The sequence below is a fragment of the Pipistrellus hanaki genome (genome assembly GCF_964339955.1).
Source record: "Pipistrellus hanaki genome assembly, chromosome: 17".
NCBI lineage: Eukaryota > Metazoa > Chordata > Mammalia > Chiroptera > Vespertilionidae > Pipistrellus > Pipistrellus hanaki.
In genome coordinates this window covers 22,424,408-22,568,586 of record NC_140519.1, presented here as the reverse complement: position 1 = coordinate 22,568,586, position 144,179 = coordinate 22,424,408, and the positions used below count along the sequence as shown (strand labels likewise).

At 41.0% G+C, this 144,179-nt stretch overlaps 1 protein-coding gene and 1 pseudogene across 3 annotated transcripts; both read right to left on the bottom strand.

Annotated features, from left to right (window-relative positions):
* Positions 1 to 37,360: 37,360 nt before the first annotated feature.
* On the bottom strand, positions 37,361 to 117,853 carry CA8 (carbonic anhydrase 8). 2 transcript variants are annotated; one of them, XR_014793258.1, is made up of 10 exons: positions 117,509 to 117,850; positions 116,105 to 116,296; positions 104,446 to 104,570; positions 75,125 to 75,220; positions 67,868 to 67,930; positions 65,153 to 65,201; positions 63,626 to 63,738; positions 56,927 to 57,095; positions 46,406 to 46,490; positions 37,361 to 38,351 (listed from the first exon to the last, which is right to left on the bottom strand). XR_014793258.1 is itself a non-coding variant. In XM_084865095.1 (9 exons), exons 1-8 carry the CDS (start codon positions 117,606 to 117,608, stop codon positions 56,961 to 56,963), a joined length of 873 nt encoding a protein of 290 aa, XP_084721221.1. In that variant the 5' UTR covers positions 117,609 to 117,853; the 3' UTR covers positions 37,361 to 38,351; positions 56,927 to 56,960. The 2 variants fall into 2 exon arrangements, 1 of the variants encoding a protein (XP_084721221.1); XM_084865095.1 differs by lacking the exon at positions 46,406 to 46,490 and having other exon boundaries at positions 117,509 to 117,853.
* LOC311611818 (TIP41-like protein) lies at positions 53,962 to 54,775 on the bottom strand (annotated as a pseudogene). Its single transcript has one exon. The product of its transcript is annotated as a TIP41-like protein (transcript).
* Positions 117,854 to 144,179: the final 26,326 nt, after the last annotated feature.

Sequence of the window (144,179 nt, the reverse complement as noted above, 5' to 3'; positions counted from 1 at the left end):
TTTAATGTTAGTTTCCTAGAGTGGCCTGTAATTACATGAAGAGTAGGGATAATGTCTATATCTGTCATTGCTGCTATAATATTACTAGTGGCCTGGTGCATGAAATTCATGCACAAGTGGGGGGAGGGTCCTCAGCCTGGCCTGCACCCTCTCTAATCTGTAAACCCTCAGCAGATATCCAACTGCTGGTTTAGGTGACATTTCTCTTGGAATCCTGGACCGCTGTCTCCTAACCATTCACCTGGCTGCCTGCTTGATCACCCCTAACCACTCTGCATGTTGGCCTGCCCACCCCCAACTGGCCCCCCTTGCTAGCCTGCTCACCCCCAACTGCCCCCCTGCTGGCCTGATTGACCCCATTTGTCCCCTTCCCCCTCTCCCTCCCCTCCCCCACTGGCCTGATTGCCCCCAACTGCCCCCCACTGCTGACCTGCTCACCCCCAACTGTCCTCCCCTCCTGGCCTGATCACCCTTAACCACCTCTGCCTCAGCCCTACCATGGCTTTGTCCAGAAGGACATCCAGAAGATCTCCCGGAAGGTCTCCAGTCTAATTAGCATATTATCCTTTTATTAATATAGAAAATAATACTCAAAAGAAGTAATAATAAAGATAGAGTTATAGCCATCTTGGGAGATATTGGGGAAAGCTTTCATTTTGAAGGTCTACTTGGTTATTTAGGTTAAAGCCTTTAGCATAAAAGGATTCAACATGGACAGGAAAAGGAAGTATGTTATAGGGAGTACAAATGGCAGCTAATGGTAATAGATATAATGTTTTAATATAGTAAATGATTCCCATTAGCATAAGAAACTCACAATTCAATTTGTTTTTTTATTTGGAAACAAAATAATTTATTTGTTAAGGGTCCCTGATAGCACAGCCTTTTTTCTAATCTTTGTTTTGAAATTTGGGCTTTCTAGAGAATGTTTAAGTAAGACACTGCCTTTTACATGACCTCTTTTTCTTTTTCATTTCTGAAGTCGATAGACTCCAAGATTTTAGACAAAATTTTCTTCTCATGAAGTTGAGAAATAGATGGGTGCTAAACTGACTTTGTGCTGGAACTGCTCGGAGAGGCTGACAAATATATTAAAGGTGTAGGCTCTCAGGTCCAGCTTCCTTCCCATGGCATATGGTAGGCAACATTTTCTAAAAAAATTAAGGCTTTGTTTAATTATGAAATTTTTCTTCTCTAAGTGTCTCAGAGATACAATACAAAGAACAACTATATCACTAAATTTGACAGATCCACTTACTTAAAGTCAAGAGGACCATCTGTAGAAAATACACAATAATGTCTGTCAAATGGCCCTCTTGTTTAAGATTGTCATAGCAATTTTCCCAACAGTTCATTACTAAATGTGCATACCCATACCGGTGGTTGAAAAGAAAAATGTGATGATGCGAACATAAGATTTCTTACCCATCTTCCAACCTCTCAGTTCAACCTTTAAGTTGCACAACATTAATGATGCTGGAGATATTATTTCTGGAGGGAAAATTAAGCCATATAATAAAAGTTACCAATATCTGTTTAGGCTATTCAAAGACTTAGCCCCATGTCATATTTCTGGCTCTCACTGGCTTTCTCCATCACATCTTCCTCTGTCTCTCTGGGGCCAGCTGTCTGGAGACTCACAAATGCTGGCACGCATCTCATCCCAGTGAACCAAGCCATCGGAACACTTCTTGTTTCAGGTTGTTAGTTCAGTGGCCCCTTCTACCAACACCTTTGGGCAGACCACAGCTAAGGACCCAGCCAGGTGCCTGCCCTTCATGTGAGACTGGAATCCCCTGGCCCAAACAGGTGGCAGCAAGGAGGACAGGACATCACTAGAACCTTTGCTAATTGGAAGTCAAAGTAGTGTCATCCCCACGATAAATGGAAAGATAAATGGAGCTGATCCTAATGAAATGCTCAGAATCCAGCGGTTGTATTTGTCTGAATAGAAATTGATATGTGTATGTTGTGTAAGTGCAGGTGCACACGCTTCTCCTAAATAAGTCACCTTCCCAGATAACTCAAGTTTACCTATTTTAGCAGAAAATGTGTTTAACTCTTAGCCACTTACAGTTGAACCTTTTTATAAATTTGTCACCTTTTGAAGCAAAGCACATTGAAATGCAACCCCATCCCTTTTGAGTATGGAGGGCAAGGGTGGGGAACCATTTTTCTGCCAAGGGCCACTTGGATATTTGTAACATCATTCGCTTGATATAACTCACGTAAGATAAAATTATGTTGCTATGAAAAAAGCTCCTAAATTTACTGATTTTTGAGTCTCGCCTGTGGTTGGCTTGGCGGAGTCAGACCAAATGATTTCGCAGGCCTTATGTGGCCCGCAGGCCACACATTCCCCACCCCTGACATAGGGTAGTCGTTATTAATAAAATTGCTATCTAACATATACTCTCTCTACAATATTAATAGATCACATAGCCATTGAAATTTGTAATCTAACATGCCCCATACACAAGGAGCCCCGCTGGGCATGCCTCCTCCATCTTCCTGGTCTCCCGTCTACTAGGCTCTGCTCTTATTTTAGCCTGACAATTGCCACTCAAATCTCCAGTTGCATACCTGAGTCTATATCCTTGGCTCTGAGAGTGATTCCTCACTTGACATAAAAGAAAGAACAAGGTGATTGTGACAGATTTTTCTCACTACTGCTCAGCTGTGTCTCTTACCTCTGGGAACACTGTTGTGCTCAAGAGACCTAGAACTAATGAAATCCCCAGTGCTCCGGAAGTCTGTCTGGAAGCGGTGGTAGTTCTACTTTACAAAGCCACCAGTAATTTGGTTTTAATTTAGGATAATAGAAGTAGTCTTTTGTCTAAAAATATTTTTCTAGAAGCCTGAAAATCCCATCCTTAGGGACACTCATTTGGGTTAACACATTTTCTTGCTTCAGGTTGTTAGTGCAGAGGCCTACCGACCACCAGGGAACAAAGTTCTGACAGGAAGAAAACGGGACAGAAGATGTTGGTGGAAAGGTTAACAAAATATTCTGGAGTAGAGAGAACAGACTTAGAGGGAGAATCGGAATGGGAGCCATTAGGGGGCGAAAGGCGAGGGAATGGGGCAGCACCGAGCATCTCGGAGAAAGCTCATCAAGGTGACAGGCAACAAAGAATCAGACTGGGGTCACCTCTCCCAGTCTCCATGCACACATGTGGGGCTAGTCCTAGTCAAGGGTGGGCACAGGGAGGGGATGTTCAAGAGGAAGCCAGACCATACCTCACACAGAGGCTCCGACAAATGCATAGAGATATTCTGTTGTGAAAAACAGGCAAACATGCCAAAAATGAGTTGAAAATTATGAAGTTGTGTAAGCCTGTGCTACCCCTGATGGACCAGCGGCACCAGGGGTTTCCAGCTATTACATTAATAAGAATGTAATAGCTGGAAACAACACTAACAGTTCTCTTTAGAGGAATTATTGTTTAATTTCAACAATAGTTTATCACCAAAAGAATCCGATTCATTCACAACACAAAAAAAGTCATATTTTTGGTCTTGTAAACAGCTAGACTGGTAACTGTTGGGGGATTGCTGGCAGCAAGAACCTACCTTCAGTATTTTGATCAGTTCCACTTTGGCTGTGCAAAATCGCCCACGTTAAATAGCAATGCCTCCACAGTGATCTGCAATTATCCTGCCACAATATTGTGCCCCCAAACCTGCAGATTTTACCAAATAAATGTTTTAGTCTACGGCCATACCACCCTGAACGCACCCGATCTAGTCTGATCTCGGAAGCTAAGCAGGGTCGGGCCTGGTTAGTACTTGGATGGGAGACCAAATAAATGTTAAGAGATCACTGTCAGATCTTAGCAATGTTATTCCCAATAAGTGCTGTGAATGAACTGCTGTGAATATACCTCTGAAAACATCACATGACTAGCATCCATAAGCAACATAATAGTTCTTAGGCTCTGAGCAGAAATTTTCCCCTGAAGATCACAAAAGGAAATTCAAGCAGGCATGAAACAAAATCATTCTACACTGAAAATGGAGGATTTATATGTTTTGAAATAAGCACAGATGTGGGGCCCCCATTAAAAAGCAGAATAATATTAAACCTAATAGAGAAACAAGTAGAATAAAGATAACATTCAAGAATATGAGAGAATAGAATAAAATTCCTCATAAAATTCTACACAGTTTCATACCTTTTCGTAGTCTCTCAATGAAGAATGTGAAAAGTACCAGTGTTTTTCGTTATCCATTGCTGTGTTATCTATTGTTTTTCATTATCTGTTATCTAAACTATCTGAAAAATGTAGAAGCTTAAAGCAATGAGTAATGATTGAGCTTGATGCTGTGGGTGGCCTGTGTTCCTTCAGCTCCATGTGGTGTAGGCTAGCATCAATCTTGGACTGGAAGGTCAAAAAAAAAAACTGGGGTCACCTCTACATGGTGTCTCTCCCTTCATAGCCTCTTCAAGGGGTCTCTCCCTCCAGCAGAATAGTCTGAGCTTCCCTACAGTATGGCAGCTGGGTTCCTGAAAAAGAGAAGCAGAAGTTTTTCTGCACAGAATAATTTCTGCCACAATATGGAACTGTCAGATTAAAATGCAGACTAATGTGTGTGTGTGTGTGTGTGTGTGTGTGTGTGTGTGTGTGTGTGTATGTATACATACTAGGGACCTGGTGCATGAAATTTATGTGGGGGTATGGTCCCTAGGCCCTGGCTACAATCAGGGTCATCTTTCCCAGTTGCCCACAGCTGGCCCTGCCCCCGCCACCACGCACCCCTGGTTCCCAGTTTGCCTGAGAGTCGGGGGAAGGGACTGAGAGGTCTGCTGTTCCTTCCTGCTTGCTGACTCCGCCCCCACTGTTGTGGCCATCAGGCAATCAGAGCCAGCTGGCCAGGGAAAGGAACCAAAAGGTGGCCAGTACACCTCATAATATACCTCAAAGGTGGCCAGTACACCTCATATGGTCCAGTGGTCATTCTGGTTGTTCTGCCATTAGGGTCAATTTCCATATTATCCTTTTATTATATAGGATAGAGGCCTGGTACACAGGTGGGGGCTGGCTGGCCTGCCCTGAAAGGGGCCCCAGATTGGGGTGGTGGTCCCCACTGGGAGGCTGGGCCAGCTGGGGCAAGAAGCCACTGATAGTTTGCAGACTGGCCATGCCCTCAAGGGTCCCAGGTTTGATTCTGGTCAAGGGCATGTACCTTGGTTGTGGGCACATCCCCAGTAGGGAGTAGGCAGGAGGCAGCTGACCGATGTTTCTTTCTCATCAATGTTTCTCTCTCTCTATTCCTCCCCCTTCCTCTCTGTAAAAAATCAATAAAATATATTTTTTTTTAAAATAAGATGAACCCAAAGAGACCCACACCAAGACACATTATAATTAAAATGTCAAAAGTTAAAAACAAGGAGAGAATAATAAGCATATCAAGAGAAAAATAACTTATTGTATACAAGGGTCCCCATAAGGCTATCAGCAGATTTTTCCAACAAAACTTTATAGGCCTGCAGAAAAGAATGGCACAATACATTCAAAAATATTAAAAGAAAAAAGCCTTCCAACCAAGAATGCTTTATCCAGCAAAGATATCATTCAGACAAGCAAAAACTAAAGGAATTCACCCCACGAAATTAGCTTTACAAGAATAGAAAGGGTATTAACTAGTAACAGGAACACATATGAAAAAAAAATCTCCTGACAAAGTAAATATATAGAAAAGTTAGTGGATTAATTACTTATAAAGCTAGTATAAAGGTTAAAAAGTAAAAGTCATAAAAATAATAATAATTACAATATTTAGTTAAGAGATACACATGATAAAAATACGCAAAATGTGACATCAAAAACATGAAACATTGAAGGAGGAGTAAATATGTTGAGCTTCAGAACAGTATCAAATTTAAGTTGTTATCAACTTAAAATAGACTGTTATAAGTTATATGTAAGCTCACTGTAAGCACAAAGCAAAACCTATAGCAAATACACAAAAAATAAAGAAAAAAATATATAACACTAAAGAAAAGTTCAAACCACACAGAAAGAGAAGAAAGGAACCAAGAGAAACTATAAAAACAGCTAAGCAAACAACTAACAAATATCAATAAGCCCTTACCTATCAATAATTACTTTAAATGTAAGTGGACTAAATTTTCCAATCAAAGGATATAGAACGATTGAATGAATTAAATAAGTAAATTCTACAAAAGACACACTTTAGATGTAATGACACAGACTGAAAGTAAAATGATGGAAAATGATATTCCATGCAAATGGAAACACAAAATAGCTGGAGTGGTTATATACTTATATCAAACAAAATACACTTTAAAACAAAAGCTGTAATAAGAAACAAAGAAGCACATTATATAATGATAAGGGGTCAATCTAAGAAGATGATTTAATATTTGCAAATATTTATGCACCCAACATAGAAGCACCTATATATATAAAGCAAATATTAACAAGTCTAAAGTGAGAAATAGACAGTAATACAATAATAGTAGGAGACTTTGATAACCCACTTACTAGTACATCAATGGATACATTATGGAAACAGAAAATCAGTAAGGAAACATCAGCTTTAAAAAACATCTTAGACTAGATGGCCTTAAAAGATATTTACAGATCATCTTATCTAAAAGCAACAGAACACACATTTTTATGAAATGCAATTGGAACATTTTCCAAGACAGATCATGTATTAGGCCACAAAACTAGTCTTAATAAATTTAAGAGGACTGAAATCATATCAAGCATCTTTTCTGACTTCAATGGTATTAACACTAAAAATTAATTACACAATGAAAACTGGAAAATTCACAACTGTCTGGAGAATGAACAACATGCTATTTACTGATTAACCTTACTCCAAGGAAGAAATAAAAAAAATAAAAAAAAAACATTTTGAGACAAACAAAAATAGAAATATACTATTCCCAAATGTATGGGATACAGCAAAAGTAATTCTAACAGGGAAATTCCTCAAGGGACAAGACAACTTTCAAATAAACAAACATCTCAGAGAACTAGAAAAAGGAAAACAAATTCTATGCATGAGGGCTCCCGCTTCATGACTTAAGCACCATCCAAAACCCCCATACTAGTTACCATCACCTTGGGCATTAGGATTTCAACATATGAATTCTGGGGGAACACAAACATTTAGACCAGAGGTTCCCAAACTTGTTTGTGCCGTAGACCCCTTGCCATGTTTTTCGGTTTTGGGTAGACCCCCTACTTACCTGATATTGATTTTTTTGTAAATTTCTAACTGTAGTGAAGTTTAGTGTTAAAATTTAATAAAAAATAATGTACCTACTTTTCTCCGGCATTCTCAAACAAAATAACACTGATTCACTATAATTTGTATGATAAACTACCAGTTTATATTTTTTTAAATATTTTCTCAGCACTTTCCTATTCAAGATTCAGGAAACGAATGAACGTATTTTTCTCACATTCATTTTTATAGAGTGATGAATTGAACAAGTCGGTGCAAGTTCGCGAAGCTTTGAGACAAAAATTGGCAAGAATGTTTACTGCGCGTATGCTTGTAACAAGATGATACTGGTATATCATTATGTGCAGGTTTTTATCCTACAACTTACACAATTTTATAAACATATATAATAAATTTTTTACTTCATAGGTACTTTTATAAATAATGTATATGTTTTTATATTATAAGATAATATGATGTAAGTAAATAGGTACTATCAGTATATGTTGAGATCCACTATCGTGGACCCCCATTTTCATTTCATGGACCCCCAAATTTTTTTTTCGCTGACGTAGACCCCTTGCAAGTTGTCATAGACCCCTGGGGGTCGATATAGACCACTTTGGGAATCACTGATTTAGACCAAAGCGTCCATGGAATGTTAATTTTAAAATATAAAAATTGTTGAACCGCATCTCTTTGAGGTGAGATGCAATGTGCCTAAATTTAAATGATGTTTAAAAAGGAGAAAATTCTTGGTCTTTTATTATTATTATTATTATTATTATTATTATTATTGATGCTCTATAAGACAAATTAATAATAGAACTTTATATTTTTAATTAATTGAATAGATACCAATGTCAATGTGTGGAAAATATTTGTTAAAACTTGTTCGTGTACTATTTTTATCCATGTCTTTGTGGCATTTAGTACAATTAACCTTTTGAATTTATCCTGAACATTTTTTTAAAAAGCAGAAAGTAAAGTTCTTGGCATGTCAAAATATAATTAAAATAAAAAGGGCAACAAGTTATTGGAGCAAAATATTTTCAACAAGTATTACAGACTCAGAGAAAAAAAAATATTATTATATAAAAAACTCATATAAAGACCTGAAGTCCATGCATGGCTAGAACAGAATAAATAAAACCTGTACCTAACAATCACACCAGGAAACAATATCAAATATAGGGAGAAAGTGTCTATATAAAAATTATTTAAAATGTTATTTATAATACCAAAAGATTTTTTAAAGACTATTCAACAGAGTAATCATTAAGAAAACTGTAATGTCCATTAAATTATGCTTATCTTAACTATGATGCTGACATAACAAGGGATAAATTAAAATTAGATAAGCATTGGAAAGTTGTTATTTATTGAGTCAAAAAAGAATAGTATAAAAATCTAGAGAATGTTTATAATCTGCATAATGTATGTGTGGGAAATACTGGGGAGAAATGTATGCCCAAATACCAATAACAGTTTTGGAGTTTATTAAAGAGAATATGGATGATATTTTGGACTGAATTTCTCTATTCTTCAAAGTTATTAAACTTTCACTGTTTAAAGTAAGTCTTTGATAAGCATACATACATATTTATATATTTGTAACCTGTTCTCAATGACTTCAATCAATTTCTAGTAAATTTAAGATGGGTCACAATATGTCAAGAGCCTCCTTTCCAATCTTAATATCAACTACTTGCCAACAAGAATTCTCTGTTACGCGGGGTGGAAGCCCGCATGACAGAGAAACAAGATAAAGTGTCTGGACTCCTTTGAGGAATGTTTTTGGACTTCTTTACAAGAGAAAGACCTACTCTCCTAAGACACTGTTTTCAGTTTTTTGGTGGGAAAGGGCTTCTGTCACATGTGGCTGACCTTATTAACTGATCACAGTAGAATTAGATTAGTAACTGACTCAATGGGTATGTGTTGACCCTTTTCTAAAGCATGTTCTTCCTCACAACACAAAGACCTAAGAAAGGAGATGTTAAAATCCCCATTTTACATATAGGAAAAGCAATAAGGGACCGAGGGGTGGGGGAGGGGGATTCTCTGCCACAGAGCCCCAAATTTTCATGCGTTTTCCTAAATCCAATTCTGCTTTTTCCTCTTTTCTCTTTCTCACATTGTTTTTCATCTCAAGAATTTGTTTGGCCTCATCTTTCATCTTGTCTTTGCTTACAAAAGCCTATATGTTGTTGAAGGTTTAATCCAAAAGTCACCACAATTATAAATCCTGATTCCTTCTACTGATTGTGATCACCTTAGTTTTGCTTACTTTTACCTTAGCAGAATTATATGTGCTGTAGTGATGGGGATAGCCTAGATCAGTGGTTGGCAAACTCATTAGTCAACAGAGCCAAATATCAACAGTACAACGACTGAAATTTCTTTTGAGAGCCAAAAACTGACTTCTGCGCATGGGCCATGAAGGTTCAATCGCACTGTATGCCCACACATGGTATTTTGTGGAAGAGCCACACTCAAGGGGCCAAAGAGCCGCATGTGGCTCGCGAGCCGCAGTTTGCCAACCATTGTCCTAGATAAAGCTGGCCTTGAAGCAAATGGCATTCTTCAGTGTCAGAAGCAACCAAATGATGTTTCTCTCTTTTCCTCTTTCTCCCTTCCTCCCTCTCTAAAATCAACAAACATATCATTAGGTGAGGATTAAAAAAATAATAATTTTTAATGACAATGTCCATTTCAATACATTGTTTGAATAATACAATTCCCCCCAAAAAACAATTTCTGATCCTAAAATTTGTGTTGATATATATTGTATGGTTTTTGTAAACTGCATCTGTTTCAATTAAACACAAAGCAAGGACGTGTTTATGGAGAAGAGCTAAGTGTTCTGCATTCCCCAGTTACTCCAGGAGAGCACTGGTTCACCTGGGAGGACACCGGTCTTTGCAGCACTATACAGACAAGGAAAGCCCTGAGTGGTGGCAAACTACCTGTCCGGGTGGGCAAAGCTGCCATTCTGTCTTGTCTAACCTAACTCCTTCACCTACTGCCCCCCCCCCTCCTCCATACTCCCTTTTAATTGCTTTCTCGTCTCTTATTATTCAGCACAGGGCTCTGAATGAGTTTCTCACATATGGTACCACACATAGAAGATGTATGTCAAATGCTTATTTAATAAACTAAACTTGGTATAGATCACCAGCAAATTCCAGCTCTTAGCAAAGCATAACTTTTAAAAGTAGGATCTACTAACTCAGCAGCTAACATGCCTCTGCTGGAATCTTTAAAAGATTAACTTCAAATGTGTAATATGTTTGCCTTGAGACATCACAGATATTTTTTGAAGGTGTACAATTCTAAATAAATTCTTTGGTCAAAGATCTTTGATCCACTTCCTTGTTTTTATTTATTTATATTTTTTATTTTGGGCATGTTCAGTGAAGCAAAAAGGATTCTACAAATAATCAGGAGACCCAGGAAAACTACCCTCGCCAAATTGTTCTCTAACAGAACCATACTGGGGGGGTGGGGGGGGCGGGGAGATGGTAAAAGGCCGTGATGAAGTGTCATAGTGAATCCAACTATCCCAACAAATCAATCCATCAGCCTACCGTAATCCACAAGCAGGAGTTTTAAAAACAGCAGTTTTCCGTTTCTCAGTGATCAAAGTGTCTGTCATGTATTTTGGGCATTGAAGTAAAACATATTCTTAATATTTGGCCAAGACTTAAATCCTCAAGAGCCAAGATTCAGAGCAAATATTTCCACATTAATTGAAAAAGTTATTGTCAAATATATTTCATGGTTTATTCATGCGGAGTAGTGCTTCTTGTCTTCTACCAATTCATTCCAAAGATTTTACGAAGAAGCCAAAGGCAATTTTCAAAATTGGGGTGATATTTAAAATCAGGGTGACACTGTTTTTCTCACATGCAAAAATAATGATTTCTTCTTTTATGCTAAATATCTTCTCCACTGGGTGATTTTGCTGATAATAATCTTTCTTGCCTAGCTCACGGGTTAGTTATGAGGATCCAAAAAGAGTTAGCATATAAACCACCACATAAACTGTGAGGGGTTTTATAAATATGGTAGATTATGATGATTGTTATTATTAGTTATCCAAAATAAGATTCAGGCATCAAGGCCTCAGGAGTTATGGGACCCAATTGAGAGGGTTAATTTTGTCTTTTCTTACGTTTGTGTGTATTTTATCTTATTTTTTAATTAAATATATATATATATATATATATATAGAAAGTATATATATATATATATACTTTAATATATTTTTATTGATTTCAGAGAGGAAGGGAGAGGGAGAGAGAGATCGAAACATCAATGATAAGAGAGAATCATTGATCAGCTGACTCCTGCACGCCCCACACTGGGGATCAAGCCCACAACCTGGGCATGTGCCCTTGACCAGAATCGAACTTGGGACCCTTCAGTCTGCAGGCTGACATTCTAGCCACTGAGACAAACCAGCTAGGGTGTATTTTTTATTGTTGATAGTATTACAGAAATTTCCCATGCTCCCCCTAAGCCCGCCTCTCCCAATCCCTATCCACCCACCCCCAGATATTTACTACCTTATTGTCCATGTCCATGGGTTATGCATATATACACTAATAAAAGAGAAACTTGCAAATTGACCATACCTCTGCTGTGTCCACAAGCCACACCCACCAGCCAATCAGGAGCGAGTATGCAAATTAACCCAACCAAGGTGGTGGCGCCCATGAAGCTGGAGTGATTAGAAGGCTTGGGTTGCCCCAGTGATGGAGGAAGCCAAGCTTCCTGCCCGTCCTGGCCGGCCCTGGCCTTCGCTCAAGACTACAAAGTTTCAATTATAGAAGATAAATAAGTCCCAGATACTTGCTTCCAGCTGTCCCTGGCCTCTTCTGCTCAAGGAGGTGCTAAAAAATAAAAAGAAGAAAAAGAAAAAAAGGTGGGGCTGGGAGCTTGGGTCTCTGGGGGGTGATCAGGCCAGGATGGGATGGCAGTTGTGCGTGATCAAGCTGGTGGGGAGCAGGGCTGTTGGGGTTTAAGCAGACCAGCAGGGGTCCAGTTGGGGGTGAGCAGACCATAAGTGGGGGTCAGTTGGAGGTGGTCAGGACAGCAGGAGGGGGGGGCAGTTTGGAGTGAGCAGGCCAGCATGGGGGTAGTTAGGGGTCAGCATGGGGTAGTTGGGGGCAAGCAGGCCAGTGAGAAGAGAAGGTGAGAGTTAGCTGGCCAGCAAGGGGGCAGTTTGGAGTGAGCAGGCTAGCAGGAGGGGTGGTTGGGAGTGATCAGGCTGGTGTGGAAGGGGGGGGGCAGTTGAAGGTGAGCAGGCCAGCAGGCAAAGTGGTTAGGGGCAATCAGGTAGGCAGGCAGGTGAGCGGCTGGAGCAAGCAGTCCCGGATTGTGAGAGGGATGTCCAACTGCTGATATAGGTCCAATCCCTGTAAACCAGCAGCAGTACATCCTTCGAAAGGTCCCAGATTGGAGAGGGTGCAGGTCGGGCTGAGGAACATGCCCCCTTCCCATGCACGAATTTCATGCACTGGGCCACTAGTAAGTATATAAGTTCTTTGGTTTATTTCTTCTCATCCCTCCAACCCCACATTGAGATATGTCAGTCTGTTCCATACCTCCCTGCTTCAGGTCTTATTTTGTTGGTCAATTCATTTTGCTCATTAGATTTAATTGATAAGTAGATTATGTGATATTTGTCCTTTTCAGTTTGGCTTATTTCACTTAGAATAATATTTTTCCAGGTCCATCCATGCTCTCCCAAAGGGTAAGAGATCCCTCTTCTTTACAGCTGTACAGTATTCCATAGTGAAAATGTCCCACAGCTTTTTTTATCCATTCATCTACTAATGGGCACACAGATAGGAGAAAGGAGAGAGAGAGAGAGAGAGAGAGAGAGAGAGAGAGAGAGAGAGAGAGAGAGACAGAGAGAGCCGTCTGATAAGGTGTTTATTCTGGAGTAAGATCTCCTGCGTGCAGTTCTGCCTATGCCCACTACTAGCTGCACAAATCACTTAATTGATAAAAGACTCATTTTTAATTTGTAAACATGGGATATATGGCATTTTATTCGATTTCTATATTAGTAATTTTATTCATGTGAAGTACCTATTACATATTAAATGCTCATTTGCTAACTATTATTTCACTAGAGCTTCATTTCAAGTTACAGACATGTGACTGGTAGGTAAATAAGTCCTGGAGAGCTAATGCACAATACAGTGACCACAACAATAATACTGTGTTATGTGCTGGAAAGTTGCTAAGATACTAGGTCTTAATTGTCCCCACCATGAAAAAAAAATTATAATTATGCAACTGACACCATAGAAGAGCTAGTGAACACTAGAGTGGCAATCATATTGTAACACATCTAATATCAAATCAACCTTAAACTTACACAAAGCTTTACGTCAGTTATATTTCAATTTTTAAAATGCCTATAAATTTGAAAAACATGTTTGTGCTCTTCAGTGTGTGTATACACACACACACACACACATGATTTACCTTTAACAATATATTAAATTTACTCATCTTACCAAGTGTCACATTCACCATGCAGGAAGGATATAATTTATATAATGAGGTAAACTGGTTGGAACTGGTGGCTTTGCAGCTTAACTATACATCCTTTGAGCTGACACAAGATTCAACCTAGTTTTTGACATTTAATAGCAGACCTTGACATATGATAGCAGTTTTAAAAGTCTTATCTACGCAGGCACTTTTACCACTCTTTTGATAGTATTTCATAGTTTTTATTAAGTGAATGTAAGACATAACCACTATACTAAAATTCCTTTAAAAACATTTCTCTTTTTTCTCTTCCCTGTGTCTCTTTCTACTCTAGTCTCTCCACAAGAATTACAGTACATTATTTTTTTTTAATCTAATAACCAAAATGGCTGCTTTCCCAAAACTCAAAAAAGAATTATAAGGTGAGTAGCCTAGCTATTTTTTCTATTTACGAAGCAGTCAAGAACTAAATCTGACAAGAGTTTGCTTGTCAGCATCAGGGTAATGATTCCAGAACAGTTAAGTTAAATGCCTCAGACTTTTCTAAACACATAGCCAATACCATGTTCTTTTCCATTTTATGAACTGCTGTTGGCATGGAGATTTTCCACATCCTCGGAGCAGCTATGCTATTACCTCTGTAGGAAGGACTGGCGATGTAAGTCAATGGAAGTTGCTCTGACAGAAAAGCGTGCCTAGAACATCCTCTGGTGGCGACAAGGAGAATCATCACTTTTGCTACAGCTGAAGGTTCATTGCCCAACCTGCACTTCCTCACCACCTGCACTTCCCAGGAAACGTACATAGCACCAGAGAAATCAGCTACTTTCAAGACATCTCAACTCCCTAGCCACAGGCTAGTCATTCTGCTGTCAAAGTTCTTAACACGTGGTGGCAGCCTCTCCCCACAGGTAAATCTGGAAGTGAAAAGTAGAGACCTTACAAGTATGTCTTTAGAAAGACAAAGTCTCATAGGATGCCCCTTCACTAATTTCTACACAGATGAATTATTATCCCACAAAAACTAAAATCTTTTAAGTGATCTCACACACACAACGCAGAACCCATAGTTACAGAGTGTAGAATGGTGGTTGTCGGAGAATGGGGAGATAGAGAGATGTTAGAGCACAGACTTTTCAGTGATAAGACGAATAAGTTTGGGGGGGCCTAATACACAGTGTGGCAACTATAGTTAACAGTTAATAATACTGCAGGGTCTACTTGAAATGTGGCATCCTCACCACACACAAGGAAAGGAAACCATGATGGACGTGTTAATGAACTTCGTTGTGGAAGTTATTTCACAGTGTATACCTATAGATCAAATGATCTGTGCACGTTAAATACATACCATTTTATTTGTCAACAATGCCTCCATAAAGCTGAAAAAATATAAATGCTTAAAATTAAATATTATTCCACAAGTAAAAATGAGAAAAATGCATCGTTTGGATGTCTTTGTTATAAAGTTAAAGTTCTATTGAAACTATTCAGTCTGAGATGCTGCAGTGACACTTCCCCACCTGATGACCATGGTCTTCGGTGCTTCCAACTGCAAACCCCACAGGGACGGCCACTTTTCCCAGCAGTACATTACAGAAGTCAGTAAACAGCAGCAGTCTTTCTGGGGCCTGAAGGGCTAAGTTATCAATTATGGATTAATTAAGCTTACGTGGCAATCACACCCTGTGAGCTGGGTGGGAAGCTGCATTCGCTGAAAGCGGTGATGAGAGCTGTTGAGAGCTATTCAGGCTGATGCAGGCCACATGTTCTTTGTATTTCTTTACACATCACAGGATGAATTTAAAACCAATGAGGCCGGCTTGTGTTGCTAATTTCATTAATGGTTTTGATTGATGTAAAGTTTTAAAGATGTGGTACAAGACTATACGTTGAATGTCATGGAACTGACGACATTTTATAGGTCGCCTGGCTCCCGGAGACCTCCTCATCCAGAGGAATTACTGCTTTGTAAATGTTTCCTTTGTAAATCCTTTAGGATGTAGAGAAGGTAAACAAGAACATGTTTTACTGATTCGTGGGCTAGCATGTTAAACTTAAGGCAATCATAGGTTGCCAAAAACAATACTATGATTTTAAAGATGGGTTTGGAATAAAACATAACCAACAGCACTTCCCACACTGTGCAACCCTCCCCGCCACTTACCCTTTGTACTGATTGGGCATTCTTCAATTTGAAGCAACAAAAGCTGAACTCTGGCTATATGAAGCACAGGGATATTTAGTAGAAAAATCTAGAACAGTCCCCAAGTCTGGAGAGCAGACTGAAACACTCAGCTTGGAAAAGTCAAGAAAAGGCAGCTCCACAGAGTTCATGGGGATTCGCATTTGCCATGTGCAAGATGGTGATGCCAAGGACTGGAGGAAGGAGACACAGAGATCTCTGTGGCTTCCCTCACCGAAGGGCAGGCACCTGGGGTTACCATCTCCCCCAGACTAGGCACAGTGAGGGAGAAGCTTTCTCCAAAGAAAAAGTGGACAGAGAAGGGGCAATGCATGCTGGGTAACCATACTTTAAGAAATATTACAATGGGCCGAAACCGGTTTGGCTCAGTGGTAGAGCGTTGGCCTGCGGACTGAAAGGTCCCAGGTTCGATTCCGGTCAGGGGCATGTACCTTGGTTGTGGGCACATCCCCGGTGGGGGGTGTGCAAGAGGCAGCTGGTCCATGTTTCTCTCTCATCGACGTTTCTAGGTCTCTATCTCTCTCCCTTCCTCTCTGTAAAAAAATCAATAAAATATATATTTTTTTAAAAAATATTACAATGGTTTTACTCCTTTCCTTTAACATTACTGAGGTGAAGGGATAAGGGTTTGGTGAAATTTTATAAGGTACTTTATAAAAACACTGCCCATTCTTCCAGACGACACCCATGCATGTGGCACAACCACGCTAACAGCATACTCTTTGCTTTAGGGAAGAATGTGGCTGCATTTTACCTGGACTAATGAAGAATTCTAGGGTGAGTAAAATTTATACACCATAAGGTCTAGATATCATTTGCCCACAAATAAACTGTTTGAAAAACAGAAATATTTGACATAACAATATTTAGGAAAGACAAACATAGACATTTTTCACTTCTTTGCATTGCAAATTTTATGCACTACCTTATCATCTCAAAAAGTTAACAGGTTTATATAACATTCGATTTGTTCTTAATAAAACCGTGTGCCTATGTCTCAATCCATTTGATTGTAGAATTCTGAATAGACTATAAAAACAAATTTCTAGAGTTAATGATCTAAAAAATTGCCATTAATTGAAGTACAAGCATTTATTTCAATTAAAGAATGTCACAATATTTAGTTTACATCTCAAAGCTACCGCAGTAAATCTAATCAATGGCATAATTTATACTGTAGAGCAATTTGAATAATTTAATACACTGTATTTAATGTTGGTCATTAGATGTAATTGCAAATTTATACCATTATAAATGCAATATGTACTGTACTGTTCTTTATTCTGTTTATTTCCTGTCATATTACCTACTATTAATAAACAAAACATACAAAACCATCTCTTTTTTACCAAATAGCCTCAGAGGAAGTTTAATCAGTGTAATCTCATGGGCAAAATCCATCTTTCATAAATAAATTCATAAAAACAACAGGCTTTATACATATTCAAAATGTAATTACTCAGGCTTACTCAATAAACTCAATTATCTATATTCTGATTTCTCATTTTGTGCCAAGTAGCTTTTATTAAGGCAATATTCAATTTTTATAAAAGAAAAGCAAAAAAAAAAAAAAGACATATTATTGCAAGTCTGCATTCACTTAATGCTCCCTTCTCCAAGAGGTGAACATGATTAGGAACAAGTCATGAAGAGATGATATGGGGAGATGATACTTTACCACTGTGATCTCCCTCCCCAAACCACAGCCCCATCAAGCCGTGAAAAAACATCAGACCGACCCAAATTGAGAGACATCCTACCCAATACATGACCAGAACTCCTCATGACTGTTGAGGTCATTTAAAAAAGAGAGAGAGAGAGAGCCCTAGCCAGTTTGGCTTAGTGGGTAGAGGGTTGGGCTGAGGACCAAAGGGTCCCAGGTTTGATTCCAGTCAAGGGTACGTACCTTGGTTACAGGCTTCTCCCTGGCCTGGGCCCTGGTCAGGGCTTGTGCAAGAGGCAACCAATCAATGTGTTTCTCTCACAATGATGTTTCTCTGTATCCTTCCCTCTCTTTTCTACTCTTTCTAAAAAATCAATAGAAAAATATTCTCAGGAGAGAACTAAAAAGAAAAATGGTGAGCATATGAGAACATGTCAGAAAGGAGGCTAAGGAGACTTGACAGCTAACATAACCTGTTGGTTTCACCAATGGAATCCTAGGTCAAAAAAGAAGCAGTGGAGAAAATAAACAACATGTGAATTAAGTGTGGATATTTTATCTAATAAAGAAAGAATATGCTAAATGACCCTCGTGCTGTCGCAAAGATGGTGGCACCCGTAGCCAAAAAGGAGGGAATATGCTAATTGACTGCCCCACCCTCAAAGATAGCAGCCCCCATAGCCACAAGATGGCAACGCCCAGTCTCAGCCCCCCAGCCGCCTAGGGTTGACCCAAGGCACAGGCAAGCCTCGGATGGTGGCTTCCCAGCTGCCTAGGGCTGACCAAGGCTCAGGTAACCAGGGCCTGCCAAGGCTTGCACTGCTGGCAGTGGCAGTAGCAGAGGTGTGATGGGGTATCACCTTCCTCTGATCACCAGGTTGCCTCCCCGCCCGAGGCTCCTAGTTTGTGAGAGTGGGTAGGCTGGGCTGAGGGATACCCCTCCAGTGCATGAATTTTCATGCACCAGGCCTCTAGTTAGTTAATAATATTTTATCAATATTTGTACATTAGTTATGACAAATGTACAGTGGTAATATAAAATGTTAGCAATAGGGAAGCTGAATGAGAAGTATAAGAAAATTGTATACTGCCTTTTCTACTTTTCTGTAAATCAAACATTATATTGAAATAAAAAAGATTATTTAAAGTTAGAAAAAACAACAACAACACCTTTAAAAGACAATTTGGGAGAAAATATTTGTAACATAATAATAGACAAATTATTAATATCCAGAATATAGCCTCCAAATTGATTATAAAAAGACAAAAAGTAAAAAAGTAAAAAAAGCATCAGAACTGGTATTCCCTAAAGACATATACAAATAGCCAATAAAATGAAATTACATTAAATGAAAGTACTGACCAAGGAAATACAAATTAAAATGACTGCTTTTTATTCATTATGTTGGCAAATGTAAATGGACTACATCTGGGTCAAAATGAGAGAAAATGCATTGCTATGCAATCAGTGCTGGTGGAGCTGTGGGCTATACAGCCGCTTTGGAAAGCAATTTGACAGTACATGTTAAAATTTTAAGTGTTCATACTCTTAAACCCAGAAATTCCAAATGTTATTTTTTATCCTAGACACCCATTATCACAAAGAGGGTATGAGGATAACCATTGCTGAATGCTTGTACTGGTAAAAATTTTAAGTAGGACAATTGTTACACAAATTAAATGGTATGACAATTAAATGGCATGACATGTATACACAACACATATGATAGTTATATTTTAGTTTGAATCATGAAGAAGATCTATATGAGCACACATGGACAGATCTCCAAGATTTTGAGGAAGACAAAAGCATGCTACAGAACAGTGAGTTTACTGTGACACTTTAAAAAATAAAGAGAAAAGAATATATGCCCCCTATGTTCATTGCAGCATTATTTACAACTAGAGGCCTGGAACACAAAATTTGTGCACTTTCAGGGACCAGGCCTAAGCTGGCAGTTGGACATCCTTAGAGCTGCCACACAAGCAGGAGAGGCTCCCACCACTACCACAGCACTCACCAGCAGTGAGCCCAGCTCCTGCATTGAGCATCTGCCCCTGTTGGTCAGTGCTCATCATAATGACCAATCATTCTGCTGTTTGGTCAATTTGCATATTAGCCTTTTATTATATAGAATGACCAAGATTTGGAAGCAGCCCAAGTGCCCATTAGTATTATAGATGAGTGGATAAAAAAGCTGTAGTACATTTACACAATGAATACTACTCGGTTGTACAAAAGAAGGAACTCTTACCCTTTTGTGACAGCATGGAGGGATCTGGGGAGTTCTGTGCTAAGTGAAACAAGCCAGTTAGAGAAAGACAAATATCATATGATCTCACTCATATGTGGAATCTAATGAACAAAATGAACTAACAAGCAAAAAAAAAGACAGATTCATAGTTAGAGAGCAGGCAGACAGCTGTCAGGGAGGAGTTGGAGCTGGATTGGATTAGTGGCACCTGTGTTCCCACCTAGATCATACAATTCAAGCAGTAGTGTTCCCTTGCTATAGTTCCAAGCTCAAGTTTGCAAAGAGGAAAGGGTGGTAAATATGCTAAAGCAGTAAATGGATCGTGTGAAGACATCTGACCTGTGCTCTGGTGACTTAGACCAGGATCGGTCAATGGAATTCTTAAACCAATGTTGGGGTCTGTGTATCCCCTGTCTGTTAACCTTTAATACAATAGAAAGAAGAAGAATTTTGTTCAGATTTAAGTATCAAAGGCATTATAATGATATTAACAATGAACTCTACAAAGGCAAGAATTAAACAACAAAATCTTTAACTGCACTAAATGGGAAATCAATGCTATGTTTATGAAAGAACTAAGGGGAACATAATTGAAGCTTTCACGATGCATTCAGTACCACCAACATGAAGAATACACATTGACTTGTGCAGACAATAGGTAGGATACAAGGAGCTTAATCAGGTAAGAAGGAAAAAAAAAAGACTCCTATTATTCTCTCCACACAGGGGAGGAATTGGGTTCTTTAAAATACTATGTTATCTACTCAGCTAATTAATACAGACACCGTGATATAATCCAGGTCTCTTGATGAGTGTGTTTTACATCTAATTTAATACTATACTCATTTGGTTAAAGTACTCAAATTGTTGTAAGTTTGTTAGTTGTGAGATCCATCATGGGGATCAGGTCAGGAACCCAGGAGCTGGGTCTCACATGGCGTTGAGGCTCAGGTGCCTGCTGTGGCAGCTTGCCTCTTGACCTAGGGCTGCAGGACTGTTCCTTCCTGACCTTCCCATGAACTTATGTCATTGAAGAACCTAGGAGAACTAGTGAAATACAATCTTAGCCGAAACCGGTTTGGCTCAGTGGTAGAGTGTCAGTCTGCAGACTGAAAGGTCCCAGGTTCGATTCCAGTCAAGGGCATGTACATTGGTTGCGGGCATATCCCCGGTGTGTGTGTGTGTGTGGGGGGGGGGGGGGGGGGTTGCGAGAGGCAGCTGGTCGATGTTTCTCTCTCATCAACATTTCTGACTCTCTATCTCCTTTCCTCTCTGTAAAAACTCAATAAAATATATTTTAAAAAAAGAAAAGAAAAGAAAAGAAAAGAAAAGAAATACAATCTTAGTCTAAGATGGTTTAGACAACTACTCTGTTCTTTCAGTCGTCCTTTTTGTACCCCTCTGATGATCTTAAGAGCAAACTACACAAAAAACAAAATGATATGTGAATTTTTGAAAAAAAATTATTATTGTTGCTGCTTCAAAATATGCCTAAAAATCATTGAAATTATCAATTAGTTTTTAATTCTACAAATAAGAAAATACAAACCAAAGAAAAGCTAAATTACTCTCTCCCTAATGTACACCAAAGTGCAGTGGTTTCTTGTATGTGAGTGAAGGAAAAATCCATTTCTGTACCTATTATCTCATTTTTGTGTTGTTTTGTTTTAATATAGATTCTCTATGAGGAGAAAGTAATGAGATGAAGTAAAAAGAGGTTTAGGGCAGGGGGGAAAAAGATAACAGATTCAAAATAATTTTAATTCCCTCATGTATACATATTCTTATATCTAAAGCCTGAGTATGATTTTCATCTCCAGGATAAAAAGAGAAATATATCTTGTGATCCAGTTATAAACAGACCAATGTCTATTCTTGTGTTTCAAAGGAAATAAATTGTAAGTAAACTAATATATATACACTACTTATTTGAGTAGTGTTGTATTTCTAATCCTAGAGGCATGTGGGAAAATAGTGTAATGCAAAGCTTCATTTCTAGAAAGAATGATGTTCTATTCTAACCAGAGGAATAACTGTAAGATACTTATGATTAGATGTAATAAAGTAAAAGAAAGAGTTAAAATGGAAAAAGATGATAGTCAGGCAAGAAATTAGAGTTAAAAGGGAAGAGGAATTCTTATGACTTGCTGCAATTTGATTTTATCATTTTGTTGGAATGAATATCAAATTTGAGGAGGCACAATTATAGCAGCTCTTAGAAAAGACTAAATTCCCTGCTCAATGATTAATAAACTTAAATTTTTTCAAAGTAACTTTCAAAACTTATTACTTTTATCTACAGCATCCTATAAGATCAGTCACATGGTTCTTGAATAGAGTCCCCAGGGCATTATATCTTCGTGATAAAAATCTCTCAGAATCTGTAAAATACCATCAGTATAATCAGAACAAATTACAGTGTAATATCTGTATAACTTCTCTTGTACAAAAGTGTTGTTACTTTCTATTAGTTCCATTCCCATATTCTAAAAGTAGTGTGAACAAAGAACATTATGTATAGAAATTATTTTTAATATAAACATGACTTTTTAACTCGGGCAATATAAATACATATATTAATCAGTTAAAGCTCTAAAAGTTAAATCTAAACCATTTTTAATATATTTTTATTGATTTCATAGTGGAAGGGAGAGGGACAGAGAGACAGAAATATCAATGATGATGTTTCCTGCAAGTCCCACACTGGAGATTGAGCCCAAAACCCGGGCATGTGCCCTGACTGGGTATTGAACCCTGACCACCTGGTTCATAGGTCAACATTCTACCACTATACCACACTGGCCAAACTAGAATAATTTTTTTTTAATGTTTGCAGTATACAATGAACTTAAATTAAAAAAAAAAACTAGAACATTAATCATATCAGTTTTAATCAAAAATATAACAAAGAATATAAACGCTTGGTCCAAAACACTGGGTCATTCACCAGGTGAAGAATCTAGAGCAGCTGAGATTCTTAACAGAGCAGGAGAGAGATACAAGATAGGCAGTTGAAGAAGGAACACAGATAACAACTGCAATCTTGTGACCAATTACAAAAATTCGAACTGTAGTAACTTTGCATATTTCCTTTTTTATATGTTTTGTTTTGGACCCAAGCCAACTTCTTTCTTCCCATTTTAATTTCATACGTAAATTATTAGAAGTCGACTTGAAATTTCAGTTTTTAAGTAACATAATACTCAAAAGATCTCTGGCTAAATATACTCAGCAAGTGATACAATGAGTATTGTGACTGTGTCTGTTATTTCTTTTCAAGAACTTTGACTTGTCAGATGGATGGCCGTATCTTGTTAGGTGCAAATATATGGTTGTTTTGTTGGTGTATAGAAGCTCAAACCTGTGTAGAAGAGTGTACTAGTATTTGGAAGCTGAGCATCAACCTGTAGACTGTGCAGGTTACCAACTCATTTTCTCTTAGCTCCAAATTCATACTTCAATATCTGCTCTTCAAAAAATAGATGTATAGCCGAAACCGGTTTGGTTCAGTGGATAGAGCATCGGCCTGCAGACTGAAAGGTCCCAGATTTGATTCTGGTCAAGGGCACGTACCTTGGTTGCAGGCACATCCCCAGTAGGGGGAGTGCAAGAGGCAGCTGATCAATGATTTTCTCTCATTGATGTTTCTAACTCTCTAGCCATTTCCCTTCCTCTTTGTAAAAAATTGATGAAATATTTTTAATGTAATTGACCTCTTTAATTATATTTTCCTTTTGCCAAGTGGTTGTATGTTAGTAAAGGGTGTGGGAGAGACAATGAATTCCCATCCGGATTGTGGTGTACTCATTTGGCAAGAGACAGCAGCAGGCAGCACTCCATGGCCAGCAACTCACTCCCCTACCCTGCGCCCTATCAAGGTCTTTTGTAGCAGAACTCCTCCCATGAAACTCCTCTCCTTACAGGGCTTTCTCAGCACCCTACTGTATGGAAGTTTTAGCAAGTGCTAAGGACATATTTCCAGTAAGTTCCACAGCATGGCATCTTGGTGACTTCTCTGCCATTCATGAGCCACAGCTGTGCCTTCTCCAATGCAATCTGGACCTCAGCCCCTAGGTGCTGGACCTCAGCCTTGGTGGCAGTGACTGTGCCTTGGAGCTGCTACTCCTGTACTCTTCAGGGTGCTCTTTACGTCTTACTAACCAACCTCCCATTACACCACCTCACCATGACCATTCATAACTTCTTAAACGTTCCCTTAAAGTTCCTTTCCATTCAGATTACTGGGTGATTTCCCTCTTCTCATTGGACCCTGGCTGACACACTGTGGCTTTCTTTATTCCATTGCTGAGGTTTGTTGATTTTTTTTTTCATCCTAAAACATTTTTCTAATCTACCAACTTTCTGCTCTTATTTGGGAACTCTAATTAAACATATATTAGATTGCTGGATATTATATCATGTATCACAGAGATTTTTGTGGGGATCCTTTCAGTTTTGTTTTTGTTGTTTTTTCTCCCTCACATTATTTTGGTGATTTTTATTGCTTTTTCTTAACTTCATTGATCTTCTGCAGTACCTAATCTGATAGTGCTCTCATTCACTCTATTTTTTTCTAGAAATTGTATTTTCCAACTCTCAAAGTCTCATTTAGTTCTTCATTTGTTTACACATTTCTTTTATCATCTTTTTCATGCTTTCTTTTACATCCTCGAATATATTTAAGACTTATGAATGTTGTCTTAACATCCTTGGCTCCTAATTCCTTTAACTCTGGTTTGTGTGGGGTTTTGTTGTTGTTCTTCTTTTATACTGATTGAACCTTCTCCTGCCTATTGGACATATTTTCCTACTTATGTACAGAGTAATTCTTTTAATCATGTACTGGCCTCTATGAATTTTATGTCACTGAGTGTTAGGCTGTGTTTCTTTCCTTTAATCAGTATTGGCTTTGTGAGCATGCCTTCACTTGCATGTCATGTTGGCCTTCTCAAGGATTGCTGTGAAGCTGTATGACAGATGGCCCAAGCAGATTATCTTAGACCCAATTTAGCCCTGACACAATGGTGTGGCCTCTGAGAATTCGGCCCAACACCCCCCTCAGATTTCTTCACTCAGGCTGCTAAGAATGCAAACTATCCCCAGTCCCCTGTGAGCTCTGAAAATGGTTTAGCTCACTGCTTTGTAGTGGCTCTTTTCTTGATTTATGAAGATTTACTCCATTGAAGATTTATGCAGATTGGTGTGTCTCTACAGATCTCCAGAGCTCTCTGCACAGCCCTGTCTCTCTAGTATTCTGACTAGAGTTGGAGTGTCATCCTGTACACCAAGCATGTCAAACTCACAGCCCCCAGGCTACATTGGCCCACAACGAATCTTTTTTGCAGCCCAGCCAATATAATTGTAAGTAAGAAAACATTAATTTTATCATTGCTCTTGTTCTTTTTTATACTATACTTTTCTAAATAAACCTACATTTCTATGAAAATTGAAGTTTGTTTTTGTTGCTGTTTTGTTTTTGCAGCCCACATAAACTTAAACCTTGTTTGTTTGGCTCATGTTAGCCTTTGAGTTTGACATGCTTGCTGTACACCAAGAGGTGGCAGGGTTGGACCCCTTATCAGGGCATTTTCAGGAGGCAAACCATCGATATTTCTCTCTCACATCAATGTTTCTCTCCCCGCCTTCCTGTCTCTAAAATCAATTTTAAAAAAAAAGAAAAAGAAAAAGAAAAACTAGTGAAACCCATTTGGAGAAAAAAAGAAGGGTGGGAGGAGAAAGTAAGGAACTAGAAGTGGATCAAAATAACCTGAACAAATGAATAGAAAAAATCTTTTTAAAATATTCAAACTATTTAGAAATCTCCTTTGAAGTTTTAAAAAATCTAATGTCACATGTATTATTTATGCAGTTATCACCCACCAATTTAAAAAATAAATAATTGCAAAAAGCTATTTTAAATTAGGAAATATTTTTAAATAAGGTTTATTTAATTACTAATTCAAGAATATGTTTACATACTTGCAAAATAGCATACAGGAGATTACATAGAGAGAGAGAAATAGACCTAGACATAGGTAGATATAGATATAGATATAGATATAGATATAGATATAGATATAGATATAGGTATAGATATAGATGATATAAACATAGATATAAGACATTATTCATTTGGTTTACAGGCAATATATGAAGCATCTTTGATTCTGCAGATCCCTTATAATTTTAGAGACTCCATCACCCCTTTCCATCAGTTGTGCCAACAGTAATCTAAAGAGAAGTTTTGTGTGTGTTTTTAATTTTTCAATTGCCGTTGACATTCAACATTATTTTATATTAGTTCCAGGTGTACAGCAGAGTGGTTAGACAATAATACAATTTGCAAAGTGATTCCCTTGATAATTCTAGTACCCACCTGGCACCATACAGAGTTATTACAATATTATTGGCTGTATGCCTTATGCTGTAGTTTACATCCCAGTGACTATCAATGTTTACTTCTTAGTCCCTTTAGCTTTAGAGAGTAGTTTTGGCTTTAGATGGAAGATGATTAGAATAAATGGGAAAACAATATCTACAGAAACTCATAGCAGGAGTTAAGTCTTCTGTGGACTTAGAAATGGATTGAGAAAACCTAAGTGGCAGAGCAAGGACTCCAAGTAATCGGTTTGATTCCAAAGTTTACTTTCCTTCCACTAAACACAGCACATTGCTTGTTGAATGCTGCATTGTGTACCCAGTGCTAGACTGGGTAAAAAACAGTGAAAGCCAAACTCAACACAAACCCTAACGTAAATCTGAGATAAATCATTTGATGTATTACACTTACACTAGTAGAGGGTTATTTTTCATTACTCCAAGCAAGATACTTCCAGGGAGTGCAAGGGTGAACAAATAGACCTGGTACAATGAATGTGGCAGTCTGCCAGTGTGGGTAGGTCCCTGCTGAGTGGGCAGTAGCTACAGCTGTCTCACTGCCTCTGCCTCAGTGTGTGTCTCATTCATGGATTCTGAGGCCACCTGCAAATATAGCCTGTCACTTTGTCAATTTCAATGGAAATAAAATGAGGGCAGATCTGGATCAAACATCACAGGAGGGGACTAAAGAAAGGAATCGAACAACCTGATGCTTAAACTCCTAATAATCCTGACCAGGGACATAAACAGCTAAGCAATGAAATCAGAATTGTTATTCATATTTTCAAGGGCTGACCCAAATCCCATTTGGAATAAGTTTCTGTACAGTCCTGCATCTGTTGAAATGTAAGCACCACATGGGCAGAAGCTGGTTCACCACCTCCTTGCCACTCTCTCTTACCTATGCTTAAGCCCTCATGTATTTATTTTTTTAATATATTTTATTGATTTTTTTTACAGAGAAGAAGGGAGAGAGTTAGAAACATTGATGAAAGAGAAACATCAAACAGCTGCCTCCTGCACACCCCCAACTGGGGATGTGCCTGCAACCAAAGTACATGCCCTTGACTGGAATCAATCCCAGGACCCTTCAGTCTGCAGGCTGATGCTCTATTCACTGAGCCAAACCATTTAGGGCAAGCTCTAATGTATTGTAGGGAAGTGATTCATTCTTAAGATGAATCTTGGTCTTCTGCTCAAAAGTCCCCTGATTCCAAGTGAATTATGTTTATAGTTTACACTAACAGGAAAGGAATAAAATCCCTGCAGCCATTAATTCAACAGTATTTATGGCTCTCTTACCTTCCTCATCCCAAGGTTAGTGGGGCTGTTTCAAGCCCTTCATCCATGGTCACTGTTACATGCCATAGGTAGTGCATGCCACAGAAATATATCTCACTTTCCCCTATCTTATGTCATTTATGCATCACCACACATCTTTAAACAGTAAACAGTATGATTGTTCCAATTTTACCAATAAAGAAACAACATAGTCTTGTCCAGACTCAAACCAGTCTAAATAAAATGAAACAACAAAAACAAAGGTAAAGGGGGGGGGGGGGAGTTTGACCCCATATAATTGAAATGTCTAGAACTGGACCCGGGTAAGTTTAGGTGCAGTGACTAAAACACATTAATTATATAGCTCGCTCACTCTTCTTTCCGGGAAGCTCCAGCAAAATTTCCAGATTGGCTCAGTTTGGGCCACATGTTCCTTCAGAATAATCACTGTGGCCATTAGGATTGAGAGTTTAGAGTACCCAACCTGAGTCATATTAGGGAGGAGATACAGTTTGGGCAGCCTTGTTAGGTAGGAGAGTGGTAAATCCTAAAAGAAAATTGCTGAACAGGCTAAATGTGATATATCTCCAAAACATTAAAGCTCATAAAAACTATATTCCATGAATAAAACTCCATAGCCACTGAGAGGCGAACACCTGAGTGCATAACACAGAAGTATTTACCAACTAAATAAAGCTGAGCCTGTGTTCTCACCCCCACATCCACACCCTTTTCACTGCACTGGAAGCCCCCTATTTTTGAGCTACCCCAGAATTCTCAACGTAAATAGAGTACATCATGTGGATTGGCATAGAAAATTGAAACATAAAATGGTAATTCTTAGAAGAATGCATGTATATAAGCCTAGCCAATGGACACAGACACCAGGGTGGGTGCGGGCAAGGGGGGAGGGGAGGGAGAGAGGGATTTATGGGGGAATAAGGACATATATGTAATACCTTTATCAATAAAATTTTAAATCAATTTTTAAAAAGAAATAAACCAGAGAGAGAGAGAGAGAGAGAGAGAGAGAGAGAGAGAGAGAGAGAAGAGTACATGATACTTCCCTATAGTCAAATGGCTTCTCTTACTCCTGGATATAAGGACTTGCTAATTGATCTTGCTAATACTTTGAAAATGAAGTATTTTCCGTGCACTGAGCCCACCAATAAGAGGAGAGGCAGTTAGCCCAATAAGAGGAGAAAACATGCTCCCGTAGGAGATGGGGAACAGGACCATTATGCTGCCACCATTTCTGCCTCTGTCTTTCATCTATTGTGTTTCATGTCCTCTATTTCAGCGTTTTTCAACCGCTGTTCCGCGGCACACTAGTGTGCCGCGAGATGTTGCCTGGTGTGCCGTAGGTGCAGACAAGACAAGAATTTTATAATTTTTCACTATTTTGTTTACTTAATATTTCATAATAAAGTAATTATAAAATACTTTCTTTGTGTTTATTTGATTCCTATTCAAGAGAATTACTTTATATATAGTCAATATAGGCACAGAGTTAAATTTTTTAACATTTTCTAATGGTGGTGTGCCTCGTGATTTTTTTCATGAAACAAGTGTGCCTTTGCCCAAAAAAGGTTGAAAAACACTGCTCTATTTTTCTGATTCCATCAATAAGAACGCTTTATTTGAATGAGTGAGAAAATGAGTGGCTAGTGTGTGCAGCATGTTTTAAAAAGCTGTTTTATCTTTTAAAAAAAATCAGAACAATTTTTATTTTCCCTTCAAAGCGAAAAAGAGGGGCAAACCTGCCAGGTGTCGAGCACGGAGGGAGACATTTGCATGTGTGCTCCGCCACTAATTTGTTGGTGTCAACAAATGGAAAGCTTTTTTTAAAAGTTGCCAGATTCTGCCCGAGCTTCCCCATTCCATTCTGCTCCACTACAAAGGGAAAAGAAGAACCGATCCTCCTTTCTTTATAATCTGGGACTCCTGGGGAAAGACTGAGGCATCTCGAATGTGTGACTTTAACATTAACAGGTGGGCTGTGCCCCCAAAGAACAGACCCATGTTTTTAAATGCTTGAGCAGTGATTCACACACGCTGCAAAAAGCCTTTTTGTTTTACGTCCACTGATGCAGTATTCGGGTTACGGATCGCAGTAGGCTGTCCTTTTAAGACAGTTCATCCGTCCACAGTCCATTGAGAATGCATGTGCAGAAAAAGATGTCATGGCAAAGCATGCACTGTGCCAGGCCTGGTTCATCATGCCAACAGTAAGGGAGAAGGCTTTCGGGCAATGCTCTCGTTAGATCACTTTAAAAAGAAAGACTAAGCTCATTGAAAAACTGCTTGGCGTGCTATCTTTCCTCCAGTAGGTTAAAAGAGGAAGGAACTTCACAGTGTTGCCTCTGGATTTGCAGAGGCTGAAGAAAACCCAATGAAATATGTGCACATAACAACTAGTCCTGATGTTTCTTTTATCCTATATTTACTGCATAAACAGAGTGACACTGTTTTTATGTTCACTTATCAGTAAGAAAAATGTGTAACTTTACAACCTTTTAAATAAAATAATTATGGAATAGAAAGAGATATTAATGGCTTTTAAAAGAACCAATACATCATAGTCTTTCCAAGTAATGTTTGTGAGTTGCTAAAGATATGAAGAAAAGAAATGACTGAAATTAATTCTGAAGATGAGTCCCCATCAATATGAGAAATAGAGCAGCAACTCACATCAAATGAAAAATCACGCATGTAGCATAAAGTGGGTAGAATAAATCAATCTTTCACAGGAATACAAATATCCAAAGGAGTTCTGTTTGAAAGCAAAAAGAGCGTCAGAAGACTGGATGCTGATAAGGTGAGGAATGGGCGGGGCCGCAGCACCTGCGGGGATTTGCCCACTCTCCTGGGCTTGCTCTGAGTCTCGCGAGATGGTACACCCCTCGGCCTGAAGACCTCCCTATTCAAGCAGCTGCTTGCTACCCTCAACTCTCCATCAGCAGGCAGAAGAGAAGCACCAAGCACCCCGCTCCACAAATTTGGCTTGTAGGTGCCCATCTCCATTATCCTTTCAGGTTGTCCTGTCCTGCATGGGCCTGGAGAAAACAGGGACCTACAAGGTTACCGGACACTGAGGAAGGGCTGAGGACACCGGGTGTATCACAACCGACCCCAGGCATCCTCTTAAAGAACACTTTCAGAAAATAGCACTAGCCAAAACCGGTTTGGCTCAATGGATAGAGCGTCGGCTTGGGGACTGAAAGGTCCCGGGTTCGATTCCGGTCAAGGGCATGTACCTTGGTTGCGGGCATATCCCCAGTAGGGGGTGTGCAAGAGGCAGCTGATCGATGACTCTCTCTCATCAATGTTTCTAACTCTCTATCTCTCTCCCTTCCTCTCTGTACAAAATCAATAAAATATATTTTTAAAAAAAAAGAAGAAAAAAAAAAGAAAATAGCACTAGATTGAAAGCTGATAGGACAACCACATGTCCATTACTTTCTATCGAGAAAGCACGCCCATCCCGAGTGCATCACCCCTAAGGCGTGTGTTGTCAGCAAGTTGAGAAGAAAAAAAGGTTGATGTGGTTTTAGGACCAATATTAGGCCAAGAAACTGCCGGGTGTTTTCCAGATTGCAAATATGTTTACCATGAATTCAGCACTGAGAGCTGAGAAAAGATGGGATAGAAAGACGCACACACACAGAGGTTTTAGTTTACGTTTCTGAAAAGATACGTACATTTGAAGTTAGTTGTTACTGAGGTTTGTTTGTGCCTGCTATTAAGCTCAGGATCTTTTATCCCTTTGAGGAATCATTATAGGTGTATGGGGAAACACTGTGCTGTGGGACCCTCTCACAGCAATTGAAGACACAGTCCTTACCTCTAAGGGGAGGATTAGCCATGAGCACAGTAAGGATAATGAGAGAGAGAGAGAGAGAGAGAGAGAGAGAGAGCGCAAGAGAGAGAGATGGGGTGTCATTCTTTTGTACTTCATAGAGATTAAGCAGAAAAATTGGAAATGACTCCCCCCCACCCCCCCAAAAAAAAAAGTAAACGGGGCAGCAACTTACCTTGCATCTGGAATCATGTGTTTGTTAGATGAATGACTCACAGAGGGTAGAAGAGCTTGGGATGAGGGGAAGGAGGAGCCACAGACACCTGCTCTCAAGCCAGGAGGTACCGGTCCTACCTCCTGCTGCTTGGCTTTCTCCGATCTCTCTCCACCTGCCCATACTTCTGGGTGGAAGGCCTGCCTGCCTCCAGTCTACCCCGTTCTAATCTAGCAGGAATAACGTGGGGGTTGATCTGCAGAACACTTTAGTCCGTGTTCAAAACGCTTCTGGGCCTTGTTGCTGCCTCTGTTTGAGGGAAGCGGCTGTGGGAGTTCCCCCCAAGGTGGTGGAGCAGGAAAATGCTGTGCTCCCCTCCTCCTACAACCACATCAAAATTACAACTAAACTACTGAGCAATCAACCTGGAGCACTATCTGAGGACTAGCTGAACCGAACGCCTATAACTGAGGATTTAAGAAGCCCCGTGGAGACTGGGGGAGGGAAGCGTCTCCCTAGCCCAGAGCACCAGCTCCAGAAAAGGAATCCCCTCAACACCTGGCTCTGACAATCCATGGAGATTCCCTCCAGGTGAACCAGGTGGTGGCTGGAAACCCAGGCATCCTCTTAAAGGGCCTGCACACAGACTCGGCCCACCCTTGACGCTCTATAATTTCCCACCACCTGGCCCCATGACGTGATGGGAGCACAAGAACGTATTACCTGGAGTTAGTCACAAAATTTTGCTCCAAGACTCATACTACAAAGACCATATTGACCTGTATCTACCACAGTCATTGCTGCACTGGAAGTCTGGCCTCATTGAAATTCTCTGCTGCTTTGGTGGAGTCTTCATGGCTTCTTCCATTTCGGCACTTACAGATTCACCCTCCTATCATAGATCACTTCGTTGTTGCCCTCCGCATGGCTGGACTGTGGCTCTCTTTCCACATTTCAGCTGGAGGGCAGGTACCACAGCTTCCTGCTACTTGTGTTCCTGCCTCACAGGGAGAGGGTGGGAATGAACGCTGTGGGGAAAAGTTTGTTTTGTTAAGAGTGTTGTGCAACCCATTAGAAATATCCTAAGGGAATTCAAAATAAAAGTTAATTCTTCATCAGGTGCCTAGGTTTGACCACACCTCATATTTGACACAATTTTCTTTCTGGTCAGAAAAGGAAAGGTTACCCGGGGCTAAATCGGAGGACAGAATTAAGGAACGCCGGAAATTAATTATGTCAGTCTAGCTGGCCTCTTTTTAAAAGGCAAGTTAGAAAAAGAGAAGGAAAAAGTTTCGTCTGGCTTGAACCCTTAAACTAACTCCCATCAGACAGTGATTTTGATCATTAAAAATATTTCATACAAATGCATGAGATGGTAAAATTACAGGCCACCGAAGATGAAGTGTGAGTTAGCAATGGAGGGTCTGACAATCTTCCCGGGGAGGCCCTGAGGACAGAAAAACGCAAGGCCGGAGCCCAAGGCTCAGAACTGCACTGAGAAATAATGCCTGACCAATGTCCAAGGGATGCTTTCAATGTGTACTTTGTGCAAGGACTGACAGCAATAATCATCCTAGCCTACATGGGAGGCACTGTCCCCTGGAGGGCACTGCTCGCCTGCTCCTTGTCTCTCACTACAGAGGGCCGCTTAGGCCATCTCCTCACACTTACACAAAGGAGGAAATCACCCCTTGGTGCTCCAGAAGCACTAACTCCTCTTCCTGGGAAGGTCAATTTCCCTGTGAGAAATGGATTCACATTTCCTTTCTGTGCACTTAGCAAATAAAAATGGGTGAAATTAAAGGCTTTTTTTTTTTTTTAACCTGGCTCCTGTTTTTCCCAAACTGAAGGCTGGGGTTGGCCACCCTGACTACCGTTCCCTCTCTGCAAAACCATCATAAGTCTTCACTAAACGTGCATATGAGTTTTTAATAGGACATCAAGTGTGCTTATTGGATATTTGGAACTATTCCACATAAATATAACTTCTAAATGTAAGTAGAAAGAAGGGAAAAGAAATCATGTATGTTATAGGGTTTTTTTGTAGTAAGATTATTTCACTCAAATAAGATTTGTTCCAAAAAATATTTGCAAGGAAATGTATTTAATATGACTGAAATTGCAAGGAGTCCATTTTCATTCCAGTCTTGTGCTATGATAATACTGTGAATTTTCTTTATGTCAAGATGAAGCATCTTTATGTTATAAAAGATAAAGTGTTTTTCATGCAATGTATAGACTTTGATATGCATTTTATTAAAATATATATTTTATACATATATATATATATATATATATATATATATATATACACACACACACACACACACACACACACACATACACCTTTGAGCCAGATTCTAATATAATTTTCATAGGAAAATTCCTATTGAGGCTGACTAAATTGCAATATAATTTGAAAGCAATTAAAGTTTAACACAGGAATTGTGCAGCAGAGTTATTCTGGAAATGAATCAGGCCCCCAAGGTATGAAGCAAGCATATTCAGGTCTTTGGAACAGCTCTAAGAAATTTCTTAAGTTCTACTGACTCACTGAAACTGCAGTGTTCCAGAGGGGGAGTAAGAGCATTGCAAGGCAGTAATTTATGCAGATCCACTTAAGTTTCAAAAATCGAAAAGTTTCTTAAAACTCAATAACATCATTTCCAAATGAGTATTCCTGTACGATTCAAAGTATAAAACTTCTAGTGTGCCTTATTAAAATGTAATCTAAGCCGAAACCGGTCGTCTGCGGACTGAAAGGTCCTGGGTTCGATTCCGGTCAAGGGCATGTACATTGGTTGATGTTTCTCTCTCATCGACGTTTCTAGCTCTATCTCTCTGCCTTCCTTTCTGTAAAGAAATCAATAAAATATATGTATATTTTTAAAATGTAATCTAAGTCTGATATGACACCAAAATTTCTAATTTAAAACCCTCATTATCTCAATGCGAGCCCGTTAGGAGTTTTATGCCAGACACACAACTCTAAATAAAGGAAAGGAACAGGAAAAAAGAGGATGCTTCTGTGTGCATGTCCTCCGGGGCTGCATTACATCATCAGTGTATAATGCCTCTTCCTGTGCATCATACCCTCTACTGTGACCCAAGATAATATTCTGCATTAAATTAATAGAGGCTGCTTTTAAATCATGTCAATATTTGCTATATTGATATTTCCCACTAAATGTGGATAGTTCAGGAAAATGAACTGTCCTCAAGATGGTTAAGTTTCAAGAGTCAAGAGTTAAAACACGAAAAGCATTAATCAGCACATGCAAATTAACTGCTTTTAATTAATTAGAGAAATAAATGACGAAATAAAATTGCAGTTATTATCTCAATAAATTAATGCCTGATATGTCAACTTCATTTTCATTTTAAGAAACTTTGAATTATAAAAGTGCATGAGTCTATCCTTTATTACAATGTTGGTATTTGACACAAATTTTTTAAAAATGTGCTTATCCAAGTGAAAATTTCAAAAGGGAACTGGCAGCCTAACAGTTTGAGTACTGCACTACCCTAAAGGATGGAGAGTTACACCCAGAATGGAAACATGAGGAGCCCCCAGATTTGCTGTCCCCTGAAAACAACTATCACCGATGAATAAGAATAATTTTAAAGTGTCTGGACATTCCCCTAAGGACATACAACAAGCAGGGAAACATTTACTGAAGAAGACCTCCTAAATCTCAGTAAGAACAGTGTATTTGGAATTTGAGCCACAAACCCACTCTTTCCCTTCCCCTCCCCAAAGTTGACATGATTAAATCTCCACTCTAGGTGGGTACAGCCAAGAAGATGGGGCTCCCTTTCCCATCAGCCCCCAATCAAGGAATATTAAAAAGGCTGCAGAGGCTAAATCTCTGGAGACAACCACCAAGAGGTCATGAGCCTCTTCTTCCACACAGCCCCACTCAGAGAGCAGAGGTCCTACTATGTGCACATGGAATACAATCCAAGATAAACCATATGCTAGGCCATAAAACAAGACTCAGTAGATTTAAGAGGATTGAAATCATGCAAAGTATGTCCTCTGATCTTTCAAGGAAATTATAAATCAATAACAGAAACCTGGGAATTCATAAGTAGGTAGAACTTAAGCAATGTGTGCCTACATAACCATTGGGTAAAAAAAAAAAATCACAAGGCAAGTTAGAAAATACATTGAGATGAATGAAAACAAAAATATAACATACCACAAGTTATAGGATGCAGCTAAAGCAATGCTTAGAGGAAAATTCATAACCAGAAATGCCTGTATTACAAAAAGATCTCAAGTCAATAGCCTACCCTTTCACATTATGATACCTGAAAAAGGAAAAATGAACCCCAAAGCAAGCAGCAGGAAGGAAATAGTAAAGACAGGGCAGAACTGAATGAAATGGAGAACAGGAACATAGTTAGAGAAAACCAACAAAATCAGATGTCAGTTCTCTGAAAGGAGCTACACCACTGGCAAGCCTTCAGCTAAATTTACTGACAGAAAAAGAGAAGGCTCAATTATCTTAACTGACAAAACTTCTGAGAACAATATGACTTTACACAGGACTGAATCCCTTAATTACCATGAATCAGAGGTGATTTCTGACGTGTAAGCCATATGGAAAAGCACCTCCATTTGTCGCCTTTCTTCCTTTGTTAGGTCAACAAAAATCTATCGTAAACGTCACAATCTTTGAAATTTATCATTTATTCCTCTTAACTACCTCCTCCCACCCCCCATCCCCAAACATATGCACACTTCTGCTTTAGGAAGCTTCTTCCCCTATTTCAGGGTCTGTTGCATACCTTTCCTTTCCCAGCCACCATCAAAACAGGATAGATCTGATAATAGTTATTTGCACTTTTATTCATTGACAGATGGCCCTTTCACATTCATCCCTAAAAGAGCACCACTGACTCTGAGGTACTAGCTGCAGGAACAAGTGATTTTCCACCTTAAAGAATATTAAGCTGCCACACAATCTAATCCATGGATACCATACGTTGAACCAAGTAGTTGATTTTCGTCTTTTGACTCAGAAAATATGCAGCAAATTAATGTAATTCCTTAATTTTATTTATATTAGAAAGGAAAAGGGAAAATGTGGGAAACTGGATATCACCTTGAAATTCATTTGAATTCATTTTTGTTACATTTACTTCGTGTTTTTTAGGGACAGAAGGTTGGATACAAGAAGCATCAGAAGTTGGGTCCAGGAACAACCCCTGGCTGCTCAACCCAACTGTGCCAGGAGCAGAGAGGTGGCACCCGTGAACCTCCATGCCAGGGCCTCTCCTCCTAGATGGGGCTGGGAGTTTGCCTTCCTTTTGATGTTGACTACAAAGGAGGCCACACCTGCAGTCGGTGTTTGGCAAGTATGTGGTTTATCAGTTTTTTCTGTAAGATATGAATGTTTAAATATGCCAGTGTGTGTAGCCAGGCTTTGCCATTTCTTCATTTCTGTGTACACGCGAGAAACCATGGGAAGGAAGGATCCAGGGCTCTCGCTTCTGCCCCTCAGCGGCTCTGCCTCATGCTGCCCTGATGTGGTCCAGGCAGCCACACAGCCTGACCCTTCACAACACAACACAACACAACACAACACAACACAACACAACACAACACAACACAACATGCCGCCTTCCTCACTCAGCTGCCGCTCTAGTGCTTTCTCCCCCTGCCCATGGCTCCACCCTACACCTCCCACACCTCCCTGTTCCCCAACACTCTACACACCTAAAGTCTCAGCACATGCTTATTCCACCTGCATTATTTCTATTTCTAACATATATATTTTGCATAACACAATCCCTCCAAATCGGGACTACGTTTTTGAAGTTACTAGTTTTGCAACGGTGATTATAACAATAAACATTTATTAAGTACTTGCTTTGCACCACGCACTCTACTGTTTTACATAAGTTATCTCATTCTGTCACACATACTTATATATATATATAAACATATGCTAAAATTTTCCAGTAGCACTTAAAATTAATTAAAATGTACTGTTGGCCACTTTTGACAGAAATGTTTCAATATACCGAAGACATGAAATTCACAGAATAAAATATCTTGAAGTCTTACAAAATGTACAACACTAAATTATGGTGGGGTACTATTAAATTTATGTTTCTATCGTGGAAAAGGAGCTATTCAAGGTACCTACTTTCTTTTTGTCTTAGAAACCACAGCTTCTAATATGTCAAATAAATATGATTAGATTCTTATCTTCAAATAAATCCTTCTACTAAGACAGAAATATATAAAGTGAGTATTATGTTTTTGCATTCATTCCCAAACTGTTTTCCATAATAACAACCCAGCCTGACATCAGCTGTGGTGTGAGGGCTAGAAAATAACATGAGATATGATTTTTACTAATCCTCTACATTCCACTTTGAAGCTGTATTCTGTTTTTAATCAAAACTCTTATTTTATTATCAAGACTTACATTATTCTCCGAAGGAGTGGATTTTCTGTTGGAGACAGGAAATGAAGGACTGCTAATGCTAGAAATGTATTTTTCCTGTCTCGACATTAATACATGATATATATTCATATTAATAACAACTCTGAAAACTAGCTTCATTTCTTCTACATATAAGCAATAAACAGTGTGTGTAAAAAATATGAATACTACCAGCAGTGATATATAATATGGGGCCTCTTTTCAATGTACAGCCATTCCTAATATTTCATTAGCGCATGTGTACAGGCAACTGCCAGAGATGTCCATCAAAGCTGGATTAGATGAAGACAAACAATGCAGGCTTTCAGGAAAAACCAAAGCTGCAGCTCAGACGTTTCCATTCTCATCCTAGGGCACTATACCACCATTGTCTTCCTCCTTTATGCAAAAAAGAAAAAAAGAAAAGTCAATTATGTTACGGACATTCCTCTACAGCAGACTGAAAAGTCTGTTACAGTCGAACGAGAGACAGTAAAATCTAAAACCTTTGTAAGAAAATGTAGAAATCTCAAAATACCTTCATGCTCAAGTCTAACACCTCTGCAAATTTTCTGCAAAGTCTACCATAATTTCACTGGTGTTGCAGAACCTATCAGTGCAAAATTTCATAGAACCAAGCACTTTACTCCCAAATAAATAAGTGTTTGAATTGTTTTCTAAACAAAAATGTTTAATAATAATTAAACAATAATCCATAAATAAGCATAATATAAAAATTGACCAGACGGTGGAACAACTGGTTGGCTATGAAATGAACTGACCACCAGGGGGAAGACGCTCAACGCAGGAGCTGGCCCCAGCGGACTGCCTGATCGCCTGATCGGCTGGCCAACCTTTCGGTTATTCCTCTCCCCACCCCTCCCACCTCCATCCCCAAGAGCAGGCCCCAAACGCCTGATGGAAAATGGGAACTGGGGGTGGGTGGCGGTGGACACAGGTAGTGTCGGGCCCCAATCGCCCCACCAGTCGCCCCCTATGTTCGCCCCAACACAGAGGGTGAGCAGCCATGGTGGCAGCAGGGGGCTGGGCCGGCTGGCAGCCGGAATGATCGGCCCTCATCACAAGCCAGGCCTAGGGACCCTATGTGCACACAAATTTCATGTGACAGGCCTCTAATGTTTAATAACAAAATAAAACTTCCCGCTATTGTCATTAATTTTATGTGTAATAATCACTTCTTCCTAGTTCCCAAATATCTTTACACTTCTATTAAGTATATGGATAAATAATAAATGGATAAATAAACCACTCTAATCATGCAAGGTCATGTCTTAATCCAGAGCATTTTAACATTGAACATACATCCATATGGCAGCACATTGCACTTGCCTGTTGGTGTCATTTTGAAGCTCCAAGGGTTTGATGTAGAGGGTTCTCCATAAATGTTGAATGAATTCTAATTTACCTGAATGTAGACTCTGCTGGTGAATTTAGGTACTCACTCTCCTAAGACCTCTCTCACAGCAGAAACTAAAGATAATACCCTATGCTTAATGAGCTTTTCTTTATAGTTTTCAAAGAAAATGTCACCTCTCAAAACAAGGAACTCTCATAGTGATCTTGATATTAGATCCCCCCCAAAAGACAGACGTTCAATCTTGTTCACTGCAGATACCATACTACCTTGGGATATGTTTCAATTGATCACAATCTGGGGTATGAAGCTGGAATCAGGAAGACCCAAATTCAAATCCCAACTCTACCCCCATCTTGTTGTAAAGTTTTAGGCGATCTACCTGACCCTTCTCGTACAATACCTACCTCATAAGTAACAATATCTACTCGTAGAGATTGTGTGAGAATGTAATATGACAACAGATATAATGTAACATCACCTCCAAAGCATACAACTGAACTACCAGTGACCATTTCAGTTGATTTTATAGACACCTTGCTAGATGAAAACTGAACTGCCACACTGGATGGTCTATTATTTTCCATAGCAGGTGTTTGAAATTAACTTTTCAGCATTTTAGAGAAAGTGTTCGTGGGATGGAATCACACTTGGTCTCACTACACTGTGCTGGGTTCCTAAGGTCCAGCACTATATCTGGCTCAAAGCAAGCACTCCAAGAAAATTCATATGTGTGCACATGTGTATGCCTGTGTACAAACATTTTTAAAAGTATAACAAAACGAGAATAGCAATTGCTCCTATTTGTATTTACTTTCCTCAAGATTATATATGCACACAGTTTAGAAGGTTAAATAATTCGGAAAGTTTTCTTAAGAAAACTGTCAGTCCCATCCCATATGCCACCCATTTCCTCCTCATCATCTCTAAGCAGCATGATTGTATTGCTCCAATTCAGTATTGTCTGTTGACCTTTCTTTCCTATGGAGAATGAAGATTAACCCCCTTTCCTCCCATCAGACACCCCCACACGCACCCACATACACACATACATACATACATATCACCATACCCTTTATCCCATTTTCCCAGTAATTTTGGCTGGTTCAAGAGTCAGCTTCTAGTATTGTGATGATATAAATAGTATTCAGAGCTGAGCTCTGTGTATTAATATATCACGAGTTCGCTTTTCCTGAACACCTCTTTGTTTTCTGTGGAGTTCATTATCTTGGATTATTTTTTCTACCTTAGCTTCCTGTGTACTCAGTTCAAAACTACCTACCAATTGCCTGACTCTCGGGAAGTTCAGACACCTTGCAGTCGATCAGTTTCACTGTCCTAAGGAAACTTTTCTAGAACCTTCTCTGCTTACATCTGACTGACACCGTCTCTGCCTACAACCTCGGGTCACCATCTTTCTGGCAATCTCCTTTGCCTTTCTTCTTTGTCTGATCTCCTGTTTCCTGAATCCCACATCTGTTTTCTTTGTTTACTCCCTTTTGGTGAAGCAGATTTTCCAGTAGTTTCCTGGGAAGTAAGTTTTTAATGACTTTGATACATGAAAAGGACATTGAGAAGTCATTTCAAATTAATCAAAAGTTTGGGTAAGGAATTCTAAGTGGGATGAAAATTCCCTCAGAATTCTGAATATGATCCCTTGACTTTTAGCTTCCAGTATGCTGTTGAGATATTTGATATTCAAATTCCAGGTTCTTTGACCTTTGACTTTTTTTTTTTTTCACTGTGATTGTCCCTCAGCGTCCAGAAATGTCACGGTGATAGTGTCTTGGTGTGGATGTATTTTTATCTACCATACTGGAAATTTAGTGGGTCCTTCATAATTTGGAAATGTATGTCCATGAGTTCTGAGAAAATATTTTGAATAATTTTGTTGCTAGTTCATCTCCTCCACTTTCTCTGGTCTCTCTCTACTTCTTTTATTTTTTAGATAATGGAGCTCCTAAATTGGTTCTCCAATTTTCTTATTTCATCCTCTCCTGTTCTGCTCTACTTGCTAAGAAATGTCTTCAATTCTGCCTTCTGTTTCCGCTATAAGATTTTTCATTTCTGCTCTCATGTTTTCAGTTTCTTAATTGCATCCCATTCCTATTCCTTGGTTGCAATTTCTTTCCTTCTCTCTCTGAAGATCTGAATGATTGCCTTCTTGAAGTTTTCTTTTCCTAGGTCTTTCTTTCTGATAACTTGCCTTCTTCTGTGTGTTGTGGACTCTTACATGTTATAGGATTCCTTCAAATATCTGTAACTGCTCATATCTGAGAAAGGGAACAACCACTACTAGAAGCCAGAATGGAGACTCCAAGCACACAGGGGGGTCTTATCTGTTGTGCTATCACCACAGGATGAGCCAGCTGGGCTACAGTAGAGAAGTCCCTGGGTGTCAGATTCTCCAGAAAGAACCTTCTGGCCACCTGTCTGGGTAGAGGCCTTTCTGCCAATGCATTGGAAGGCAAGTGGGGCAGGAGAGGGGAAGGAGGTGTGAGGATGTCCTTCAATCACTCTCTTTTCACTGTAGTATCCTGATCCTGATCAATTATGCCTATGTCCCCTCTCTCTTCATCGTCTCCAGAGAGTATCTCCAGATACCCACTGAAGACTGGGAGAGGATTTGGAGATGTAAGTCCTTCTTAAACAGAACCAATACAGATGATTTGAGTCTCCTTTCGTTCCAACATATAGTGAAATTGGTAACTGTTGTCACCAATTCTTGGGACTTTAAGAGATTCTGTCATGGACACAGGCTTGCTTCTCACATCTGCTAAATCCATTATCAATAAGCATCTGCTTCTAGCTTCCAAAATATTGTCGCTGTTATCTCCTCTTTTGTTTTGGCTATCCTTGTAGGTTTGTGCACTTAAAAAAAAAATCTATTTCCTGTTATTTTACAGCAATTTGTGATGGAAACAAAATTAACTGTCTAGGTTTAACGGGTTATCAGTGTTTAAAATAAAAGTTCCTTTTTACACATTTGTACATTTTCTAAAGTTTCCACAACAACTGTATTCCTTGGTAATCAATATGTAAGGAAAGAAATGACACTTTGAATATACAGAGGTGATCAGGCTACTTTCTGCCCTTCGGGACTTCCTCCAAATACCCATTTATCTAGTGAGATAAAGGGCTAATATACTAAGTGTCCCTCCACCTGTTCAACCAGTCACTATGACATGCACTGACCACCAGGGGCCAGACGCTCACGCAGGAGCTGCCAAGCTGCAGTGACTTGGCAGCAGCGGTTCTTGGGTGACAAACCCTGAAACCAGAGAGGGGGGAGCCCAATTCCTCGTGGGATTCCACATTAACCATGGGTTATATTGTTGCTGGGGCACTACTGGCCCCAAATCTGGTTTACTGCACACTTGCATTTGCGTTCCACACCCTGTAGACAGCAACTTTGCACAGTGCCCTCTCACACTCTGGGACCCCTCGAGGCATGTCAGAGAGCAGGTTTCAGCCCGATCCCCGCAGGCCAGGCCAAGGGACCCCACCTGCTGGAGGGACCCCACTCACTCCGCAGAAGCTGGGGAGTGACCGCGGGAGGTTGGCTCCAGGGCACGTCCGGCCCATCTCGCCCAGTTCCACCCCACCGGCCACCACTTAATTAATTTCTTTTCAATGTGCATGAATCCATGCACTGGGTCACTAGTATATAAATAATAAAAAACAAGGAAATGTTCTATTATGCAATGGTCATTGTCCGTAATGAGACCTTGAAGTATGACTATATCTTAAGAAGTCTTCTAAATTATCAGCTATTTCAATATAATTATAACAGATGCTGTCTTTCCTGTGACTGTTTCAGAACCTTAAATTATCTTCTACAAGGAGACCCTTGGGAATGAGTGCAAATCAAATCACTATTGGCGCGTTTCCTGAAAAGCTATCAAAAATCAGAAAGCACATGAACACACATGTCCTTGTTCTCAAAGGCCACTGCAGGTCCCAGGCTTGATCTGCATCCCAGCAAGTCTGGCTCAGCTACTTGATAACACACTAACACATCCCTCTTTAAGCAAGATAATTCAATGTTACATCTCCAAAATAGGATTCTTTTAAGAAATAGCTATATGCTAGACATACGGACTTTCTCTTTTCAAATGGTCTCTTTCTCCTGTACACTAGTAGAACCCTATGTCAGGGCAGTTTCTATATGCTGCTTTGATTTGGAGTTAGCTGTGCACCTGATTAACTTCCAATACTAGGCTGTAAACTCCTTCAGAGAAAATCTATGTCTGATTATGTTAGTTTCCACATAGCCCTTTCAATACTGACATACACAAAACAGAAGGTTAAAGATAAATGTCCTTCCATTATAAGCAAAGGCATATAGCTACCTTCTTCAACATACCCACTAGTAACAAACAGTATGTGGTCATGAGGAAGAAAAATAAAGAGAGGAAGGAAGAGTTCAAGAAATCAGATATTTTTTAAGATTTAAAGAGAGTTGGGGGAAAATGCTTCTGGACTTGGGAAGTAGAAATACAAGGGTATCAGAAATAAGAAAGGGGTACCAGACATTTATTTAACATTATTCTGAAAGTATTAGATGGTACAATAAAATAGTATTAAAATTAGAAAGGAAGAAATAAAATTATCATTTCAGATAGATGTGATCACAGTCTATATAGAAAACTCCAAACAATCAGCTAAAGTACTAGTATTATAGGAAACTATAGGAAAGATTAGTGAGAAAGCCAAGGACAGACTTAAGCAATTTATTTTTTCAATTAAATAATATTAACCAATATTAGAATAGGAAATATCACTAATCAAAATTGATAGTAATAGCTCACATTTGTTGAATGCGAGCCCTTGGCTAAGTACTGCCCTGAACATTTCACCATGTTTCATTTAATCCTCACAACATCTTTAAGAGGTGTGACTCCCAGTGCCTCCACTTCATAAATGAGGAAACTGAGGCTGAAAGAATATCAGTGATTTGCCCAAGTTGTAGACCAGCAACTGGACACACTGTGTTCCTCATCAAGCAATACCCCAGGCCAACTCCAGGGCCCAAATGCACACATCCTGGGGTAAACTTAGTAAGAAGAGAAAACTATACAATGTATGAAGAACATAAAAAAAACATTAATAAGCATACACCTGTGCATTGTTCCTTAACTAAAAGATTTAATACTGAAAGGATATCAATTCTCAAATTACTCTATATATTCAATGCAATCCAAATGAAAAATCCTAGCAAGATTCTTTTTTCCTTTCTTTTTCTCTTTTACTCACCCTCTTTTTCTTATATTCTTTATGTCAGTCTTTCTGATAAAAATGATCCTGTATCTTTTCTGGAAGAATTAAACGTGAAAATTCTGTCAAAAAAATTAGTAAGGGACTTTGTCCTACAAAACACTGAAATATGCTTTCTTGCCACAAACATCCTGGTCATTGCTCACGAATAGATAGAGTATGGTACAGAATAGGAAATTCAGGAATAAAATCAAGTGTTCACAGAAATATGTAATATAATGTAGCAGTCATTTTTAATCAGATAGGCAAGAATAAAAGAAATTGAAAATACTCAATGTTCATAAAGGTAAAGAGAAATAAATGTGTAATTGGGCACATGGTTAGTGGGAACATAAGCTGATACAACTCTTGGGGAAGAGCAATTTGCATATATATATATATATATATATATATATATATACACACACACACACACACACACACACACACATATATATATATGTATATATATATTATAATTAACTCTCTGAGCCAGCAATCTTATTACTAAGAATTTTTAAGGAAATAAATGCAGAAATTAACCATGGTGTTATTGATTATAGCTAAATCCTGGAAATGACATTAAATGCACAATAATAGAGAAATAGCTCAATAAATTTTGTTATATACTTAAAGGCAACTTAGTACAATCATTTAAAAGTACGCCATCTCTTCAATGGCATGAAAAGATGTATCGCCCTAACCAGTTTGGCTCAGTGGATAGAGCGTGGGCCAGTGGACTGAAGGGACGCTGGTTCAATTCTGGTCAAGGGCATGTATCTTGGTTGCGGGCACATCCCCACTAGGGGGTGTGCAAGAGGCAGCTGAGAGATGATTCTCTCTCATTGATGTTTCTAATTCTCTATCCTTCTCCCTTCCTCTCTGTAAAAAAAAATCAATAAAATATACTTTTAAAAATAAAAGATGTATCATTAAGCAGATAGAAACAGCCTGCATAATATAATCCCATAAGGAACACTATATGTATGCATATCCATATGAAATATATGCATAGGAGAGATCAAATGGACACAAATAATGTTAAAGGTACATTTATTGAATACTTACACTATGAACCAAAACCATGTTAAGCAACTTTGATCACATTATCTCATCATATCTTCACAACCACCCTATGAGGTAGACACTATTGTGGTCTTCTTTTTAAGTGATGAAAAAAAGAGACTTAGAGATATTAGTAACTTTTTCAAGGTCACACAACCAATTAGTGGTGGAGTCAGAATGGAACCTGAGCCATTCCCCGCTGTGCTACAGGTCTCCCATGTTCAACCGAACACCCAGCACTGGTGACAGCTCTCCAGAGAGGAGGGTTTGAGAAACGTCTGCTCCCTCTTCCTTTTATTCTGCATTGTTTAAATTTTCTTCCATGACCATGTATTATATTTGGAGATATGGGAACAAGGGAAAAAAAGGAGAAAGAAATTCAAAGGTGACTTTTGCCACAGCCATTTCAATAGGCAGATGGAGATGAACATATTTCAAGAAAGTGACGAGTAAAAAGATGGGAGAGAGGTGCGAGGCATACAAAGGGATTGATAGAAGTAAATAGCAAAAACACCCTCTAAAAAGTGTTCAATCAATGGTGTAAGCAAAAATTAATATAACCCTTTATAGAGGGGATTTTAGCAATATGTTACCCAAATCAAAACCAGGCATGTCCCTTTCCCCCAGAAATCTCACTCCCAGGAACTGTTCTTGTAGAGAGAAGGGGGCACAGATAGAAAGGCCTTCATAATTTTCTGCCTTTGCTATTTGAAATGGGGTGCAGCGGTAAGAGCTGAGGGTTTGTAGTTGAACCTACCTGGGTTTGCATCCTTGCTTTGCACTTTAATGGCTGTGACCTTGAGCAAGTTACTCAACCCCTCTGAGTCTCAGTTTCTTTATCTCTAAAATGAGAATAAACACACAAGCCTCACAGAATTATTGTGAGGATTAAATTAGATGTACAATACAACAGAATGTTTAAAATATAAAGTAGCATTTGTTTTTACCTTCCATCACTCACTAATATGTATACCTTAGAATGGATCTATAAACTTTAATCAAAACTCTAGGGTAAATCATATAGCTTGGTCATTTCCACACTTCTCTGCATCAAAGTATCCTAAAATATTAAACACTATTAGCTTTTAAAGCAATCAGAAGTAAACTTATGTTATGATACTTTGACACTTTCTCAATCTCAATTAGCACTAAACTAATTAACAAAACTATTTTCTACACTACAGTGCATCATATTTTTCTTCCTTCTTCCCTAATCCCTGGTGTGTTGTAAGGGTGATTGAGTATCTAATTACTTCTTAATTGAAGCACATATTATACATTTTTCACTAGTTCAAGCTTAATGCTTTTAGTCCAGAAATCAGATTCAAGGAAATTAAGTTGAATTGGGATTTGGGCAACTATTATAATGAGAGAAGGTTTGTATTATGTCTAATTATAAGTAAATGTGGATTTTAGCATTATTTCCTGTGGAAATATTTCAAGTACAGGAATGTGCCATAAATGACTAATTTAGATGATTAATAGCATTGTTATTCTTATTTACAATCTTTTATTCCTAATTACAGTGATTTTGTTGCTGGGAACCACTAAATATAATCATTCTGTAAAGAAAAGATATTAGAGAACCTTTGGTTGTCCCCATACTAAAATCAGAATGAACATTCATATCTGCGAAAAATTATGTGTTTCTCTGCAGCATAAAGGTTACAGGACTTCACGCATGCTACAAAAAGAAAAAAAAAACATAAATCTTGGGATACTTGGAATCTAACCAATGACATTAATAAAAAATATTTATTTATGGAAAACCATAAAAATATTACTACAAGAATGGCATTCCAATTTAGTTAATACATTACAGACAGTATTTCTTGATGGGTTTTTTTCTCATTGAATTAGGCAGGAATAAAACACTCTGAAGTAGGTATTTGCAGACAACACGGGTGAGTTGGACTGTTTGTTTGTAGATAAGGGGAGCAGCCATCTGGAATAATTTGGTTGAAGACCACTCCGGGCAGAAGACTGGATTAACTAACTTTCTGAGATCCAATTCAACTCCATGCTTCTAAGATGTCCTGGAAAATATTTTATGCAGACAAGGCCTAAAGGCCTTTATGAGTTTGTGACCACTGAAATGAGAAGAATTCAGAAATTCTAAAAGAGTTTAAAGCTCTGTAATGGAAAATGGAAATGTAGCAATTCATTTAGTTGAGAATGTGTTGTCTAGTGGCAACTTGATTGATTAGGAAACCTCCATATTATCTAATAAATATTTTGGATTTTGTCCAGGACATTGGGAATTACCTAGATTACTGTTTTGTTAAAAGTCTTAACTGGGATACTTGTTTAATTAAAACTGAAGTAGCCAAAAGAACAAGGCAAACCTGTTTGTATTAACAGAAATATCTCCAAGATAAATGAGCAAAATTTTTTGTGTTGCTTTTTTTTTAATATATATTTTAAAAGACATTGTCTCACACCTTTGTCAATATCTACCTTTCCTCTAACGTGGCTCCTTCTCTAACTTACAGGAGAGGGCTCCCATCCCTAAGAAAGAGGAAGTGCTGTACACTATCAGGCCATGTTCATTTCCATGCAGAGATTTCAGATTTCCCAGGTGGTGCTCTATGTAAGCAGCTTGCCAGCACAATCAGCAGGACCTTAACTACCACATAATGAAATTAAAGTATTAAAAAGAAAATAGAGAACTTCATGATTTCATCATGTTTCTGTATTTCCTTGTAATTACTAGCACCAAGCTACATATTGATAGATCTAATGCAGATCAATTTTCCAAAGCTCATTTAAAAGACTTTTAGCAGCTGAGACATTTAAATCAGATGCCCATAATACTATAGTTCAAGTGGATGGCAATAAGAAGCCACAAGACCATCACCAGCCTCATATGGCAAACGGTGACAATTAGTTATGTCACCATGTCCCACTGTGCTCAGGTGTGGATTCAGAATCCTACTCAATGCCTTTGTACCAATCCCTCAAGAGCTGGCACACACATTTGAGTGTTCTGTATCACTGACGTCTGTTATTTTTATAAATCTTTCTCAAACAATCCTATGTAGAAGAGAGGAAGAATGCCTTTGCAACAGTCTAGGTGAGAGATGATGCTAACTTTATGGGTTGTGATAGATAGATTTGGAGCTATCAGAAGGAAAATCTAGAACTGGATGATATATGGAAATGTGAGATGAGGTGAGGTGAGATGATGAGGTGAGGTAAGGTGAGGTGAGGTGAGGTGAGAAGAAGTGAGATGAAGAAGAGGAGTGTCAAGTCTGACTCAGGTTTCTAGGAAAACTTGGAGAGCCAAGTCTACGAAGGACCATCATGAATTCAATCTCGTATATGTTGAGTTAGAGATGCTTTTGACAACCCAAAAGAAAAGTCAGACTGACAGGCAGGCACTCAGTTCTAGAACTTCATAGAGAGACCTGGTGCAGGAATGTAAATGAGGGGGATATCTGTATTTAGTGGCCACTGAAGCTGTGGGTGTAGGTGAGTCACGTACGGAGAGAGCAGGCCCGTCAGGCTGAGCGGTGAGAACTCTGGCAGGAAGTGAGTGCTGGGATTTTACAGTTCCCCAGTGCTAGGATGCCTCTGCTTTCCTAAATCTCTGTGAACTTTATCACAGGAAAGAGAACTAGAGAGAATAGACAACAAAGGACAATGAAACTGACACGAATACCTCTCCATAAGGTTTCCGTATATCTCAGAGTGGAAGAACAAAGCTAAAATTTTGATTTGAGGAAATTACAAAAAATGAGCATCCATGAGATGAGAGGCATCACAGAACATGTTTAGAGGAGATAACCTGGTCTCAGAGATTTTCTTATGGAAAAATATATCCTTCAGGTTTAAAATCATAAAATCGATTTAAGGTATGAGAATATATTAATGTTCACCATATATGGTGGCCCATGGTTGCAAAATGGACTCTTCTGCCCAAACACAATTTTGTTTGAATTCATGGGGGAAGAGGAACACTAAGTTATTCTGGAATTTTTATGCACAATAAATAATTAACATTTCTAAGACATAAGGAAAGGCCCTGGCCAGTGTGACTCGGCGGTGCTGGTCCAATGCACCGAAAAGTTTCTGGTTCGATTCCCAGGCAGGGCATAAGCCGGGGTTGCCGGCTTGATCTGAGGTGTAAGGCAGCAGGTCAATGTTACGCTCTCACATCTGTGTTTCTCTCTTCTCCATTCCTTTTATCTAGAAATCAATAAACTATTCTTTTAAAGGGGGCATGGGGGAGAAATATGGAAGCAGGGAGTATTCTCTTTGTTTAGTCATTTTGAAGAAATGCTCATACAGTTTTGATATTTTCAGTCCTGGGTTAATAACAATTTCATATCCCATAACCAAAACGCAATAGATAGATTGAACACCCTGGGTATTGGGGCCTCTTCCTGAAATCATTTTGAAACCCTTTAGGACAGTGGTTGGCAAATTGTAGCTGGCGAGCTACATGCGGCTCTTTGGCCCCTTGAGTGTGTGGCTCTTCCACAAAATACCAAGACCTGGGTGAGTCTATTCTGAAGAAGTGGCTTTAGAAGAAGTTTAAGTTTAAAAAATGTAGCTCTCAAAAGAAATTTCAATCGTTGTACTGTTGATATTTGGCTCTACTGACTAATGAGTTTGCTGACCACAGCTTTAGGAAATTCATTCCATTTTCAAAAAAGTTCTATATGATACAGTAAATAGAAAACAGCAATACCCATCAAGCTTTCATCCCTCATCCTAATGCTTGCTGTGCATCATATTAAACTACTAGATTGCAGAGAGTCCAGGTTCTATTGACTAAAAGTACAGCTTTAAGCTTTCCATTTATCCAGGAAGTATAATAGCAGCGTTTACCTACATTAGGGGTGTCGAACTCAATCAGAGAAGGGGCCAAAATCTAAAATCCAGTCTAAATCACGGGCCGAATGGTTTACTGAACAGTCATAAACTGACAATGTCATAAACTGACAGCGGAGTGCAGTGATGACAGCGCGGTGCTGGCCACATTGCAAGGCCTGGCGGGCTGGATTTGGCCCGCGGGCCTTGTGTTTGACATATGTGACCTACATGGTCATTCCAAGTTGACATTCTCTCTTTCCCCACACAGCCCCTCCTTTCCTATAATGCCTTATCCTTTTCTACCCTATAGCTCTTTTAGGTTATAAAAGAAAACCGATATGGAATTGTTGCTAGCTATAGCTTCATTATCACTCAGAAGACAACATTATTAATTGCAAAAGTATATGTGGAGAAGAATTCAACACAGCTGAGTGTGACTTCCAAGACCCAGAAAGAATTATGAGGGCAAGTGTGACAAAGCAATTGTTCAGAGAAGGTTGCTTAATCACCCCTCTTTTTTCTTCTACGTTTTTTGGGTATTTAAAGAATCTATTTGGCCGGGATCAGTTTGGCTCATTGTATAGAGCGTCAGCTTGGGGACTGAAGGGTCCCAGGTTCGATTCCGGTCAAGGGCATGTATCTTGGTTGCGGGCATATCCCCAATAGGGAGTGTGCAAGAGGCAGCTGATCGATGACTCTCTCTCATTGATGTTTCTAACTCTCTATCTTTCTCCCTTCCTCTCTGTACAAAATCAATAAAATATATTTTAAAAAAGAATCTATTTGGGACATACTCATATGCCTCCTTTTAAGACAGGGGAAAAAAGGAAATATTGAAAAAGCTTTGTGGTATTGCTTTTTATAGAAAATAAATTAAATAAGTATAATTAATTATAGTTATTGTAAATATGTGCAGTTTAACAATATCTGAGTCATAAGGGAAATAGATAAGACTAAACAGTAAGAATAGCCTTTTAAAAATTGGATAATACTCAATGAAAGAAATAGGCAAATAATCATTTCATTGATAGATTATTACCAAAGTTATGACACCAAGAGCAACAAAGAAACTGGGCCTAATGCTTGACCATATTTTTTGTTTGTTGTTAAGTTTTGACATTTTCAGTCTTTCTATAGAAAACTCAATAGGTAAAGAATCATTTAATGTCAACTGGCTCCCGGAAATCTGAACTAGCAATGCACCTGGGTGAGTTATATGCTAACTCTCTATGCAAGTACAAAATCAGAGTTCTTACTTCTGAAATGGTAATATGAAAAGTTACAGATTATTCATGGGAATAATAAGTCTTGGTTATCAAAGCCTTCCAGATGTCTAGACATGTCGTGCAAAAAAAATGCCATTTTAAGTCCCAAAACTAAAGTTATTTTAGTAAAACATTGCTAAAATAAATCTAAATTATTTTAAACATTTTTAGAGAACTACCAGGAAAAAAGTGTGGGCTTTTTTTTTCTTTTCAGTTCCAAGAGCTTAAATGAAACATTCATGCATTAAATTCAAAGTCTGACTGTCAAATCATTTCACTTTAATAAAAATTTGAATTACTGCCTTAGGGCATTATTAAATATCAAATAAAAGCACACATCCATAAGTCTGATTTCCCAATATAATTTTTATGTAGAACTATAACTAGATTTGTATAACATATTTCAAGATAAAAGGGATGAAAAATGCATTCATAAAAGGATGAAGTCAGAATTGGGGTCACCTTTGAAAGAATTCCTGCACCATTCTTGGGAATTTCTGGGAAAATGACCTCCTTTAAGTAATCTCAGCCTCCAAAAACAGGACATTGATCTGTCTTCCGTTTCAAAATACTTAAATTGTCATTGATTTAAGACTTTCAAAATTATACATTATCTTCCTATCATACGGTGAATATGAAGTATCTGAAATATATCAATACATAATCTCATGGTGCTGTGTGTGTAAAAGTGACAAAATAGCGATGGCTATTTAGATATTTAGAGAGGCACCTCTGGTCTAGGACTATATAGATCAAAAATTCAAGATAATCTTATTTCATTAAAAAGGGTCACTTATAGTCACTGATCATCCCAGACAGTATATTAAACCTAAGCTGGAGAGAGTAATAAATTCATGTTGAACAAACCTCATCACACCTCACTACCTTCCCCTCTTACTTGTCGCTCCTGTAAGCCCATCCTTCCACCCTTCTCCTGCTCCAATCTCCCATCCTCCCTGCGGCTCTGGCCACTACTGGCTACCTCCGCATTCTTCCTTAAATAACAAAAGCAAGTCACAGACTCACTATGTCTATAAACCACCACCTCCTCTTCCTTCCTATTACTGCACATGAAGGATCTATTCTCTTACAAAAGTCAATCTGCAAATCAGCTTAGGATTTCATCCCTTTCAACTCTTAGACACTTCACAGCTAGGACTAGCCCCTCTGAGAAACAGCATCTTCAGCCCCTCCATCTACATAAAGAAAAGTTCCAGTATTTCTTTTGTTTAAAAAAAAAAAAAAAAAGTCTTGCCCTGGCCGGTGTTGCTCAGTGGATAGAGCCTCGGTCTGTGGGCTCAAGGGTCCCAGATTCAATTCTGGTGGAAGACAAGTACCTTGGTTGTGGGCACATTTCCCAGTAGAGGGCATGCAGGAGGCAGCTGATGGATGTTTCTCTCTCATCAATGTTTCTAACTCTCTGTCCCTCTCCCTTTTTCTCTGTAAAAAATCAATAAAATATATTTTTAAAATAAAATAAATTTTTAAAAAGTCTCATTCTCACCACAATGAAAGAAATGATGTATGTGTGACATGATAGGCATTAGGCAACACTACAATGGTAATCACATTGCAATATGTAAGTGAATCAAGGAGCATCACATAGCATCTCTGCCTCCTCCCTTGACACTCAACTTTGTTCTGTGGCAACATGCATCACTCGGCATCACTCCACCCTTACCACCAGCATGGGGACACTCTGACCTCTGTCCTTCTGTCTGGGTCCCCCTTCCAGTGCTGCAGCACAACTGCATTACTTTGGGCAACTGACCTAACTCCTCTGCACTTTGGTTAATGTACCTGTAAAGACTCAAAGACTGTATGAACACTTCATGAGTTAATGCCTATGCAGCATTAGAACACTATACATATATATATATATATATATATATATATATATATATATATATATATTAATCTCTATGCCAACAACCCCCATATTCAGTTTAGTCCTCTTCTATGATCTCCACTCTCAAAATTCCAGCTACCTTCATGGTGGATCCACCATTGGAGAGTGACAGGCATCTCTCATTCAACATGCACCAACTCAGCTCTTTTTTGGGGGGTTAGGAGGAGTGGAACCTGCCTGCAACTATCTTTTTTATATTCCCCCTTTAAGGCTACAGAAAAATCTGCACCTATATAAGGCAATTATCATAATAAAAATTCCCCCATCCACATAGCCGAGGTCTCCATCAGATTCCACGGTGAGTACACGGTACATCACATTCTACTCCACAGATGCATTTTCTTGAGAGTCTGTGGGGTTATGATCAATTATCTGGAAATATTAGTTTGTCACAAACTGCCTCCTTGACCAGTAAATACTGTGACATTTCATTAGGTTCCATGAAGAGGGAAGGTGAAACGTTGGTTAAATTAGCAATTTTGCTCTCTCGTGATGTATATTCTTATAACATGTAGGTCTTGTCAGCCTCGTGGTAAAGTCTCCTATCATTCATCCTGATCAGCACTCCGTCAATTCACAAGCAAAACTGCAATAGCAGGAAAAGGCTGGAAGGCATTACTCTAATTTTCATACTTAGACTTGAAACTACATGATCATGAAGTTCATCCTCAAATAAGGGAACTTCTGCAAAAAAATTTAATCTGCTCTCTGGCTTTCAAATGCACTGTATCTTTAGGATGTACCTTTAACTTGAGTGATTCTCCAAGTAATGTTCCCTTATAATCTATTACTTAGGTCAAATCAGAGGGTTTAATAACCTCCCTGGAATGTTCACACTCTATCCAGGCTACTTGAAGCTTCCTTGGTAGTTGTTTACACATCTGTATCACTGACTCAATCCCAAGGCCAAAACCATGCTGCATTCTTAAAACATTGTCTCCAAACATCATTCCAGGGGTAAATGGCACATGCAATTCATCAGCTAACTTCTCCACCTCTGCCAACTTCCTGATGTAGGTCTTGGCTGCTGTAAGCTTCCAGGGCCCAAAGAAGTCCCAGTAGTTGGCCTGGAAGCTAGGGATCATCACAGTAAAGACGGTGCCCACATGGGCCACATGGAATAGGCTGGAGCGGTGGTGGCAGCAGACACAGATTCCCTGCCTCACTGTGACCCAGCCCCCGGGGCTTCCGAGCTATCACCATCCCAACTCAACTCTTTATCTTCCTTTCTATCCCAAACAGAGCCTCCTCCAGCTTTCCTGCTGTCACTCAATTACAATCTATCCACATAAAACTTATCTTTGATATTTCCAACCTCTCTAACTCGCCTATCCACTCTCCTCTACCTCATCCAATCGGTCACTAGCTATCGCCTTCAAGGTCTGTCTCACACACATGAAGGTCTCTCTCCTTCCACTGCTCCTCGTCAGAATCCGAGCCTCCATGTCTTACACCTTGGCTACTCAGCTGGCTTCTGCAATGCCCTTCCACTATAATCCAGTGCATTCGATCTCCAGTCCCTGTGATCTACTAAAACCACACATGAGAATAGGCCACTCCCCTGAATAAAAGTCTGTATAAGTTATCAATGCATCAACAATAAAGATGCTTTCACATGGCTGGTAGGACCTGCAAGAATGGGCCCTGCCTAACTCCCTGCTTTGATTTCTATCCTCAGGCCCACGGGGTTTTCCTTCGGGTACCTCAGGGCATTAAATGTTTACCTCCTTCACAAGGAGTAGCTCCTTGGGGTCTTTGAAAAGGTAGTCACTATCAGAAATCTCCATTGCTACATTTCTTTGTTCTCCTCATTCATGGAGTTACTACAAGTTTCTTCTCATTCCTGCCAAAGGCAACTTGCCTGGTCATCATCTTCAAACCTAGGAGGGTGAAAGGCACTGGAGTGTCTAACATAGAAACTGAGAGGGAATGAATGACTGGAATATAGGACATTAGAGTGTAAGGAACTTGTCATTTGCCTGGACATTCAAGATACAAAGTTATGTGTCATGATGGATTCAAAGTAAAATAAAGATGTTTCAATCCTGAAGAAATCTGAAATCTAACAAAACAAAACAAAATAAGAAATACACAAAGTTAAATGGAAGAAATGATGCGAAATGAGAGGTACAATTGAGAGGAGAAGCAGAGAATTCCTGCTGAGAGTGGTATTGGAGTTGGGCCTGCAGGGTAGCAAGGATTTCAGTAGGCAAAAGGTGCGGCAGGAAGGACTGTGTGAGCGAAGCACAATCACAGATGTAGACAGACGGTCTGGCTGGAGTCCTGGTTACATACAGTGTAGTAATAACAGAGAGGCAAGGAGACTGGATTGAGAAACACATGGACGAAACGATCACCTTTTACAATTCCCGTGTTGACTGTCCAGCTCACGAGACTGTGAGCTCCTGGACGCCAGAGATTTCTGTTCATTGTACCTCTTGCGTAATATGTGACTATCTATCCCAATGGTCCACTAAACAGTCAGAGCTCTGTCCTGCTTACCTAGAAAAGTATTTCAACAGATATGACTCTCTTATGGGAAGCAGTGGCTTGCCGGCCACGTGCTGACCTCTGTACACACTCTTAGGCAATTCACAAGGTAAAGAAATAATTCAGTGTACCGGCATTTTTGTAGACTTTACCTTTTCCATGTTTGTGATGTTTTATTTTGTTAGCTCCTTAGGTGTAAGGAATCCATATATTGAATTCAACATGTTAAAAATGTATATATTATGTTTTAATCAATCCCAAAAGATACCATATTCTTATTATTAACTAGTGCTTCTTGATTATCAAATAATAGCACTTCTATAGGACAAGTATTTACCTTCACAATAGATCTGGCTACCCCAAAAACAATACAATAAATCTGTGTCAGACAATGAGGGTCAGCTCTGAGGCTCACACACCCCTCCAGTCCCTTCCTTCACGTTCCTCCGTCATGAGGAGGTGACTGCTGAAGCTTCAGGGGTTCGACACAGTAAAGTACTAAAGGGGTGCTTGCATATCCCCGTTTCTGTCCTTAGGAGAATCAGTATTAAAGCAACATTTGGAATGAAAGGCTGCTCTAGTGGGAAAATCTGAGGATTGCAGATTCTTTTCAACAATGCATGAATTTTTTTTTAAAACCCACCTTACTTCCAAATTAATGGGGCTTGAGAGTGTGTCATACATTTTACCAAAATAAAACTCATATGGCTGAATTATCAGGATCCCCACGAGCGGACCTTTGGTCTGATAGGTTTACACAACCGTGTGCCCACTTCCTTACACAGCCTGCACATACCGGAGGAAGCCTGGCTTGTTCCCGTTCCCTTCGGCTACTGAAATGCAGCTCTGATGACTCTGTCACTAAGTGGCTGCGTGGGTCTAAAATTGTCTCCCAAAATCCCATCACAGCCTTCCACGAGCTCCGCCCCCTTCACATGTGTCCTCAGCCTTCGGAATTCTTCAATCTGAAAATAAGAGCAGAAAAATATAGATTAACAATTTACCAGACATTAACAAGAGTGGTTTAAGATATGCATACATTGCCAAATTAAAAAGGAGAAAAACTAAAACTAAACTTCAAAAACAGGAAAACGGACTTAATTCTTCCAGATCTAAGACATTAGTCATGATCCTTGCAGGAGAAATGAAGACCAGAGAAGTAAGTACAGGTGTCATGAAAACCTGCTGGACTTATTAATGCAAATATGATATGCATCTCTCTCAAAAATCTTTCATGCCTGCCAGTAGGATAATAAGAAAGAGTGAATGAATGAACATCTCAAAGGCTTCCCAAGTATATCTTTAATAAGTTCTGATGTTACTGTACATTAACACTGATTAAATGTTAGATTTATTAGATGGAGATTTCCTTCATCCAAAGACTCTCTTTGCTGCTCTTCTAGCCCTTTGGAGAATGCTAGTCCAAAGAATACCTCTAATTTTCTCAAAAGTTTAAGCCCAACTTCCTCTCTTAACAATATCAATTTTCAAGTTCATTTCCCTTTCTCAGGTGGCCTCTCCATGTCCAGAGGTTTCCCTTTACCTGTGGAGAGGTTGTTCCCATGGTCCCCAGGGACCTTTCCCATCAGCCACACTGCAGTTCCTCTGACCTGCCAGGTCTGTACCCCCTAAGAACCCATAGCCTGCCAGACTCGGCCCTCTGAGAAGTATGTTCGCAACAAGCAGACATGTGAGGAACACCGCCAGGCTCATTCCCATCTATAGGGAATGACTTACCTACAGGGCTCATTGTCTGCTACTTCACTTAAATGCCTCACAGGCACATGACTCAGGCAGTCTTCATTCCTTACGCAAAAGGAGAAACTGATACTAAAGAGGTTAAGAAAGTTTCCAAATTAACCAAGTCTGAGCCCACTGCTAAGCCCACCTGCTCTTTTCCCAGCTCCATGGCCACCTCTTCAGAAATCCTAGTCCAATCAAGAGAACCTACATCCTGCATGGATGCTGAGCAAATGTGTTTGATCAGCATCAATCCACCAAAAGCCCATTGTGTATCAGAGGGTTATATCCACAAAGCTTTCTTCATACAGCACAGCCATAGAGTCTCCACATTCATAAAGTAAAAGAAAATGCAAGGAATCAACTAATGAAGGAATAATGATAAAAACGTAAAAAACTCCTATGGACTTAAGGGGGCCCATGAAACCCTTCAATGACATGCAAAAAAAAAATTGTACATGTGCATTTTTTCTGAAGTAGAAGTTCACTGACCCCAAAGGAGCTGAATCTCATAAGATTCTAATCCAACCCCCACATGTACATGTAGGAAGATAGAGTTGGGGGCAAATCAAATGGCTTGTTAGATTAGAATCCAGGTTAGAAATCTGACTTCTAATATTTTATTTTCCCATGACTCCAATACTGTTTTATTTCCTAATAATAGGTGTCAACTGTCCTGTTTTTTTAAAGTAATATATGTATTTATATAAAGATGCCAGTGAGATGAGCAACTGGCTGTTTAATCTACATAATGGCTTGTCACTAGACCTTCTCCGGGTCTCTGAGTGGGGATATGAGTGGCGATTATATCGCATGCAATGTCTGGGAGGTTTCTAGAGTCAAGGCTGCATGAGATCCCCCTGAGATACATTGTGGGATGTATCTCACTCAGTTTTCCCTATGTGTGGCTCACTCAGTTTTCCCTATGTGTGGCGTGGGAAGGACCCTGGTCAGTGAGAGGATCCTATGCTTTTCCAAAAAGAAGACTATGAAGGTGAAGGCAGTGGGCCGGTTCTCATCCTGGTTCTGCCACCTAAGACCCCAAACAACCAATTAGCTCACCTCATTATGCCTCAGTTTCCACATGAGTACGAGGGAGAGGAAATAACAGTACTGGCAAAGATGGTGTTAGAAGTAAATAGAATATTTCATGAAAAGTATTCAGCATAATGTCCAAGCACATTATGATATCTACTAGCCAACTTCTTTTGAGGTCAAACCTTTAGCATTTTGGATAAATATTTAACTCCAATTTTATATGCAAAAAATAGACTGAAAAAAAATAAATAAACCAGTTGGCTGGGGAAATGGAAAATCCTCCTCCTTACAGTCAGCTTCCAAGGAACCGTATGTCATAGCGGCCACCAGAACCTATAACCTTGGGCAGGGTCCCCGATGAGCAACGTGGACTAGAAACTTGACTGCTTCAACACCTTTTAAAGAATTCTCCACCTTCATGGGCTTTGAAGCTTATTTTAAAGCGAGGTTAACTTTGTATTTACGAATAGTGAACTGAAGATAAGCCTTTCAAGCTGCAGGCCTCCCCTGCACACCTTCAGTGAGAACAGCTCCTAGACGAGAGGATCTGAATCAACAGCGGGCCCGTCTCAGACCGCTGTGTTCCTGGAGAGAACTCTTTCACAAGAAATGCTTTTCTCTGATCAGAGCAACACTTTGAAGACTTCAAACATCAACAGAGAAAAACACGTCTTTCTGAAATGCCAATGTTTCTGAAGTAACCGCCCCTCAAACCCTTTAGTCACTTCAAATGGTTTCAAGTGCATACTGCGATATCCCACGCTGAAATGAGAGTAGTGAGAAATTAAAAAAATAATACCCCAGGATAAAAGCCTTCAACAAAATTCAAATGCCAGGCAGTACAGAGACTATCATTATCATATATATCCGTATGCGTGATTTCGTCGATTTTTAATGCCACTCTACTTAAGCATGGCGTTTGTTTTTAACCAATGTAAAAGAGGGGTCCCACTCTTCATAGACAAATCCTCATCTTCTGAAGGCAGCAGGGCTGAATACTCACTGTTCTCTGAACCTGGGTGGTACTCCAATTGACCTAAGTTAAGACATTTATTCCAAACTTCACTGACTCGTGAACCAACTAGGCTATTCACTCACAGTTCGGCATACATTAGTACTATGTTCATGGCATCTCATTTCCAAATGTAACAATAGAACTGAAAAAAAATTTTTTTTTTTACTTTGGCTTCCTAACGCTTAGAACACTGTTTAGCTTAAAGTCATTTAATGGAGATTGATCATTAAGAAAGAAAGAAAGAAAGAAAGAAAGAAAGAAAGAAAGAAAGAAAGAAAGAAAGAAAGAAAGAAAGAAAGAAAGAAAGAAAGAAAGAAAGAAAGAGAAAATTACACTCATTCAAATCCATCCAATTGTGTGTGTTTTCCTTTGCCTATGGTATGCTAACCGAACGTAATATGAAAACTTCAACTAAGCAGGCACTTCCAGTTCCACAGTCTAGAATTCCTGGTTCTCAGGAAGATGGGAACATTCCACGAGGGGTGGAATTGTCAGCCGTACACTGCAGCAGAAAACTCCTCCTCGCGTCCAGCTGCTGTGCACTTCACAGGAAAGCGTTATGACTTGGAGCTTGTCTCTGTAATGTGGCTGGTGCAGGCCTTATTATCCTGTGGCAGATTATGTATTCGAGAGAGCAATTGTTTCCATACTAATACCCAGCAGTTAATCACATGTTAACCCTATGATGTGAGTTGAAACATTTTTTCCTCAATAAAAGTTTCATATTTCTCAATATCACCAGCTATGTAGACACTCCACCTGCCATTTGCCATTCCTTTTATCTTATGGATCAATTCTCATTCTCTCGATCTTTATCTCTTTTTCTGCTCTTAAGTGCAATAATATGAGACCTCAATTTTTCTTGGTTCGGATGCTCATTTTCACTGTTTTCTCTAGACTGTTTCTATGTTGGCTCTGCTTTCTCTGAAATTGTATGAGCAGCAACAGTAAGACATTTAAGTCAAGAACAGACTGATGTATATTCTCTTAAGATTATAACTTTTTTCTAAAGCACTACAAATTGCATTTTAACATACATGCCTCTGTGTGTGTGTGTGTGTGTGTGTGTGTTCACATTTTAACATTGCACCCTCTGAACAGATGCTATAGGGAGCTTTGAGCTAATTGCACCTACATTTTTTTTCTCTTGAAAAGCTACAGGTAATTGAAACATCATCAATTTTCCTTCTTTTTATTATTTTTTTTTAATCTTTATTCAAGGAGTGAGGATATTTTTTCCATTGATTCTAGAGATAGAAGGAAGAGGAGAGGGCGAGGGGGAGTGAGAGAAACATCAATGTGACAGAGACATGTTAATTAGTTGCCCCCCACAAGCACACCTACTAACTGGGAATCGAACCGGAGATCCTCCAGTGCACAGGCCAATGCTCTAACCACCAGGGCAAAAGTCATCTATTTTCCAGAGCAGGTGAGATTATCGGCTTAGGCTCCCCTTTATCGAGGAGCATGACCAAGAGAGCTAGAGTTAGACTGTCACTGGCCTTACTTAGAGGTACGTTACTGAGCAAGGTTTTCTTTGAAGCCAGTGAGACCCAAAGGCACAATGATTTGTCTCTGGCGTTTAGCATAGCACACTGGTCAACGTGATAGTAAAACATTGTATCTCACGTGTACAGAACATCAGGTAACATTCAGAATACAGCTCAACATTAACATCCCCTAAACCAGACTAGCAAGGAAATCCTTAATGGAATTCTAAGTGAAACTGAGAATTTTCTTTCTTGTGGCTCAGCAAGGTTAAGCCTTAGTTGTAAAAAAAAAAAAAAAAAAAAAAAAAAAAAAATAGAAATGTTATTGTGTTATAGAGGAAAACTTTATTTTTCACTAAAATTTTTACCAGTTTTAAAGAAAATTACCCCTAACCGAAAACTGTAATGCCTAAATATACATGACTGTAGACCCTAAGCTTCTTCGATCTCATCTCCAAGTCTGAGATCTCCCCCTGTGGCTAAATCCAAGTAAAGTTTTCCGTCTTTAACTAATGTGTGCTCAGAATCTGATACTCTTCATCTCTCTACTCCCTCCTTCTTGAACTTCACACCTCCCCGCCCCCTCTCTTCCCCCCCCCCCCCCCCCCCGCCCCCGGCCTCCTGGCATCGCATCCACCTCCTGACTCAAAATTCTCAAACCTTCTTTGGGGGCAACTCTTCCAAGGGGTGCCCCTTGGGACTGCCAGTCTCAGTTCTCTGCACCACTTCTTTTCTCTCCTCTCCTACACTATGGCTTCAACCACCACTTATATAGTATACTCCCTTCTTGGATGTCTCACACATATCTCAAACTCTAAATATTTACAACCATAAACTCAATTACAACTATAAACTCGATTAATGTGAACTTATAAAATGGCAAGGGATATAAAAAATATTATTTTAAAAACTTGGTTTATGTACAGCAAGCATGTCAAACTCAAAAGGCTAACAGGGGCCAAATAAACAAGGCATGTGGTCTGTGGGCCGCGAGTTTGACATGCTTGCTATAGAGAACTGCTCAAGCCTTTTGAGGTTCATTGCAAAGGGAAGATATAGCCTTACAGAACAGGGATCCCATCGATCTCTGGAGGATAGGAGACACATAAGTACCTCTTTTATAATAATACTAGAGGCCCGGTGCATGAAATTCACACATGGGGGGAGAGGGGGGGGGGGTTCTTCAGAAGCCTGCATCCTCTATAATCCAGGACTTCTGGCTTCCAACTGTTTGCCTGCCTGCCTTCCTTCTTGATTGCCCCTAACTGCTTCTGCCTGCCAGCCTGATCACCTCCTAACCACTCCCCTGCCAGCCTGATTGATACCTAACTGCTCCCCTACTAGCCTGATTCCCCCTCAACTGCCCTCCTCTACAGGCCTGGGTCTACCCCCAACAACCCTCCTCTGCAGGCCTGGTCCCCTGCAACTGCTCTACCCTGCTAGCCTGGGTTCCACCTACCCCCAACTGCCCTTCCCTACAGGCTCAGTTGCCCACAACTGCCCTCCCCTGCTGGCCATCTTGTGGCGGCCACATGTGTCCACATGGGGGCAGCCATCTTTGACCACATGGGGGAAGCCATCTTGTGTGTTGGAGTGATGGTCAAATTGCATATTTCTCATTTATTGGATAGGATCAAAGTCCCTGTTTAAAAACAGTATAGTTATGTTGCCTCATGTTTCAGCAGGTTACTTCCCTGTGCATTAGCATCTATAGCACCTACAGTGGGGGATGGAGGTGACCAAAAGTGGGGCTACAGAACTTCCCAAGGGTATTCTTTCTCAATACCTCATCCTTCTTCATACATATTTGTCCTGTGCTAGCATAAGAAGAGCTATTTCAAAGCCCACATGTGACTTACAGAAATAACCAGCATTCTCACTATACTCTCAAGACCTTTCTCCTCTCCATGATTGAGAAAACCTCCATAAGAGAATAACTAGGCTAATAAAAAAGTTTGACTATTTCAGCAACTTCTATTTACTCCATAAAAACGGACTTTTAAAATACAGATCATAAAGGATGGCTGGGTTTTGTTCATCCTTGACCTTTCAATTGCTTTCACAAGTACGAGCCATTTAACTTTCATCTGCAAAGAAGTGACTGATCTAAGGAGAGTTAAAACATAAAACCGACATTTCCCTTCTACAGGAACAAAAGGTAACCTTTTAACTCAGAACTTCACTCTAAAAAGACGTAAGGCGCCGCACTCACCTGTAGCTGGGATATGGTTAAAGGGTATCGGAATAATATCCAGGTGACACCCTCACTGCAAGGTGGGATCGTGAGCGAGCCTTCGTACACCCAATAGTCACGGAGCAGAGGATCTGTGCAACCACGTGGACATGGCACACAAAGGAAAGTTAATGCATCCTAATTTTGAGGCTCCAACAATAATTTTCAAAACTACAAACTGTCCAAATAACACTTCTCAGACTGATGTCATTTTTAAACTAGACCCTCATATGTGTTCTTAACTAATCATCATAAAGAAAATAATTGATGGAAAACACGACGAGTCCTCTATTATTTATAGTAGTTTATTCTATCAGTGGTTTATTTTGTATATCCAAATGTACTATATAAACTTAATACATATACACCTGAAGTGTGTGTGTGTGTGTGAATATATATATATATATATATATATATATATATATATATATATATGTAAAATTTAGTCACTTTAGCAAAAGTGTACCCATAGTTGTTTTTTGTTTTGTGTGTGTGTGTGTTTTTTTTTTTACTTTAGTGGAGGACTTAGCTAATTACACCTAATATTTATTGAAAGCTTGCTACATGGGAGGAACTATTCAACATTAACTCATTTAACCCTTACAAAACACCAATGAGATAGTTCCTATGACTAGCTCCATTTGTCAGATGGGGAAATTGAATCACAAAGGGTTACATAATTTGCCCAAAGTCATAGGGCTAATACCTGGCAGAGCCAGGATTCCAACCAAAGCATTCTGGCTTCAAAGCCGGTATTTTTAACCATTCTGCTCTGGCTACTTCTATCAGTACTGCTTCTTTAACAACAAATTTTTAAAAGCATATTATGATAGGATAAAAGAAACTATTCTTATGGAAATCTTTAGCACTATATTAGAGAAATTCATTACTGAATATGATGGGTAAATGTTTGGTTTGTTGTAGAGCAATTAAATGTAAAAAGCAGAAGATATGATGCATTGACCTATTTGGTTACATTTGAAACACCAAGAAATGTCACATAATTTGGGTAGAGATTTGTAAAGACCAAAATTTTGTACAAAATTGCCTTTAACTAAAAATTATATTCTGAGTATTTTATACACAATCCCTACCTATTTAGGGCAGACCTAAATAATCAGAATTAACAGATACGTATCATTGCAAAAAGATACCTTATAAAATTAGGTGTCAAGTTTATTTCACTATAGATTAATAAAAACTTCACTGATCAATTCTAGAAGTATAACAAGGTTACTTGTTATGCTGGTGCTTACATAGAGATAGCAATTTTTACAAAAAGGAAACACTGCATGATTAATGAAACTAGTGGTAAAGTATTTGTTATTTCAAAAGGTTTACTCTCGTGTTTAGGTAAGGGGTACTTACCACAGAGAATACTAGTATATATATTGTAAAGAGCCTTTATTAACTAGAGTAATACATAGTTATATATTCTGAGGAAAACAATGAATGCATATCCATAGTTAAAATTCACCTTTATACAATCTATCCATGTATACTTACCTGGTAATAAAGTGTTAGGATTAAAGCAGGGTATTATTTTGGACTTCCCCTAAAAAATAAAAATAAAAATTATCTCCGGTTAACATAAAATTTCTTAATGTTACAATAAAAGAGTTATTAGCACTGAAGAATCCCAGTTGACATCTTTTCTAAATGACATCATTGGACCGCATAGATTTGTCTCATTCTATCTTCTCAATGGAACAATAGTGGCTGGGTCCAACAAGACACTCTGCTCTGAGTCTATGCCATTTTCTTTTCTACCACAGTCCAGTTTTCCCTGTAATTCCTGGTGTGAAATGTACAATTGTCTATTTAGTGTCTGTCCTTTGTCACCTACTTTTCCTGCTCCTAGAACATGCATACTTGGGCCTCGGAGTAAAATGCCTGAACTCTGGCTCAGGTAATTATTTTGACTTGACTTTCCTCCTGGTACTTGATCTTGGCATCACAACCTGCCTCCCAAATGCTTATTTTGTCCCATTTGGATTTGGTATTTCAGCTCTCAAATATCTCCTCCCGAGAGGGAATCTGACACTCACATGAAAACATTCTCTTTCAAACCAATTTTATCAAAGCTAAATTTCATTTTCAAATAAAATATTTGTGTCCGGAGTGGCTCAGTGGTTGAATGTCAACCTAAGAACCAAGAGTTCAAGGTTCGATTCCTGGTCAAGGCATATGCCCAGGTTGCAGGCTCAATCTCCAGGGAGGGACGTGCAGGAGGTAACCAATCAATGATTCTCTCTCATCAGTGATATTTCTCTCTCTCTCTCTCTCTCTCTCTCTCTCTCTCTCTCTCTCTCTCTCCCCCCCCACCCTCTCTCTCTCTCTTCTCTTTCCCCCTCTTCCTCTCCTTCTCCCTCTCCTTCTCCCTCTCCTTCTCCCTCTCCTTTTCCCTCTCCCTTACTCTCTGAAATCAATAAAAATATATTTAGGGGGAAAAAGAAAATATTTGTGCCCTTATTCAATAATCATATTAATAACCATTATTATAAATAGTGCTATTTAAATTGCTCAGTCTTTTGAGACAGAGACATGTCATGGCAATTGGATATCTCTTATAAGGTTACTCTGTGAATGAGACATAACAGAGAAAGTTAATGCCTAACCTCTACATCTCTTCCTTACTTTTAGAGACTCTTTGACTCATTAAAGAATCCAGCTTGCCCAACCGGTATGGCTCAGTGATTGAGCATCAGCTGGTGAACCAAGAGGTTACTGGTTCGATTCCCAGTCAGGGCACATGCCCAGGTTGTGGGCTCAATCCCCATTGTGGGATGTGCAAGAGGCAGCCGATTGATGTTTCTCTCTCACTGATGTTTCTATCTCTCTATCCCTCTTCCTTCCTCTCTCTAAAAATCAATAAAAATATATTTACTTTAAAAAAAAGAATCCAGCTTACTTGCCTCCCACCATCCTCCTGACATTTGTCATATTAGCTGAAGAATTAAAGGAAAATTTCTCCACCTAATTTCTATCAGGCAAATGTCAGTCAAAAATGTGTCCTCACACTGTTTTTCACCAGCTTCTTTGACTGCGCAGTGCTTTCCCTTGGTACCTGAATTCCTTCTGAGGTGCTCAGATCTCTCTCTGTTAGAGGCTCTTGTCTGGCTCAAGATGCAATGGGCTTGTGCTAGCGTAGAGCTAATCAGACTTCATTCCCAGATGGGTTTCAGAATTGGCTTTGGGTCGCCTCCAAGGTCACTGAGATTCTATTGACTTAATGGAAGCATAAAGGTATGTTTATAATAGAACTTGCTTCCCAGCAATGCTAGGCTGAGTCACTGCAGGGTCAAACCAATCTTCATCACCTTCTGTGAAATGCATTATCCTATTGCTTATGTGTACTTGTCTTTATTTTTCTTTTTTTTTTTCTTTGTGTGTGTGTGGGGGGGGGTGGGGGTACAGAAGTACTGTGTGGTAATGTTGCCATAGTTTTTATTCGTTTTGTTTACACAACTTTCCTATAACCAATGGGCGGAAAGTGCTCACCCAGCAGGCCTGGGTTGCTCAAATCTTCACATTTCAAAAAAATGGCCTGTCTTCAAGCCTGGCCCTTGTTAATATAATATTAAATGTCAACTGTAATGGGAAAGTAAAACAACAACACTTTTTTTTTTCAAAAAATATTTTTTAAAGAAATATCTGTAAAAAAGAAAAAAAAACAAAAAAAAAACGACCCTTGGCTGGCTCTTGGCTGACCATCTCTGAGCCCCTGGACTATTCTGCCTTAGAGAGTGTTGGGTGTGCCAGAGGCCTTGGCCCATGTTGTACCAGTTTGACCAGATAAGTTGGTCCTAATCATGTGATTTGTGAGAAATGTCTAGTTCAGCAGAGGGACAGGATGGAAGGGCTCGGGTCAGAGTGTCTGAGGTCAGTCACGCAGGCATGCAGACCCTAGACACCAAGGTCAAGTAAGGTTCTCTGGCTGGCAAATACCTCACACGTGTTAGGCCACATCACTGCTGGGAGAATGGAGTGTCCCCATGCCACTCCACCCGAAAACTGTGCCTGCTTTCTCCTGTCTTATGCCCATGAGCCTTTCACTGCACCGGGTTTTCATCTGTTTCCTTCCGCTGCATTAGACCACAGCCATGAGAATAACAGCTTTTCGGTGAGTCCTTTTACTGAGTCCTCCAGCCTGAGCGTGGCCTTTGGGGACCGACCTCTTAGACAACCAGGAGTTTGATTTCCTTTAAAACAGGGACTTACCTTATACTGAATATCCTGGAGGATTTCGGTCACAGCCTTTAGGCCCACATGCTCTTTTCCTATCTGAAATATACAGAGCAAATGCCATTAACCACAAGCCTATTAAATACTCAGCTTTTGCTCAAAATAACTAATTATAGAAGCGAGGATCAAGTCCACCTGAATTTCCTTCTTGGGGAATAAATCAATGGAGTTTTCATCAATAGTCAGGTCAGCATTCACTGAAGGTCATTGACGCTGTAACACAAGCTATAGCACAATCAAATATTAGATATGTTCTTGGATGTTTCCAAGAACCCATCTAAATTCATCATGCTGTGTACAAGGCTACAAATATGTCAAATCATCTAACACAGCAATACAATAGTCTCAAGGATGCTTCTGAATCAAAATTACTCACCACATGTCCAAACCCTCCCATTTTTACATCTGACATGTCTAGACCATTATTATAAAGATTTCATCAATGCTTAGTCATTAACTAAGAAAAGTGGGCATGTGCTTTGATAGGCTAAAGTCACCACTATCAGGACATTTCTTGATGACAACTGCACATAATTTCTAGAATCACCTTTGTATTCTCAAATAATAATATGCTGTTTACGACTTTCTGTTTTAAAATATTATATATCATGACATATTTTGCTTGTATACAATGCTCCAAGGAATTTGAGACTTTTTTTTAATGTTACATTAAGCATTCTTGACTTTACATTTAAAAATGATAAGTGAGTCAAATCTGGTTTGGCTCAGTGGATAGAGCATTATTCTGCGGACTGAAAGGTCCCAGGTTCGATTCTGGTCAAGAGCATGTACATTGGTTGCGGGCACATCCCCAGTGGGGGGGGTGCAGGAGGCAACTGGTTGTTTCTCTCTCATCATTGTTTCTAGCTCTCTATCCCTCTCCCTTCCTCTCTGTAAAAAATCAATAAAATATATTTTAAAAATAAAAATGATAAGTGCAATCTGATTTCCACTTTTCAACCAGGATAATGGAGCACAGTGACAGGGGAGAGGATTGATAACCTCAGATAATCATTGCTATTGTTCGCCTTTTTCCTTCCACATAAGTTTTTAGGGAATGGCCTTGAAGGCGCCAGAATAGCTATCACCCTATCTTAGGGGTGTCGAACTCAATCCGAGAAGGGGCCAAAATCTAAAATCCAGCCTAAATCGCAGGCCGAATGGTTTACTGAACAGTCATAAACTGACAATGTCATAAACTGACAGCGGAGTGCAGTGATGACAGCGCGGTGCGGGCCACATTGCAAGGCCTGGCGGGCTGGATTTGGCCCGCGGGCCTTGTGTTTGACACATGTGCCCTATCTGTAGTCTCTGTTTCTGTCTATGTGACCCAGTTGTGAAACATGCTAGTGGAAAGGCATCATGGAGGAAAGAGAGAAGAAATCTGCACAATCTAAGACATGCCAATCAGTTAACAATAATCAAGACTTTATTTTCCAAGTATTTGCCCTGCCTGAGGTAGGCTCTAAAAACAGAAAATAAATTCTCTGAGGGAAGAAATACCTAAGGCAACTGTGGTCCTGAGTGCAAAAGCCGACCTGGGCTCTGCTTTGTTTTATTGGTTTAACCGTGATGCAGCATTTGGATGTCTGCCTAGAGTTGGGGGTCTGTTTTCATTTCCTGCACCTCTGTCACATAACTACGAAGAGTCCTCACGTGAATGGTGTAGGGCCACATAAAGCAAGGTCATGTGGGCTGGATGCCTGGGTTCTGGTTCTGACTCACTTTCCAGCCTTGAGCAAGTTTGCTTAACCTCTTTGCCTCACCTATACAGTGTGGAGGACAAAAGCGATGGGGTTGAAGATAAGACTAAATCAAACAGATACCTTAGAACAGGGCATAGTGCAATGTAAGTCAATTAATACCACCCGTGTTGTTCTTACTCAGAAAGCCAGACAGTCAGTATTACATATAACAGCGCTCAATAACTATTACTGGTTCCTTCTGTCTATAAAGGTTCTTCATTTTGTGGGCAAAGCTTTGTATCTAGCCAAACTGGAGCTACTATTCCATCTCTTCCCTTTCCTTCTCTGCCAAAGTTTTGTCTACTGAGGTTACAAGCACCAAAAAGCAAGTATCGATGACACTCTGCACGCCCCCAGCCCCTAAAATCCTACAGGAATCCACCAGGAGCTGTGAGACCAATTCACTTCTGACCTCTCACCTTTGCCATCTTTCACCACCACCCCAAATGCAAGCCCTCTGGCCACGTACCTTTCCTAGAATTCCAGCTCTTCGTTGCCTTATATTGTATTTTTCCAGCTCCCCTCATTTTCCACTATGCCCTCTGAGTCAGGATAACTATACATCTTTGACAAGCTCTTCTACCACCTCCTGATCTATGTGGACGCCCACTGGTCCACACAAGGTCACAGCTCTCTCAGGCGTAGAGTGGACACTGTGCAGGCTCCCTCCCATAAGACTGAAAGCTGTGGTCAGTGCCCTGCTGTTACCGTCAGATGGTACTCAGACCCACATGCATAAGGCCATCTGAGTGGACCATCCACCATTGCTGCTATCATGTTCTTCTTGTCATTTACTGACACACTAGTCACTCCCTCGCAGTCATCACCCCCTGCCATCACTCTGGAGGCCTTCCTCATCCATGTTAGTGGCCCGTCCCCTCCTGGCATGTCTCTTTACCCTCAGCCCCATCCTACCTCTGCAAACCATCCCGGGAACACACCCTGGATTTATTTTCACTCTGAAAACTCACCTGTCCGGCTCTCCCCTCCTGCCTCTCTTCCCATGAATGGAGCACAAGGACCCGACTCTCAGGAGACTCTTGGCTTTGTCTCCTTCCCTCCCTGCCTACACAGAATGGCATCTCTGCAAACACTCTCCATTATCTAATTCTTTTGTCCTGACTCATCTGCTAGGCAATGGGTTAGTGGAACAATTTGCTAGAATCCTCTGCTAATCTACCTGGATGGAGAACAATCTGTACAATCTGAGATAACCAGGCTCATGTGGGTCTCCCACACCAACGGTCAAGTTCATATTATCATTCTTCTTCTGGGCTATTCCAAAACCCAACTCCAAACCCACATTTCCTTTGCTCTATAAATAATTTTGCTTTCCTTTCTTAGAGATAATAAAGGTCATCAGGCATGAACTTCCCTAATTTCCTTCCTTTTCCACCTCCAAATTCATCCCCTTTCTACCCACCTCTTCCTCCTGGGCCTCTATTTTGAATAAAGGGTGGTTACCCAAGGTTATTCCAAACACATATGCCATAGGCTCTCCACCCCCTGCCCTCCTGCCCCCTCCAGGACTTTCCTGTGTCCATTATCCCCTTTCTTGCTGGTACTATATTTAAACCTTACACCATAATTACCTCATTTTGCTCAGAATAAAAACACAGGCAAATCTCAGATCTCAAAAAGGAAACAAACAGGCTTTCACTGTGCATCCCCCTGTTATTCTCCCTTTTGTCTTTCTTTTCTTGAGTCAAGCTCCTTGAAAGGGACATTTATACTCACTGCCCTGAGTCCCCCTCTCCCCATTTTCTCACCCAAGTGTGACACCCTGGGTGAGCTACAGTTCCTCTCCTCTCAGCTCCAACTGACATTCCTCATCAATCTTCTCTTTCGTGAAATTTTGCTTTCAAGTTTGTGTAATTTTACTTTCTCCTGTGTTGGAAGCCGCCTATTGTCTTCCACTAGCAGAGAGGTGTTGACAAGGCCGGTGAACCTTGAAGCTCTGAAAGGTCAGAGCTCTGCACCCACTGTTTAGTTAAGACAATGGTAGCTGAAGCAACTTCCACCTTTTAGCTTTATGTAAATCCTTGCTGATAGGCTATTATTGGAATTGCCTGCCTAAGGGCTATGGGTGTATCCCAAAACCGGAATAAAAGAGATAGCAAGGCCAGAGCAAAGAGGAGTCCTTCCTTTTGAGCTGGGCTCCCACCTGGCCCCCAATTCCCAAATTTATATTTTCTTGTCTAGTCTCTTTCATTTGTGTGTGGCCTCCTCCAGAACCAGAACCCTGAACCCTCACACTCCTAAAAGGCACTGTCACAGCGATAACCAGAATTTTTCTTCAGAGCAAACAATCTATGTATACATATGGAAAGGTAGGACAAGTGTGCATGCTCTCACACTTCCCCTGGCCTCCAACATTGATCTTGTTCCTGGAAATACTCACGCTGGTTTCAAAAGTCTTTGCTTTCCACCCAATGCTCTAATTGTCCCTTCCATATATGACCATTTGGTCACTTGCATTCCTATTTTTATTTTTTAAAGAATGAGACACTGAAATAACAGAGTGGAAGAATGATTTTTGGTGCTGACTGGTGACATTAAATCGCTATGTGATTATAAACAAATAACTTGACCTCTCTGGCCCTTTATTTCTCTTCTGTAAGATAAAGGAGGAAGAAGCCTAAAATGTTCAGAGTTTGCTTCACCTCCCAAGTCTTTTTTCACATCACGTTTATAATAAGACAATGTTAAAAAGATTCATCTTAGGAATTAGATTCATTTGGAGGATGTATTTTTTGTTTTGTTTTTATAACTTTATTTTTGTATTTTTATTTTTGACACAATTACACATGTCCCCACTGCCACATCCCACTTTGCCTACTGCCCCTGCCCCTCCTTCCATCATTCATCTGCAATTAAATTTTTACCTTTGAAAGCATATGGTTCTGCTTTTGTACATTTCACTAAATTTATATAATATCCTTTGTCCGCTACAGAGATCAAATCCAAACTTTATATTGACTGTATCTATCAAGGTCTTTGCCAGTCTTATTTTGTCCATGTTTTCTATACGGCACTTCAAATTATCTTTGAGTGAAAATTATTAATAGCAAAGAACAAAAGAAATCCACTACAGAATTACATTATTGATTTTTCTTAGATTTTGCAATAAGCCAGACTCCAAAAATATTTTCAAATTCTTTTTCATTAATAAAAGGAATTCTGCTTTCAGAACTCATTTTCTAAGTCATTTCTCCAAAGTCCCTCAATGGCACTCTGAAGAAAATATCTAACAAGTAAATGAACCAGTTTCTACTAATGAATATGGCTGCTCTCTCATGACCCACAAAGACCAAGTTTCCTACTTTTAAATTGTCAGTGTTCTCTGTATATGTGTTTAATGTCACCACGATTAAAATTTAAGGGAGACCAGCAAATATTCTGGGCTCCAATTCAAGATGGCAGTATAGAAAAACCCTGAGCTCATCTCCTCCCACAAACAAAAAAATCTACAAAAGACCCCCAATAGCGATAGCAATATTGAGAAAGGATAACAAAGCTAAGAGATATCATGCTTCCTAATTTCAAAGTATACTACAAAGCTATAGTAATCAAAAAAGTATGATACTCATACCAAAACAGACACATAGACTAAAGGGACAGTGTAGCGAGCTCAAAAATAAATCCACATATATGGTCAATTAATCTACAACAAAGAAGGCAAGAATATACAATGGAAAAAAGACAGTCCCTTCAATAGACAGTGTTGGGAAAATTGGACAGCTACATGCAGAAGAATGAGACTGAACCACTTTATTATACTACCCTGTTTCCCCGAAAATAAGACAGTGTCTTATATTAATTTTTTCTCCCAAAGTTGCGCTAGGTCTTATTTTCAGGGGATGTCTTATCTTTCCATGTGCTAGCTTTTATTTTCGGAGGATGTCTTATTTTCGGAGGGTGTCTTATTTTCGGAGAAACATGGTATATACAAAAATAAATCCAAAATGAATTAAAGACTTAAAAGACATGAAACCATAAAACTCCTAGAAGAAACATGGTCAATAGACTCTTTGACATTAGTCTTAGCACTGTTTTGTGTGTGTGTGTGTGTGTGTGTGTGTGTGTTGTGTGTGTGTATCTGTCGCCTTAGAGGAGGGCAACAAAAGCAAAAATAAACAAATGGGACTATATCCAACTAAAACCTTTTTGCACAGTGAAGGAAACCATCAACAAAACTAAAAGTCAATCTACTGAATAGGAGAAGACGTTTGCAAATATATCCAGTAAGGTGTTAAGTGTGTAAAAAATGTAAAGAACATATACAACTCAATATAAAAAACCAATCTGATCAAAAAAAGGGGAAGATGATCTAAATAGGCATTTTTCCAAAGATGGCAGACCCATAGCCAATAGGTAAATGAAAAGATGCTCAACATCACTAATCATCAGATCAAAACCACAATGAGATATTACCTCACACCTGCCAGAATGGCTATTATCTAAAAGATAATACATAACAAGTGTTGGCAAGAATGTGGACAAAAAGGAACACTTGGTGAGACTGTAAATTAGTGCAACCAATATAGAAACAGCATGGAAGTTCCTCAAAATGTTAAAAATAGAACTATTATATGATCTAGCAATTCCACTTCTGGGTATATATCCAAAAAATGAAAACATTAATTAGGAAAGATATGCACCCTAATTTTATAGCAACTTTCTTTACAATAGCCAAAATGTGGAAGCAAACTAAGTGGCTATTGATAGATGAATGGATAAAGAAGATGTCTTATATATTAAACACACACACACGGGATATTACTCAGCCATAAAAAAGAATTAAATCTTGCCCAGCTGGCATAGCTCAGTGGTTGAGTGTCAGTCTATGAACCAAAAGGTTGCAGTTCAATTCCCAGTGAGGGTACAAGCCCAGGTTGCGGGCTGGATCCCCAGTGTGGGGCATGCAGGAGGCAGCTGATCAATCTTTTTTTTTTCATCGTTGATGTTTCTATCTCTCTCTCTCTCTCCCTATATCTCTGAAATTAATAAAAAATATATATCTTTTTTAAAAAGAATGAAATCTTGCCATTGGCAAGAACATGGATAGACGTAGAGGGTATTATGCTGAATAAAATATGTCAAACAGAGAAAGACAAATACAGTATGGTTTCACTTATATGTGGAATCTAAAACAAACAAATAAAACAGAAACAGAGAACAAACTGATGATTGTCAGGGGGTGGGGGGTGGGGTGTAGGTGTGGGCAAAATAGGTGAAGGAGATTAAGAGGTACACTCTTCCAGCTATAAAATAAATAAGAAGGGTGCAAGATACAGCATGGGGATATAGTTAATTTTATTGTAAACATTTGTGTGGTGACAGATGGTTATTAGAGACATATCATGGTGATCATTTTGTAAATATATATATATATATATATATATATATATATATATATATATATATCTTGCAAAATGAATTGGAAACAAGCATTTGAACAATTCAACAATCATAGGAGACCACTTACCTGAACAAACAAAGCAATGATGGCGATTCCATGTGGCTTCCCCACAGCCTCATCAATACTGCCAAACAGGGTGGAGTTCCAGTGGATCAGATGCAGCTGGGTGAGCAACAACAGACAGGTGACCTTGTTACTTCATGTACCCACATAGAGAAGAACACAGACAGGTCAGCTTTCTGAAACTATTTGTATATGGTGTCATAAGTAACAGAGTATCACCAAGAGACACAAACGGATTACTGCTTTAACACAGTAATTCCCCTGCAGGAATTTCTTCCTTCTTCTTTCTGAGCCAGGAGCAATGCTTAGTGGCTGGCTGCCTCTCCAGTAGTGCTTCAGTCCTAATCAGGACCACGTCGAAGGAGACTGGCAAATGTCCCATTGGTTTAGTTGCCCTTCTTTAGATGTCATACTCTCTGGATCTCGATGGAACAAACACTAGGACTCACTCAAAGGATGAGTACCTGCAGTATTTCCATCAAGAATAAAGCTGCCGAAACCAGTTTGGCTCAGTGGATAGAGCGTCGGCCTGTGGACTGAAAGGTCCCAGGTTCGATTCCGGTCAAGGGCATGTACCTTGGTTATGGGCACATCCCCGGTGGGGGGTGTGCAAGAGGCAGCTGATCGATGATTCTCTCTCATAGGTGTTTCTAATTCTCTATCCCTCTCTCTTCCTCTCTGTAAAAAATCAATAAAATATTTTTTTAAAAAGAATAAGGCAAAGCCTGTCTCAAATTCTGGTAAATTATTTCAACCTTCTAAGCCAGGGGTGGGGAACGTCTGGCCCAAGGGCCACATAAGGCCCATGAAATAATTTGGTCTGGCCCTGCCAAGGCATTAGGGGTGATTTAATTACACGTCTGACAAAATGTAGCAAGCTAATTTTTAAGTTGATAATTTTGTATGGTCCGTGAATAATGTTATAAATATCCAAATGGCCCTTGGCAGGAAAAAAGATTCTCCACCCTAAGCATATCCAGAGATAGGATCCTATAAAAAATAAAATAAAAATACTGCATTTGTTTAAAGCCATGATAAAATAAAAAATGCTGATGTGGAGCTCTAACAGAAGGCCATTTCCAGCACTGGAGATAAAGTTAATCTCTGAAGGAATGACAAACAAAGCTCAAGAGGACTCCCTCACTCCAGGTCTCATAAAGCTCTGTAGCTTTCAAGTTTATCTAGAATATGCACTTGTTCCTACAGCCCTGATAAAACACTTGCAAGAAGCCAAATTCAATTCCCTGGCTAAAATTAAATGGCCACTGAGGTTCTTAATATAATAGTACCTAGGTAAGCCTCTGCCTAGAATACTATCTTCGTCACACTAGCCTTTAATCATAATTACTTATCACCTTAAAACACTGCCTCGTTTAAAAATTAGTTCTAATCCAAAAAGACATAGCTACAATTCAATCTCCATGTCATTTTAGCATCCATATTAAAATATTACGGAACATTATCATGAGGATTGCCACAAATTTGGTGGGGTTTTTTTCCTGCTAAATTTGTCCAAGATTCTGAAATTATAAAGCTGACCACTAGAGGGAGGTAATGGCCTCTTCTGCGTATGTAATAGAAATGGTAGTGTAGGAAAAGACTGTACCCAGGACAAGGGTAGGTCAGGCTCTGAAAAATCCAAGAGGATTATGACTGCCCAATAAATTTAACTGTCAAGGCACTGCCTTTAAGAAAACAATGTTTTATAACCTTTCAGTTAATAATGAAAGACCAACCAATTTTAATCTTTCCTTCTCTGGCTGCAACAATAGCATAGCAGTCCCAGTGGTACAGATAAGTGCACAGAGGTGTAGATAAGAACTGACTGCCTTAGTTAAATCAACAAAGAAAGCCCAAGGTTGAAATCTAATTTTATTCGACGAATTACAAAGTTCAAATCAACATTTTTCTTACTTCGCACAGCCACGTTATGGGGTGTTTCTTTCTGATCCAAAACAAATAAACCAAAAAAGCACAGTCTCTTTTTTTTTCTTCTTCTTTTTTGAAACCCTTCACAATCCAGCAACATCATCACTCACACCAACTCTACAAAGTATGGTGTACATTTTTTTGTGTTTAAAACTGTGAGGGTCCCACTCCATAAGTGTGTGCTGCACATGGTGACTTCATTTCCAAGAGTGTAGTAAAGCCCTGGCTAGGTGGCTTGTCCAATACACCAAAAGGTTGCGGGTTTAATCCCCAGATGGGGTGCATATAGAAGGCAACCAGTCAATGTTTCTCTCTCTCTCTCTCTCTCTCTCTCTCTCTCTCTCTCTCTCTCTCTCTCTCTCTCTCTCTCTCTCTTCCCCTTCCCCTTCCCCCTACCTCCTTTGTCTCTCTCAAAATCAATAAAAACATAATATTGGATAAGGATTTTTTTTTTTAAAGAGTATAATACAGAAGAGTAACTTTACAGTGGAGAAATCTGACAAATACTACCTGAGCCGGGTGATCAATGTCTACATCAACAGTTATCAGTCATGTTGGCAGTACAGATGGTTAATTCAATTACCAAGCAAATGTCTGACACATTCTGAAAACGAGCTGTAACCTAGTATGTATTTAATTATATGTAGTAGTAACTCAGCTGCACAATCCACAAACATAACACTCTACAACTGATTGTCTGTCGGCGTTAGCTCACCCTGTGCTCCCCACGCTCTTCCTCACTGCGCCTGTCTGCTAGGGCTACCACGACAAAGTACCACAGATTGGGTGGTGCAAACAACCAATATTTGTGTTCTCACAGTTCTGGGGGCTGGAGTCCAAGATCATGGTGAGAGGGCAGGGCGGGGCGAGGATGAGCTCCCAACTCTGCCCCGTAGGGCGGAGTTATCCCTAGCCCTCAAAACCCCTGGACTGGGAGAAATTCGCTCTCTTCCGCCATGCTGCCGGCGTTGGTGGGAAGGGCCCATGCTAGCATGGTGAAGGCTCTTTTGTTTATTGCATCAGACTTGGCTCCCTGGTGGTCCTTGGGGGATCACGAAGTCTGGGCATAACAATGGGGGGGGGGGGGGCGGAGCGCAATTCAGCCCAAACACCATCCATCTCACCCTTTCCTCACTTTAGTGAAAGCTTTTCAGATCTCAAAACCTTGGGTTGTTCTGCTCTCCCACAATCCCTTCTTTATTCCTATCATCTTGTATTTTGCCTTAAATTAGTGTTGCTCTGTTCCATAAAGCATAGCCATGTAGTTACAAAAAAAATTGTCAGAGCTTTTGAACAACTAAGAGTAGCTTCTGGGTAACTAAAGGGTGCATAAGGCTGACAGCAACAGGAAAGATGAGGCTGGAAAGCTAGAGGGGTTCAGATTGCACAGAGCCTTAAATCTTATCATGACTGTGTTTTGGAAATCACTAAAATAATATTGCAGTGAATATTATTATTACTTATGCTGTGCAGATCCAAACTCCCTATACCAATGTCTTTCCTTCAAAGGTCCTTCTGACAGTTAGGGAGTGAACTGGAAGTGTGAGAGCTGGGAGTCTGGAGGTCAGCTAGGATTACAAAAGTTCCAGCTGAAAAATCATGACATGGTTCATTTTATGTGCCAACGTGGCTAATCTACAGTGCCCACCTGTTTGGTCAAACATCCGTCAGACTCTAGATGTTGCTATGACGGTATTCTTTTAGAGGTAACCTTTAAATCAGGAAGCTTTGAGTAAAGCAGATTACCTTCCACAATGTGGTTGACGCCCCACAAAGGAGAAGCAATTCTACCCGCAGGTGATAACATAAAAATCCCACCTCAGCTTCCAGTCGATGGCCTGCCCTGAAGTTCTCAGATTTGCCAGTTTCCACAATCACGTGAGCCAGTTCCTTAATATAAACCTTAATTCGTCATCTCTCAATAAACAGATATAGATAGATGGATAGATAGATAGGTAGATAGATATACACAGACATAGACATAGATAGATGTAGACGTGGACGTAGACGTAGACCTGTTTAGATATACATCCGTTTCTCTGGAGAACCCTGACTAATACAGGTTGTGCAAACAAATTTTAGTAAGTATAAAGATTAAGTGAATATTTTAATCTGAACAAGACTAGTAGCAACAGGAATAAAGACATGGCTCTAACAAATAAAATTAGGATATTTGGAATTTATTCTCCTAACAGTAAACACGGTTCTTGTGGGGAAGGGAAATGGCAACACAGCGACCCACGGATGATCAGAAGGAACATATTAGAACTTTACTGATGTTAATTTTATCCAATGCCTTTTGTATTTAAGTTTCCTATGCTTCAAAAAGTAGATTTGATAGATAGGTAGATATATATATAGAGAGATGAATGATAGAGAGAAAGAAAATACATTTTAGTACACAAATATAATTTATTTAAAAACATAGACATACTAGAGGCCCAGTGCACGGGATTTGTGCACTGGTGGGAGCGTGGCCTGCGGGCATCAGCCCCCTGTGGGAAGCGTTGCTCATCCAGGTCAGCAGAGTGGCTGTGGACCTGCCCTCTGAGCAGCTTCCCCCTGGCCCAGCATCTTCTATGGAGCCAGAGCACTCGCCTCTCCAGAGAACCTGGTCAGGGACGGGCCCAGGGACAATAGCACTGAGAGGCGGGCAGAGTGGGTCTCGGTCCTATAGTAGCCATGAACCTACCTCCCAGCCTCCGAGGTCAGCTCTGCAAACCCAGCTGTGGCACTACACAGCCTGTGAGCATCCGGAGGAGGCAGCAGGGAGAGAGGAGGAGGAGCTGGAAGGAGTAGCCACTCATCCCCGTCAGCCGAGTGATGCTCCCACTGTGGTAGCTCTCTGACCACCAGGGGGTAGCTCCTGCATTGAGCGTCTGCCCCCCAGTGGTCAGTGTGTGACATAGCGACTGGCCAACCAGTCATTCTGCCATTCGGTCACTGGGCTTTTAATATATAGGATGGTTTTGAATGGAAAGGCATATGACACTACGAATGTGGCTTAGAAAATGAAGAAGTGGCCCACTGAGTCTAAGGGAGGCTTAGCAGAGGTGCAAGCAGATGCTATAATCAGGCCAGGTGAGCTGGCAGATGAACTGCAATGAGATGGGTTCTGGGGCAAGTCTGGTCCACAGCAGCATACAGGACACAGAGGCAGAGACACGCCACACTCTGCAACTCCACCGATCATGTCTCAGAGACAACAAGCTCTAGCAAAAGACCTCTGGGCTGCGAATCCGATTCCTGTTCCAGTTCCACCCCACAAGGCACTAACTTACCTGAGCATCAGTCTAGCAGAAGGAGTGTTGTATCTTATAAGCTTGGCTTCTCCACACCTTTCTCTGACCTCCCCTGCTACTCTCTCTGTTCCTATACTCTTTAATTTTTTAATATATTTTTATTGATTTCAGAGAAGAAGGAAGAGGGAGAGAAACATCAATGATAAGAGAGAATCACTGATCGGCTGCCTCCTGCACAACGCACAATGGGGATCAAGCCTGCAACCTGGACATGTGCCCTTGACCAGAATCAAATCTGGGACCTTTCATTCCACAGGCCGATACTCCTCTATCCACTGAGCCGAACTGGCTAGGTCTCTGTCCCTATATTCTTATCACATCTTGTTGTCATTAGCATTAGTTATATGCAGCCAGCAAAGGCATCAAAGCAGGCTCGTACACTGTGAGAATGGAGAGCAACTTACCAACTTGTAGGCAGGACCAAATATATAAAGGCCCCTTAGCATTTCTAAGGAGTGTAAGGGTTAAACAGCGCCATTACTACCTCTGCTGCCTGGACACCAATGGCCCCCCTCTTACTCAGTCACTTCGCTCCTTCAGGGTCCATTGGCCTGGAGACGACCCCAGGCAGGCCTCAGCCTCACTGAGACCTTCTGGAACCTCGTCAACACACAGCACAGCAGGTGGCACAGGGGCTGCCTCTTGCAGTTTGAACCCAAACTCCAACTGTGGGACCAAGAATAGTAATTGGCGGGGGGGGGGGGGGGGGGGGGGCGGGGGGAGGGAGTAAGGAGGGAGGGAATGAACAAGATTTCTTCCTCAACTGAAACAATGGACGGTTCTCCATGCTCCCTTCACTGATTCTCTCTCAAAAGACAAAAGGCTTTAGCTCCTCCCAACCCAGGTCTGTCAGAGTAGGGAAAGGAGGTTTTCTCTGACAGTGAAAACTGAGTCTCTCCTCCCTTCTCTTCTCCCCCGCACCTGCCACTCCCAACCACAGAGGTCTCAATGGCTGTGGATGGATGTGACATCATGGGTGCTAATAACGTACGTTTCACAAAGAAATAAAAAGGCAAAAAGGTACATTATTCCTCTGCCAGCATCATGACCACCATGCCTTCCCATTAAAATACCTGACCACGGGATGACAACCCTAAAACATTCTTTTATGTGTTTAGAGGAAATCTTTGACTGAGCTTTTCCCACAGGGCTCGCAAATCCAAGCTGCCTGCCATCGATTACCCTGCCACGCCATTAGTACCTGTGAAATGTTCATCTTAATGTACTTAACTCGCAGCGATAAATTTGTCCGAAGTTATGAAACTGTGACAAGTCATAGCCTTATAATCATTTCTTTGTCACTGAGAAAAATAAGTTTGAAGATTTCGTGGCAGCCTAACAGAAAGCTATCTGCAAGATAAATGAGGTTTATTATTAACATAAATAATGCCACAGCATTCAAGTACCGAAGGATAAATCATGAGCAATGGGAGAAGCCGTAAAAACTGCAAAGGCAATTATGACTCACAAATTTCCTTCCCCAGCCCCGTGCACTCACACAAGTTCTGTGAAGCCTCCTGTCTTCAAGTGCTCAGTGGACCTTTCCTTTCTGTGCCACCTGAAGCTGAGGATGGCTAGAACTGCCATCAGTGTCCTTAAAAAAATAAAAAGGCACCTTCTCAGTCCCCTATGGAGGCCGCTACCTCCCAGGCTAGAGGCCTAGAGCCCCTTCCCCTTTATCTCCAACTCACCAAGGCCTTTCCAGGCCCCTCATTGTTTACAAAGCCCAACTAAACTCTCTTTCATGCACGTTTCACCACATTTCCTCTGCTCAAACATGTCTAATTTCCTTGTTTTACCCATGTCTGGCTTAAATTTCTCTAGAACTCCTAGATTTCTCTAACTATCCCCAAAGTCCTCAAGTCAAGTGTATCTCTTGGCCCCCATTTGGTTTATGTTCCACTCACTTGAAATGTTGTTCAAATTCTGCCTCTCCTCCTAGGCCTTGACAGGCATTTGACAGACAGACAGAAGATGAAGGTGTTGGACAGGAGACAGAAATACAACCTGAACCAACGGATGTGAAGGAAAAGGGATAGCCAAGGTTTCTACCCTAAACCGCTTACCGAAAGTTAAGATGAGCTCAGTTTTAGATGAGCTGAAAGTTACATCAGAACAGTCCAGCTGGTCTCCCAGAAGGAAGAGAGGCAGAACAGAACCAGAACTGCCTTGAGAAGAAGGGGCTGGCAGCACAGAATGCAGATGGTCCCAGATATCTGCAGAGAGCCTCAGGCCACCCTTGGAGCGAGGCGCGAAGGAGACTGACAGAGGGGCCAGATTGAAGCTCTGGGAGATGCTGACGTGAGGAAAAGAATATCCAACATGCAGGAGGAAACCCTGAACATCCCCAGGTTCTGAGGGGACACAAGAGGAAGACTTTCTAGAGGAAACGGTGGTCCACAGTGTCAACGCTACAATAGCTACAAAGAAACAAAGGGAAAATGAGGAACATAGGAGATTTGGGATCTACTTGTTTAGATGATTGAGAAGACAGTTGCCATACAAGGGACAGAGGTAGAATGTAAAGGCCTCTGGATGAAATGAGTGGGGCCAGGTGGGCAGGATGAGCAAACAAACATCACACGGGAGCAGAAGTGAGTACTAGGTGATTTCTTTTTTTCTTTCTTTCTTTAAATCTTTATTGTTGAAAGTATTACACCTGTCCTCTTCATCTCCCATTGACCTCTTCTAGCCTGCCCCCACTCCCCACCCCAGGCCTTCGCCACTCTATTGACTGTGTCCATGAGTTATGCATCTATGCATACAAGTTCTTTAGTGGATCTCTTCCCACCCACACACCCTCCCCTGCCTTCCCTCGTGCTTCTAAGTCTCTGGATCTATTTTGTTCATCAGATTTTTTGTTCATTAGATTCCATATATGAGTGAGATCATGAGATATTTATCTTTCTCTGACTTTTTTATTTCGCTTAGCATAATACTCTCCAGGTCCCTCCATGCTGTTGCAAATGGTTAAGAGTTCTTTCTTTTTTACAGCAGGGCAGTATTCCATTGTGTAGATGTACCACAGCTTTTTTCCCCACTCACATGCTGATGGGCATTTGGGCTGTTTCTAAATTAGGTGATTTCTTTTTAATGAGGAGAAACAGTGTGCTTGAGTTGAATCAAAATGCACTTTTAGAATTCCTTAATCCTTTAATGGGTAAAACCTGAAAATTCACACAGACTGCTATCAATGTTTCTGTCAGAAATACTCCATGCTTAGGAACACAGATGTAAGTGACCCTATAAAACATTTCTCTGCCAAACTATTGTCGTCAAGAGCTTTGCTCTGAGCTGGGCCTCTACACAGTGGAGATTCGCAGAGGAAGGGGCTCAGCAAGAGCCGAGCCCAGGGTCTGGGTCCCGACTTTGCTTCATTGTTTTCCTCAGTCCCAAGGAAACGCAACTGCGAGGAGTTGTGGGAAAATCCAGCTAGATTTAGAGTTTTAGAAGCCCGTATTTCACCTCACCCATGGTCTATCACTCCTAAAATATCCTTCTCAGAGCACTCGGAAAGAGCTATCAACTTAGAAAAAGGAAGAGGGAAGAGTTAATGTCTCAACCACGCTTATGATACTAGGAGTTGAGAGAAAGACGGTGTTCGGCATTGAAAAAATTTTAAAAGGAAACTGGTGAAATGTTTGAGTAACACAACAGGAGCGTTAAATAACAACAACAGCAGTGAAAACACCCTCTCTCCAGGCCCACTCGTAATTACATGAGGCAGCCATTCGTCTGCAGATACAGTGAGATTTAGTGTGCATTATTTTCAGGTGCTCCCGCACTTGGAGATGTCATTGTCAATATATTATGCAGCTATTAGTCAGAGAAGGACATTCAAGGTGTAGACAGATATAATAGTGACAAAGCGCTGCAAAGTATGGGGTGGAAAATAAATTAGTTGAAAGCCTATCTCTGTCACCTCCTTGTTATGTTTGCCTGAACTTAACTACGTACCCTCTCAGATAGGTGAAAAGAAAGAGGAGGGTGTGAGGGAGCACTTCAGAGCATCTTCATCCATTAATACATTAATACCAAATGGTGTTTATCGTGTTCTTAGGGTTCAGAATCCTTATTTTAAAAGGCGCTAGTTCTCTGTAATTTACAAAAAGATTATTTTTTTTCAAAGCAAAATGATTTCCCCTTTGAATGCTAATTGCCTTTTGTTTACTCCCCTGTGGTGGCCCTCTTAGGACTAGGGCATAGGAATACTGTGGGAGCACTGCTCCCGAGAAGGGAAGCTTCCTTTACAAAGGGGATGACTTTGAAAGGCTGGAAAAGGGTTGTTGGAACAGTCCTAAGAATAAAAGCAAAAATGCATCCCTGTGAAATATTTTGTTTAATGTAAGCAGTTAAAATGGATTCTTTGACATTTGGTTTTCCAAGAAATAATCTCTCTCTGTTTTCTTTAAAAAAAAAAAATAGAAGAAGAAGAAGAAGAAGAAGAAGAAGAAGAAGAAGAAGAAGAAGAAGAAGAAGAAGAAAAAGAAGAAGAAGAAGAAGAAGAAAAAGAAGAAGAAGAAGAAGAAAATGAATTGTGGGTTATGGCTGCATCAAAATTGCCGTAATTTAAATGCTCTATATTTCATTTGTTATTCCATAAAATAAAGAAGGTAAGGACACTGTCAAAGTGTCTCAGTGCTATGGAACATAAGTCACATACAGATTTCAATCTGTTCACTTTGTACAGTGAATCAGTGAAAAATGCCTGCTTTCTCTCCCTCCTGTGTCCGCACATAAGAACTACAACTGACAAATGAGGTCTGAAATAATGTCAGCATCCATCAAGGCATTTACTGGGTCCCAGTAGTATCCAAGGTTGCAGTGTTCGATGCTTTCAATATTGTAAATACAATGAGCTCAAATCGTTTTATAAAAGAATCCAGGCTCTGAATAAATAAAAATATAAAGTTGGCAGTTCAACAGAAGAAAAATTTGAGTAAAAGGGGTTAGTGTGCAATATAAATAATAGTAGATATTTAGTATTTGTATGTGTCTAATGAGATCCGATGTTACGTCGTTCTCCACCAGGCACTATTCTTTGCAAACATTGCCTTGCTCAGTCCTCACTACCATGTTTATCGCAGTAGAGTCTATGACTCTCACCAACACCTTAAAAAGAAAATGGAGATGAAGAAGGTGAGGTAGCCTGTCCTTCGGTGCACAGCTAACAAGAGCCAGCGCGTGGCCCAGATGGTTGGGCCCACCACTTCATGCTAGCTCTCTCCTCCAGAGAGGGAGGGTAGAGCACTGGTCAGGGTGGAATTCAGTGTGAATGCTCACACACCACAAACATCATTCTCTACAGAAGCAAAAAAAAAAAAAAAAAACAGGAGAAAGAAATGGAGAGTGTAAACCCAAGTAACGGCTAGTAATCCAGCCAGGCTGTGCCCAACACCAACAGCAACGGTGACAAGTTACACAAAAACTCGATGATCTCCTGCAAAAATTACCTGAGCTCTCATAGCCTCTAACCTGCAAGGCCATGACCAAGATGAAAGGTATTATTTGGAAAGCTCCTGGTAAGTAGGAAGTAAATGCTGATTAGAACTAACTGGAGTGGGAAGGAAAAGGAGAGGCTGCAGGTAAGGTAGAAACGGTTGTATTTAAATTCCACGGTCTTCAGGGAAATGAGTAGGATAAAGACAAACACCATATGATTTCTCTTACATGTGAAACCTAAAAACAACACAAATGAACACAATCATGAAACAGAAGCAAACTCATAGATACAGAGAACAAACTGATGCTTATCAGAGCCTGGGGGCGGGGGGAGGTGGAGGATGAGCAGAGAAGAAAATTAAGAAACACAAACTTCTAGCCCAGCCAGCATCGCTCAGTGGTTGAGTGTGGACCTACGAACCAGGAGGTCATGGTTCCATTCCTGGTCAGGGCATATGCCCAGATTACAGGATCGATCCCCAGTGTGGAGCGTGCAAGAGGCAGCAGATCAATGATTCTCCCTCGTCACTGATGTTTCTCTCTCTCTCTCTCTCTCCCTATCCCTTCCTCTCAGAAATCAATAAAAATATATATTTTTAAAAGAAATACAAACTTCCAGTTATAAAAAGAAATCATGGGGATATAATGTATAGCATAGGGAATATATTCAGTAAACTCATAATAACTATGTCTGATGACAAATGGGCACTAGTATTTATCGTGATCATTTTGTAAGGTATATAAATGTTGAATCACTGTATTGTACACCTGAAACTAATATAATATTGCCTGTCAACTACAATTTTTAAAAAATAAGTGAAAATAAAGAGCATGGTCTTTAAAAAATAAAATGCTCATCTCGGTTCAGTTTGGTTATGCTCCCATTATGCTGCTTGAACACAACTAGTTATTTCCTGAAGGTTTAAAGATAATTAACAATGCCTTCCATTCTGGAAAACCAGCTCACCTCCATCAGAGTCACAAATTCAAACTCGTCCAGGAACTGGGCTGATGCATGAGGGAGGAATGGAATGAGGCAGGGGCCGTGGGAGCATAGAAAATCAGTGCCCTGCCCAGCGGAATCCAAATTTTAAAAAGACAGCTCTAGCTGGACCCATCCCTAAATCCAACCCAAAGACTATCAGTTTGCAACCGCTCGTGTCTATCATTAATATTCTAACATCAAGATCTCCTGAATGGAAGAAAAACTAAAACCACCTGAGCTATCTCTATGTCCGGCCAGACATCCGCTGTCCTTTCCTCCTTCCCCACCCTGCCGGCTGAGTTGTCCAGCCTCTTGTCTAGGAGTCAGCAGCAGCCTCTGCTCTGCCCCATTCTTCTCCTGACCACCTGAAGGCCTTTGGTCCGTCATTTCTTCACTCTCCCCAGGTTTGATGTTTCCCTCTCTATTAGCCACACACCATCTTAAAAATCTGTGCAACTTTTTCTCATCTTTAAATAAACCACTTCCTTGACCTCACATCTCCTCCTAGTACTTGCTCTAGGCAGCAGACTTTTTCAAAACCTTACCTACACCCCCCACGACCCCTTCCTCCCTTCCTTTTGGCTCCCTGAAATGTCTCTCTCATCCTCGTCATGTTGGTGAAGCTACTCTCCCCAAGATCACCAAGAACCTCCTGCTGCTATATCACACCTTTCCGCTTTCTTGACTACTCTACAGGATCAGAAACTTCTGCCTCTTCTTCTCAAACCACTCACTTCTCTTGGGTTCCATGGCAGCACACTCCCCAGGGTTGTCCTCAAGAGCCCTTTCATCTTGGACTCCTTCACTGGTTTCTTTCCCCGGACATGCCCCCCAGATGGCGGTTCTGTCACCTCTTCTCTCACCTCTTCTCTTCTCAATCAACATATTCTCATTGGGTCATCTTACCTACCCCATGTCTTCAACTGTCATCTAGATGCCTATAATTCCAAAATGAGCATCCTTAACCAAAATCTCTATCCTGAGTCTCAACCCCTTTACTAAACCACCTACTGGAATATTTTAATAGCAAATAATAATTGAAGTCCCTCCACCACCCCTCAGACCTATGTTCCCCCTCTCTTTGCACCTTGCTCTGTTAATGGACCCAAGCCAGAAATCTCTTCATCAACCCCCTTCCCTACATCACTAAGACCTATGTCCTGCCTTTTCCTGCCTTCTTAAAGTCTCCCAAATACACCTGCTTGTCTTATTCCCATGAGCAATTCCTCAGTTTAGAAACTGATAATCTATTACTAGAATCACAGCCCCAATCTCTTAACTCCTCTCCATGCCTCCAAAGTTGACTTTTCAAATCTAACAGTTATAACAGTGCAAGGCTGACCTTGTCACCCGCCCGGGAAAGTTCATCCGGGGCTTCCTACTGTTGGTAAGGTGTATTCGAAACTCCTTAATAGGCAATGCGCTAAAAAATATCTTTCTACGATGTTTAAAAGTGTGGCAATTTTGATTTATTATGTGTTAACTGTTTCAAGTTAAGTTTGGATAACCATTATAATAATAAGCTCTGTTTAGTAATCAAAAATGCATATAAAACAATTTTGATTGGATTTAAAATTCAGCACTATTTCATTTCTCACATTCCAACTTTATACTCTAACGACACTGCCTACTAGCCTAGTTTTCAGAAACAATAATATTCAAAATGTTACAATTTACAATAAAATGCACATATATGAAAATGTCAAAGAAAAAAACATTTTAATCCTCATTTGTAGCACAGAATACTCACAGGATTTCACTATTTTTTTTTTTTTTGCAATTATCTAGAGTAAAACTCAGAACAGTCTTATTAGAAATATGAGAAGGTACATATTGTAGAGAGAAGAGAATGGTAGCTAGCCCAAGTCTCACCTTGGGCAACTTATTTAACACCTCTTACACTGATTATTCAGCTGAAAAACAGACATAACACCTACCTCTAAGGAACATTTTAGTGATTAAATAAGATATGGCATGTGCTTGGCACACAGATTGTCTTCATAAGTGTTAACTCTCTCCCCACAAGTCCCCGAGGATTGCAGGAAAATGCATCTTGCATGATGGCCATGAGATAATGCAAGGGACATAAAACAATATAAATTCCAACAATATAAATACTGTGTCCTCAAAATATTGTGAGAAGAATGAACTTGGGCAGGCTAAACAAATAAATATATACATAGAGACATAGGTAACCAAATTTCATCAAAGCATTCCCCACGGAATGGAGGCATTTTTCCATCTACATTAGATGACTACAGAAGGGGGCTGGCCTGATCTTACAGACCAAAGGCTCTGTAAAAACCTACACCTGTGCTCTGGCCGGGTGGCTCAGTTGGTAGAAATGTTTTCCCATACACCAAAAGGTGCTGGGTTCTATTCCCAGTTAGGGCACCTATGGGAGGCAACTGATCAATGTTTCTTTCTCACATCGCTGTTTATCCTCTCTCTCCCTCCCTTCCTTCCTCACTCTTCCCTACCCTTCCTCTTTCTCTAAAATCAATAAACATGTCCTTAGGAAAGGATTTAAAAAATCTACACTTTTTCCCTTACAAAGTACTTCCTTATGTATATAAATTTGGTAATGTACTTGAAAATGATAACCAACTAATGCAACTGTTTTTTAAAAGAACAATTCTTTAGCAAACTCACAATAAACCACATGACTTCTAGTGTTAATTAAAGAAGACTAGGCTTCCTTGAGATGGGTGTAAGACTTTCCTGCTCACATGGGAGCTGGTGCTACAAGGAACCAAATATGAGCCAAATAACTTAAAAAGACATTTTAGAAAACTGGGTTTTAACCTACCATTGACCTTAAACCGGGTCCAAGTTTTTTTCAATGCTGTGACAAGGTAAAGGATCACTTTCGTTGATTGAGGCGGAACTTGTACCAAAACAGCCTGGGTAAAAAAAGGTCAGCTAGGCACAGGAAAGGCATCAGTGGGTGTGAACCAGAAAAAGCACAATTCAGATGGAAACTGGATCCGTATGACAACATACTTCAGTTTTGTAAGTTCACAATGACCTGGGGGAAAACACTCAAAATCATGATGATACATTTTGTACACAGCCCACAATGTATTATCATCAATGATGAAAGTGCCTTAAATATTCCATGCCGAAACCGGTTTCGGCCTGCCGATTGAAAGGTCCCGGGTTCGATTCCGGTCAAGGGCATGTACCTTGGTTGCGGGCACAACCCCAGTGGGGAGTGTACAAGAGGCAGCTGATCGATGACTCTCTCTCATCAATGTTTCTAACTCTCTGTCCCTCTCTCTTCCTCTCTGAAAAAAAATCAATAAAAAATATATTTTTAAAAAAATGTTCCAAAGGCAAACATAGGCACTCCAGTTAGAGAATAAGGACTTCACTTCCACACAAGCTTGCCTACCACTGGGCCTGCCTCTCCCAAACTGGCTAGAGTCTGCTTCATAACACTCTCCTTTGTCTGGTCTGAGTAGTCACATTGTCTAACTAGTCCATATGCTGCACTGCTCACACCTTTATTATTTTAGCCATCCAAACCATTCTCCAAAAACGTAAGGAAATTTGTGTAAATAGGAACAAAATTGCTGTTTTCTAATAGTTTTTACTATAAATAGCTTATTTGTTTTATACAAATGAAATATATCAACGAACAAAACTATAGTTTTATGTGTAAACTAGAGGGGGGTCCGTCAGCCCAGCCTGTGCCCTCTCCCAGTCCGGAGTCCCACATCCTTAGCGCTGCTGCAGAGGCAGGAGAGGCTCCTGCCGCCTCTGCGCTCACCAGCCATGAGCCCAGCTGTGTGATCAGGCTGAAACTGGCTCTCCCTGGCTCTCCAATACCCACTAAGGAGACCCAGATGGTGAGAGGGCATAGGCCAGGCCGAGGGAACCCATCGGTGCAGACTGGGAAAGACCCAGGAGGTTGGCCAGCTGGGGAGGCACTGTGTGAGGACTCCAAGGAGTGTCCGGCCCATCTGACTCAGTCCCAATCAGCCAGACCCCAGCAGAAAGCTAACCTACTGGTCAGAGTGTCTGCACCCTGGTGGTCAGTGCATGTCATAGGGAGCGATTGAGCTGCTTTAGCATATCATTAGCATATTACGCTTTGATTGGTTGAATGTCCAACCAATGGACCAGACAATTGCATATTAGGCTTTTATTATATAGAATGTACTTATTGAGATGGGCCCTTTAGAAAAGCCAGAGCCTTTCTTGCTCTAAAATAACATCACTTAGAAGATAGTTTTGTTCTCTAAAATTATTAGAGAGATATAGAGTTATTTTATCATCTTTGCTTTTATATAATACATTAGAGGCCCGGTGCACGAAATTCATGTACTCGGGCAGGGGCAGGGCGGGGGAGGGGGGGGCGTCCTTCAGTCCAGCCTGCACCTCTTGCAGTCCAGGAGCCCCGCAATTGATCACCCCACAGAAGGAGGCCTCACCCACCGTTGCTGGCTGGGTAGCCTGGGCCTCCCCCTGTGGGGCAATAATGGGGCAATGGCAGGGCCCCTGGACAAATCGCATCGCACCCACCTTGGCAGTGGCAGTCAGTGCTGGGTCTCCACAGTGCCCATGAACCAGGAGGGACCAAGAGAACAGCATTTCAGCCTGCTTGCCAGTCCCCGCCCACCTGAGCCTACTACACGTGCAGCTTGACTTTCAGTAGTCCATTCAGTCATTTTTGAAATTACAGACCCTGGCTTTTTATATATTAGGATAGTATTAGATATTTTAATTAATTTGAAAGTTTAATGAAAACATGTTTCTGTGGGAAAATGGTAACAACTTATTAGTGGACACTTCAAAGCACACTTTCAATGGGACTAGCTATACTGCACAAGGTGGACATTTAGTCTAGAATGGCAGGCACAATAAAAATATAATGTTATAAAAATGCATTTTAAAATGAGAACATAATACAACTAGAAAATATTTATTTATCAAGCTGTCCTGAAACTAAAAGATCTGGTTTTCAAAATAACTGCAGAAGAGATATCTAGTGGCACAAAAAGTCACTTTTCCAGATAGGCATCTAATTGGTATAACTGGATGTTCCTTTTCTCAGCAGACACAGTTGACTTCCATTCACCACACAGTTCCTCCCCTTTCCTCCATGCGAACAGAGCCCCAAGTGCATTTATATATCAGAAGGCCAAGAGCTTATGGGAAAGTAAGAACTCTCCTCAGTCCCTAAAATTTATCTCTCAGCTTAATTTACATAAAAATTTGGCTCAGTGGATAGTGTCGGCCTGCGGACTGAAGGGTCCCAGGTTTGATTCCGGTCAAGGGCATGTACCTTGGTTGTGGGCACATCCCCAGCAGGGGGTGTGTAGGAGGCACCTGATCGATGTCTCTCTCTCATCAATGTTTCTAACTCTCTATCCTTCTCAATTCCTCTCTGTGAAAAATCAATATTAATAATAAATAATAATTTTTAAAAATCTCAACCAATCTCAACTTCAACATGACTATGGCTGACCTTGACATATTCTTTACAATTCCCTCTCTCTCCTGGCATCCCACGTCACTTAACAACACAAGTTCCCTCAAGCCTCCTGCTCAAAATATCCATTCATTTTTCACAAGCATAACATTATGTACATACTTACTGCAAATTATTCCAAAAGATATTCTAGGAATTGGTCAATCCAATTATCTTCCCCAAATTTACCTGCCCCCCAAAAGGAGTTCTGGGGAGAGAAAGGCAAAATTGTCTGCCATTCTCTCAAATCTCTGTCCCCATAAGATTCAATATTTATGCAATAAGAAATGGGACTTGCATGTTTTTGACATTAGACTCAAACAACCAAGGATAATTCTTCCTATAAAGAGGGCTCAAATTTAACTAGAATCAAGAAGCAAAAAGTCTAGTTGTCCAGAGACGTTTAGCTCACCCAAATCAATAACGCTCATACACAAATTCTAATGCTCTAAAATAAATGTCTGCACTACTTGTAAAACTATGGTTTTCACACCAAATTTCAAAATAAATATTCATGTCTTTGGATGCATCTTCATTTGTTCCTTTTGTAGTCCATATCTATAAGATTATTACCACTGTCTTTAGTTTTTAAGATACAGAAATTTGTGGGAGCCATCAGATTCACTGACTGGTTACTTCTCCGCTGAAAAGTAACATGGGCCATGGGGAGGAACAGTCATTTCACCCTTCAAGTGCTATCTTCTCACATGGTTCTATCTTAATTCCACCTCTTTCAACCCGACTAAGGAATCATTAAAAACAAATACTGTTTTCTCACATCTTATATTTCTCTTGGGGTTTGCCTTTAGATACAGACACTTAGCCAATGTTTGTTAACTGAACCACTTCACCATCTTGCCTTCCCAACAGACTCAAAATTCAATATCTTTCTGTTCACTTGCCCCCGGGGAAAACAGTCTCTGGAGGAGAAAGAGCTACACGGGAAGCAAGGAAAAGGTGACCCAATTACTGATAATGTAGACTTCATCCCATGATGACCCAAGCCATTGCAGTCAAGCTCTGTAGAACAGCCAAGCATTAGGCCACTTAGAAACCAGCAAGCTGGGAACACAGTGAAAGCATGCCAGTTAATAAGTTAATTAGGAACAATGCCTGCTGATAAAAATCTGTAATATTCGTTCTCCATAACAAGGTAGATCTGTAACATTTGTTTTTGTGTGTGTGTGTGTGTGTGTGTGTGTGTGTTTTTAATTATTGTAAAATATTTCCAACCCCATACAATCCAAATTTGAAATAGTATTAATGATGTAAGCCCTGGACCCAGGACAGTTTTTGAAAAATAAAACATCTATAAACCACCCTGCCTCAAGCCTTTGGTTTGAACAATGATTGGCCCAAGTTGCGATGGTGAATTGGGCAAAACCTCACCCAAGTACATTAGAAAGAAAAAAAATTAAAATCCTACACAAGCTTCAAAATCCTTGCTCCCTCTACCCCCAACTCTTTTTATTTTATTTTATTTTAAATAAATCTTTATTGTTCCTATTATTACAAATGTTCCTCATTTTTTTCCCCTTCATTGCTCCCCTCCACCAGGTTCCCACCCCACCCTCTGCCCTTTCCCCACCCCCCATTGTCCTCATCCATAAGTGCACAGTTTATGTTCAGTCTCTTCAGAATGTGGGAAACCATATGACTATCCCAGGTACAATGGTGCAGCAAGCAAAAAGGAACAAGGTCCCAGATGGTTCAAGTGAACAAACCTGCAATAAAAGGAAATGGAACTTCCTTCACTGATTCCCAGATGTGGCTGCTCTCTTGCTATAGTGTCTAGGGCCATAGAGTAATAAAGTGGGAGAATTTGGAATAGTTGGTCTTACTAACTGAAATGCCTCTTCCCTGTTCTTGATTCCTGCAAAGAGGGATTTTCCCTAAACAAGGCTGACCTTCTGCTTTACTCCCTCAACTCACTCCTCCCTATTATTTTTCCCCTCTTATGAAATGTGAGTGACCCTTAGAGAGCAAGCTAAGAAACCCTACCTAGAACCTCACTCACCCCCACCGGCCCACCTTCCCAGGCTATAACCTAGTGGGCAGGCCCATTCTTTCCATCCACACTAAGCTATGTCTCCAATATTGTTCCATCCACAATAGAGGTGAAATTTTGTTAACCATCTGATGACCCTCATAATGCCTTCTCTCTTAATTTGTTCAGAACGGGAGCTGGGGAGAAGGGACTTCTTTATGGGAGATCCTCAGAGAACTCACCAGCTTACAGAACTCACCAAGGAGTATTCATGGGAAACACATTAACTCTGAAACCAAATAAACTGGTTCCACTAAATGAGCTCTCTCCTCCAGAGCTCTGAGCGATGCATTAAGCTGGGTTCAGAGAATGTACTTGCCTTAGGGTCCCCCAGTGAATGCATTAATTGATGATAAAAGATCCATCTTTCATTTGTCAGGTCTTACAAGCAGAAATGCCTTCCTTCTACATTTAATGTTTATAGTCAACAGTTCAAAATCTGCTCTTCATTTCAAGGCTTAAAAAAAAAGAAACCTACCACTATATTGTACTAAGTTACAACATTTACATCCAATACAGCTAATTATATACTTTAAATGCTTTTAGAAGGTACTTTAAGTGAATATCAGATTATGTTCAATAACAATATTCTCTACCACCTTATTCAATGTATGGTGCCTCCAATACATCATTAATTTTTCCAGTCTCTCCCTAAGTTTCCTAAGGATGGGTATAATTGTATGATCCTTTTGTGCCAGTGAAGGAATTGAGGTTAAAAAATGACCCAGAAGTTGAATAGCAAACACCATGGTGAACTGGACCCAGGCTGTAGCTCGCCCTAACTGATCATTTACATTGCCAGAGCAGGCTGCCTCCTAGGAACCCTGGTACCAAAGGTCCAATTTTCCCTAGGATTCATGGTATATTGACCTAAATTCCAGGTGAGTTTTTGTTGTGTATAGCCCTAAGAACATAAGAGAAAAAAGTGTATTCAAAGCACAGCAAAGCAGTGACCAGGGCTCAATGATCTTACTACCATCACTGTGCCATTGTAAGCTGCCATTCATAACTACAATATTAAATAAACAGAAAAACATATATAGTTTTTATACCTGTTAAGATCTTATGGAGTTAAAGATTGCTTAACATCTTTCCATTCCATCAGAGGTTTTACCCAACTATCTTACACAGAAAATATTTGAGTTTTGCTACAAAAAAAAAATAGCTGTTAATATAATTTCTATTGCATATGCATGCATCATAATAATAAAAAGATGTACCAGGAAAAATGTCCAGGAAATGTCATATTGACTAAACCTATAGAAAATTATATTAAACTAAAGTGGGGAGTAGGGGTTTTAAAAAAGAGACTTCGAACTTTCTTCTCCATTCAAATTCTCTGCATTTCTTAGTTGTAACAACAAAAAAGGATATTTTGCTAGATTTTTGTCATCACTACATCTGCGTCGCTCCTTAACAGTACACACTGAAAATACACGCTGAAGGGTTTCCTCTTTGAAAACTTCTGAGCTATTTTTGAGGCCTCTCTATAGACAAGAGCATGAAGGCTGTAAGAGATTTATGAGCTTGCCCAAGGTCCCAGAGCTTGGGATTAAATTATGGTTGTCCTGACTTCTGAGCCTAAATTCTTACCAAGTACACCATTCTGACTCCCTCCCATGATTCCACTGTTCATCAAGGCAGCAGCACTGGTGCCCTGTTCTCTAGCAGCTTTCCAGAACAAATACCCTTAATAACTTTTTCCCACCACCAGACCTTGCCTATTCTGTGTCTCATTGGTTCCAATTTTGTCAAGTTATGGTAATTAATCTAGCCCACAACTACATATCGATATAACAAGGTTACACCTAGCACAGTGCCTTTCACATACAGATTGATAAATATTTGTTTGGTTGACAATCGTTTACATCTCAAAGAGCAACGTACTTGCTTTCTAACATATGTCTCAAAAAATCTTTTAATTGGCTTCTAATGGTGGAATCTGTATACTACACAGGGTAGTTGGAGGGGATGAAGCCCTTTAAATGCCACAGATACACTTAATTATATCTTCTAAACACTCATTGAGAGAAAGGGGATGGAGACAAATCACATTCACTGCATTTGGACTCTTCCAATGAGTCAGTTGTGTATTGCACTCATTGTTATATATCTATCACTTAGTCCAAATCCTGACCAGTAGGTTCCCAAGAAATATATTTGTTGATTGGATAGATGCATGGGTGGATGATGGATAGAAAGAAGGAAGGATGGATGGGTGGATAGATGGACAGATGGGCGCACAATGGATGAATGAATGGAAATTATTTATTTTAAAGTTGGCCATTTGGTTCTAGATTATATATTTAAATCATATTATATATTTTTATCAGAAGGTATATTAAGAGATATAAAACAGATCTGTTAAGACCCAATTTAATTTTTTATCAGCAGCAAGTCTGTAAGTACCTATAAATTAATTATATATCATATTCATTTATAGGAACTAACTTGCTATTTTCTACAAATTTGCCTTATATTGTAAACTCAGCTACAATATAAATGCTTCTTTCAAATTTACTTTGCTAAGAAACCTTTTATAAACTTCAAACAATGACAAAGAATAATCTACTAAAAAAAATACTCACAAATATAAAATCAAAGGTAGGTTCAAAGTGACCACTCAAAGGTCAAGTTGACCTTATACACTTCTTTTTGGAAGTGGGAACGGCAGACTGCCACATCATGTGGAACATCTAAAAGAACATTTCTGTTTGCTCAACATCATAATTTATTTTCCTTCAGTAAACTGTGAGGTTTCTGCACTAAATACATTTTAATAAATGCAGAAAATTAACATGCTAAATCAAAGCAGGAACATGATTTTTAGAGTAAAAATGCAAGTGTTCATCAGAAATCAGGAAATGTAAATTTGTTGTTTGTTTTTATTAAGAAGTAACAGAGAGGCATTGGTTTGGCTCAGTGGATAGAGCGTCAGCCTTCAAACTGAAGGATCCCGGGTCTGATTCCAGTCAAAGGCACATGCCCAGGTAGTGGGCTCAATCCCCAGTGTGGGGCATGCAGGAGGCAGCCGATCAATGACTCTCTCTCAACACTGATGTTTCTAGCTCTCCCTTCCTCTCTAGAATCAATAAAAAATACATTTTAAAAAATATATATATGTAAGAGGGAGTTTTGCAATTAGAACACTGAAGAGGCCATAGCACAAGACTCTAATTCTTGTTTATCCCTGAGGCTCAGGCTGCTAGCCCTAGGGAAGATTCCAGAATACAAAGTAACAATAATCATAAAAGTCATTATATTTCGAGTCTAGATGCTTTTTCTGGTCAAAATAATAAAATTTCCCAAAGAAGCTGAACATTCAAATTTCAAACTGTTTCCTTTCCTATCAGTCTTAACTCCTCTTCATGCAAGCTTTCTTTTTTGCACATAAAGCAACCTCAATCCAAAGTATTAGCAATCGTTGTAAATAAAATCTCAAACTGGAATGGATTTTCCTGGTAAGAATCGGCTTTGGAAGGTGGAAAAAAAAAAAAAAAAAAAAAAAAACACTCCCTGGAGCAGCACTCAGCTCACAGGGCCTCCTGTGGCCTGCCATTTCCTAGGTGTCACTCAGCAAGGTGGGTGGGACTAGATGGTCCAGTGAACCCAGACCAGTTCTCAGGGCACAGCAAGGGTCCTTCCTACCTTTGCAATCCAGCACTCCTATACCTTCACAAAGCCACTTTGGCTTTAGTCTTCACAGCTGCACTACAGTGGTCCCGGGCATAAGGCCACAGCTGCACTACAGCGGTCCTTTGCAAGGCTGAAAGACACCAGCCTCTAAATGGGGGTGCGTGGACATAAAAGCTCCTCACAGGGATGAAGAAGGTCGTGTTGTCTCTTTCCATCTACGTCATTAGAGAAGAGGAGGAATTTCTTTATTGCTGAGAGTATTACAGATGTCTCCCTTTTGCCCCCTGGATGATTCTTTCTTAAATAGAATATTTAATTAACCAAAACAGACCTTTCTTCACCCAGGCTATACATTATGGTTTCCTCTAAGTTGCCCTGTGACCCTTTGGAGCCTCATATTTCTCCTACGTTACTGGACCAGGTGATTTATAAAGTTTCTTTTAAAAATAAATCCTTAATTATATATCTAATCCTCCCATGTCCTGTCTCACTAAAAGTCACCCTCTTACATGCCTTTGGAAAGTCAATGGGAGTCTCTATTTTGGAGGAAAATCACAAACAGGAAGCTCTATTGAGATATCTATGGAAGTGAAATAGCTTGAAAATCATTTCATTTCATTTTTTGTTCAACAAGCAAACTCTTCCTGGCATCTTCTCAGGGCAGTAAAATAAATGAGCATGCACAAATGACTTGGGAAGCAGCAACCCACAAGGCCAGGTCATTCTCACTAAAAGAACACGTAAATGGTACGCACTACATATGCCTGAAAAGAAAAGAAGAAATGTAAGATAGCTGGAGACCTGCAACACTAAGGGAGGTGGGTAACACACAGGACTGGCGCTATGCTATGACACATTTTCTTCATAATTATTTTTGGCCTATTTTGCAACCAAGACCTGGAATCTTCACAATTAAAGAATCCTGCTCTCCACAATGAAACTCATTTTTTTTTTCTTTCTACGTACTTCCTAAGGCACTCAGCTTTCCATAACCAGCTGGTATGTGGCTAGCTCAATTATCACGGCCCTTTCAGGGTACACAAAGCAATAGCTGCACTTTAAATACAACACAAATTATGATAAACGTTTCACCTACAATATGCTGTGCCTCTTTCTTGGTAATTCACTTTCCAACCATAAACTTTTATTAGGTCCAAAGGGCAAGGAAGTCAGACCCACCGTACGTGCTCCCCTGCTGGTCTGTGGGAAGGACCAGTGCCCATCCTGACAAAACTATCGCTCATGTGAAGTGAAATGAGATAAACAGAAATAAGGCAGTGAGTTTTCTAAATGCTAAAACTATTCAATATACACGTTCATGTTTATTATTCTCAGACCCTATCCTTCCTACATTTAACTATTAAAGTAAAGATCTCTCTTGAAAGAATGATGGGGAGAGCAGAAAGTTAGTAATGTTTTATTTGCAAAAATAAAACTTGGCTGTGATCTCCCAATCCACTAATTTTTTTATTTTTTATTTTACTGAGCCAGGCCTGGGTAAAAAAAATGTGAAGTGATTCAAAAGTATAAATCAGTAGTTACAAAGTAGTCAGTAATATTGTAATGACCATGTAAGGTGCCAGGTGGGTACTAGACTTATGGTGTCTCTTCATAAATTATATAAATGCCTAACATTGAATGTTACCTGTAATTGAAAAATGAAAATTAAAAAAAGTTTACTGATCCAGGATAAAATCTAAATGCCTGGGAAGTATTGTCCCACAGAAGTGTGAAAGTAGCTGTTCATGTGTAAAGATTAATCATAATTTAGCAAGTGTTACACAGAATTACCTTGAAAAAGCAAAGAAGATAACAGTCTCCAAAGACAAAGATGAAAACAGAATATGTAGCCTGAAAGTAGAATGTGAGCCTGAATACCTAGAAGTTCTCCCATCAGTTAGATTTGTAACAGAAATTAATAAGAATAAAATAATTCTGGTGAGAATGTGGATGCACAGAGCATACCAGTGTTAGCAAATGAGCTAAATGCATATTCACAGAGTACTGATGATTGGATTTCAAAAGCAAAGACATTTATGACGTCGAGGAAAACATGAAGCTTCCGTAGCCACCAGGAAAACACACAGAAATTAATTTGATGGGATCTCAAACTTATCTTAAATCAACAACCTTCTATTCTACTCAGCTGGCTGCCTTGATTAAATTTCATGATGCAAAACACAGGTACGTTAAGTAAAATTACATTTTCAGGCGATAGGAGAAAAACGGCTGCAATGTGTTTTTCCTCATTAAAGCACTGCCATTATGCATAAACCTTGAGTGTTCACAACAGAAGTCGGGTTTACAAGATGAAAGCATGGCAAGAAAAAGCGTGTTTCTGAAAAATAAAAATCTTAGGGAAGAACAAAAATGGCGTTCTTTACCCATCTTGCTTAACGAAAGAGCCAGAGTTTAAATTGTCTAATGTCACAAATTGTGTAACTTTTTGAAGCGATGTGGGTGCTGGCTTCTAATAGTAACAAAATATATTCAAGATTGTTTTTACCTCTGTATTTATAATTTTAAAAAACCAAGAAGGAGGTTGATGAATTTCTGTTAAAAGCCATTCCTGTTACATGTGACAAACTAGCAAATATTTATTTACAGTGTTTATTTAATAAACCATTGAAGTTGAGTGAAATCAGTATAAAGGAAATAGGGATTGATATGTGATTTAGAGGTTAAAGTTAGTCCTAAGATGTAAATAAAAGATGAAAAGTGCCCTATATTTTTTTAATGATGTACCTCAAGGGGTACCTGGTCTCCACACACAGCTGTCCTGTAGCTCTTGATGGCAGTTCAGGAAGTTATCTATCGATCCGTCTCCACATAAGCCATCTCATTCCATCCTGGATGATTCTAGGTGGAGTCCCTCTCTCCTCTCCTTCAGCACACCCTGTGAGCCCTCTCCTCCTTAAAGCCCAGCGTGGTATTCACAGCCTCCATTCAAGTAAAACAAACAAAACAGCCCGGCCAATGTGGCTCAGCAGTTGAGCACTGACCTACAAACCAGGAGGTCACGGTTTGATTCCCAGTCAGGCACATGGTCAGGTTTTAGGCTCGATCCCCAGTGTGGGGCATGCAGGAGGCAGCTGATCAATGATCCTCTTTCATCATTGATGTTTCTCTTTCTCTCTCTCTCCCTCTCCCTTCCTCTCTGAAGTCAATAAAAATATATTTTTTAAAAAACAAACAAATCAAAAACCTACCTGGCTTACAGCTGTCCCTCTCTAATTCTGCATACCCACAGCATGCATGCACACAGTAGGATGCAGCACTAAACAAACACTGAATGATTGGTACATGTATTCTCTCTCAGATTGGGTCAGGGATAATCTGGGACAACAAAGAATATAAATATTATTCATAACCTGTTTTGGAAAAACTACAGTCAGTAATCCCATGATGTGAAATGTAAATATTTCTGCAGAAACAAAGCCTCACGAGCTGAATTTAATTTTCACTCCAAACAAACCATTACCTGTGGTTAATGGACCGGAGCAGCTACACCACCACCAAGGAGCAGGACCAGCCTGAACATTTGGTCCGGAAATTCTATTCAACGGCAGAGCAAAGAGCACACATCACTGACTCTCCTAATCTAATTAAACTTTCCCAGGACTGTGAATACCCTGTGGCACAAGCAAGGCCACTGAACTCCCAGCCAGAAGTCACTGCCTACCCGGTTACTCCCATCTCTCCCTCAAGTTTTCGTTACTAGAGGACATCTTGGAGGCCTGGTGGAGACAAAACGATGAAGTGGCCTTTCCTCACTTTACCCTCCACACCTAGTTGTTTTTAGATCCATGGTCAGCAAAACTGTGGCTCGCAAGCCACATGCGGCTCTTTGGCCCCTTGAGTGTGGCTCTTCCACAAAATATCATGGCCTAGGCAAGTCTATTTTGAAGAAGTGGTGTTAGAAGAAGTTTAAGTTTAAAAAAATTGGCTCTCAAAAGAAATTTCAATCATCGTCCTGTTGATATTTGGCTCTGTTGACTGAGTTTGCCAACTACTGTTTTAGATGATTTCATGTCCTCTTTCGATGCATCTGGTGCGAACTATTCCTTCTCACGTTGTGTGAGGACAGAGCAGTAGCCAGAGGAGCCACAGAGACAGGGCGGGTGTGTTTTAAGGCAGTTAGAAGTGACTGGGTGTCTGTAGGCTTTGAGAATAAAAAGTTCCTGGAAAGGTGACATTTGAAGACCCAACCTTCCCCACCAAGGCCTTCAAGAAGCTGTTTTGTCCTCACTATCCCAAGAGTATACGTCACATATTCAACTTACTACAATGCGTTTTTCCCTTCTGTCCTCAAAGCATTGATTATTTCACTTTTAAGATTGGAGTCTTTTTTAATGAAAGGAGCATTCTGAACTTCCAAATGGGAGTTTTTAAATTATAATTCAAGTATTGTTGGGAAATATTTCCTCTGCCTTCATTCCTTGAGGCATAGATATCCTTATATAAATTATAGAGTGGTTGAGTGTCGACCTTTGAACCAGGAGGTCACAGTTCGATTCCTGGTCGGGGCACATGGCCGGGGTTGTGGCTCAATCCCCAATGAAGGGAGTGCAGGAGGCAATCAATCTGTTATTCTCTCTCATCATTGATGTTTCTATCTCTCTCTTCCTCTCCCTTCCTCTCTGAAATGAATAAAAAAATATATTTTTAAATAAGTAAGTTATTACATTATACAGCAGTGATTTCAGTTCCTAAGGCCTGGATCTCACCATGGGCAGTGCTACACAAGATTAAGCAGATGTGCAGCTGGGACCACAGAGAAGGAGGACTGGCATGCCAGCATCCCCCAAAATATACCATTCCCTGCCGCTGAAGGGCTGCATCCTGGACAGAGGGGGGTCCTTAGAAAAGAAATATAAACAAGGCCGGGACCAACCAAGACATCTCCCCCCTTTCAAACCCAGCCTGGGTGGAATCTGATGTTCCTGGCACTGCACTAAAAAGTTCCAGTAAAAGGAGGAGGGGAGACTTGTTCTTCAGGGGCTTTCTTAGCTCAGGCTGTGTAACAAATTCCCATGGACTGGAGGCCGAAACAACAAACACTGATTTCTCCGTCCTGGAGGCTGGGAAGTCCAAGTCCAAGGAGCCTGCAGATCCGATGCCCCGTAAGGGCCCACTTTCTGGCTTGTAGATGCTATCTTCTCATCCTGTCCTCACCAGGCAGAGAGTAGAGAAGCTACTCTCTGGACTCTTACAAGGACATTAATTCCACTCCTGAAGGCTCCACCCTCATGACCTCATCTAACCCTAAGCACCTCCCCAAGGCCCCACCTCCTAATACCTTCACAGTGGGGTGGGGTAGAGTTTCCACATAAGAATTTGGGGTGGAGGGGAGCACACAAGCCTTGAGTCCATAACAGAAGCCCACAATCAATGAGAAAGACACTTTAGACACTAAAGGTTTTACAATCCATGAGATCAGTGCCGCGGCAGCAACCTACCAAGAACCCAGGGAGCAAAGGTCAGGGAGAAGTTAATTCTGCCTCGAGAAGGAACTCAAGCATTGATTATTTCACTTTTTCCAATATCTAGTTGAAGTAATTTAGGAAGAAATTGATACTTCAACTAGATATTGAAAAAAGGACAGGAATTGACTAAAAAGATAATGAGGAAAGAAGTTCTTTAAACAAAACAAAAAAAATGACCTAAAAATTCCTCTCAGTGGTTCTCAACCTTTCTAATGCCGCGACCCTTTAATACAGTTCCTCATGTTGTGGTGACCCCGAACCATGAAATTATTTTCGTTGCTACTTCATAACTGTAATTTTGCTACTGTTAATGAATTGTAATGTAAATATCTGTGTTTTCCGATGGTCTTAGGCTCTACAGCAGCGCTTCTCAACCTGTGGGTCACCTGTGAGAATCGCTAGCAGGGTCGCCTAAGACCATCCGGGAAAACAGATATTTACATTACGATTCATAACAGTAGCAAAATTACAGTTATGAAGTAGCAACGAAAATAATTTCATGGTTCGGGGTCACCACAACATGAGGAACTGTATTAAAGGGTCGCGGCATTAGAAAGGTTGAGAACCACTGCTAATTGCTTGTGGTGAATAGAACCAGCCTACCAATTTCAATCAGAACTAACCTAGATGTTTAGTTACTATTGAGGCGTCTCCAAAAGTTATTTATTTCCAGCTTATGACCAATTCAGAGCATCTACAAAAGTGACCTACTGAATTTGCAGAGGCAGCAAAATTCTTACAACAGTAATAATAATAATAACAGGATGAAACTTAATGGCTTTACTGAATAGATTACCTTTATGGCCAACAGCCCTCGTGCTCTCTCCAAGCCCACGGAAGTCCTGGGGAAGCCTCGTATGCTGCCCCAAGCTTACATTGCATTACACACTCGTTAATTGGAATGTAAATTGGTAAAAATTGAAAAGCTGTGCATCTACTTTTAAATTGAACCATTTTTAGTAAATCACTGAATACTTTCCGTGAACAACAGGAGTTTTACAAGATGACCTGTTATTCTTACCTCCATGGGAAAAGCTTTGAAATTAACGGTGTGCTCAGAACCACGCTGGTTTTCTCTTCCCCAATGAAATCGGACCTCATACAGTTCGAATTCGTGCCCTTGAGGCAATGGACCTCCCGACAGAACTGAAAAAAATAAAATAAATTATATTTAATTACATCTCAAACATATTCATCAGCACAGCAATAGAAACACTGGGGTCATGTTTTGACAAACACTCGCATGAGCGCTATAGATTCCATTCGGCCAAAATGAGAAATACAACACGACTGTAAATTTACACTATGTGGGTTTTTGCTGAAATTCTTATAATGCCATTCAGATAACAGCAGAAATTCCTTGGTACTGGTATGTGTATCATTTCATTTTAACTTGGTTAACTTTAGACAAAGAAAACCAATGCAATAGTTATGCTCTCTGAGATATAAACTTAGCACTCATCAGGAGGCTAAAATATTATTTGAGTCTCAGATTAACCAATAACTTGCTATAGATGTATCAATACATTAAACCTTGTTTTCAGATCATCCATTTGTAGCAACAGGCTTTCAATTTAGAGAATAGGTATAAGCTAATAAAATTATCTATGAAGAGAATTATTATTAAGCCAATCAGGTTATTCAATAATGCAATCACACTTACGGCAAAAAGCAATTTACCGTTCAGTATCACATACAATGCAAACAAAGTAAAATTTAATAAAATATTAATACTTAAAATATGAACATCAGTTCTATAGGGCCATGTCTCTAGTTCTCATTTCTGGATATGACTCAGAACTTTGCCCCAAAGAAGGGCACTCTAAAACTATTGAAAAATAAATTTGTACAAGAACCTGTCTTGAAGCGATAAAATACTTTCTTTAAACACTCCTTGATTATCTTATGGAAAAACTTGAAATAAAGTTTATTATAAATTACTTATTTCAATATAAATAAAGATCGTTTGCATTTTTATTTTTAAAAATGTTCATTCTAAATGATATCAGCTAAGAATTGAAAGTTATTTTTCATTCAAGACACTGACAAAATTCACCCCATTCCCCCAAAAATGGTCTCTCAAACAGGTGAGCATTGACACCTGGGTTGTCATTGACGAGCAAGTGACAATGTCCAACCTGCTCTCCCGAGGAACAGCGTGGCTGTCTATCTCACTCTAAAACTCAAAAGGGAAGAAAGCAAGCTAGTACAACAGGTATTTACTTGTTTGGTTGGTTCTACACCCCATAACTTGTTCCAAAAAGAATTTCAAGCTGCTTATATCAAGGTACACAAAACACAGGCAGAAAGCATGCATTAGGAAGAAGGACAAAGGTTAAACGAAGACAGGGGCAGAAACCAGTTGGAGAAATGAGGCGATCGCACACACCCATCTCAGAAGTCCTTGCTAAAAGTGTCAGACAAACTTACTTCTAAGCTTCCTCACTGCCAGCTCAGTGAAGAAAAAGAGCTACAATACCAAAAAACAGTTTTCATTTTCGAATGTATAAACCTCACATCACGGAGGAAGGTGACGTGCATGGCCTATAGGATACTAGTATTTCACAATTTTAATGCTTCTCTTCAGACCTGGTCTTACTAAAGTCTCACAACAAATCTGAGGGGTCAATGGGATCATCCCCATGGACAGGAGAGAAGAACAAGGCTGAGAGGGAGTAAATGCGGCCTGCCCTGGCCACCCAGGGTCCTCTGACCCACGTCCCAGGGTGCGACAAGGATGAGGAAAACCAAATTTTAGTATCTGCAAGCATGAAAAACGACTTTTTAAAATATATATATATATATATTTTTTTTTTTTATTGACTTCAGAGAGAGGAAGAGAGAGAGAAACATCAATGCTGAGAGAAACATTGATCGGCTGCCTCCTGCACGCCCCACACTGGAGATGGAGCCCACAACTCAGGCATGTGCCCTCACAGGGAATTGAACTGCGACCTCCCGGTTCACTAGTCAACACTCAACCACTAAGCCACCGCAGCCAGGCAAACAAGGAGTTCTTTAAGTCTAGGGTTCTAAACTGCAGTTCTATTTCCCAGGACAATAAAAAAAAAAAAAAAAAAACGTAAGTACATGGATCACAAAGGGTCACAGATATCCAGAGCTGCAGTGCACCTCACAGAGCATCTTCAATAAACACCCAGCTGTGGATGGAAGAAGAGATGACAAGTTTCTATTTCAACCGGGTGCCACAGTTTCTGAATAGTCTCAAAACCCACTCTTCCTTCCCCACAGCTGTCCAAGCTTGGTCTTAAGGAAAACGCAGAAGGAGGCCTGCAGTCCACCCCACAGTGGACCCCACCTCCCAAACCAAACAGAGGGGAAAGCAAGGAAGTCCGTGGCTGAACCCCAGCCTCATCGTGAGAACTAGAGAACACACCCTCGCCCTGTGGGAACGCAGCCCGAGCGCTTCATGGGGTGGGCTCTGCTTTTAAAGGTGAAAACTGCCTTAGAGGAGGCTTAGCTCCACACTGCTAAGGACAAGGAGGGAGAAATATTATGAAATAAAGTCGTGGGAAATGGGATAGCGGGTTTTTAAAAACTACTGGTACTTACAAAAAAAGAAAAAAAGAAAAGAAAGAAATGGATGTTATAACTGATGTTGACAGTGACTTTAAGAGACCAGAAAAAGAGCCTGGAAACTCCATAGATCTGTCTTGATAAGAGAAGTTGAAGGCCCCCAGGGATCCTCTGATCACATACATTGTACAGGACACTGTATTAAGTGCTTAAGGTACACTGATTCTTTTTTAGAGAGAGAAAGGAAGCAGGGAGGAAGGGAGGAAGAGAGAGAAGAAAAGAAATATCGATCGGTTGCCTCCCTCACAATTGAACCCACAACCAGGTACGCGCCCTGACAGAGAACCGAACCTGCCACCTCCTGGTGCTCAGGATAATGCTCCAATGGAGCCACATCAGCCAGGGCAAGATATATGGATCTTGACAAAAGAGACAACATTTGGTGATCTGGTGGATTTTTACAATGAGCGCAGAAAAGGGAAGCTTTCTGCCAGACCTGGTCCCCAGGGAGGGGCGACAGAGAGGCGGCGTGGGCCAGGAATCAGGCGCTGGGAACCTTTCACTTTTCCTGCAGCTGAGTATTCCAAAGTTAAACCGCACTAAAATCACGTGGCTGTACAAAGCCACAAAGAATGACGAAATCCTGAAAGCAGAATTTTATGAGGTGCCCGCTAAGTATTACCTGTGCATCCCCTAAGAATGACTCTGTTTTCCGACTAAAAATAAGCAGTACCTCTGTTTTACCCATTTGGCAACTTCAGGCATTTCTCTGCCTTTGTTCAGCTTTTCTTCAAATAAGGAGACCCCTCATATTTATGATTATCAAATTTTGCTGAGTGATATTGTGCCACCATATGGCAGGATTATTAGTTGTGACGTCACTAAGGTCAGTAAAATGTGTTACAATGAAGCTCATACTGATGACACACTGCATTTCCTTAGAATAACAAACTTGGGAAGGGGGGGGAGATACAAAATAAACCGATGTGATTGCTGCTGCACCCATTTTCTTTAATACTCTGTCATAGTCACAGCTACGATGCTTACGAGATACAAAGAGATCCTTCTCCAAAATTTGGGAACCTCATAGAGACATGATATATATATAATTTACCTCAACCTAGCTAAGCTTCTCTCTCCATTCGCTGGAGACAAATCTGCCAGGTAGTTCAAAGGCTGCTGTCCATCAAGGCTTATCTCCCTCACGCACTAGAGTTCAACACGCACCGTGCGCAGAGCACCCGGTTCATAGAGAGAGGATACTGCCTCGGGGCTGGCGGGCCCTCTCAGTGCGTGCGGAGCTGGATTTGACGGTTCACATGAATTGCATCAGAAGAGTAAGGGAAAGTGCACAAGGCAGTAGGAGAACGCCCAGCAAGGGCCGAGCCAGCACCAAGGGCATCAGAAGGTCAGGAGATGACTGCCAAGCAGAGCCTTGAAGAGGAAGCTAAGGGAAGTGAGAAAGCGCGGGCCAGCAGGGAGAGGAGGCTGAGAGGGGAAGCAGCCTGAATGTGTCCCAAGAGAAGGAAGCTGGAGGTCACTGATGGCCAACATCAAGATGAGAGAAAGTAATTTTTAAGACATTTCTGACAACCCCATATGTAAACCAGCAAGGCTGCTAAGAAGCCCTTAAAAAAAAAAAAAAAAAGTGGTCATTTTTTTAAAAGTATGATGAATAATAAAAAAATAATAATCTAGCCTAAAATTAGCATGAAGAATTATAAAAGGCCCAGGAGTGGAATTTTCTAATTAGGGTTTCTATAATAAGTGGCGGGGATGGGCACAAGTGACCTACCTTGATGAGCAATCTCTCCCATGCCCATGGCCCTTTAAAAGTGTCATCACCCTTAACACACTGCTTGCCGTCAGATGGAATGACGTTCTATTGCACAAGTGTGGGCGGTCTCACACTTTTTCACAACGTACGTGTGTCAGACCACTTCAGGCGAGAAACCTATAACAATTGTATTTTTACACTTCAGCTACTTTCCATAGCACCATAAGTATGTCCCATTTTAATGTGTCCGTGTGCACTAAATTGTTACCATTCCCACAGAACAATGTGATTCCTGTGTCCCACGGAGACACATGTGACAACGTTCATGAAATTCTCCACAGTCAGGGAGACAACCGGCCAACAGTCTGGTCAGGTCCCACCTGGAACGCAACCCTTGGCTCAACTCCCCGTCGGAGGCACTCTGTCTCCTTGAAACATGCTCAGAGCAGAAGGAGAACAGTGACTGGATCCAAAATGTGGTCCAGTTCCAGGGCCTCCACCCCAGCCAGCCTCCTCACCCCTGGTCCATACAGCCAACCCCTGACATTCGTAGGTGGCACCTCCGAAATCTCTCTTGTGTCATCCCTTTCTCCCACTGATGCTGCCAACACTGTAGCTGCCATCCTGGTAAACTGAGTCTCACCCAATAACCTGCAAACGGACTCCCAATGTCCCCAGATCCCATCTTATTCAGCGCTGCCAGGTTAATTTCCCTAAAGCAACATTCTGATTATCTGACAGAAAATAGAAAGTGGTTAGGCTCGGAAGACTTGGTTCAAGTCCCACATGAATTTGCTCGAATAGACCCTCTTCCATTATATTTTCTATTAACCTCACTTATCATGAAAGAAACTTTTCTTCCAGACGTACTGAAGGATGTGTTTTCCCTGTACATATCCGTATCTTTTCTGCATACTGATCTCCCTTCCCACTCATCCCATTCTCCCAGATCCAAATGCTAGTCACCTTTCAAGGATCATCGCAAATGCCACTTCCTCCCCCAAATGTCTCCCTAACAATTTCAGGCAAAAAAAATAATAATCTCCCCCTGTACACCTATTCTTCACAACCTACCACTGTAACCTTCTTGAGGGCAGGCACTGGGTGTTATTTGTATTTACCTTCCCCAAAGCATGCGTAAGGTGAAACAAAGACTGCAAACTGCACTCTCCAGGCCGGATGAACCCGGTGACTGTGGGTCTGGCTCACAGGCCCACATCTCCACCTCTTCCTGACACATCAAACATCTGGCAAACTAGGTGTGCCGGTTTCCCACAGTCTCCACCAATCCCTATTGCCTCACAACTCTACGCATAAAGGCAGAAGGTCAATAGCCATTTACAGGAGTTGCTTTCCTAGCCGTTGTCATTGATGGTGCCTGCCTGGCCTCAAAGATAGGTGTGTAACTCCTGTAATAAATTATCAATAACTAAACATTTATGAATGAAACACCATGTCTGAGGAACAGTTTAAAGGAACGAATATGTTTAAAAGGTAAAATGGCATTTTTCATAATATGATGATGGTAGTCAATATTTTAAAGGATAACATATAGAAATCTTAATAAAGAGGGAATATGCAAATTGACCATCACACGATCACAAAAATGGCAGTGCCCATAGCCACAAAATGGCGACACCCAGTCCTTTTAGCTCTGCCAGGGGTGCACAGGGGTGGCAGGCGCACGGTGCAGCTGGACCAGTACTCAGCCCCCCAACCGCTCAGGGCCGGCCCAAGGTGCAGGTAAGCCGCGGATGGCGGCTGCCCAGCTGCCCAGGGCCACCCGAGGCTCAGGTAACCAGGGTCAGCTAAGGCTTGCACTGCTGCCAGTGGCAGCAGCAGAGGTGAGATGGGGGGTCACCTTTCCCTGATCGCCAGGTCACCTCCCACCCCTGAGAGCTCCCAGGCTGTGAGGGGGGGCAGGCCGGCTGAGGAACCCTCCTCCAGTGCATGAATTTTCATGCACTGGGCCTCTAGTAACAATTATATTTGTTCTATGTGGGTCCAGAACCCCAAAATGGAAACAATGAGTGAGAGTACAGAACTTTTCAATCTTTGAAATTACTCAAAAAACAAAAGGGTTTTCTCAGTGAGGAATGAATTTCCTCTCTTGCGCTGTCCAAGCTGAGGACGCTCAGCCACTCACCAGAGGACCTCAGACAGAGGCTGCACTGGCTGATCTCCAGGGCCCATTGCACTCCGGGAATCTACGACTTTAGCCCCTTTCCCAGACTCACGTGCTGTCTTGCTGGAAAGCAGAACACTGAACCGACAGCATGCAGTCTGCATGAGTGCACTGCTTACGGATGCATGCTGTACAAGAGGGGAGGGCCAAGGAGGAGACCTTGAGAAACCCCATTATTTAAGGGAATGGAGAATCAAGAACTGGCAGAGAAAAGGCAACAGTCAAAACTAGAAAAAGATCAGGAGGTTCTGACACATTAAACAGAGACCAACCTGAGAGTTTCCAAAAAACCCATTGCAAATGCAGCAGAATTGAAGTGTGTTAAGAAATTGTAAGTATCCATTGGTTGTTGGATGAGGAGATCATTGATGACCTTTGTTTGGGAGCTCCAGCAGGGGTTGGAGAGTGGGGGGCTCATGCTCAGGCCATGCCTCAAATTTAAAGTAAGGCAATATACCCTGACGGGTTTATATATAGGGACTGTATCATTGGGATTATGCTAAAAGCTTTAATTTAATAGGTGTCGCCATTTAAATTATGCTACAACTTTTGTAACTGTTTTTGGCAATTCCTTTTTATTGTTTACTATAGACAACAATAGAGCAACAACAAACAAAGAAACCAAAGAATGACAGAATAAAGTACCCCAGGCCACTGACAGCCTCCGTGAGGCCAGACGTTTCAGTGGGCTGGTGTGTACAAAATGAGTTTGATTTCTTTTAAAATAACTGTGCTTATTCTACGAATATTCCATTTCAAAAGGCAGTACCCAAGAAAACATAAGCGTATATTATTAAGAGAAAGAAGCCAAACTGAAAAGGCTACTCAATGAACGATTCCAACTATGTGACATTCTGGAAAAGGTGAGACAATGGAGACAGTAAGAAGATATGTGGCTGCCTGGGGCTGGGAAGAGAGGGAGGAACAGGCGGAGCACAGAGGCTCTGAGGGCAGTGAACCTGTTCTGATGACCCCACAGCGATGGAGACATGTCATTCTCCACCTGCTCCAACCCAGAGAGTGGCCCACACCACGGTGACCCCTCAGGTAAGCGGTAGCCTCCCGCAGATGATGCTGTGCTAGTGCAGGGTCACCAGCTGTCACCGATGGGCACACTGGTTACACTCTTGCCTGCGGTCAGTAACCAGGGGCAAACAGCCAGCTGTGAGCCGCCACGCACCCTGCCTCAGGGAAACGGACAAAACCTACAAAGGCTCCTCCTGCCACATGGCCAGGTCCCTACCTCGTCACAGTACTGTGACTTCCACCAGACCATATTCCCGCCCAGGCGCACAGAGCTCCTGATCCCCTCTTTAGACCCACTCCTAACTAGGAACCATGAGCCAGCGAACACTAGACATTTAAGGAAAACCTCCAATATTAAAAGAGAGCAAAACAAACAGAAGAATTTACCCAGAAAAAACAGACAAAGGGTGGGAAAAGAAAAAGCAATACAATGAACTTATATGCATATGTATGTATAATCCATGGACACAGACAACATGGTGGTGAAGTCCTGGGGGTTGGGAGCAGGAGCGGGTGGGGAGAGGTTAATGGGAGAAAAAGGGGATATTTGTAATACTATCAACAGATTTTAAAAAAGGAAGAAGAAAAAAAGCAATACAGAAAAGAATGGAGATAGATTCTGCACTCACGAAATAAATGCTGGATACGGGAGGTTAAAAATTCAAACAATTCCTAGAATAAGCACATCTTTTTAGAAATTAAGAATAACTAGCAGAAGTTAAAAGTTCCGTAGGAAATCTCAAAGATATAAGTTGAGGACACGACAAAAAGTAGAAGAAAAAGACAAACAAAAAAATAAGAGTGACTGAAAGAAGATAAAAAGGAAAAACAGAAGACTTATCCATGAAATAATGTAAGAAAACTTCTAAGAAATCCTGATTTGAAACTGCAAAAGCTTCTAGCGAAGGAAAAGGTCATATAAAAGAGTAGACAAGCAGGTGGCTCTAGACCTTTCGACAGCATCTCTGGAGGGCAGAATAGCTCCCGATAATGCAGCAGTGACATCAAATATCTGCGGGTGAATGGTTCCAGCCCAGGCTGCTTCACCCAGGCCAACGCCATACCAGTGAGAACACGCGAACACACAGGTCTCCCAACATTTACCCTCATGTGCCCTTCTTCTCGGGAGGTTACTAGGAGATGAGCTGCAGAAGGGAATAAACCTTAGGAAACACCTTGAAATGAGGGAAGGACCACACAAGAACATGTCACAGCATCTAGAAAACACAGGATTGGACACGGGAGACAAGTACAGGGACTTCCTGTGCCTTGGTTCCAGGGGGCTGCAGGGCATGGCCGTGCAGCAGGCCTGGAGAGCAAGTGGGCCAGCTGGGCAGGAATAGATGGAAGAGAGGCCTGGAGTGGGTGTGGAGGAAGGATGGATGAGAGGGAGGGAAGGATAACCTGGTAAGTGTCAGTATCCTGGGAGAAGATCTGCCATCTGTCAGAGACTTTGAAAATGAAATCATGAAAGATAAATACAAAAAGTAAATTAAAAAAAAAAAATTAACTCTGGGGGGGGGGGGGGGGGGAAATTCAGTAAAGGAAACAGACGATAATCTCAGCCAAAAATAACAGCTATACAATCCTAAGAAGAACACTGAGTATTAACTTAAGTAAAAGTAATTTCAGTATAGGGACAATGGAAATAATAGCTACACAATCATAATAAGAAGAACACTGAGTATTAATTTAAGTAGAAATTGTAATTTCATTATAGGGACAATGGGGAGCAAAACCATGATATGGGAGGGGAATAAGAGAACTGGCCTCATCTTCAGAAAATGGAGCCCCGGCTGTCCTGTCCCGTGTTAAGAAGAATGGCAGTGACAGCATGAGGAACAGCTGAGGGCTGAAAGTGATTGTCCCCAGGACAAAACGTGGTGTTAGGTGCGAGGAGCAGGTTATACCCCAGAGGCAGGGAGAAATACAGTACTAGTCCACTATTTCAATTATGTGTATACTCTATTTTGATAAAACTTGTACTACATAAATGAATGGCAGGGTGTTTTGGCTTGTAGCCTATCCCTGTAAGAAGTTCAAATATCCTAGAAAAACAAATAAATAAACTGGTCCAGACATGGAACTTTTTGTTACTTCCTTTTACGTCTGGGGAAATACTGATGAAGTCATCACAGAGGCAGGAAAGAGATGGGGCATCTGAAGGAGCGGGTTCCCCCTGAGGAGACAGGAGGAAGGGGTCTGGGGCTTGGGTATCTGAAACAGTCCTAGACAGAACAAACGAAGGTTCTTCCTCTGTGATCAGGGATAGAGGATGGAGAAGCATCAACCTGGAAAGGAAGCTACTTGAGCAAGACACATACCTGTGGAGAGAGGGCCAACACAGCACTGGACAATGTCTTTTCTGAGGTGGCTAAGGAGAGTGCTTGAGAAGTTACCAGAAGAAAACGTTAACCTCAATCTGATCAGGTAAATCTGACCTTAGAGCAGGGAGGACACACGCTTAATTGACAGTATTTGTCCTCAGTCATTCCTCCGTGCTCCCATAAAGCTTTCTAACACCACTGTCATGTTAACACTAGTACTTTAAAGGGTTGTGTTCCTCCTAAACCAGGAATCCTCAACAACCATCTTGTCCATCTATACACAACCAACACTGACTCACAGTGGTGCCTGACAGGAAATGCAATTTTGTTGTGCAGATACAGAAACATTTTCTTCCCAGAAGTACAAAGGCATGTCAATGCACCAACACACATGTATGGCCTTAAAATGTTTTTATAGGTCAGAAGTCAGTATTCAGTAATTTTACTATTTTAAACATGTTTTATACATGTTTAAAACAATACAGACTGTACCCAGCCAGAGTGTCAGAGTAGTTGAGCATCCACCTATACACCAGGAGATCACGGTTTGATTCCTGGTCAGGCACATGCCTTGGTTTCGGGCCAATCTCCAGTTTGGGGCATGGAGGAGGAAGGCATTCTCTCTCATCATTGGTATGCCTGTCTCTCTCTCCCTCTCCCTTCCTCTCTAAAATCAATAAAAATATTTTTATAATAATAATAATACATAATGTCCCTTCATAGGTAACTCACACACACACACACACACACACACACACACACACACACAAATACTCTGATTTAAATTCAAGTTTAATCTGAAGTTGTCTCTCTAAGTACGCATGCAACCTAGACTCTGTTTTGGGCGATGCCTATACTTTGACCTCAGAAAGGCAGAGAAGGCTGCATGAACCTATGACTACATCATAGATTCTAAATTAAAGCTCAGGAACATTCACAATGAATGAAAATCCAAAGCTGATTATCAATACCTGCCTGGCCTAATAATTAATCTGATCGTTTTATGTTTTAAAATATCAAACTTACTGATCCAGAATTTGAGCACAGTTGGTCTCCAGTAAGGACTTCCTATCATTTCAAATATTCTAATTTTACATTCTTTCTAAGAGGGAAATAAGTCACTATTCACTATGAATAGCATAATAATAATGCTAATTTTTAGAATTCTGTTTTACTCTTCCCTGCATTTACGCTGAAAACCACTTTCCTTGGTAACTGCCCAACACCCTTTCCACAGAACATTTCAGATCCATCTCAAATAGGTTCAGATGGGGAGAAGAGGAGTTTAAAAAATAAAATAAATACATAAAAGCAAAAAGCTTTGTTTACTATTAAACCTTTTGCTTTTAGAGGATATTTTTTATTGTTATTCATTAAAAATGTTCTTGTCATTAACATAGCAGAAAAATAAATATGAAAAGTCTATATTAAATGCCAGGTAATGTCAATAAATCTTAATCTTTAGTTTTACAATGCAGCAAAACAGAGAATTATAATTATCCACATGATTTATGCTAATCAACAATTTAGGACAAAATGCAGATAGGTACACCTGTGTGCACCTGTCCACAAATCCCACAAGGTGTAAGTTGACCAACTAAGATTGTTCAAGTAACATCATACCACGTAGAACAACCAAACTGGCATCTTCATAACTCCATCCTTTCCAAAACAATTCCCCAAAATGCATTTTATAACACAGGAGGGTACCTGACAATGGAGCTATGTCAGTTCTGCCTTTAAGGTCACGCAAGCTAAAGGGGAGTTAGTTCAACAGCTGCAATATAACTTGAGTTTACGAGAGCATGCAAAGCATCTTCTAAAATACCTGATTTTGACTTCAGGATAACCTGAATGGTGTGTCCATCATTGGTGACCTCACAGTCCCGGCAGACCACATAATTGGGCGAGAGGCGGACATCCAGCAGGGAGGGGTCATATCTGGCTTCCCTGGAATTCAGGTTTATGGGAGACTGGTATTCCCCATTAGCATCAGGAAACACCAACCCCCATTCAACACCTAAGGACAAAAAGGAAGCACACTTATAACAGGTTACCAAAAAAGTTACAGTAAAATTTAACATTTTAAAACTATTATTTGAAACACTGTTTATAATCCTGGACATCATTCAGAGGGTTATGACTACCATCTCTATACAGATGAACTATGGTAAAAGTGTGTCAGTATTTGCATTTATACTTTGTATAGTCTAATAGTCTCAAATACTACATACAAAATCCTGAACTAACAAAATATTCAGTTTGTAGTTGTCCACAAAGGGGCAGTAATTTATGACTAAGAAACTCAGGTCATCTTAAAGTGATCAGGAAAAAAAAAAAAAAAAGTAAGACCACAAAGTTTTCTCTGCCCCTCAGTTCAGTTATGTGCAGGACTTGGGAAATACCTAGAACTCTCAACATGCTTAGTGAGAACCCAAAACAATAAATCTGATGCTCGTGAATAAACACCTCTTATCAAAAATGCAAATAAAGCATTTTGAACTGTACATATGTACAGGTTCCCATACCTATGTATTCATTCATACATGCTCTTTCCATATTTTTACAATGAAAATTATAAACTACGCATTTTTTTTCAATAGATGGAGTCACCATCAGCACCGGGGGTCGGCTCCATTAAGAGACCTACATCTTCAGGGACACATTCAGGAATCTAAACTTCGAGAAAAGTCCACCCGCTTCTCGCCAAGCCCACTGACCCAGCCTGACAATGAGGACCTGTCTGGCATGAGGGGGCCTTGCTAGCATCCTTCAGGAAAGGAGTACGGGCAGAAACACTTGCTTTAAAGCAAGTAAGACAGGAACAGTTTGGCTAACACTGTGTTCTCAGGGTGCGGAGCAAAAGGTAGCGCTGTTCCTCTTAGCGACTCAGAAGAGGAGGAAAGTCCCAGCAGCGGCTGCAATGCTCGCCCTCCGAGTGGAGGCAGTGCCAACACCTGCCGGGCGGTAAGGCCGGGCTTCCCAACAGGAACGCAGGTGGCAGGCCCGCCCTCTATCCCCGCCGCTCCTGGTGCCCCGAAACCGGCCAGGGGACCGGGAACGTGAGGAGGGACCCCCGTGGGAAAGCGGGGACCCCGGGGTGCTGGGATCGCCGGGGACCCGCGATGTGCGGAGCGGCGCGCTGGGCGGGGCGCGGACACACACACGCGGCGCGCAGCCCGGGACGCGCCGTCCAGGGGGACCCGGGGCACCCGGACCGGCGGCGGGTTACCTTCTTCGTAGCCCCACTCCACGCCCTCCTCCTCCTCCTCTTCGTCCTCCTCCTTCTCCGGGAAGGCCACGGAATCTTCGATGAAGCTCAGGTCAGCCATGGGGAGGGAGGCCGCGGGTCCTCCGCGCTCTCGCTGGCGGTGCAGGAGTGGGAGCGCGGGGCGGTGCGCGCGGGAGGGTGCGAGACGCGGGTGCGAGTGGGGGCGCAGCGAGCGGGCAGAGAGCTCGTGGCGGGAGGCGATGGGGGTGCGTGTGCGTGGGGGTGCGTGTCCGCGGGCGATGGGCCGGGGCTCTCTCTCGGCGGCCGGCGGGGAGCGTCCCCAGCCTGGGCGGGCGGAGCGCGGGGCAGGGCAGCCCTTGGAGCACGAGCTGGCGAGTTATAGCCCCGGCGGGGGGCGTGTCTGCCCGGAGGCCCCGCCCCCTTGGCTGGGTGGCCCTGACCCAGGGCGGGAGGGGGGGGGTTAGGGGAGGGATGGGAGAGATTGGAGGGGGGGCGGAGGGGGGGGGTAGTATCGCAGGAAGAGGCTCTGGGCGACCGCGCAGAAACCTCGGAAACGGCTGGGTCCACTCCGCTCCTGGCTCTCGCCGCCCTTCCTGAGCCTCGCGCCGTGAGTCCCCGGGCCTGGCTGGCTGCTCTCCCTTCTTTTCTTCCTAAGTCCAGGAAATAGCAAGAAGGAAGAAAGAAAGGGGAGGGAGAGATAGAGAGGGGCTGGAAGAGCCCGTTCACCAAAGAGCGGCCCCCACTCTGAATCTTTGTTACTGAGAATTGACTGACTTTCTCTCCGTCCTGTCTACATAGTGGAAACGAGTATGGAAACACTTCCAAGAAATGTGTAGTTCCTAAAAAACATTTAAGGGGGGGAAATTGTTCTAATCTAGAGAAGTAAATGTAAGTTGGGGATATTTTTCCATTATATATATATATTTCCCAGGCAAGAGGAGTGAAAGGCAAGAAAGCGCATTTGTTGTTAGTTTCAGACCCTCGGGTGCTGCTGCGGAGGCAGCTGGCTGTGTACACAGCTCCCGGCCGCCGAATGAAATCGTGTAAATAATGAAATGCACACATTGCATCACAAACAGGAACTTTCCTGGCCCGAAGAGGTGGCATTGCTCCGTCCCAACCCAGTGCTAGTGACTTCAGCCCCCTGTTCCAAGGTCTTTTTAAAAGCTTTAGGCAGTAACCCCTGAGCAGATAACACCACTTTTTTTAGAAGGAGTCTGTGTATAATAAACTCCGATTTGGGCCTTTGGGGAAAGCTTGGTTTTATATGCTCTGTGCACTCATGAACATGTCTGTTGGCAGTTTGAATGGTGGGTTCCTAAATCATACCGTCCTAGGGATGCTTCATTCATTCCTCATAAAGACAAAGATGCTCAGTTTGGGGATTTGGGGTTCTGTTGTCCACTGCCTGCTCAGTCCTCCCCTTTTTTAAAAAGCCACTTCACAGGCAATTAGAAATTTCTCCAGAAAATGGATTGGGACTGAAAGGGGGCTGGAGGGGAGAGAGAGGGAGGGAGGAATTCAACAATCTGCCACTTTCTCGAATGTTCAGCAACATAGGTGAAAACTATTGGTCAACTTTAGTAGCTGTGGCGATGACCTGTGGATTTCCTGTAATTGGAGTAATTTGGCTTTCTCCTTAACACAACACCAGAAAGTCCACCATCCAGAGGACCGAGTCAGTCTGAGAGAAACTAAATTATTTCTTTCCTCAGTGCCTCCTAGATGCTTTTTGGTGAGTAGCCTCTCTCCTCTGCACCTTCCTGAGCCTGAACTTGACAGAGCAGAACGCTATCCCAAAGCTATAGCTTTTTTTTTTTTCCTCCCAGAGAGAAAGGGAAAGGGAGGGAGAATCATTAATCCGCTGCCTCCCACATATCCCACTCTGGGGATCGAGCCCGCAACCCAAGCATGTACCCTAGCAGGGAATCGGACCTTGACCTCCTGGTTCATAAGTCAATGTTCAAGCACTGAGCCACGCTGGCTGGACTAAGGCTATGACTATTTAAAAAAAAAAAAAAAAAAAAAAAAAAAAAAAAAAAAAAAAAAAACTACCTTACATATTAACCACTTTCTTCTAAAGGAGCATTTCATTTCTTTCTCCTTTCATGAAAACCTTTTCAGAATCTTGGAAGTTTTATAAACTTTCTTTTAGAAATATGCCCATGCATTAATCAAATGCTACAGCTAGTGGACCCCATTGAGGGTTGCCTGACAAAATATTTTTGCCACTGTGAGCCCATCAGCAATGTTCAATTCTCTCTGCCCCCACATGTATGTAGAGGCTACATCATAGCCATTGTGTGACCACCAGTTGTATTTAAAGCATCACATGAATGATAGACATGTTTACCAAACCTGAGGACAGGTAAGTCACCATGGTAAAAACTCCACTTCCCACGAGTAAATGGTGTGCCACATTTACATATAATACCGTGTTTCCCCGAAAATAAGACATCCTCCGAAAATAAGACCTACTTACAGGTTTCCTTCTGAGTGAAATATAAGGCATCCCCCCGAAAATAAGGCCCCCCCGGGCTATTCATGAGAGATTTGGTCCACTGATTCTGAAAGAAATGGAGTCACAAGAAATTCACCAGGAAATTCAGGAATCGGATTGTTATGATGATGTTCCAGAAGATGATGACATGATTGTCATTGAATAAACGAGTAAATTCTTGATACTGTAGGATTCACAGTTTGTCTGTTTTGTGTTGACAACTACCGTACTACCGTACCTTATACAGGTAATAAATTTCCTTTATTTTCATTTAACAATAAATGTGTACCATATTCTTCTTCATGGAAAAATAAGACATCTCCTGAAAATAAGACCTAGCGCATCTTTGGGAGCAAAAATTAATATAAGACACTGTCTTATTTTTGGGGAAACAGAGTACATCATCTATATATTGCATAGATAAGCTAAAAGACTGAATTGTTAATACTGAATTTTGCAGCTAACAGGTAATTTTGCATATAGCCAACCATGAATCACCATTCATAAATGCAGTTAACTACCAGACAAACATGTTTACCCGCATTTGTTCTTTCTGAATTTTTCAACATCATGTGTATAATGTAACTCCTCTCAAGCCTACAGTACCCTGTCCATCAGCATATGAGCCATTCCACTGTGCATCCAAATATTCAATTAACAACCTTAATTGCTTTGAGACTATATGCTTCAAAATTCTGCTAATTAACAGCACCTTAAGACCTTCTCTTCTCAGGTCCCTGTACTATATTATCACTAAAGATGGAACTTCTATTTCTAGTTATTATAAGGTATCTGCCACCATAAAACCTAAACACACAGATCAAAGATATAGGGCAATTCTTGAATTTACAAAATAGAACAAGCACACCTCAATGTAATATCAAAAAATCTAAAAATATTCATGTTCTATATTTGAACACAAGGACTCCACATATCCCTTTATATAATTTTAATGCATTACAACCTGGTACCATACTTGATTCCTTACATTATATTATTTACTTTTAGTGTTTGCATAACTAACACTAAACAACATCAGTAGCACAATTTATTTTTTTAAATATATTTTTATTGATTTCAGAGAGGAAGAGAGAGGGAGAGAGAGAGACAGAAACATCAACAATGAAAGAGAGAGAATCATTGATCAGCTGCCTCCTACATGCCCCACATTGGGATCGAGTCCACAACTAAGGCATGTGCCCAAACCATTAAATTGTGACTGTGACTTGTTATTTCCTGGGTCGATGCTCACCCACTTAGCCAGACTGGCATGGCAGTAGCCCAATTTATTAAAACCAAGGTCTATATTATTAATTACTATTTGATACTAAGACAGTATAAATAGAAGCATCTAAAAGGGACAGGCTACCTAGATGTCAAAGAAACAAAGAGAGAAGATTGGGTCCAGCACCCCATCCCCACACTACCCCCTCCTGCCCATCTTTTCTCACCGGTTGCTGTCGTACTGAGCTTTCTTACTGTGTTGGTGGAACAGGCATAAATAATTATTACCCTCTTCTTGTGGGCACCTCGTGATCTGGGAACACCTCAAGGATAGAGCTAGCATGAGCACGTCAGATGACTTCTAACCAGACTGTAAATCTCTGAACTTCAACAACAATGAATTATGTTCTTTCCTATGCCCTCAAGGAATGCACAGTTCTCTTGAGGAGGGGTGGAAAGTAAATAATTACTAACAATAATGAAGACAATATGTTCAATAGAGATGCAAACCAAAGGCAAACCAAAAAGGATAGATAGGATTAGGGGGAGAGGGGTAGCACTGAATGAGTGGATAGCATTCTGGGCATGGGCAGTGGTGCTGAATAATGACAATGCTGCTGAAGACAATTCTCTCCTCAGGCACCTTCTGTGACCTGTCAAACCCAATTCAAATTACTCAAAAACTGTGGCTTCAATGGGCTCATGCCTGAAGTAGGACACTTCTCTGGTTGGTCACTTTGTTAGCATGGCTTTTTGTTTTGTTTGTTTGTTTGTTTGTTTGGTCTGTAAAACCATCAAAATTTTCCTCATTATACACATTTTGAGTTTTGAAGATTTCAATCTTTTGTTTATAAGCCAAAAAGCTCTGATTCTCTCTCTCTCTCTCTCTCTCTCTCTCTCTCTCTCTCTCTCTCTCTCTCTTGCAAGCAAGCTGATGTTTATTATAATTACACTGCACCTTACCAAGTAGAGATCTTGCACATGAATCTTTCAATGTAAAACAGTTGCCCATCAGGACATACATATCAAGGTAGAGATGTGAACAGAGCATTATAATATACTAACAGCAATTATATAACATTTGAAAGATTAACTGTATTATTCTCTTTTCCTTATCTCTGGACAAGTGGAGAGTAGATGTTCAAGGTCACTGTCATTCATTTTTCACAATCTGAGGGACCTTTGAATGATGTACCATTAATCAAGTGGCCATACTGTTTTAAAGGACATTCACGTTCCTATTACACTCTTGAGAATGTTGACCTTTCTTAAGTGTCAGAGAAGAGGTATTCTGCAGATAAATTAGGATCAACAGGAAGTATAATATACCAAGTGTTTGGATTCATCTGTCTACCTCAGACTCCATGGGAGGTAATGGAGTGAATGAAATGCTGTTTTCCATTATATAAGAGTATTTGATAATTTGCTTATTTTCTCTCTTGGCACAAAAAGTGCTACAAGATCTGGCATTGGTGATCACAGAATTGCAGTCTTCCAAACCTGTCTCCACATTTTACAAATAAGAAAACCAAGGCTCAGAGAAATGAGATATTTGCCCCAAGTCAGCCAGCCAGTTAGTAGCAGAGCTGGGAATAGAATTCAGGTCTTCTGACACCCAGCTTGATAGTCTCTCTACTTTATCATGCCGAACTACATTTTTTAATTGAATTTATTGGTTGACATTGGTTAATAAAATTAATAGGTTTCAGGTATACAATTCTATAATACATCATCTATATATTGCATTATGTGTTCACCACCCCTGATTCTTTCTTTCACGCTTATTTCTTCAACTGCTTAATCTTATATTTTGCTTTCTTAAGTTGTATCACACCCTACTTTTATTTGAGCTCTTCTTAGTCTTTTGTCTTCAGAACCATCGGCTTTCAGTCTTAGAGTTCAGTTTAGCTGTGACAAATTGTACAGTTTCTGTCATTCACAGCCCCTCTTTGTGATATTAAACCTCATGGTTTTGACAGAGTAAATATGGGCAGAGGTATAGACACCACTTCCTAATAGAAGCCTTAGCTGCTCTCGTGTGGTTGCACCATCATTGTTGTCCCTTGGCCCCCAAATTACCCAGTCCACGAAAGGCACTGTTCCTTCAGTCTGGATCCTGGAATGAAGAAGACCATAAATCAGGGGACAGAGAACCTGAAGTCAACAGCATGTAATGTGGAAATAAACCTATATTTTATAAGCCACCGAGATTTGGGGGTTGTTTGTTATAGTAGCACTAGAGGCCTGATGCATGAAGATTTATGCAAGAATAGGCCTTCCTTCTCTCTGGCTGCCTCCTTCCACCTTCTTTCCAACCTGGAGCCACCCTCCACCTTGGCAAGCAGCCCAGAGGCCCAGAGTGAGGCTTTGTCACATCAATTTGCATATTCCCTCCTTATTGGCTGTAGATACTGCCATCTTTTGTCACGAAGTGATGGTCAATTTGCATATTCTATCTTTATTAGATAGAATAACCTACCAAAAGTTGACTATTACAGTAGCCCATCAGGTAAAGGTGAGTTCAAGGGTAATTTTTATTTGTTTAAATGCTTTTTTGCATGTCTTTTTTTTTTTTAAGTAAAAGTATCCCTCTGGCAAAGACCCTAAACAGTCTAAAACAGTACCTTATCAACCCCTTGCCAATTTCTTAGAAGCCCTGGCCCTGACTGGGATCCTCAATACCTCGGTACTCACTGAGAAAGCTCTAAACCCGTCTCCTGAAAGTAGACATGGCTTGTAGCTCTCTTCCCTTCTCTGAGATCACACCAATTATGCCTAGAGTCCTACACCTACTTCAGCACTAAAATGACAGCCCCTGAAGTTAGGATGTGTGAGATCACTATGTTGATGACTCTGAAATCCACCTTTTTTCGGGAGCCTTCCTAGCATTTGCCAAATGAAAACCTCACTCAAGTGATTTCCCAAGTGCTTCCCTAACACCCTGTATAGATCTCTAGCCCTGAAATTGTGTTGTAAGTACGTATTTTATAACCACCTTCTCTAATAAGCAATGAGCTCCCCAAGAGCAAAGGGTTCATCTTTTTTCCTCTCTGTATCCTTCCAAAGGAGGCACTTAGGAATTCATTTTCCTGTGCCACTGGCCATATAGTGACCTGACTAGCCTTCGTAAGTATTAGTGCAATAAAAGTCTGACTACTCGTGTAGAGGCTTTCAAGGTGCAATGGGGCTTAAAGAGTAATAGCTCTAACTGGTTTGGCTCAGTGGATAGAGCATTGGCCTGCAGACTGAAAGGTCCCGGGTTCGATTCTGGTCAAGGGCATGTACCTTGGTTGCATGCACATCCCCAGTAGGGAGTGTGCAGGAGGCAGCTGATTGATGTTTCTCTCTCATCGATGTTTCTAACTTTCTATACCTCTCCCTTCCTCTCTGTAAAAAATCAATAAAATATATATTTTTTTAAGAAAGAGTAATAAAGTTTGCTTGGTGGCAGGTATGTGAAGAGGGCTTCATAAAGGACGCTGGGTCTGGTGAGATAAATAGGTGCTCTTTAGCCCACAGAAGGGAGGTGGAAAGGAGGTGAGGGCAGGCCAGTTAAAAGGAAAAACAAACAACCAACAGTCAAATATAGAAGCCAGTGTGGGTTCACTCTTTGATCAAGATTATATTCCTTTTTATAGTGTGAATAGTTTTTCCATGGTATAAGTATAATTGCAAAATGATACGTTTAAATAGTGTGTCTATGTTTGTTTTAGAGATTTTTTAAAATAGGATTCAAAATAATCTCATGACCTGAAATAAAATACAAAGTAAACGATATGCTTTGATGAACACATACTGTTGACAGAACAATTCTAAAAAACTGTATTGAGCCCTTTATACATTTAAGAGAAGATGCAGTGGCCATACTTCAGTTCCCATAGCAGCCAGGACACCTCTCCCTACAGCATGCTGTTGGCTGTCTTGTAAGATGGCAAACCAATTCACAGGAAAATAATAATTTGAGCACTGTGGTTTTCTCCAAAGACTGCTGCAGTGATTTCTACCCTCTTGTGGGCACATGCTGGTCTTCCCGTTGAGGGAATTAAGTGCCTACTTAGCAATCTAAAAAATGCTCCTCTTCAAAACCAGAAAGCATTCAAGATGTCCTACATTAAATATTTCTATTCCATTAAAATTTGTGGAATAAGGAGGAATGGGGACACTAATGAAACACACAAAGCAATAAACATTTGTAATACTGATGGAGTACAGCATGTTTGCATTATGATTGGAACCACAATGATTAGGTTTCATTGAATGTTACTTTGAGCATCATTATCGCAACGTCGCAATTTCATGTCGGTTTGGATCTTATGTCAAAATGTGAGAATTTGGATTTTTAAGAAGAATGACTCCATTTTAGATAGCCCCTTTTGATGTTAATATATAGACTCACTATATATTATAGTATGCTTTAGAAGTAAAGATATTGACCATCACAGACCAAAATAATAATAATACCAAACCAAAAGAGGTGTTGGGAGGATTTAAAAAGTTAATATAGATAATGTGCTTAAACTGGAATAGCCAGTTTGACTAGAATGCTTGTTTTGAAAAATGCACATTTGTTCCAATTCAATTTATATACTAGGGAACAGTTTGAGCACAAAACTTCCCTGTTTTCTCATGACATTTTTGTTTGTGAGAAACATAAGGTAAACCCAGAAAACTGTGCGCATCTCAAAGGCTTTTCCTGACTTCTCCTGACTGAGGAGACCTTGGAGATCCCTTCATCTGAAGGCCAAGTCCAGAGAGGTCCTGTGATTCCCGAGTTTACCCTTTAGGTGTTGGAAAGCCAAGACTGGAGCCAAGTTTCATGTCCCTTCTTGATGCTCGACATTTACACAGTCTTTCAACATTTCTCTGCAGCTGGAAATATCCAACCCTGAACTCCAGCAGCTTCTCTTTATCTTCTAATTGATGCTCTCTGAGATTCCAAGCTTCTCTCAGACAGCACACTCTCTGGGAGTCTCTCGGTAGGGGCTGCACAAGGTGGAGTTGTTCTAGATCCCCCCTCTCCCCCCAGAGTGAAGACTCCGAACACTTCCGCTGTGATTCTATGAGGCTCAGCGTCTGTTTTTCCCAACACCTGGTTGGTGTTGTACTAACTCCCACAGAGCCTTGTCCTGCTATTAAAGTGTTCCAATCTAGACCAATTCTTACAGTTACCCCAAGTGAACAAAGTTACATAATGTTAGCATATTGTTTCTGCCAGAAAAAGAAAAAAAAAAATCCTAGCTCATTATGTGACCCAAAGAAGGAATCTCTCACAATGAAATGAACATAAACCAAAGGTACCAGAGAATGGTCATGTGACAATTTTAAATTATCAACATGATTCTGCAGATTCTGAAAGAGCATCCCTGTGGAGTCCAGGATGGCGGAGAGCCATTGGGAAAAGCGAAAATAATGGCCCCAAGTCAGTGTGACCTTCCGAAGAATTCTTTTAAGGGAATCAACATCAGTGGTTCTAAGCTGTGGGGCAGAGTGAGGGCCAAGAACCATAATTTTAAAAATTCTGGAAGGAGCTTGATGGGAACCTGGTGTTCCTGACCAGCAAGCACATCCAAGCCCAGTTCTATTTGGAGCTGATGGGAACCTTGTGCCTTTGTGGTGACTGTGAGAAACCCTGAGCTTCCGAAGTAGGAAGGAAACTTGTGTCTCTTGGTTACATGAAAAATAAAGATATCTGTCTCTTTGTTTTCCACTGAGAAGAAACTTTTGTCTTCTTGGCTCCCAAGAGTATCTAGACCAGTCCAATTTTCCAGAAAATAGTTCATACCCTCCTCCCTAACCAGAAAATACATAGCTTGACTCACCCTGGTCTTGGAAAATAGAGAAAGAAGAAGAAGGGGAAAAAAAAAGAAAGAAAGAAAAATAAAACACCCAATGAATGCCATTCATGCCAGCTAAACCCAAGGACAGATGAAGTTGGGAGCAAATAACAAAAATCCCATTAAAGCCAGACAGATCTATGATAAAAGTAAAACATACCAAAGAATAATCCAAATACTTTCTTCTTTTTAATTTCCTTTCTCTGTTTATAACTGCTTTTGGTACTAATTGATGGTTTTTAAGGAGCCAAAGCAAAAACCTTTTGCAAGAAATGTGGGGATTGGGGTAGTTTTGTTTGTTTGTTTGTTTGTTTGTTTGTTTGAAGTCCATGATCCCAAGGTCAGCATTTTTAATGTTTTTTTTAATTTATTTTTTTTATTGATTTCAGAGAGGAAGGAAGAGGGAGAGAGAGATAGAAACATCAATGATGAGAGAGAATCATTGATTGGCTGCCTCCTGCATACTTCCCCACTGGGGAGTGTGCCCTTGACTGGAATCGAACCTGGGACCCTTTGGTCTGCAAGTTAATGCTCTATCCACTGAGCCAAGGCGGCTAAGGCAAGAAATGTGGGTTTTGATAGCACATGTTGAAAAAGGAATTCCTTATGGATTTGGATGAATATAGCCAGTGGGCAAACACCAATGGGTAAGACCCTGCCTAAAGTTTCCAAAGCAATATCTAAACAGAATCTAGTTGGGAAATAACATGATGGCAGTAAATCAGATATAGGTGTGTTTGCCATATTCTAGAGTAATAAAATTAAGGAAGGTCCTCATGGAGATTAAAAGCTGTAATTTTAGCCAAAACCGGTTTGGCTCAGTGGCTAGAGCATCAGCTTAGGGACTGAAAGGTGCCGGGTTCCATTCCGGTCAAGGGCATGTACATTGGTTATGGGCACATCCCCAGTGGGGGGTGGGGGGGTGCAAGAAGCATGTACCTGGGTGGAGGGCTCGATCCCCAATTGGGGAGGGGGGGGGGTGCAGGAGGCAGCTGATGGATGTTTCTCATCGATGTTTCTAACTCTCTATCCCTCTCCCTTTCTCTTTGTAAAAATCAATAAAATACATTTTTTTAAAAAAATTCACCTGGAAAGCTGATGAATATTCTACTGAAACCCTCCCCCAAGATTCTCACCACAGAAAAATAAAAAAGGATAAAAAGCCCTCAGGACAAACTTAATAAAGGCTGTCTCTAGAGCACACCCAGGCCCCTTCCTGGGCATGAACTGCTTATTCCTAAGGGTCCCCAGGAGGCTTGCAGCCACGGAGCAGTGAGCTCAGCCCTGATCCTGTCTCCGAGGCCCCCTTTTCCTCTCACTTCCCAGAGCGCGGCAGCAGCCACGCCTAGGCCCTTGTCTACCACTCTGACCTTCACTTCCCAGAGCGCTAACAGCAGCCCCGCCTCGGCTACTTCTTTCCTGTAACTTTTCTAGGCAGACAAGGCAGACAAAGCACCTCCCAGGCTCTCCCCTGCTGCTTCCTCCACCCTGATTTCTTCTTTTGTTTCCCTGTCCCCAGCGTTCATAAACACACTCTCAAATCCAACTGGACTCTTGTTGAGAGATCTTTCCTACTCACAGGAAACCAAGGACCCACACACCGCAGGCCGGCCTGACGCAGACCTGCTCCCGGCTGGCCCCGGTCCAGTGACATCAGGAGCTGGAGAAGGAGATGATAGAATAGGGGAAACTTTCAGTGAAGACGGAGAACAGCAGAATCATTTGGAGTCAACGAGGAAAGCCTCCATTATATTATACTAAGCAAAGAAAAATCATCTCACAAAAATGAGGCAAGAGAAGCATGTCTCAACTTATGTGAGAAGATCTGAGGTTTGCCTAAACCAGTGGGGGTTTTTTTAATTGATTTTTCAGAGAGAGAGGAAAGAAATGGGAGAGGGAAAGGGAGAGAGAGAGGGAGAAGTGAGGAGGGGTGGAGGAGGGGGAACATGTGAGATCCGTCTGCTGTGTCCAGCACTCTCCCCACAGCGATTGTGCCCTGACCAGGAATCAAGCTGGCAACCCCCGGGTGCACGGGACTAACTGAGCGAGGGCTAGACCCATGGTTTTTAAAGTGTATCAGCTTCACAACCTAGGTGTCTATCAATAGACAAATGGATAATGAAGATGTAGTAACTATTTATAATGGACTATTACTCAGCTATAAAAAAAGAATGAAATCTTGCCATCTGCTATGACTTTAATGAAACTAAACCAGAGAGTATTGTGCTGCTTAAATAAGTCAGCCAGAGAAAGTCAAATGCTATATGAGTTCACTTGTATGTGGAATCTAAAACAAGACAATGAAACAAATAAAACAGAGAAAATCGTATATACAGAAAACAGTTTCACAGTTGCCAGATTTTTTTTTGGGGGGGGGGGGGTGAACGTTAGGTGACTGGGTGAGAAGGTAAAGGAATAAAGGAGTGTAAATTGGTAGTAAAAAGCTAGTCATGGAAATGAAAGTACATCATAGGGAATATAGTCAATAATACTGTAACATGTATGGTGTTGGATACTAGATTTATCAGTGATCACTTAGTTATATATCAAATCACTGTGCTGTACACCTGAAACCAATAGAATATTGTATGTAAATTATAATTGAAAAATAAAAAAAATATTAAAAAAAATAAAAAAATAAAGTGTATCAGCTTCACCTGAGAAATTGTCAGACATGCAAATTCCTGGGTTCCCCTCCCGACCCATCATCGAATCAGAGACTTGGGGGGTGGAGCCCAGCAATGATGTTCTAACAATCCCCAGGCCAGGATTTGAGAACCAGTGCCCTGTACTGTCTTAGCCTGCCTCTTGTCTTCTTGCATCTACAATAAACATGCCTTTGGATGTCAGAACAAACCCCCTTTTCCACACCGCTCAGGGCACAATCTCCCACCAAAAGAGCCGTCATTGTTATCTTGTGACCCTAATACCATCTCTATGGCTGTAAATGTTGATTAACTGTCCTATGCCCACCAGTGTAGAAGAAGCCTGTGTCTATCCGTTTCACTTTGTATCCAGTCTCAGCTTTCCCCTCTTTGCTCCCTCCCTCCTCCCTAATCTATCACTGATGGATTTCACATAACCCCCTGGGGTCTTCTCCTTTAATTCTGATATACAAAAAAAGTGGTGAAACTGTCATTCTCGAGAGCATTTTCTCCATTGAGATTTTGCTTCCCAGCAGTTGTCTGTTTTGAAAAAAAAAAAAAAAAAAAAAAGTCATAAAAATCCTAACAGGTTTGGATGTTTCCTACTTCTACACCAGCTACATGCTGCTATGGAGCATTGAAATGTGGTGCATCCAACTGAGACCTGCTGGTAGTTGTAAAATACTTAGTACAAACAAAATAAAAGACTTCATTAATGTTTTTCTATTGATAACATCTTGAAATAATAATGATTGGATATATCGGGTTAAATAAAGTATATTATTGAATCAGCCGAGACCGGTTTGGCTCAATGGATAGAGCGTTGGCTTGGGAACTGAAGGGTCCCGGGTTCAATTCCGGTCAAGGGCATGTGCCTTGGTTGTGGGCACATCCCCAGTGGGGGTGTGCAAGAGGCAACTGATCGATGACTCTCTCTCATCGATGTTTCTAACTCTCTATCTCTCTCCCTTCCTCTCTGTACAAAATCAATAAAATATTTTTTTTAAAGAATTAAAAAAAATAATGAAAAATAAAGTATATTATTGAATCAATTTAACTAGATTTTTTTTAAAATGTGGCTACAAGAAAATTTAAAATTACATAGAGGTTGCATTATATTTCTTTTTTTTTAAATTGCATTATATTTCGATAGGGTAACACTACCCTAGAGCAAACTTCTGAAAAATATAAAATTTTGCTCCACAAAATTCCTATAGAAAATTCTATAACTCCTTGAATATGTTCAATGGTGAGGAACCCACAGATGAGCACTTTATTATTTTTGAACAGGTCTTTCAATTATTAAACTAACATCTTCTTTGCTATAACTACCAGTTTTTGTTTTGTTTTTTTCCTTTATCCTGGTTCTGAGCTGCAGAATTAACGAAATAAGGATGATCCTTTGCTTTATGACAGTTCCTTAGTTTTTTTTGTAACTCAAACCATTATCAACGGTGTGTCATGTCTTTGTCAGATCCCTGTACCATTGCTTTGTCCATATGATGCATGATTTCAGGAACCGTCTTCCCTGTGGTAACATTCCTCATGCAGGGAACATGGGCCAAAGTGAGTTCTGGTGTCTTTCCAGTGGAGCTGAGAGCATTGTTACCCGACCCCATGGGATTATCTGATTGTATAGGGCTGTACTTTGTATTGCCTTTGATTGGCTATGTCACAAATCTGAAGAAACAGAGTGTACGTTATAGAAAATGAGTAATGATGCAAATGTTGAATAGCCACAGGAATGCAAATGATTGCTGTTCATGGAAATGCAAATGAATTTTGTCTGACAGAGGCTATAAATCGCTGTGAGTCGAAAATCTCATTTTAAGTGGGTTTTAATGAATGGGTTCAGTAAAATATCTGACACATATTCATTTTATGTCTGCAATTTTTACCTTTTTGAAATTATGCTTCAACAGCTTCAAAATAGGATTCCCAGAACACAATATGATACCCTAGATGTGGTCTGAGTATAGAGGACTCCTCGATATTTGCCTGGTTACCACATCTCATAACTCTAGAGCAGTCTGCCGTAATAACCTCCTTTAGTTCCACTGACACATGGAGTTTATGGTGAAACAAAACACTTAATTTTTTCTTCACAGATGATACTCTAGCCAAACTTCCCCTATCCCACCTAGTGTTTCCCAAACTTTTGACATATGTGTACCCCTTCTATAATTTTCGTAATGCTGAGTACCCCTCATACTCATGAGAATGTAGAATTAATTAGGCACAGCTAAGCAAGGTGCAGTGCATATCCCCACCAAACTCCGGTACAACGCATACCTCCACCAAACTCTTCCCGTATCCCTGGGGGTACGCGTACCACACTTGGGAAAACACTGCCCTATCCTATACCTTTTTTATTTCAAACTAGAGGCCAGGTGTAGGAAATTCCTGTACTCAGGGGGGTCCCTCATCCCAGCCAGCATCCTCTTGCAGTCTGGGAGCCCTTGGGGGATGTCTGACTGATGACCTTTGTCCGTGGGGATCGGGCCTAAGCTGGCAGCTGGACATCCTTAGCCCTGATGCAGAGGCAAGAGAGGCTCCCACCACCACCACTGCTGCGCGCCCAGTCATTCTGCTGTTAGGTGATTTGCATATTACCTTTTTATTATATCGAATGCTAGACATTTTATTAAAAATATACTTTATTGATTTTTTTACAGAGAGGAAGGGAAAGTGATAGAGAGCTAGAAACATCAATGAGAGAAAAACATTGACCAACTGCCTCCTGCACACCCCCTACTGGGGATATGCCTGCAAACAATGTACATGCCCTTGACCAGAATCGAACCCGGGACCTTTCAGTCCGCAGACCACTATTCTATCCACTGAGCCAAACCGGTTTCAGCAGAATGCTAGACATTTTTCTTACAGCTATGCCTTTGAGATGTAATGTTGAGAGTTTGAACACATGATTTCAGGCTGAGCAAACCCCTGTTGTGTTGTTTAAGTCTTTACCAAATGCCAGAGCCACTCGGAACTCAGGGAACCTTGTGGTAAACAGGACCTGCTTCCATGGCTAGATTGGGAGAGAGGAAGGAGGGGACGAATTTCTCTCTAGGAGCAAGGTCCAGCAGAAGCTCATGCAGCCCTGTGGGGCCTGAAACTTACACAATTTGAGGGTGGAGCATCCTTTTCAGGAAGAATTGTCTACTCTCCTTATGTAATGCTATACTTCAATCAAATTGCTCTCCTCAAAGGAATATGAATTCCCTAGAGCCCCTCCAAGGTTCTGCAAGGGACCCTGTGAACGTGAGGATTCTGAACCCAAGTTTCTTTGGCTTCCCCATTAGTCAGCTATGAAGTCAGCTAACTGGATGCAAAGATAAAGTTCTCCGTACCCACAGTGCTGATTTTATACACGTCACAACTTTTATGTCACTCATTTCTGTGAGTCTCCACCCTATGAAAGATATGGGCAGCTGGCCCTCCACAGCTGCATGTTTCACATCCGCATATTCAACCTACCGCCTTCCATAAAGACGTGACAACCACAGGCCAAATTGCACTGTTGATGTGTGCTGTGCAGTTAGGCCTATGATGGTCACATCTGTGTGGAAGACGTACAAATACAGTAGGACAACTATTAACATAGCATTTAAATTGTATTAGGTATTTTAAGTAACCAGAGATGATTGAGTGTACGGGGGAATATGAGTAGATCATATGCCAATCCCATATAATTTTATAAAACGGGCTTGAGCACCCAGTTGTAAGGGGAAAGTATTCAGTCATTCACCATTTAAGCACGATCCTTGCTGGTAGTTTTTTACAGATCCTCTTTCTCAGATTGGAAAAGTTTCCTTCTACTCCTAGTTCATTGAGTATTTTTATCATGAAAAGGTGATAGATTTTATCAAATATTTTTCTGTGCTTATTGAAAGGATCATGTAGTTTTTGTCTTTTATTATGTTAATAATAATATAACCTTGCACTCTAGAATAAATCCCACTTTCTCATGGCACATCATTTTTATATCTTGCTGGCTTTGGTTTGATAATACTCTGTTGAGTAATCAAAGATAGGATCGATCGCATGTCTTCTTTAGGTCCAAATATCTAGGTGCATGATACATAATGCATAATACATAATACATAATACATAATACATAATACGTGTGTCCAGATGAGCTAAAAGCTAGATGGAATCAATCCAGCTGTTATGAAGAATACATGGCCAAACTTACTTAAAGCAGAAATTCTTCATAAATATCCTCATAAATTTCAATTGATGGTGTTAATGCAAAGATAAAAATGCACGAGAAAAACAAATATCAGGGCCTTGAGAAAGATTAGGAAAGAGTGACCAATCACACATCTGTTCATTCATATTAAAAGCTTTTGTTGATCACTTTCTTGTATACCAAACTCTGGAGCAATATGAGAAAGGCTAAGATACAGTCCTTGTTCCCAAGGGCCATAGTCAGAGTCAGAGCAATAAACAAATAATGGCATTGCACTGTAAAAAGCGCAGGGTAGAAATACCTACAGGGCTCAGCCGCAGCCTCGTTGAGGAAGTAAGGAAATGGTGGGTGAAAATGTGGAGGAATTGTTCAAGTAGACTTTGGGAATCACTCCATAAATGTGTCAGAGAAGTTCTAGAACTTTTTTATTATATTACACTGAGCTTTAGGCAAATGCATTTAACTGATGCTTGCATGGCACTTAATTGTCATGTGCCAGTCACTGTTCTAGGCATTCTCCAATTGTTAATCCAACTGCAACCTCAGGGGGGTAGTATTGTGATCCTATTCCTATTTCATAGATGAGAAAATTGGGTCTGTGAGGTTAAGAAAGTTGCACGATTCAGGATGGAGGCCAGATTGGGACTTGGGCAGGGGCCCTCCAGTTTCTGTGCTTTTACTGCAACGCCATGCTGCCACGAGAACTTGAGTTTTAACCTCACCTTTCTCAGGAAGTGCTTCTAAAGCTTTAATGTGCAAACAGTCCTCTAGGGACATGACCAAAAAGCTGATTAGATGTCAGAGGTCTAGTCTAGATATTCTGCCTTGAGTTTCAAGGGTCTAGAATCTACTTTAGGTTGTTTTTTTCATCCGATATACTCATTCATAGATTTTTTTTTTCTTCATGTCTACTCCAGTGTGTGTGGGAAAATTATGTGCAGACTTTACATTTTCATTTCCATGGTATGTATTGTGGCTCCAACCAATACCTTTTGACACCTGGACATCCTGTGTTAGGCCTGGGAATGGAGCAGGTGAATGGAGCCAGTAGTCAGCTGAGGGAAAAAGGGAGAGAATCAGGGGAGGCGGCAAGTAGGGAGTAGAGAGAGTGGGGCAGAGTCAGGGAAGCAGGAAGAAAAGTGTAAGCGAAGATACACCCAGGCCTCTTGTGAAAGTTGTGCCGTGTGTGTGTGTGTGTGTGTGTCTGTATCTGTGTCTGTGTGTTTCTGTGTGTGTATGTGTGTTTTAATTCCAAAACAGATCACCCATTTCCATGCTTTCTACGCAGAGTATTGCTCCTTACTCCACTGGAAACCAGTGCTATTCGTTGGGCGTATGAAATGAGGTCGCTGCGAACAGCTCTGCAACACCACCTCCTCCGCCTGGAACGTGAAGTGGAAACCCCTCGCTCCTTTGACCAACAGGACTGACTTTTCTGCAATGCCTCACCCGTTTTACTAACTGTGGTTCTTTGGAGGTTCCATAAACACTTCTGTGGAGTCCTCATCTTCCCTATTAAATAGGCAGTTTCTCTTTTCTCGGAGTAATTCAAGACGTATCCCCACGCTCTGAATACAAATGACTTCTTAAGGCTCTACAGAGAGAGAGGTCTTACCTCTTTTGAGGAATCTGAGTCACGGGGTGCTCTCCAAGAACCCAGCGTATGCCAGAGGGTTATTTCACAACGCGTAGCAAATTCCAAAAACTTTAATTGGACAGTCATCCCCGCTCAAGAGAGCATTTTGGTGTAAAACATGATTGCTGGTGTCTGTGCCAGATGACACTGTGCTGTTGAAGCTCACGGGGAGCCTGGCGCTGCTGGGAGCACTTAGCACATGTTAACTTCCTGATGCCCAACACCCTGCGGGCCGTCGTCCGTGTGTCCCCGGCTTTGCGGCACTCGGAGACAGCGGACCATTTCTGGCCCTTACAGTGAATCAAGGACACATGGCCGCTGGTGCCCAATAGCAGGTACTTGGTTTGTTTGTTAATCCTCTCCCACGGATATTTCACTTTTAGAGAAAGTAGAAGGAAGAGGGAGAGACAGAGAAAGAGAGAGAAACAACGATGTGAGATAGACACATTGATTGGTTGGTTGCCTCCCACATACTCCCTGATTCAGGATGGAGCCTGCGACCAAGATACATGCCTTTGGCCGGAATCAAATTTGGGACCTTTCAGTCCCCAGGCCAATGTTCTATCCACTGAGCCAAACCTTCTAGGGTTCAAAAACAGGTACTATTATCTAGTTTTTTGTTTTGTTTTTAAATATATTTTATTGATTTTAGAGAAGAAGGGAGAGCGAGAGAGAGAGAGAGAGAGAGAGAGAGAGAGAGAGAGAGAGAGAGAGAAAGAGAGAGAGAGAGAGAGAGAAACATCAATGATGAGAGAGAATCATTGATTGGCTGCCTCCTGCATGCCCCCTACTGGGGATCGAGCCTGCAACCCAGGCATGTGTCCTTGGCTGGAATCGAACCTGGGACCCTTCAGACCGCAGGCTGACGCTCTATTTACTGAGCCAAACTACCTAGGGTTCAAAAACAGGTACTATTATCCAGTTTTGTCTGAGTAAGCAGATGCACAGGATGGTGAAGCACATGGCCTGAGGACACAGCCAAAACCACGAGAGCCAGAACCTGAAGGCAGGAAGTCAGGATCAGATCCAAAGCCAAGCTCTGAACCATCGGGCTTTATTGCCTCTCAAGAGTGAATGAACCCGAAGGAGAGCGCTTATCCAAAAGAGAAATGGTGCTTCGTTTATATGGAAGCTGTACTTTCAAAGCAGCCGAGGAAAATGTGCATCAAGCCGGCAGTTTCACCCATCAGCTGGGGGGTAACGGGCCCCAGCTCTGCAAACATGGGGAGCACCACGTGCCTGGCCTCGCCTCGGCCCGGCCACCCTGACGGGGCCTGGGGGGCTGGGTGTCCGGTGGAGAAAGTGGATGAGGTTCCAGTCAGTAAAAGCAGCTCCATCAGGAATGGAAGTGGATGCACTTGAGGCATCTCGATGGACAGTCTTCACACAGACCATCTGAGCTACAGGAGTTGGAGACTTTACGCAGTGAGTAGGGCAGGGTCTTCCCTGGGTCACTGCGCCAGGACAAAAGCTCCCCAGAGTATAAATCCTGTCACTGTGGCATTTCAATCGTAAAGCCTGCTGATTTCCTGCCCTCCTTCTCCCCCCCTACACAGGCACTCCCCCAGGGCTGGGCAGTGACAGCCAGCCGTGGGATTGGCTTTACTCCAGTTTGGCCCGTGGGGTTGCGGAAAACCAATCCATGAACCTGCAAGGGAATGAAAATGGTGCTTGTCTTGATGATCTTTTGCTACATAATCAATTACTCCAAACGCAGGGGCCTAAAAACCATCATCTCGTGGGTTCTGTGGGTCAGGAATCTGGGCACGGCTTCGAGGCCCACCTCCAACCTTCATGAGGCCGCAGTCGGGTTTGGGGCTGGGGCGGCTCTATCTCAAGGCTCCCTGGGGCAGGGTCTTCTTCCCAGGCCACTCACCTGGCTGTTGGCAGCCTCAGTCCTTGCTGACTGCTGGCCAGAGACATCATTCCAGGGGACAACTCACAGCATGGCTGCCAGTCTCAGAGGGAGAGGGAACAGAGATAAATAGCATCATCTCAGAAGAGGCGTCCCCTCACCTCTGCCCCGCTCTGTGTGCTAGAAGGAGTCACCAGACCCAGCCTTCCTCTAGGGGAGGGGATAGCATGTGGGCATGAGCACCGCTGAGGCTTAGAGGCTGAAGGAAGATAGTGACTGAGATTTGATGAGGGAAAAGTTGTACCCACTCTTAAAATGTTTGTTTTTGATACAAAAACACTTCTCCACATTTCTAAACTGCCAGGAGTCTGTCAATAAAATTATACAAGTACTAGACACCCACACGGGTAGGGACCCTAGGCCTGGCTGGGGATTGGGACCAATCAGGGCCTTCCAGCTGCAAGCTGGACCTTCCTTCGTTCTGCATCACCCCTTGGTGGTCAGCACACATCATAGCAAGTAATTGAACTCCCGGTCTCCTGGTCGAACTCCCAAGGGGACACTTTGTGTATTAGCCTTTTATATATATAGATATAAGAAAAGTGCAGTGACATTTTTTTCCTTTTGTCCACATTATCTGTGAACCTTCAGCCATTTTCCTTCCCTAGTTGCACCACTTGACCCTTTAGGGTCCCAGGACTGGGGGCCCACCATTAGTTAGGCTAACAGCATTTGGGACACATGTATAGGGAAACAACTTATCATCCATATTGAGACACTTTTAGAGTGAAGGGACTCTGTTTCTAAGTCAAAGTCAATGGGCAAAGCAGGATGCCTGGGCAGCCTCCTCTTCAGCCAAGTCTGTGTTTTAGCGAGTGCTTTTCTCCCACCCTCACTCTTTCTCTCTTCACTCCCCACTCACTCTTCACTCTCCACTCCCTCCTCCCATATCACTGTTTTCAAAAGTGAGCTGGAGACAGGGACACCAGCCATGAGCAGCCTGCAGACAATGCTCCCTGGTTGGTATGCCCAAGTGACTCCCCCCTCCCCAGCACCTTTTCTCCAGGTATCAGTCCTCCTACCATTGCCTTCACCTGGCATTTCTGCCACTCATGGGTGTGTCCTGCTTTTCCACCATTGACATCAGTATGTATGTCTCTGTCTGTGGTATGTGAGCACAAGTGTGTCTCTGTGTGTGTGCATGTGTGTGTGTGTGTGTGTGTGTGTGTGCACCTGAGTGTGTCTATATGTACATGTAGTGTGTGTACGTGTGTGTCTGTATGCGTATGGAGTGTTCCTGGTCAGGGTATTAGAAATTGGAAAGCATTCAGACTAATACTGTCAGGATGGTTCAGTCTAGTGACTTGTCATGGTGATCACATTGTAAGGTATAGAAATGTCAAATGACCATGTTGTGCACTGAAACTAATACAATATTGTATGTCCACTGTACTTCAATAACAAATAAAGAAGAATTTTTTAAAGAATTAATGTCAGTATTATGGGTTCATTTTTTTGTTTTTATAAAGCATATATTAAACATCTTTGTGTGCAGAATATTTACTGGCTAAGGTACCATCATCTTGTGGTGTTTTTTAATTGTGCATCTAGAAGTTAGCCTATCAATAAAAATAAATACTCTGGTGTTTGCCCCTAACCCAGATATAAGAACTTTGTTACCAAAATGGAATATTAAGATGAGGAACTAACATCATTTATCTAAAAATGTCCAACTCTTGTCTTTCTCTAAGGAAACAAATGTATACCATCTCTTCATAGATTGTTGTTAGATAAATGAAATTTGGAAAATGGCATCCATAACCTGGGTTATAATACTCTGAACATCCTTTAACTTGTTCTATAAAAACATGTATATAAATAGGAGAACAGTTTCTTAAAACTAAACAAAAAATTCTTATGATCTTAATGGCAGTCATTTCTGGATCGTAAACACAAGAGCAATCCACATTGAAATGAACAGTTATAGTTTCTAATGATCTGGAGAAACCATATGTCTTTTTAACTGTTCGGTTGTTCGGGCGGGATGAGCACAAAAGTGAATTTTCCCTTTTTCTCAGCACATCCAAGTGGAATTGGCAATGAATATGAAATCATCTTTCGGGGCTATTGCAGAGAGCATGTACAGTGTTATCAAATGTAGTCTACCCTGCTATTAGTTTTGCAGCAAAAAGATGTTTCTATCATATGGTCTTCATCAAGAAAATTAAATAGAAGGATTGATAACTGGTGGATAATATTCTCTCATGAACTAGCTTCTAAATGGGTCACATTGCTCTCCATATTATTGAAAACTGAAAATAGATGCTCTATCAGCAATGTTGAGAAAAATAGCGCATTTTCTGGAACTGACTGGGGGAGGAGGGGCAGGATATTTCTTTATAAATTAAGCCTCTAGCAGAGCCATGAGGTTTTTAAATCTAACAGGAGCTTCACAGGGTGTCTATTCTCCCAGGTCCTCACGTTTTGTCTTAGGAAACAGACATCCAGAAACATTGAGACCAAATAAAACAACTCTTTAGTGCCTGAATTATAGTTTCAGGGGTAAAAATTCCTGTTTCTACATTATATATAATTTTTCTGAAAAAAGATGGAGTGGAGAAAAACAAGAGAATTTATCTTTAGATTTTATATAATAAATATTTCTTAAGGTCTTATGCATTTTTACCCCTGGATGAGTCTTAACAATAAAAGTCAACGAGTTGAGCCCGGCCAGTGTGGCTCAGTGGTTGAGCATTAACCCAGGAACCAAGAGGTCACTAGTTAGATTCCTGGTCAGGGCACTTTTCAGCTGGATCCCCAATAGGGGGAGTGTAGGGGGCAGCCAATCCATGATGTTTCTCTCTTATAGATGTTCCTATCTCTCTATCTTTCTCCTTTCCTCTCTCTCTCTAAAAATCAATACAAACATTTTTTAAAATTTTTTAAAGATATATTTTATTGATTTTTTTACCGAGAGGAAGAGAGAGGGATAGAGAGCTAGAAACATGGATGAGAGAGAAACATCGATCAGCTGCCACCTGCACACCTTCTACTGGGGATGTGCCCACAACCAAGGTACATGCCCTTGACCAGAATCGAACCTGGGACCCTTCAGTCTGCAGGCTGATGCTCTATCCACTGAGCCATACTAGCCAGGGCCAAACATTTTTTTTTTTTAAGTCAATGACTTGAAACAGAAAAGTAAGGCAGAGAAACCATTTCCCCCAAATAAAATGGGAATAGCCCCTTCTCCTGGCTCTCAGCAAACAGGACCTGGACCCTGCGGTGGCACTGAGCCACACGCATGCCCTGAGCACTGACAAAGGGCCTCGTGCCCAGCAGGCTGCACCGCAATGTCCCTTCTGCCTGGACCAGTGGGCACTGTGGCCTCAGCTCCAGCTACTTCAGTCTAAGACACAGAGAAAGGAATCCGGAAAGGCGTTCTCTCCCTGCTCCAAAGGGGCCAGCGTTCATCTCCCAGAATCAAAGTGACCATCGAGAGCCCATGTGGCCTAAAGCAGCCTCCAAGGGCCTCTTTTGAACAAGATCCGATGTCCCCTCGGGCCAGGTGGCCTTTGACCTTGGGCCACTCATCCCTTACTAACTACATTACAGGTTGTACTTCAAGTATTTCAAGCTTGAAGGGTGCGGGAGGGTGGCTGAACATGAACATTCTGTGTCCACATGCCTTAAATCAAGTTCCAATCAAGAAGTAACCTTTTCCCTGTCTCCTTCCAGCTGCTAAGAGCCATTTTAAAAACAAGAAAATGAACAGCTGGAAGGCTAAGCAATTAGTGGGAGGTTGGTTTTTTTTTTTGGTTTTTTTTTTCTTCTGTGTACTTGATCTCCTGCCTCTCAGCTCAAGGATACACGGGGAAACTCCGGGCTCTGCTAAATGAGTAGCTGGTGGAAGTCCCTTGATAAATTAACAGGAACCGAATTAATACCTGTGCTCAGCAAAGTGAGGCCCGGAGCACCTCTCCGGCAGAGATAACTTCGGATGACCCAATTATGATTCTAATGAAGGGTCGACTGGGATGATATTTCCAAGAGAACGTTACAAAAATTAAAAGATTGGGCGGTAACGATAACCCACATACAAAGCGTCGCTCACATCTATTGAGCACTGCCTTGCAGACACCGTGCTATTTATAAACATTATCTTCTCCGTCCTCATCCCAGCCTTTAGGAGATCGGTTTGATTATTATCTCCGTTTTAGAGGTGCTAAAACAGAAGCTTGGACAGGGTGCGGAACTTGCCAGAAGCCACACGGCTGGGAAAAGAGTGGCGCCTGGCTCTGAGTCTGCGCAGTCTGCCTCCTGAACCACACCTTTAACTGCTCTTCTGTAACTACCGAAGGGAGACAATTATCGATTTAGGATGGCTTCAAGCGTTTTGAATATGCACAAAACTCAAGTTCAGAGTCAAAAGAGTTATGATGGCTCCAATGTTGAAAATAAGGTTTGTGAAAATGGGCCACGGCACAGAGAGAGGGGAAAGTAGAAAAGGCCAGAGGATGGGGCGCTGTCAGCTGGCTCAGGAGAGAAGGGAGCAAGGACACTACTGTCCGAGGTTTGCATTGCTGGCGAGAGCCACCAGGGAGTTTTTCCTTTCCGCACACGGCCCTCATCCCAAGTAAGTAAGTAAAGCTAAATACGCTCACACAGCCAGCTCTCACTGCAACTCAGCCTCCTTGTTCTTGTCTTGGAAAATGCAAGCCGTGATGGAGAAGTGCCAGGGTCAGCCTGACGGTTGAACCCGGCTGAGGTAGGGAGGTGGGAATTGAGAAAAGAAAGACAGGAAAGCGGGATTGGAAGGGTTGAGAGCCATTGACCGGCTGCAGCAACTTTATTAACTGCGTAATGCCATTTACACACAAACACTTGAACAGGAGGCCTGTCAAGAGGAATGTACTCTTTGTTCCTCTTAATCTCTAAGGGAGAGACAGAGCAGAAGGACAAATTCTCGGTACAGCAAATCTCAGTAAGTCGCTACAGACTTCTTGGTAAGCCATGAAAGGTTGCTCTTATTCTACTGATAACCGCCATCCAAAAAAAAGTCTGGGAAAACTGTGTGGGTAGGGGGCTAAGTCTTGCTAGCCCCTTCAGGTGCAAAGACCGTGTCAGCTTACACCCAGTCTCCAACAGAGAAGGACCTGGAGCGGGGCGGCCTGCGCTTGGGTGTGGAAATCTCCACTCAAGTCTGGACTCTGGTTTCTAAGAATGTTACAACGGCGTTATGCCGCTGGGGAGATGGGGGACAAATATCGGAACAAACAGCAACCTTAAATTAAGATGAACCGAAGTTTAACTTAGCGGGGGGAAATGTCACCTAATTTATGGCCATGAAAAGGCCTATGTTAGAGCGCGAACAGCCTTCCCACCCAGTCTGTACGTTCATGCTGGGGTTTGCACGTCTGACAGGGGCTGAGATGGAGTGTTATTTTCTGTGAATAGTTTCTAAATGCGGGCCGCAGGGAGTCACGGTGGTGGAGAGGGCGGCGCCCCCACACTCACAGCCCCCTGGTGGAAGGGTTCCCACATTCTGCCTTCCTCTCAACAGCCGGCTCCTTCTTGCGGCCGGCGTGTTTGGGCGGAAACATCCTGCCAGCTCTTGTACCAAATACTGACGGCTTTATTACAAATTACAGAATTAGAAAGCCACAGGGATACGCTCTGCACACCTCGAATATATTTCGGTTAGCATATGATAGGTTTCAGTTTGCTACGTATCCTTGTTTTTATAGGCCGAGAAGTTATAGGAATGTACATTGGGTTACAAATTGCTTTCCAATAATCCCCTTAGGAGACGAAAAGTTACAACATTGGGAATGTATCCTGTGCTCATCTGTGTGCCGTCCTTTTATTTGTTTGGTTTTGGGAAATATATTTTTTTAAATCTTTATTGTTGGAAGTATTACACATGTCCCCTCTTTCCCATCCCCCATTGACTTCTCCCAGTCTGCCCCCGCTTTCCCATCCCAGGCCTTCACCATCCTATTGTCTGTGTGTGTGCCTTCCTTTTCGTCAATCATTGTGGCTTTTGCTGACTTGAGAGGCCTGGTACCTACAGAAGTCCATTCTCGGCTATGCAAACAGTCCAGCAAAGTTCCAAAGCATTTCATCTATTATAATAAAAATGTAATATGCTAATTAGACCAGACAGACGAACAGCCTTTCAGATGTCATTCTGGATGTCCTTCCCGACGAAGCCACGGTGGCAGGCCCAAGACTGAGGCAGTTAGGGGCAATCAGGCAGGCAGGCAGAGAAGATAGGGATGATCAGGCAGGCAGGTGAGTGGTTAGGGGCGATCAGGCAGGTGGGCAGGCCAACAGTTAAGAGCAGGTGGTCCCAAATTGCGAGAGAGATGTCCCAGATTGCAAGAGGGTGCAGGCTGAGCTGAGGGATTCCCCTCCCCTCCTCCATGCATAGTTCACGCACCAGACCCCTAGTGTCATTAATAACACAGCCCGAAGGTTGCTTTGGAGAAACTGAGCTGGGCTTAGACAACTCTGTTATTTCATTTCCAAAAGCCCTTGACAGATTTTGAAAGCTTATTAATAAACACAGTTTAAACCAAATGAGAAAATATTTATTAATGCTGGCACACTAGGAAAGAAATTGCAGAGGGAGAAAGCAACCACAATGTATTCAATGCTCCTGTGGGTCACCCTTCAAATGATGTGGATGCCGGATATAATGGCTCTCAAGAGACTTCTAGAACAGCCACCCCTCCTTGAGTGTATAGTCTAGCTCCATGGTCGGCAAACTGCGGCTCACG

What these genes read in the sequence shown, in the direction of transcription:
- CA8 (XM_084865095.1), bottom strand. Translation starts at nt 117,608, where the DNA reads ATGGCTGACCTGAGCTTCATCGAAGATTCCGTGGCCTTCCCGGAGAAG. An exon ending in TATCCTGAAGTCAAAATCAG is followed by an intron (nt 104,571 to 116,104) that starts GTATTTTAGAAG and finishes TATTTTTTTCAG; the next exon opens with TTCTGTCGGGAGGTCCATTG. An exon ending in TCAAAGCTTTTCCCATGGAG is followed by an intron (nt 75,221 to 104,445) that starts GTAAGAATAACA and finishes TTGCTCACCCAG; the next exon opens with CTGCATCTGATCCACTGGAA.